Raw genomic sequence first — 118,848 nt, forward strand, 5'->3', positions numbered from 1 at the left:
TAAAAAAAGAAATAACCCACAGTAGAAATGTAAAATATCTATTTTAAGTGGATTCTTTCAAGCTTTTGAGATTGAAAATATATTTTATTTTAAATAGACCGTTTGGATCTTTCACACATACCTGGATCCTTACTAGGCGGCAAAGACAGCTAAGACATGTCTAATCATCAGTGAATAGCGGTCTAGTACAAAACAAGACTTCAAAATTTCACACCACACAATATTGACACAGGCAGCAAGAAGACACTGCATAACGTTGTCCACTTGCGGATTACTGTGTAAAAACAAAACAAAAAAGTGCGCCAACATTCTTATAATTTTGCAAACGTGAATCCATTATCCAGTCTCTGACTTGGGAGCACATCTGAAAACAATAGCTGTTGATGGAAACCGTTATTTGCCACCTGTTGCAGTATTACAATACAATGGAACATACTGTGAACTTTTCCCACTACAATGAAGGACGTGCGTGAGGTTTCACCGTGGAATGACCAGACTAAGAGCACAGGGTTTTGTTAATGGGAAGTGACAGTTAATATTTCTTTACATGACTACAAGCAGACGCAACAGGACTGTAAATGTCATTTAGCCAAATGAACATTAAATAAAACACCACAGGTAGAAGATTAATATTTCATTTTTTTTTTATCTCGCTGAGCTCTCCACAAAAATACTTGAAAACATGTAAAACTTTTTTGTCAGGTTATTTTTTTGGTTGTTAAAAGGAATTTAAAAGTAGTGTTTGAATCCTCATTTCAAAATTCACTCGTAAAAGAGTACATAACCAAAAGTCCTGGAAAATGATGACTACCATATGGAACTGAACTTTTCTGAGGTAAAAAATTTCATCAAACGTAGTAAAATGAAATAAAAAATAAAAATAAACCGTATATACCTACCACTATTATGTCAGAACCCAAAATAGGAATGTTAAGCATGTTTAAGTCAAAAAAAATGTTTCTTTTTTGTTTTTAAGGCAGCCAAATGTCCATAACAAATACTTAACACTAGATTGTCTTTTTCTTTTCGTCCCAATCAAAATACTTTTGTCTCCGTGTTCTGTATATTAAAGCTAGATATTTCATACATTGCCTCATGCTTGAATATTACAACATCCCAGAAAGCATAAAGCAATGTGATATTTACACATATGATCCCAACACCCTGGCAATTTATAGTCTTTCTAGTTTCTTGATTATCTCTCTCTATCTCGCGCTCTCTCTCTCTGAAAGGAGAATGCAACATGGAATGCTCCAATTCTATGTACCATCTACAGTATATGAAGGCCGCAAAGTGATAGATTGCAATATTGTTTCTTTAATGCTTATAGATTGTATTCCCTAACTCCCCCAGAACTAAGTCTTTCTTCAGACTCCCACTCGCCGCTCATGAGGGCGAGACTCGGATGCGGAATAGCCCCTGCTGCAGCTGCAGTCGGAAAAGTCGGCAATTAGCGATGCGCAATGCTGCGCAGCCTGTGCGTCGGAGATCAGATGGTAATAAGGGTTTGGTGTGATGCCAGGTCCCGGTGCTCCTCTTAAACTCTCGCACATAGTCGTAACTTGTACCTAACAAAAATAAACAGTAACGTTAGAAGGCTGCATCCAGGTCAGCGGTTAAAATATATTCTGTCTGTAGAAGTAACTTTTCCTTCTTGGCGCCACATTCACAATGCAACCTAATCTAACAAACCATGGGCGCGATTCAGAATTGGGAGGTAGGGGAGTGTGAGATGTATGAAGCAGTGATAAGGGAGAAGAAGTGATATAGTGCCAGGTACTTTATCACCAACCAATCAGCTCCTGACTGTTAAGTTACAGGCTGGGTTTAAAAAGGGACAGTTAGAAGCTGTGATAAAGTACCAGGCACTTTATCACTTCTCCTCGCTTATCACTGCTTCATACATCTACCCCTGAGTCCCTTATGGAGCCCCTATGGAATCCGCTGTATCAGGATGCAGAGGTCGGTCTTGAAGGCCCCCATACACGTTGCATTGAGAAGCTGCAATGTGACTGGATGGGATGCGCGCTCCCGCGGCATCCCATCGCACAGTACTAAAAGTATGTGCTGCACTATACTTTCTCTACCGTCCAATGGGATACTGGGCTTCACTACTATGGGGATTGAGACCTCCGCAGGAGAGACAGGCACATAAAAGAACTTTCAGTGTGGGTGCACTAGCTCCTCCCCTCAATCTCCCTCCACTAGTCAGTTTTGAAAAATGTGCCTCAGGAGAGGCAGTGCTTCTGGATGCTCCAGAGTTTTTTCCACATTTATTTTCAAGTTTGTTATTTTGGGGTGCTGTGGTGACCACACAGCTGTCCTGCTTCGTGGGTGTCAGGGGAAGGGTCAGTCCCCGACCTCTTCAGGTGCAGAGCTGACCCTGCTACAGGACAATCCAGTCCTGCGTGGGACTTGTCACCGCACAGCATTGCGCTGTAGCGAGCAAGTCCCCTAGCCGCCGCGCACCCCTGACAGGTCTGAAGACATCGGTGGTGAGTACAGGCTGGGGGTCCCACAAGGGGTCCCCGCAGCCATTTCTGGTGCGGCAAGACGACGGCTAGTAATGGCGGCTCTCCAGCAGGGACCGCGTGAACACCGCGTCTGATAACTGGCATAGGGGTGCTGCCGCTGGACCACCAGGGACACCCCTCAGGGTATAATGTATGATATATATTTTACACCTTTAATAATGTCAGTATAATTATATGTAAGCGCCAGCTCCGTGTAAGGGGGCGGGGCTTCACTCAGAGCGGGACCAAGCTCTGCTGGGCGCGCGCTGTCACTTCCTGCTTCTTCACACGCTGCCAGACTCCATTACAGGGCTCCTCACTGGCGTGGTGGATCCGGGTACTTGCAGCACGGCAGAGACAGCAGGTTTTTTATAGCGATTTAGCGCTGCTGCGCTATCTAGCTTAGTCAGACACTGTGTTGTTTATATCACTGTGTTTAGCGTTACCAGCTCACCCAGATCTGTGAGTTCAGGTTAAGGGTGCACTTGGCTCCCCAATTGCTCTGTTTTTTCCCCACTGTTTAGTTACAGACACAGCATAAAGCAAGCACATAGTCTGTTTTCACTCAGAGGAAACACATCCAGCAGTGTGTGCACGTGTGTGACTGCGTGGGGGTTGTGTTTGTTACTACAGACATTGTAGTACTATCTCATCATGGTGAAAAAGTTCACTTGTATGGTGTGTAGCACCAAGTTTGTGCCCAAGTCACAGTCCCAGGTTACTTGTGAGGCTTGTATGTCACCACAGCCCAGTAGTGCTGACACCCAGATCAGTGGGGTTCCCCCACAGCTTGCGGGGCAGTCGCAGGCAGACGAGCAGGAGCCTGCATGGGCCTCCAACATAAAGACCTTGTTGGATTCTGTGGCTTCACAGCTTTCCACTAACACTCAGCAAACGCAGAGGGTTCAGAGGGAATTGTCCATGTTAGCTGCCAGGGTGGATATTCTCCATACCCAAAATGTACCTCCTCCGCCCGCACAGCCTCAAAAGAGGCAGGCTACTGCTATGGATCCTGACACAGATGAGGACGATGAGGACATATTGGAGGAGGGTGAGGAGCAGGGTCTGCAGGAACCAGCTCCTGAGACGGCAGTGCATGGTCCCGAGCCCCTTATCAGGGCCATTAGGGATGTTTTAGATCTCCCAGTAGAGGCATCCACAGAAGGAGATCCTTTCTTCATGACTCAGAAGAAACAGCCAGTGTACTTCCCTGAGCAGGCAGAGTTAGAAACTGCTTTCAGGGCTGCATGGCAAAACCCTGATAAGAGGTTTACTCTTTCAAAAAGGTTCACAAATGCATATCCTTTTGAACCTTTGGGCAGAAAGAAATGGGAGGAGCCACCGGTAGTGGACTCCTCTGTTTACCGCCTCTCTAAGAAGGTGTTGTTACCAGTCCCAGGGGTATCCACCCTTAAGGACGGGGCGGACAGAAGGCTGGAAGCTACCCTCAAGTCCATATATACGGCTAGTGGGGCATCCCAGCGTCCAGTTTTAGCCAGCTGCTGGATGGCCAAGGCTATTCATACCTGGTCAACCCAGATTCAGGAAGGGTTGTTGGGTGACATGACTGTGGCCCAGATAGGGGACAGCCTGCGTCACATTCAGGATACCGCAAAAATCCTGTGCGAGGCACAAAAGGAATTGGGCGCAATAAACGCGCGCAATTCAGCCATGGCGGTTTCAGCCAGACGGGCCTTGTGGCTGCGGCAGTGGTCTGCAGATGTAGACTCAAAGAAGAGTGTGGAGGGTATTCCCTTTACAGGAGAATGGCTGTTTGGCAGTGAATTAGACGGTTGGATTTCCAAAGCCACGGCAGGAAAATCTACCTTCCTTCCATTAGCCCCCACGGTTGCAAAGCGTACCTTCACAGGTGCTTCCCAGCAGTCCTTTCGTGGGAACAGGTTTCGCCCCAAGGCTAGGGGCGCCTCCAATGCCAGCAGGGGCACGAGAGGCAAGTTTAGGAAGCCTAACACCTCCAACACCCAGGACCGTCCAAATGCCGCGACTTCCTCTAAGCCTGCAGCATGACGGGGTTTTCCCGCCACGAGACTCTCGCGGTGGGAGCGCGATTGTTGCATTTCAGCCATGTGTGGGACGCCTCGGGTCTGGATTCCTGGGCCAGAGGTCTCATTTCTCTAGGTTACAGGCTGGAATTCGACAAACCCCCTCCCAGACGATACTTCAGGTCGGCACTTCCAGCATCCCAGGAAGATCAGGTGCTCCTTCAGGGGGCCATTTCCAGGCTGCTTCAGTCTCAGGTAATTGTACCAGTGCCAGACACGGAGCAGGGCCAGGGATATTATTCCAACTTATTCCTGGTACCGAAGCCAGACGGCTCAGTAAGACCCATCCTGAATCTAAAGTCACTGAACCCCTTCCTGCGCGTGTTCAAGTTCAGGATGGAGTACTTGCGCTCTGTGATCACCAGCCTAGAAAGAGGGGAGTTCCTGGCCTCTATAGACGTCAAAGACGCCTATCTACACATTCCTATCTGGCCCCCACACCAAATCTATCTCAGGTTTGCCTTGGGGAACGACCATTACCAATTCCGGGCGTTACCTTTCGGCCTGTCGACAGCCCCGCGGGTTTTCACAAAGGTAATGGCGGAAATGATGTCACTACTCAGGCTCCGAAGGGTGAATGTAGTGCCATACCTGGACGACCTGCTAATAAAAGCAGGGTCGGCGGAGGCTTTAAGCAGTGCTCTCAATCTGTCCATACAGGTTCTAAGAGACCACGGGTGGATCCTAAACATGCCCAAATCATCGCTGGTTCCAACCCAGAGGATGGTTTTCTTGGGCATGATCCTGGATACATCAGAACAAAAAGTTTTTCTGCCGATGGAAAAGGTCACTGCAATACAACAGCTGGTCAGGGAGGTCCTACAGTCACCTCTGGTACAGATCCATCTTTGCCTCCGGCTTCTAGGCAAGATGGTGGCTTCATTCGAAGCAATACAATTTGGCCGCTTCCATTCCAGGACTTTTCAATTGGATATTCTGACAAAATGGTCCGGCTCCCCCCTGCAGATGCACAGAAGGATTGGCCTTGCAACAAGAACCAGGATCTCGCTACAGTGGTGGCTAGATTCATCCAATTTGTTGGCAGGCAGACGGTTCCAGATCCAGGACTGGATTCTGGTAACCACGGACGCCAGCCTGAGGGGCTGGGGAGCTGTGACACAGGGAGTCCGCCTACAGGGTCGATGGTCTCCACTGGAGTCAGGCCTTCATATCAACAAGCTGGAGTTGAGGGCGGTCTACTATGCCCTGTTACAGGCAGCTCCATTGTTACAGGGAAAGGCGATCCAGGTCCAGTCGGACAATGCCACCACTGTGGCCTATATAAATCGGCAGGGTGGTACCAAGAGCATGCCTTGCATGAGAGAAGCGTCAAAAATTCTGTCCTGGGCGGAACAGAATGTCCAGGCCCTGTCTGCCATTTTTATCCCGGGGGTCGACAATTGGGAGGCGGACTTCCTGAGTCGTCACGATCTTCACCCGGGAGAGTGGGGCCTTCACACTCAAGTGTTCAATGCCTTAGTGGATCTGTGGGGGCTCCCTCAGATCGACCTGATGGCTTCACGATTGAACCACAAGGTAGCAATGTACTGTGCACGGACCAGAGACCCAGGGGCGATAGCGGTGGACGCTCTCACCTGGACCTGGGATTTCCAATTGGTGTACCTCTTCCCACCTCTCCCATTGTTGGCTCGGGTGCTAAAGCGGCTCCGGCATCAGGGGACGGAGGCCATACTGGTGGCACCAGACTGGCCAAGAAGGGCCTGGTACGGGGACATTCAGGCCATGCTAGTGGAAGACCCGTGGCGTCTGCCCCTAAGAGAAGACCTGCTCCTCCAGGGCCCGTTCGTCTTCCAGGACTTACAGCGGCTACGTTTAACGGCCTGGAGGTTGAGCGGCAGATCTTAGTCCACAAGGGTCTCCATCCCTCTGTCGTCACTACAATGATAAAAGCCAGGAAGCCGGTGACGGCTGCTCATTATCATGTAATATGGCGCAGATATATTGCCTGGTGTGAGAAGAATGACTTGCCTCCGGCCAGTTTTCGATTAAACAGTCTGCTACGTTTCCTTCAGGCTGGCCTGGATAAGGGACTCAGATTGGGTTCCTTAAAGGTCCAAATCTCCGCACTATCTGTGTTTTTTCAGAAAGAGATTGCGGCCTTGCCGGAAGTGCAAACCTTCTTACAGGGGGTGCGGAGGATTCAGCCCCCCTTTGTGCCTCCCACTGCACCATGGGATTTGGAAGTAGTTCTTACTTTCTTAAAATCAGCCCGGTTTGTTCCACTGGAAGAGTCTGAGCTGCGACACCTCACTTGGAAGACTGTTGTTCTGCTGGCTCTAGCTTCGGCCAGGAGGGTGTCCGAGCTCGGGGCCTTATCTTGTCGGAGCCCTTACCTTGTGTTCCACAACGATAGGGCGGAACTCAGGACTAGACCACAATTCCTTCCAAAGGTGGTGTCAGGGTTCCACCTAAACCAACCTATTGTGGTTCCTTCTAGCGCGACACACCCAGATATACCAGATACCTTGGATGTGGTCCTCACCCTTAAGGGGTATGTCAAGCGCACAGCTAGGATCCGTAAGACGGACAGCCTGTTTGTGCTTTATGATGCGCAGAAGAAGGGTTTACCTGCTTCAACGCGTACCATTGCCAGGTGGATAAGATGTACTATCCAGCAGGCTTATGCATCAGCTGGTTTGTCGCTTCCTTTTTCAGTAAAGGCTCATTCAACCAGGTCTGTAGGTACCTCTTGGGCGGCTGCTCGAGGGGTGTCGGCAATGCAGCTATGCAGGGCCGCAACTTGGTCAGGGCAACACACATTTGTGAAGTTCTACAAGTTTGACACCCTGGCCAGGGAGGATTCCCAGTTCGGGAATGCGGTTCTACAGCAGAATCCGCACGTTCCCACCCGTTCTGGTAGCTTTGGGACCTCCCCATAGTAGTGAAGCCCAGTATCCCATTGGACGGTAGAGAAAATAGGATTTTGGGTACCTACCGGTAAATCCTTTTCTCGTAGTCCATATGGGATACTGGGAGCCCGCCTCAGTGCGGCTTTTTCTGCTGTCAGACCTACTTTATTGTTAGGCTTATTGCCTTGTTTTCTATAGGATAAATATGACTATAGATTTGTTCTAGTTACAGGTGTCCTCTTCAGTTGTTAGGATTCACCTCTTTTATATGTTTTTTGTTCGTTTGGGTGTGCTGGATGAATCTCACCACAATACATTATCACATACTCCTCACATGCTCTCCTTCGGCACAGTTTTTGCATTAACTGACTAGTGGAGGGAGATTGAGGGGAGGAGCCAGTGCACCCACACTGAAAGTTCTTTTATGTGCCTGTCTCTCCTGCGGAGGTCTCAATCCCCATAGTAGTGAAGCCCAGTATCCCATATGGACTACGAGAAAAGGATTTACCGGTAGGTACCCAAAATCCTATTTTTTCTACTGCCCACGGTAGAAATAGAGTTCTCATGCTGTAGAGCAGGGATGGGGAACCTTTGGCCCACCAGCTGTTGTTGAACTACACATCCCAGCATGCCCTGCAACAGTTTAGCTATTTGGCCATGCTAAAACTGTTGCATGGCATGCTGGGATAGCTGGTTCAACAACAGCTGGAGGGCCAAGGTTCTCCATCCCTGTTGTACAGCAAGATTTCTGATATTTGCTAACCAACACACATCTACATGTTTCTTAGAGGGAATCCTATTAGCCACAGTAAATTACCCATTTTCACACGATAATACATCAGATCCATGAAAAGCAGCAGCCCTGTGTGTTTAGCAGCAGTGATCGCGGAAAACATCCATATTTGTTTAGTTTCGCCTGTCTGGTACAGGTGAAACAAAATCCCCAAAATCTAATCAGATAACCTTGGGACAAGTCAATTAGCCGTGGTAAATAACTGCAGCTAATCGGATACCGCCTTTTGTATTTGCCCAAAAGAAGCTTTTGACCAGAATTCATGAAAGCATAGACAGGAATACATGTGACTACAAGTATATTACTTTATTTTGGCCACGAAAGTCCCACGTACTTAGGGTGGTATTCAATCCCGGACGATAATTCCGCCTGCGGAAATAGCATCCGTTGCCTATTCAATGCTGCTGCTTCCAACAGCATTGAAGGCAGGGTACGACGATCCAACTTTAAAACAAGTTTTTTCTGCTTTTTCGGAAACGGCTGTGGAGTGTCGAGGTCACGGATGATTTTCGACAACCCGCGGCCGTTTTTTGCAGACCGTTCCACTTTCCAACACTCGACAGCCAGTCGGGTTACAGTCCAGCTAAGCGAAAACGTCCTGAGATTCTGACTGTCGGGGCGCTCAGACAGTCGTATGCCGGATTGAATACCCCCGTTAACTTCTCTGATGTTAAATGGTGGCTGAGCAGTAAATGACCCGAAACGCTCGCACCAATTCTGAAGGACTTGCCGGGATCCCTACAAGTCTGCAGTATTTCTCATACTTTTAATTGAATCCTCTCTCTACTTTTATAAAGCAACTGTGAAGACAAAAGGGACTAGAAGCCGCACAAGCCACCGTTTCCCAAATCATTCCATGGACAAACTTTATTTTTATTCCGTGCCCTTAATTTTCTGCAACTTCCTCTGCACTGATAGATTTGGGAGCTGGCTGCACCAGCAGAAGTTACGAAGCAGAAAGACTCCGTGTTCTGTGAACTGGATGTAGCGGTCAGGCCGGCCAAGCTGCATTCTTGTTGGCTCTGTACTACTTTTCAGAACTCAATTAAAAATAAAGTAGACGACTAATGTGTTAAATGGGTTCGGCAGGTTCACTTCGAGGCCATAAAGAGAAATGATATCCTTGGGAAAAATAAAGCCCATAGGCAGGTTTTACCTTGCAAAAGCTTTTAAAGTAAAGAAGTCTGATTTAATGGGAATATTTTCCATTTTAGCGCCGGTCCTGCTAGTCCGTCATGCAAATGTGCCTTCAGGGAAGGCTACTAGACCGCAATACAGGCGTGCTCGGTTACAGTTTTATGACTTGGATACAAATGGGCCGAGTTTATTTCAGTTGTTACATAGTAAATTCTTCCAACCTGGCTTGTGAACTTCAGCATTTAAAAGTGCATGAAAACTTTGACCAAACTCAATAAAGTTTAGTTAGAATAAGCCAGCAGTGGAGGGCGGGTTCTGGAAGCTGCCCCGCCCATATAATGAGCTACAAACAGCCTTGTATATCTACAGTGCTGTCCCCAGGCTCTTTATGTAACAGGGCCCCGCATCACTTGTATCGTTTATGTTATACCTATTACATTTTGTCATGTGAATTATCATCATCAATCTATTTATATAGAAGGCTAACTACTTGTCACCTCTATGAGGTGAAGTACTGCCACTGAGCACTAGAGGCCGCTTAATGGACCAAACTACTCCTTTGTGTGAAGTGAAAGCAATTTTTGCAGGGACACTGTTTCACACATGTTGGATATGGGGAGAGAGAGCTGTGAAGACAGATTGGAGGTAGGAACAGATAGATACTGGGAAGGAGGTGTAGAGTGTTTGCTAAAAACTGTCACAGTAAAAACTATCACAGCTCAAAGTGAAAGTACATTGCAGAATCAGTTATTCTGACAGGCTTTTAACTAGTTTATTAATACAATGCAAGCATATTACAAATCTTTAGCAATTTATAACCCCTCTGCTGTTGACAACCAGGGATATCCGTTTATATATAAAAAAACAACAACTTTCTCTTGGAAACATTTAAATCTCAGGTAATTGTACTGGCATAATCTGGCCAACTCGAAGAGGCTTCAACTGCCACTATAGAGGAGGTGGCATCACAGAGCTATGCTGAGCACAGTGCAAGGATTAGGTATGCTGCTGCGGGCACATGCCAGGAAGAGTGGGTCTGAGTATGTTTTTGTATGACTTTACCTGTATTTTGCTTTTACAACAAAACAATTTACTTTCTACTGTAAATGATTCTAGCTCCTAGAGACCACCTGATGTCCTGTGTAATATTTGCCACATTTCTCATTTACTTATGATTGACGGCAGTTTATACAGATGTTCCCTCCTCATTGATGCAGCCGCGCTCAACAGTCCCCATTGGCACGCCAGGGCCAATGCGACTCCGCTAGCTCCGGGAGACTTTTTTGCAGAAAAGATGTCTTAGTCACCATGCAGTGATGCACCAGGAGACTCTGCTGATTAATGAGACATTTAACACTTGTATATCCGTGTGCGACTGAGTCGGAGTCTGTACATGAAGTGCCACAATGCACCAGGAGACTGCTGATTAATGGGATATTTAACACTTTTATATCCGTGTGCGACTGAGTCGGAGCCTGTACATGAAGCGCCACATCCTTTGCTGTGCGGTGTATTGAGGCTAGATGTATGAGGATGCATCATTAGGACACCATATAGTAGGTCTATGTTCTACCGGCATGGCTGTAGGTGCTGAGAGGATGATATTGGTTCCATGTCTTATGAGCGGTGGCAGGAATTCATACGGCAGAATCCGAAGGTCACTATACGCTCTGAGATCACTTCCCGCAGTATATGTACATAGATTTCATACACCAGTTATGTGAAATTAAACTGCCAATGTATAAGTCTGAATTAAACCTTTAGGCTATGTACAAATGAGTCTGCCTTCTCCTAGTGTTTTGAGTAAGATTTGTACGTATACGTAAGGTATGCTTGGCCACATCTGTAGGTCTCTTTCCACTTTGTCAACTTGAATAGATTTACTAATATCTCCAAACTGATATTTGCCTTGGGTGTGTTAGATGTTACAGGGGTTGGTACCAAAATACCAGCGGGCAGGAGCAATCTTGACAGTGGAACCCTGATGCTCAGAATGGGGACTGATTACAGTATTTTAAACCTAACCCTATTGCAGCCTACCCTACCCATCCTGCAGCCTAACCCTAACCACCCCGTCACTGAAGCCTAAGCACCCCGTCCCTGCAGTCTAACCCCAACCACCCCCTCCCTGCAGTCTAACCCCAACCACCCCCTCCCTGCAGTCTAACCCCAACCACCCCCTCCCTGCAGTCTAACCCCAACCACCCCCTCCCTGCAGTCTAACCCCAACCACCCCGTCCCTGCAGCCTAACCCCAACCACCCCGTCCCTGCAGTCTAACCCCAACCACCCCGTCCCTGCAGACCAACCCTAACCACCCCCTCCCTGCAGCCTAACCCCAACCACCCCCTCCCTGCAGTCTAATCCCAACCACCCCCTCCCTGCAGTCTAACCCTAACCAACCCCGTACCTGCAGTCTAACCCTAACCACCCCGTACCTGCAGTCTAACCCTAACCACCCCCTCCCTGCAGTCTAACCCTAACCACCCCCTCCCTGCAGCCTAACCCTAACCACCCCTTCCCTGCAGCCTAACCCTAACCACCCCTTCACTGCAGCCTAACCCTAACCACCCCCTCCCTGCAGCCTAACCCTAACCACCCCCTCCCTGCAGCCTAACCCTAACCACCCCCTCCCTCCCTGCAGTCTAACCCTAACCACCCCGTACCTGCAGCCTAACCCTAACCACCCCGTCCCTGTAGCCTAACCCTAACCACCCCCTCCATGCAGCCTAACCCTAACCACCCCCTCCCTGCAGCCTAACCCTAACCACCCCTTCCCTGCAGTCTAACCCTAACCACCCCTTCCCTGCAGCCTAACCCTAACCACCCCTTCCCTGCAGTCTAACCCTAACCATTCCGTCCCTGCAGCCTAACCCTAACCACCCCGTACCTGCAGTCTAACCCTAACCACCCCCTCCCTGCAGCCTAACCCTAACCACCAGGCATGGATTTGGCTTGTAAATGATTGCCCCTTTAAAAATGTCCGAGTTCTGCTGGCATCCTGCACGGCTGCCATTACCTCCTGCATGGCCGCCATTACATCCTGCCTTATTTATCTATTTCATACATGGACGGAAAAGGGTTTAGGAATACCACTAATCTGGTCCTCTATAGAGAACCGAGAACTTCCAGCCGTCATCCCGGAATGGCTTCTGGTCCCAGAACGGACAATGGGGAACAGGTATATGCAAACCACATCCTGCTAGATTTATATCCCAATACTGGGAGGTAGGAAACATCGACATCGTTCTTTAGCCATGCCCTTGACCTGGGCACTGCTATGGGCAAGCTATGCCAAACAGCGTTGGAGTCTGTAATGAACCTCACAAGGCCTTATTCATATGTGGACAAAGCTGCCTTACACATTGCAAAGCATCGATGTTAAGTACTTGTGGTGGACTCGTACTGCGACAGAGGACGCAGTACGGCATCAATGTGTAGCCGCTGTTCTGGGTGAGGAGGAGGCCAGAATCAATGTCGATCAATGGATATTTCTTGGCCTATTTGTTGCAGGTGTGGCGACTGAGTAACACAGCCAGCTGATGGTGTCGCTGATGATCAGATGCTGTGTCCTCCGATCAGTAATTCAGCCGAAGGCATGACACCCCCTGTTGCATTACCATATTAGGACTATTGCTGTTACTTCCAAGTAAGCTACTGTGTCCACGTCTGAATCAGACCTATGGTTCTGAAAGTTGAAGGCAGGGGTGATGGCGGCTAAAAAAATTGGGTGAGGAAGTTCCCAAATGTTAATACTTTGCTACAGATGTGTCGTCATACACTTGGCGTCTATACGGCTCGAGGCATCTCTATATTTACTGGAACGAAACACTGATTGCAGTATACGAAGGACGCTGGGCCGTGACTGTAACCGAGCAGGTATTATTGCTGTATACACAAAGTTGCAGATGAAGCACAGGAAGCTTGGCGTGGGATAAAGCTGGGTTGCCCAAAACATGCTGGGCTATTCTTGAGCAACAGTGTATGAGGACACATTTGTGCTATCCCTGGGGGAACCACCAACATACAGAACCATAAGATTGATCACCTCTATACGAATCCCACATGTACATTAGTTAAACTTAAATAAAAACTTCAGAAAAAACCTCCTCAAGAATAATAGAATTCAGGTTCTCATGATGAGAGCGGTTACCTGTGTCAAGGTCCCCAATCACATATATACTCGCCCCGATGGGAACGGCTCCATACACAAAGGAAGAACTGGTTGGAATGCACAAATTCTGATCGTTTAGGTAAATCCACCTGTAAGACATGCATCTGAGAATCAGCAAGGTATAACACAGACTTCATCACAAAGTACACAATAACACACACAGACTTTCTTGCACAATAAAGACACTGGGGGCTGATGCAGAGCTCAACACAAGTCAGTATTGCAGAGGGATTTACAGTCTTCGCACTGTGCATGTTCCAGAGTGGAGCGTACTGGAAGTCCCATGCAAGGCTTACATTGGAAGGGGCGTAACAGCATGGTCATGGGGTGGTGGCACTTTGGCTAAGTCTAGAGAGGGCGAGTTGACGGAACTGTGCGATATGCAGAGCTGTGCGTACACAAAAGGTTTTTATTTCAGATTTCTCTCGTACACCAAGCACAGGGCCTGTGTAAATGTAGCGATGTCGGATTGTCCGGGCACATGGATGCACAGCTCAGCATACACACGGATTCAGCGATGGGCCCAACCCAATATTTATGCAGCTGAATGCACATCTGCGCGGTGCTATGATCTGCCATAGTGGTCGCAATGAGGATTTGCTAAGTGAATGACAGCCAGGGACCATTTGGGGGCAGCTATAGGGAGTGGTGTCGATGGCGCAGGTGAGGCATGGCCCAGCCTGCGTCTTTGATTCCATAGAGTGTTACACTGACTCCCGCCCCTCACTTCTTATCGCTGTGCTGTGTGATCAGAGCTCTACTCAGAAGTTCGATATTCGTAAGCAGCCAAAGGAGCTCACAAAGTTGCCAGTGAGTTTCGCAATACAAATCCAGGCGGCTTGCGACATCCGTATATTATCACACTGCCGCTGTGGATACATTCGCAGCTGCGGCAGCATTAGCTCTCATCTCGGAATTAGGCCTTTTCCTCCATACACACAATGTGGGTGCAATTACAGCAGACTTAAATTCAACGTTGCACTGGCAGTACCACTGTATAAGAGCTGAACAATCAACACCGCCTAACAGCATATATTACAAATAAAATACAGACAGATTTAAGGAGCAATGAGAATATATATATTTTTTTGAACAATCATATTTGGAGGCAGTAATGTACACTATGGGCGAATTCAGAGGTGGTGGTTCTTGTGATTGCTGTTGCTATCTTTTACCATACACAAATGCGATTATATGGGATGCACACTGCTGCATCATTTCTGTCTGGGGGCGTACCAGTGCTGATACATCGGTACCATCACTGCAAATCAGGTTATCACACTGAGTGTAATGGCCTCTGTAGACGTGTGGGCTAGCAGCTCTCCTGGGATGCAGAGACCTCTCCGGTACCAAGTAGGATCACAACTGCTAATTTATGGATGCCCAAACCACTCCCCGTTCCCACCCCCCCAAACACTACCAGTCACTTACTTTGCAACAAATTACTTGGTGTGACAACCATCACAATTCAAATCCCTGTGTGTGTGAGTGCAGCTCAGACGCAGGCGCAGGAAGAAAGCATGGCCCTATGTGCGTACAATAGCCACTCGCAACCACAACTGAACGGGATACGGTCATTGGGTCTACAGCAACTAGGTCGACAGGCAGCAAGGTCGACAGGTCATTTGTCGACATGGGCAAGGCCGGCAGACAAAAAAGGGCGAAATGGGATTTTTCACCGTTTCTTTGAGCCGACATGCCCTAACATCCACTAAGGCGCGGTGGGAGAATAAAATAGTGCTACTACGCCCGAAGTATCGCAAGGGGATGTGGTGCACTCCATGTCGACAGTCGGGTCAAAAAACAGTGAAAAACCCCATGTCGACCTTGCCTATGTTGACCTAATGTCCTGTCGACCTACACCCATGTCGACCTAGACCCATGTCAACCTAGTTGCTGCCGACCTAACGATCCCAACCCATCGGAATTAGGCACAATAACCGAACATAAAGCAGAAAGCTTTTTCCTACATGAACACCAGAAGCCAGGCATGCTGGGCGAGTACACTGCCAGCACATGACATGATTTTTTCTGCAGACCTGTGATTCAGCAGTGTACAGATATTCTGTGCTCGAGAGTTATCTCATCAGCTGTGGGTGAGGGTCAGGGTCTGGCGGTGGCAACGCAGAGAGGAGAGCTATGCTTAGCGTCACATCTTACTCACTTACTATGTGGGCCTGTTACATGACACAAAAGGCAGAGATGACAGCCACTTCCATGCAGATGACATCAGCAGTATTTTTGTCACAATGAAACAAAACAAAAAGCTACAGAAATTGGGTGATCACAGAGATCGCACTGGGAGGATGGGAGAATGTATTCTTATATGGAGGAAAGAGGTAGCTGGAGAATAGAAAAATCCAGGGTGTCAAAAAACAGCTTTACTATACAATATTGAGCAGACAGGGAGACCAACTGTTACCATCAAGCCTCTAGCAGCAGAGACGTGTGTTTAGAGTCCAGGGATGGGCAATATGAAGCTCTCCAGCTGTTGATGGACTACACATCCCAGTATGCTTTGCCTTAGTTTTACTATTTGGCCATGCTGAAACAGATGCAAGGCATGCTGGGATGTGTAGTACATCAACAGCCCTGGTCCAGACCAATAAGAAAGCTGCAGAAATAGAGGGTTTTATCCCTCCGTCACTGTGCAGTAGCCTAGCTGGTTTTATGATGCTCTCCTTTCAGGGTCTAGGGCTAGAGACAAGTCCTGCTAAACACCTGTCTAGCAGGACACTTTATGCCGAAACCTGATTGTAGCTACTGCCAATCCTAAATTAAATCCTTCATACAAGAATTGTAAGACTTGAGTAGTTGGTATCAATTTAAAATCTTTAACACAACCAGTATTCATCATAAATCTTCTACATACTCTGTAGTATGCACGTGAAGACCCTTCCTTGCCTTCAATAACATCTCCACGACTTGCTCAGAAACACCTTGTTGTCTTAGCATTTGCCGCTTAATTTCCAAACCTTGAGGCATAACGATCCCTGGTCTGGATGATAGGACCTTGATGAAGAAGATCTACTCTGGTCAGTAAAGTCATTCTCATTACATGTGTGTCTTTTTCAACACTTTGGCACTCATTGGAAATGGTGGGAACACATACCCCAGGGAGAACTGTAACTTTATTGAAAAGGCATCTATTGCCAGAGCTTTGTGATGATAATACCTTGAGTAGAAGTCTGGCACCTTCTTGTTGGTATTGATCGCCATCAGGTCTATCTCTGGAGCTCCAAATTTGTTCACAATCTGTCTGAAAACATCTGCATTCAGTTCCCACTCTCCTGGTAGTAATTATTTTCTGCAATCGTGTTCTGTATTTCTGGTACATGAACTGCTGATATTGATTTCAGATTCTTCTTTGCCCATACCATGATCTTCTGTGCCACCAGAAACAACGCTCTGCTTTTGGTTCCACTTTGGTGGTTTGTGTGTGCAACCACTATAGTATTGTCCGACATTACTCTGAGATGCGATTTGTATAACACCTTTCTGAGTGCCATCATTGCTCTCCATACTGCTTCCATCTCTCCCATATTGGATGACATCATACTCTCTTCCCATGACACATTTCCTTGGACTGTTACATCTCCGACATGAGCTCCCCAACCGGATAAACTGGCGTCTATTGTAAGGATCAATAACTTTGGTAACACCAGACTCGTCACCTTGGTCTGGAGACCTTTTGACCACCATTGAAAGGACCTTCTGGTCTTCCAGTCCAACTGAATAGATACCTAGTTGCCATCTCTTCTTATAAACGGTAGAAGTCGCCATTGTAGTATCCACATATGCCACTGAGCCCAAAGGATTATTCGAATGGTTGATGCCATCATACCTAATAATCAGACCCCGAGGTCTAACTGGAACTTTTCTTCTTGTTGTATTTCTCTCACTGTCTTCTGGATATTTAGACATCTCTCTGGTGACAGCACAATTGTGAATTTTTGAGTGTTTATTATTACTCCCAGAAATGGAATCTTCTGAGTAGGTATTAACTGGCTCTTTTCTGCATTTATTACCCAACCATGGGCCTGAAGGTAACTCGTAGTCAATTTTAAGCTTTCTTCAACTTCCTCTGCTAAATCTCCTGCTATTAATAAATCATCTAGATATGGCCAAATTTGTACATTCTTTTCTCTTAGTCGAGCAATCAGAGTAAATACCCTGTAAATACCCTGGGAGAAGTCTTGAGTCCAAATGGCAGATATCTGAACTGGTAATGTATCCCTAATAGAGAAAACCTCAGGAATCTTCCGTTTCCCTCCTCTATAGGAATGTGATAATACGCATCCTTCAGATCTATAGATGCGAGGAATTCTGCTTTCTTTATTCCCATCACAATTGATGTCAGTGTTTCCATCTAAAATATTTTTGTTTTTTATCAGCAAATTTAGATCTCTTAAGTTGAGGATCATTCTGTATCCCCCAGTACTCTTCTCCACCAAGAAGAGGTTTGAGTAAAATCCTGTTTTGTACTGAAATACAGGCACCGGTTCCACTGCTCCTGACTGTAACAACTGTTGGATTTTTAACATCATAGCTTGTCTCTTTTCATGTGTCTTCGGAACTCTTGATTCTAAAAATCTGTTCCTGGGGGATTTTTGAAATTCTATTCTGTAGCCTTCTCTTATAATTCTGGTTACCCATGTGTCTTTTACCGACCTTTCCCAAACTTCTGCAAAAGCTGAAAGACGAGCTCCAGGCATAGTCATTGTTTTGTGCCTCTTCTGTTAGACTGCCGAAATGACTGAAGTGAGACACCTGTATTACCTCTTCTGTAATAATTACGACCTGGCCTATAGGTCTTACCTTCTCTGTATTGTGCTTTACTGTATTGCGCTTTAGAAGAATAGGGTATAGGAAATCGGTTCCTCTTATCTTGTGGTAATCTTACTGATTTTCCACCAGATATTCTCTGGATCATAGCATCCAATTTTTGACCGAATAGGAATGACCCCTCAAACGGTAAAGTGGTTAATCTATTCTTGGAATGAGCATCTGCACTCCAGGCTTTTAGCCATAAGGCCCTTCTCGCCGTTACTCCCGCTGCCATAGATCTGGCCGAGAACGTGGCAGTATGTGATGAAGCCTCACATATATATTCAATAGCCTGTTGCATAATTTGTATATTTCTTAACAGGTACTGCTTAGATATTCTATCTTCCACATCATTTCACAACTCTGAACCCCATTAGCTTAGAGCTCTCTCCACTGAAGCTACAGCTACTCCAGACTCCAAAGATACTGCTGAAGATATATGTAACTTTTAGAGCACTTTCCAGTTTTCTATCCATTGGATCTTTGAGCGCTGCCCCATCTTCCAGGGATATGGTTGTTCTAGATGTTAATTCTGCCACTGCCGCATCTACTATAGGGATTTCACACCAACCCAGGAATTGTTCATCCTTAAAAAGGGAACATTTTTTTCATTTCTTGGAAGTCTCCCTGGTCTTTTATCCATATTGATCCATTCTTGGGATTCTAGATCTTTCATTACTTTATGAACCGGGAAACACCTTCCCTTCTTAGCTCTATCTTCAAAAAATACATCAGGTTCCTCCAATACCTCTTCTTTGTACTTCATCGCCTTATAAATATTTTTCAACATACTCTCCACCAATTCAAGGTTAAATGCACTACTTTTATCTTTAAATTCACCAGCCTCTTCACTTGAACCCTCATCAAGCTCTTCTATCTCCTCAGAGGAATATCCTCCTTCATCTAGGAACCCAGCCTGGGCTGGACACTGAATACAGAAACACAGCCACATGTAGTCAGCTTGCTGCTAGGAGAGCTTCCACTACACTGTGCACGGCTTTGAAGCTTAAATCCCCACTTGTCCATCCAGCAAATGGGTTCTCTGGGAAACGACTACTGAGTTTTTTTAGTTCCGGCCGCTCACAACTTGCTGGGCGGAACTATTGTGCCTGGTCTCAGTTTCCCCGTGGTCACACTTTCCAGTAACCGCCGCCGGAAGTAACAGGGACCACTTCCGGTCCCGGAGTTCACTGCCGCAGTGTGGACGGGAAGCACCATTGTTATGCGTACTGTGCAGCCTTCCAGGTGACAAAAACGAGCAGACTAGCGCCAGAATGGGGTGTCAGAGCTCAACTCCATGACACCCCAGTGATTACTGCGCTGTCGGTCAGGGTTCTGCAGAATCGTCCTTAGAGATGCAGTCCCACATAATGTTAGGGCAGGACTCCAAACAGACCACACTCCCTTAGCCCTGGTACCAGTGGCAGGAATCTGAATAGGCCACACTCCACTGTACGCTACTTCCCACCGTGGGGCCACCCCAGATCTTTAGGTAAGCCCATGTAGGAAAAACAAACAAATTATAGAACTACACTACATCTATCTAGCTGAAATGGAGACAGGAGAAAAAGACACACATGAGGGTGAGACGAGGGGTATTATACCTGAAGTGGGTGGTCCTTGGAAAAAAAACATCCTGTCTAGACTAGAAGGAGGCAGGGATAACCCAGTGTTATGGCTGCCATGGGGATCGTAGAAGAAATAAAAATATTCCGAAATCCGCAAAAATCCCTCATCTAAAATGCTTGTGGTCCCGAACATTTTGGATAAGGGATACTCAACCTGTATCACGTTTTATACTCGCCTTCCCAATGTTACCATGGTGTATAAAATTCATGTGTGTCACAATATTCACCCTCTCTCTGTCACAGGATCAACTTCTGAAACCTCCATCACTATTTATTTATTTATTTACAGGTTCTTATATAGCGCAGCAGATTCCGTTGCGCTTTACAATAGTATTGGTACAAAGCAGGTTGGTAGTCTAGCTTCATGGTTTATTAGTAGTGAGGAAAGCACAGAAAGTTTTATGCCGGTAAGAAGAGGACTGAATAGGGTACTTACTGTGTATCAGTGTTACAGCAGTAACTGCATTAGTACAGTTCTGTAGGGTAATACGGAAAGGGATCAAGAAAGGTGAGCAATGGGGCCTCAAAATAATATTTATATTATGACAAATCACATTTAATACAGTCAGCATGGGATAAGTGGAAACATTGAATACTGGGACGAATTGCGAGGTCTTGGCTTTTTTGCACCAAAAAACTTCTGTTAGTGCGACGGTCAAACCTGTAACTTTAACTGAGAATAAACACTTCTATAACTGAGACGATTGCGGTTAAATCCTCTTTAAGGGAGATTAGAGCAGTTATTAACCTTTGTAAACGAGACTATCGCCTTTAGAACCTTTGTAACTGGAATAAGTACAGGTTTTGATAAGTCTCTACTGTCGGAGGGGACACGGAACCAAGTATGTACATATTGTTATGTAGCATTTAGGCACCTCTATAATACCTCTGTCAGGGCAGTGTACATTGCAAGGTGAAGTGAAAAAGTCTATGACTTCTGTCTTCAGAGTGGGGGGGGGGGGGGTTCCCCACAAGATGTAACTCTTTCCTCATGCAGGCAGGGTACTCTCTACCTTCTGCCTCATGTCGGCCTGCTGACCGTCCAATGTATGTGTCCCTCATTATGTCTCATGGCAAATCATTCTGCTCTCGATTTGTTCAGTTAACAAGATCCATGCAATTATTGTTCTACTCAACTCTACCCACCTCTAATATGCACCATGTGTCACCCACTACAGAATCTGGGCACCATACAATTGAACAATAACGATGATTAATGAAGCCAGATGACTAGAAAGATCAGTCAAGGGATACGGAGGTGGAACAAATGTACAGAAGTTCCTTACAATAAATATTGCAATTAATTAGTCAAGTAGTGCAAAGGCGCCAGGCATCGCTCTAGCGAGCAGTGGCAACCGGACAGATTATCCGAGGGGTCATTCTACGCGGGTATGTTAGGTCGACCACTAAAGGTGGACACATGAAATAAGGGGACATGGTTATGGGACCTATTTCATGTGTTGACATGAGTTTTTCACTTTTTATCTCCCAAGTCGACATGGACTCCGTATCACTATACCGCTGATACGCTACACTATACCGCCACCCACTATACCGCTGATACGCTACACTATACCGCCACCCACTATACCGCTGATAGGCTACACTATACCGCCACCCACTATACCGCTGATACGCTACACTATACCGCCACCCACTATACCGCTGATACGCTACGCTATACCGCCACCCACTATACCGCTGATACGCTACGCTATACCGCCACCCACTATACCGCTGATAGGCTACACTATACCGCCACCCACTATACCGCTGATACGCTACACTATACCGCCACCCACTATACCGCTGTGGGTGGCACGGATTACTTCGCATGTATTCCGCTGCGCTCGCCACGCTTCGGGCTCGGTGGCTCGCCACACTATATAAAATCAACTCCACGCCGACGTGGATAGTGGGGGTATGAAAAGGTCGGAGGACGCGTACCGCTGTGCGCGCCACGCTTCGGGTTGGCGTTGAAACTGGGGTGGCGTTAACAATGGGGGGGCATTTCACATAGTCATCACCCGTCAGGGTGGGTGTACAATTGAAAATCGGGTCTGTGGGTGCATTTAACATAGGAATCAGACATCAGTGCCTGTACAATGTGAAATAGTGTCGCATCGCATGCCATTATAATGGCATGCGATGCGACGCGATATTAAAATTGTATAGTCGGCCCTGGAAACCATCAAATCAGGTCCCATCGCATACCTTAATTAGTGGTATGCGATGCGATGGGTGCCCGGGATAATACACAAGTACTGTACCCTTTTTGCTATATATCATATTAGTACGATGCGATATATCTCTGGTAAGTAACAATTCATGCAAAGGCATCTTTACAACAAAGCCTTTCAGGCACAGAGAGAGTGGGGAAGCGGGGGTCACCTCTCTACAGTACAGAGCGCCAGACACTGGAGGAGACAGAGCTGAGCTTTCCATACATCTATGAATCGCCCTCGCTATACTACTGTATGCGATTATCTACACTGTTCAGGGGCAACCCCTGGTGGTTTCTGTGATTTGCTGAAGAAGTGGAAAGCCCTGTCTATCACTGATAAAGGGCTTTTCCCTTCTCCATGAACAGAGCCCCTCTATGGCTTCGCAATTTTATATATTTTTTTTCTATCTAGTCTGGAACTCATGTGCATGGGCATTCTAACAGAACTTGAAAGACAGGACAAGCCTTTAAAAAGTAAGCTAAACCAATTATAAGTGTGAACATTAGGTGGCAGCAGCAGACCTATGCAAGTTATACTAATGCTCTCACTGGTCCATAAATATACCACTAGTCAACCACATTGATCGAAATCAAGCAAAAAAACATATATTTTATAATGTGTTCTACTATGCGGTGACTGATATCTCAACAGTTTACTGTATCCCAAAAAAGAGGAGTTTTGGTAAACCTACCTTTGTGCAACTCCCTTTTTTTCGAGGTTCCTGGGACCACAAGGAAGACATCGGGGTTGTAGGCGGATACAGAAGACCAGGCACCAATCTCCAAAGCTTTTAGGCTTCCCAGCATGCCTGGCTCCTCTCCCCTATAACCCACCTCCTAGTACAAGACCCACAGTTTGGTAGCAAGTCCAAGCAGGAAGCAGAGAAGGAAAGAGGACAGATTATGGACACAACAGTACATTCACTCCTACATAGAGGAAAGGGACCGGTGACCAAGGTCGCATATGTCCCCATTGTAACCGGTGCATCAGGGTGGGTGGCCTGTGGTCCCAGGAACCTCGAAGAAAGGTTTACCATAACTCCTCTTTTCTTCTTCAGGGTCCCTGGTACCACAGGAAAGATATTGGGGATGTCCAAAAGCCATATAATTAAAGGGAGGGATGACGCCTGGGGGGGGGGGGGGGGGGGGGGGGGCAGAAGAACCTGGCAACCAAATGAAGCATCTTGAGAAGCAAATGAGTCACAGGCATAGAACTTCAGAAACGTATGGACCGAGGACCACCGCCTTGCACGACTGTTCAGCAGAAACTCCATGATGTGCAGCCCACGAGGGACCAACAGACCTGGTGGAATGAGCCAAAATCGAAGAAGGCAAAGGTAGAGCAGCCTTCACATAAGCGTGAACAATGACCAGTCGAATCCAGCGAGCTATAGTCTGCTAGTGAGCTGGCCACCCACGTTTGTGAAATCCAGAGAGGACAAACAGAGAATCAGAACGTCTGATTGTTTCAGTGCGAGTGACGCAGATCTGAAGAGCCAGCACTACATCCAGCAACTTCTCATTAGAAGTCAGGTTTGAAGAATTAAAGGCCGGAACCACAATTTCCCGATTTATATGGAATTTGGACACAAACAAAGAGGCTTTTGTATGCAGGACCGTTCTGTCCTGATGAAACACTAAGAACGGAGAGCGGCAGGATAATGCCCCTAAATCTGATACCTTACTTGCAGAAGCAATTGTGAGGAGGAAAACCACCTTAGCCAACATCCATTTCAACTCTACAGATGTTAAAGGCTCAAAAGGGGGTTCAGAAAGTGCCACCAGGACTACAGAGAGATCCCAAGGAGCAATCGGAGGTGTGTATCGTGGTTGGACCTGCAGTACCCCCTGAAAGATGGTACGCACGTCAGGTAAAGAGGTAATTTGTCTCTGAAACCACACAGACAGAGCAGACACCGAAATCTCTATGGAATGGAGACAGCTTCTGTAAACATTGCTCCAGGATCCCTGGATCCGAACAGGGGCACTTTGTGGTTGTGATGAGACGCTACGAGATCCACTTCTGGCTCGCCCTACCTCTTGACAATCAACCAAAACACTTTGGGATTCAGAGACCACTCCCCTGGATGTACATCTTGGCAACTTAGAAAGTCTACCTCCCCAATTTAACACTCCAGGAAGGAATACCGCTGAGATTGCTGGTACATGGCACTTGGCCTGCTGAAGGATCTTTGTTACCTCCTTCATGGCTCCTATGCTTCTGGTATCGCCATAGCGATTTATGTACGTCACTGTGGTTGCATTGTATGATTGGACTTGGACTGGTCTGCCTTGTAGAAGACTCTGCGTCAACTGTAGTGCGTTAAAGACTGTTCACAGCTCCAGAATGATTATGGACAGGCAGGTTTCTTCCAGGGTGCATCTTCCTTGCAAGGATTGGGATTCTTCTACGGCCCCCCCACCCCGTCAGACTGGCGTCTGTGGTGAGGAGGACCCATTGTGGAATGCAGAATGGTCGACCCTCCGTGAGGTAAGCTTCGTTGAGTCACCAGGCCAGGGAGGAACGTACCAATGGTGTGAGACTTGAGATTTTGTGGTCGACCATCCCATAGATTTAGGATCAGCTTCTGCATGGGACGAGTGTGGAATTGTGCCCATTCGACCATGTCGAATGTTGATACCATGAGGCATAGAATCTGCATTGCCTGATGCACCATGACCCTGTTCGGTTGAAGAAAACGACAGATCTGATTCTGCAGCAGGCGACACTTGTCCAATGGCAGAAGGAGACGCTGAGCCTCGGAGTCCAACAATGCCCCCAGATGCAATATACATCTGGAGGGGACCAGAGATATCTTCTTCCAATTTATCAACCACCTGTTTCTTTGTAGAAGGACCACTGTGGTTCGAAGATGGTTGAGAAGCACCTCCAGAGAGCTGGCTAGCTACAGGAGGTCGTTTTTGCACTGCTAGGGTACTGAGTTAAGGCCTGCACAGTACTAGCCAAGGAATCCATCTCATGGTGGGGGGGTTTGTGTACTAGGCAGGGGAGCATGAGGAGCTAAGCGATCCACTAATGTACCCAATAATTGGGAAAAAGCCGGCCATGGCGATTCTTGAACCTGAGGATCAGGTGCAGGATCAGCAGGACTAGAAAAGACAGCACAGAGGCCATTGTGATATTAATGGGCTGATCTGACAGACCCGCTGCACATGATCCACATGAATGCAGTGTTGGGAGAAGCTGTTCTGTTATCCTAGCTACAACAGAGGTATCAGCCCAACGTGTGGCCCTATGCTTTGAGAGGGACCCTTTTATATGAGTGACTATTATTACAGTACACAGCTCCCCAGTACACCTGGTCCCAGGTGAACTATAGTGATAGGTATACACTTAAGGAGGAGAAAGGCAGTACAGTAAAGCTAGCACAAGCAGTCACACATATATACAGCAGAAATACAGTGCAGAGATAAGTAAAATCTACTGTAATTTAGGCACTATATGGACTACACCTTAAGCCAGTGGCAAGGTAGGACAGAGAGGGCAGTAAGACCAAAGAAACTGCCTTAAGCCCACACAGGCTCCTTTATCAGACACAGGGGTAGATTTATTAATATTACTTTAGCGTTCCTTAAGGGCGCAGGTTCGCTTCACCACTTTATCGTGGTGAAGAGAACCTGCCTTTCGCCCGAATGTATTATCACTTGCCTGCACATTATGGGAGTGCGTTATCCCCTCCTGCCGGGGATACGCTCCCTCCCATAACGAATGATGCGTTGGCGTCCGGCGGCGTCTTCTGCGCATGCGCCGGATACCTTGGTCTCGCGTTGTGTATCCGGCGCATGCGCAGTTTTCCGCTTGCTGATCTCCGGCGTCTGCAAATTCAAACTGCGCATGCGCCGGGTAATGTTCGCCGGGGATGCTGTGTACCCGGCGCATGCGCAGTTTGAATTTGCAGACGCCGGAGACAAGCAAACGGCGAATAAGACAGCAGGAGAGCCCCGCAGCGCCAGATAATTCTGGCGATATGCACTTACGTAAAACAGAGGAGCGCGCGGCCATCCATCTAATTAATAAATAAGGTATTAGCCCGGAGCTCTGCAGCAGCTAACGCTTATACGTTAACCCTCCTGCCCCGCACCGCCGCCGTTAAAGTACCCGCACAGCGGGTATGATAACTGAGGGGAAGCGCTATCCCCTGCTTTAGCGCACGGGGATAGCGCATATACCCCATAGCGCACCATCATAGATCTACCCCACAGAAACCTTACCTACCATTTTTCTCTGCACATCACCCAGGAGGACCGTAGATCCCGAACAAGAGGGACCGACGGAGTTTAAAGGTACCCACAAAGGGACACCTGAACCCCTGTCGGGGATTTTCCTAGGGTGACACAGCTGAGAAAAATTCCCACCACAGGGGACCCCATCTAGGTGTATCAGAAACACCAAGTAAACTTACCCCCCAAGCAATTTAACAATTTTACCCTCACCACACAGCATATTGCATAATAAGAAATAAATAAATCTATTTACACAAACCTTATTTCTTCCATCTCCTCATTTCTACCTAATTTCACACCACAAACCAAACACAAATAGGCAGCGCCAAAGCACAACCAAACAAGTATGCCTCTGTCCACTCTGCCTGATTCAACATAGTTTGCAGGAGGTAAGGATACCGGCGGGGGGGTCGGAGCAGCAGTCCCTATGGCTACTGGCGCTGTGTGATCAGTGTAAAAATTAGTCAAAAATTAAAAAGCTGAAAAAGGTTGGGATTGACTGATGCAATCCAAGGAGGAAAAAAAACAAGTGCACCTGCTTCCTGCAGGCATCAACAAAAATGTCTTCCCTGTGGTACCAGGAACCCTGAAGAAGAAATGTTTTTAGAAATTAGATCAACTGAATTGAGGGCCGAAAAACCAATTGGCAAAAGGCTGCGCTGCAATTTACAACCGAAACGGGAAAATAGCACGAATGTCGGCCTAGACCCATGTCGGCCAACATACTGTAGATCAAATGACCGTATCCTCTTGGTGAACATGAAATACTTCCCATAACTTAATTAGGTTCCACCTTTTCTGTGATGAGCACTTTCACTGCTTTTCTATGACTGAGGCGTGTTATTTCTCAACAACCTTACCTCTTGCAAGCTTACACTCTATGGCCCTTATTCTGGTTCACTCGCAAATGCAAATGCCTTCTCACTCAAATGGACAAAACCATGTACACAACCGGGCGGGGGGGGGGGGGGATGTAACTTGTGCAGAGAATTACTTGTTTTTTTTTTACTTCAAAGCGAGATCTATATTGCAGTCTAAAAATAAAGCAGTCAGTGTTTTCCCTGCACAGAAACAAACAAAATAACTCACCCATATCTATTTCTCTCTGCACATGTTACATCTGCCCCACCTGCAGTGCACATGGTTTTGAACATTTTAGAAGGAATTTGCCTTTTGCGAGTGAACCAGAATAACCCCTATAAGTGATTTTGTCAAAATAAAATAGCGAATGTTGGCGCTCAAAGGGTTGAGGCCTGTGGAGCGGTTATACATCATTAACATAAAATAAAATGCGCTATCATAGATCTTCCCATTGAAGATACTTTCAATGTCGTTTTCCGGCTTGGAATCCACCATGTTTAAAATAAAATTTAATAAAATATATAATACTTAAAGCTTCACAGACACACAAATGTAATTGAGGACGTACCTTTTAAAGTCGTCATGGTAGAACTCCGATTTACAGGCTACCATTTCGCTGTTCTGTTCGTTTTCCCGACTTCTTACTCCACCAAAGACATACAGCTCCATCCCGACACCGCATGCGACGGCGCCAAACCTGCGGAGCAGAGGCAGGTAAGGGAGAGCCAAATAGAGAGCGGCGAGGCCTTCCCTAGATAAGGGGCTTGGTTTGGCAAAAAGCCATTTGGTGACAACCTCACCTCCTCTCCTTCAAGGGGCAGATTGCTGTCCACTGCTGAGTTTTGGGGTCGTACGACTCAACAGACTCAAAGAGCTTTCCGTACGAGCCTCCTCCCATTGCATAGATTTTCTTTTTCATTGCTGCATAGCAGCCGATCTGTAAGTAATCCACAAAGCCCAGGAAAGTCAACAAGAGTGTGCCGGCTACAAACAAAATATACGTTTATTTAAGCTGTGGTGAGAAGTGCAGACACAAGGTTTCAACAATTTCAATGTATTTTAGAACAGCTTCAAGTTGGTCATGTGCTAAATCAGTGGTTCTCAACCTTGGTCCTCGGGACCCCCAAACAGATCACGTTTTCCAGGTCACCTGTCAGGTGCTCTCATTATTCACTGACACATTTTAAAAGATCCACAGGTGTGGCTAATTACTTTACTTGTGATTCTGTGTGGAAACCTGGAAAATGTAAACTGTGTGGGTCCTGAGGACCGAGATTGACAACCACTGCGCTAAATGATAATTACTTACAGCCTAAAAAACGGTATGGACCGTAGGATTATGAAAATCTCCTTGCCTTCATTTGTGCAGTGTGCGATACCCATTCCATGGGGTAAATTGACTAAGATGGGGGTTCTATTGAAAATCAGATTCTAGGGGGTATTCAATGTAGGGATGGCCATCGATGGCAATAGCACAGTAGGCCATCGATGGTGGAATATTATGCAATGGATGACCATCGATGGGTTTACATCTATTTTCATTAACGGATTGGACTGTGGGTCAATCAAAACCTGGGGGCTGGACTTCACGAGTGTCTGGGACAGAGCTATACTCAGTGTCCTGGCCCTTTGGGGAGAAAAAAAAAACAACAAAAAACGATTTGGTTACGCTGGTCATCGATGGAGGGAAACCATCTGGTTCTTCCCCATCGATGGCAAAACTATTCTACATCAGCCATAAACCATCAATAATTAGGGATCATCGATGGTCGATGGCCATCCCTAATTAATTGTGGCTTGATATTTCCAATACTATTCAATCCCAGATGTTTTCGTTCGGGATTCGCTGCTGCAGATTCGGTTCTTTGAAAACGGATTAGCGTCTGTTTCCACGAAAAGAGACGTGAATTTGTGGATCCAGGGGTTTTCAGACTTCAGATTGTTTCCAAAGATTGAAATGAAAGAAGATTGAATAGATAGTAAACCAATGCGATCTATTTTGCCCAAAAACTGTCGATATTTCCCATCTTCAGAAAGATCAGCCATGATTGATTACCCGCCTCTATTATTTTCTTATTTATGTAGCACCTTCTAGAAGTAGATTCTGATTTGTTGCTATGGGCAACATCCCATCTTCAACAGAACTCCCATCTTCGTAAATTTACTCTATGTGTGTACATAATGCCTGCATTCTAGCTAAGGAGGGGAACGCAGTGGGAAATTCTCACACACACACACACACACACATATAGAAAGGAATGATGCAGCACTCCAGCATACTTTACGCTGGAGTGCTGCATACTTCCTTTCTACATGCACTTTTGTGTTGTGCAGGAACCCGCATATATATACATACACATCATTTCATACATACACATACAGAACTATTGACACTCACCTTTCGAACCATGGTCATGTCCTGCTGCTTGCTCCAGGTTTTGGTACAAGTGTCATAGGATTCCATGGACATCAACTCACTATCTCCATCCTCTCCACCCAGTATATAGATAACACCATCGATTTCCACTACACCGAAGCTGTGTCTTGCCTATTGCGGATACATATAGGTCAATATTGCTGTCTTTCCAGGACGTTACACGGACATCAAATGAATGGTTTCAAAACTTTGGAGGGACATCGGGTAGGGAAGCCATTTACTACTACATTTCACTGTAGGTGATCTGCTACTCTGACAAGCACAGATGATCAGGGCCGTCTTTTCTATACTTAAGTAGGGGGCCCCAGTGCATAGCTTTCTCTAGGGCTCACAATGCACTGGGACCCCTGCTCACAGCCAGTAACTGCCTGCAGGGAATGTTTCCCAGCAGCTCTTATTTTGTGTAATTCACAATCAACGTAGCTGGGCAGCAATCTCTACCAGCCTCACACGGAACTACTCAGGCACCAGCAAACAGATAACTAAGTTCTGTCATATGTCTTAGAAGCAAGACGCAGAGTCACTGCCATAGGGAATGGCATGTGATTCCTCCTCACTACTCTCCGCCACATGCCAACCCTAAAGGCAACAGTATTTAAACAGTTTTAAACAAAGAATAAAAAAATAAAAAACCACTACTTTTAATGAGAACAATAAACTACAGTTGGTGATCCGCTGACAACTGCTGGTGCCCTTTGGAATAGGATTGAATAGGATTCCTTTCAGAATTCCACGGAACTACTTCAAAACGTTGACACTTTTGTGCATAAGATGCTTTCTTGTAACCACTTCAAAGCCTTATAGAAACATGGGGGGTGATTCACGTTGGCTTCGGTAAGCAGCATACATCCGCTGCTTACTGAATGGTTAGACGCTGCCTGCCGGGCGTGCAAATGCACTCCCTTGTACGATCGGCCGCATATGCATGCAAATGGATGCGTACAGGTGTGCCGGAAAAACCATTCGATGGTCAGTGACCATCAAATAATTGTTCAACCCATTCACAAATAAAAGTCAGTCTAGGCCGACTTTTATTTACGAGCACCTGGACGAAGACGGTGCGGGTGGCTGTTCATATGGGGACACCAGTATTTTTCTGGGCGCACCCACAGTTTTTGTGGAAACTCCCATGAATTGTTGGCCGTCCCCATGAGCCAGCCTCCTGCCCTTCCCCCGCGGTGAGTGTAATACTCACCAAAGGCGGATGCGCTGCGGGTCTGCACATGTGTATTTTCACTGATACGCATGCGCAGACTCGCAACATCGGTCCCCTGATCGAATTCGGCTCTTCACAAGCCAACCTGAATCACCCCCATACTTGCTCTATAGATTAGTATGCGTGACTGAGTTTTAGTGAGTGAGACAAAGGGTCTGCCGGCAAACAGAGGAATGAGGGAAATGATAACACGATATACCAGCTATTTTGGACAACCTTATGAATACTAAAATGACTGGTACATTTTACCTCCAGCATAGGTGGTAGAGGGCTCCACGCGTTGGCATCAGGATCATACTGCTCACCAGAGCTCAGCGTCTCACTAGTTTCATTCTGACCCCCGAACACGAACAGGAAGCCCTCTGTGGACAGGGAGAGAGAGCGAGAGACTCTATCATTACCAGACATGGTGATTAGACATTTACAGAAAACAGATGCACAGGAGAAATTCCGGCTCCATGAGTTCTTTGCATAATACTAGCAAGGATGCAGTTCGTTTTTATTACGTGGCCCGATTCTGGGCAGTATTCAGTGAGGCCAATTCGGCATGTTTCATGGCGAATTTGTGCTATTTTCACTTTGGAAGGTGATTTTTTGTGTCAGAAAGTGAATCACCCTTTTCAACGTGCACTTTTCGTCGACGGTGAACAGTAAATGAGGGACAATTCGCCGTCTGATAGTCTGCACAATTCGCTGTGGTTTTTCAATGGGTTTTTTAATGTGATTCGTTGTGAGTGTATTCAATAAGGTGTATTCAATGCCGCGGCCAGCGAGGGGGTTAAACAGCGAGGATTGCAGAAAACCAGCGATCCTCGCTGTTTAACCCCCGCGCCGGACGCTCGCTCTATTCAACGTTCCGGAGAAATCCTCGCCGTCACAGTGTGACGGCGAGAATTTCACAAAACAGCGAGACCCGCGGCTAATGCGGGAAACTCGCTGTATTTAGCCGCGAGTCTCTCTGGTTCTGGAGCCGCATACGCCAATTCCCCCTCGCTCAAAAAATGGAGCAAGGGGAAATTGGCGTATGAGGGGGCTGCGTTGAATACTGTCAGGGTGAGTGGTGACAGCGAGCAGGAAGCTCTGCTCGCTGTCACCACTCGCCCACAGCATTGAATAGCCCTAAGAGAGAAGATGCCGAAGTGGTGAAGTGGAATGTGAACTTTTACAATAAAGTTTTTTTTTTTTTTTTTTTTATTTGGTGTAAAATAAAAATCAGGAATTTTATTAACTGAAGGGGCATGCTATTTTTATTCCTGTGCTTAACACATGAATATCTATCTATATATATATATATATATATATATATATATATATATTAGAGATGTGCGGGCTCGGATATCAGAGATCCGAGCCCCCACGGACGTCATCATTCCGAGCCCGATTCCGAGCAGCGCTCGGAGATTCCCGCCTGACTCGGTCCGTCCGCGTGATTAGAACGTCATCTCCCGGCGTCGGATTTCGCGAGGCTTTATAAGCAGCTGCCGCGCCCCCGCCATCTTCACTCCAGTTAAGTAGTGGGTTGGGAGAGGGTGTGTTGGTGCTGCTGCTGGGGCTTAAACTTGAGCTTGTCCTTGAGCTTTTGCAATCGCTGGTGCTGTCTCTCAGTGCTGCTGTGTAGTAGTCTAACTGTGTACTTGTAGTACTACTGTCTCCTCTGTGCGGTCTACCTCTGGTGTGCTGTGCTGCCTGTAATTGATTATTTTATTTGCTGGGGCTGTCTCCCTCAGTGCTGCTGTGTACTCTGTTCTCAGCTTAGGACAACAGTCTAACTGTGTACTTGTAGTACTACTGTCTCCTCTGTGCGGTCTACCTCTGGTGAACTGTGCTGTAATTAATTATTTTATTTGCTAGGGCTGTCTCCCTCAGTGCTGCTGTGTACTATGTTCTCCTCTGCTTAGGAGAACAGTCTAACTGTGTACCTGCCTGTAGTACTGTCTCCTCTGTGCTGGGGCATACCTCTGGTGCTGTGCTGTGCCATTTATTATATATATAATTATTAATTAATTATATTAAATATAAATATATATATAGTCCACTGGTGCTGCACTGCTGCCTGCACTGAATCTGCCAGTCTGGCGGTCTGTGGTCTGGGGCTCACTGGCTAATAAATAATTAAATACTGCCTGCCTAATAAATAATTAAATACTGCCGTATATCTCTACCTTTGTGGTCTGGGGCTCACTGCCTATACTGCCGTATGTACCGTCTGGTCTGGGGCTCACTGGCTAATAAATAATTAAATACTGCTGTATATCTCTACCTTTGTGGTCTGGGGCTCACTGGCTATACTGCCGTATGTACCGTCTGGTCTGGGGCTCACTGGCTAATAAATAATTAAATACTGCCTGCCTAATAAATAATTAAATACTGCCGTATATCTCTACCTTTGTGATCTGGGGCTCACTGGCTATACTGCCGTATGTACCGTCTGGTCTGGGGCTCACTGCCTAATAAATAATTAAATACTGCCGTATATCTCTACCTTTGTGGTCTGGGGCTCACTGCCTAATACTGATGTATCTGTATAACTGCCTGCTGGTGCATACCCACTGACATATATTAATTGCACTCCAGTGGCGCTGTTCTGTGACATAACTCCGCTGCAGTGCCACTCTTACATGAGCCACGTGTTTGGGCCGCACACTTGTGTGGCTTAGCATAGTTATCCAGCTACCTCGGTGCAACCTTTTGTCCTAAAAACAATATTGTAAGGTGTGAGCTGTTCAGAATAGACTGTAAATGAGTGGAAATGAATGTTATTGAGGTTAATATAGCGTAGGAGCAAAAAAAACACCCAAATTCTGCGATTTTAGCAGTTTTTATGCTTTTTAACAAAAAAATCAGAACCCAAAAAATCCAAACACAAAACACTTAGGAGGTGTTTTGCCAAAACCCATTAGAACCCAAAACCCAAAAAGTGGCCGGTGCACATCTCTAATATATATATATATGGCGGGATACCGGCACTCCGTGTTTCCAGTTCTCAACTGCCCGGGTGCTGCACTCAAATAAATGAATATATATAGCGGTGCCACTATCGCTATATATATATATATATATATATATATATATATATATAGTAGAAGACGCACCGGCACTCTCCCCTCTGGTGCAGTTGCCCCAGTGCCTTTCCAGCGAGGTGAATAGCAGAGAAAAAAAAGGAGGCACTCAGAGGACTTATCTTTGTAGGAAAAACGTGTTTTAAACACAGCACATAAAATAGGCCAACATAACAACAAAGGGCCGGTTGTTAGCCCGAAATGTTGGCCTATTTTATGTGCTGTGTTTAATACACGTTTTTCCTACAAAGATAAGTCCTCTGAGTGCCTCCTTTTTTTTCTCTGATAGATATATATATATATATATATATATATATATATATATATATATATATATATATATATATATATATATATATATATATATATATATATATATCTATCTATCTATCTATCTATCTATATCTATATATTTATATAGACTTGATAAAAACTTTTTTATTGTATCCACACTGGATAAAAAGGTGAATGGGTAGAACGTACCCCAAATAGCGGTTCACACAACCGCAGATGTTAACAGCATGGATGTTTAAACTGTATCACACAGTACTTGCCAGAGCGGTTACACTCACTGCACACGATCAACGCCAGGCCACGCCCCTACGCGTTTCGTCACCACGACTTCGTCAGAGAGCCCTCTGACGAAGTCCTGGTGACGAAACGAGAGCTGCTCATTACATATTCATATATTCACTGCTCCCGATCATTACATATGCACATTCGGGAGCCCTACCCGGTCGCCTGCTAGCTCTCCCAGGGGGCAGGGAGCCCACATCACCCCCACATATATTGTGGAGCAGGCAGGGAGATTTCCATCTCCCTGCCTTCCACCGTTCCCTGGATCCCTGCGGCGGAAGATTCGCCATCAGGGGCAGGGAGCCCCTGCGGCATTGAATACGGGGACAGGAAGGGCTGGCAGCGAAGGCTCCAGCCCTCAGGAACACAGCGACAGTGCAGCGAATCCTAAACGTGATTCGCTGCACAGCGCGATTTTGCTCATTGAATACTGCCCTCAGAGTTAGAAACAAATCAAAAGGGGCAAAAACATACACAGCAATTGTAACCTGGACAATGCTGTAATGCTGGTAAATGTATCTAGATACCAATGTGAAGTGTTCCACACCATAGACATCTACACCGTATAGGACACCAGGAGAGATATTGTTTGTTTGGTGATGTGCAATATAATAATACCTTTACGAATAGTGAACTCTGCAATAAAAGTGTATTTTCATATGTACTGTATTATTTTAATATGGTTTAGTATTATGTGGGTATGGGGTGTTTAGTATTATGTGGGTACGGCGTATGGCCAACTACGGTATGATATTTTCATTAACGAATGCAAGGACACCTGATGTAATACTTTGTATGGATACAGCACTGTTATGTTATGTTGTACATGTGTAACTTTCCATAAAAACTAAAAACTCAATAAAAAATACTGAATAAAAAAAAAAATGCATTTAGCTATTGTACTTATTTGTTCGCATGCAGGGTAAATATGGTTGCTTTTGCATGTAATAAACACATACTTTATGCTTTATTTTCACACTGCCATTCAGAATTAAGTAGGGATTTTTTTTTTTTTACAATTTTAGATCTCTCAGCACAATATAACTCTGCCCCCCTGCAGTGCAACATGGTTTTGCGAAGGTGACTTTCTTTTTTCTGCTCACGCAGCTCAGGCACAGTACAGGTTGCGTCCCCCTAATCAGTGTATTCCAAAAACCAAAATATTCAGAAAACCGTGGCTTTTATTCATACTTGCCTCGTTTCCCAATGTCCACGGCGGCCTCCGGGATCCTCTTCCGCGGCATCTCCGGTCCCAGGGGTGCATTGTGCATTTGATGCATAAGATACACACACACACACACACACAGATTTAGCGGGAATTTCTGATCCATGTGGATAACCTACCTGCGGACAAAACCCCGTGGTTGATTCGCGGAGTGCTGAGTGGCGCCAGTTCAATCCATAACTGCCTGTTTCGATCATAAAGCGGACACATGCAGCGCACATTGGGCAGTGGCTTCCGAGACCTGGAAGAATAGAACTTTATCTTTCTGATCACTGTCACTAACAAGGTTATATATGTGACGGTCACATATTACACAATCCGGCTTATTTTACTACAGAGGAGGTAATAAGTATATGCTTCTGTTTGTTTGCTTGCTCATACTTCTAATAGGTTAAACCACCCTTTGCTTATACATTTTTCTCTGTGCGGTTATGTAGCTCAGTGGCTGTATTAAGCCTTAAAAATAACTAAACGTCCAGCCAATCAGCTCCAAACAGTCATGTTATAGGCTGTGTTTTTCAGTTAAAAGCTGATTGGCTGGAAGCTTATCACTCTTTATCAACATCGCATTTATTTCTTTTTAAGGCTTAATACACCTGCCCCCCTCTAACCCTACCGCACCTCAATCGCATTTATTTCTTTTTAAGGCTTAATACACCTGCCCCCCTCCAACCCTACCTCAGGTACTCACCCTACCTCTTTACCTCAACTGTGCTCCTGTCCTATTCTTCCCTTCCTCTACTTCATCCTCAGTCTCCTCGACAATTTTGACACCTACTTCTGAACTGATGCTGATTTTAGTTCTACCAGCTATACCCCTATTTATACTGTATTTTTCAACACAACCTGTACGTTACCTTGTAATTTGTTTTTTGTTTGCTATGTACGGCGCTGCGGACACTTTGTGGCACCTTATAAATAAACGTACTACTAATTAAGGTATATTTGGGTATGAAGTCTCCAGGAAAAGTAGATGGTAAAAGCTCAAATTACCGACTTGCTGAACATCTGATACTTACGCTCGTTCCTCGCCGCCGGCTGTCACAATGCATTCTGAGTAACCCCTGGGTTTGAAGGAGGCCAGGACGGCTTCCCCTTGTTGGGGCTGGCTCAGGGGGATGTTGTTGCACTCCCTGACCATTTCCCGCACCAATGGCTCATTCAGCATTTGTTCTCGCAGGTAGCCAGGATCCAGGCCAGTCACCCACAAGGCTGAGGTCACTTCCTTCATGTGAACCTAGAGGAACAACCGTGTACTATTAAACAATTGTAGCCGTAATGCACTGTAGTCCATGCAGATTATAAAGCCCATTAATGCCCTTGTCTCCTGAGTCCTAATCAGTCCCTAGGACTTCAGTACATAAAGTGCCTCCAGAAAGTCTCTGCTTTATAGTGAACTTGGTGTAATCTCAGACATTGGTTTAGCCCTTGGCATGGCTCCTGCGTAAGTGATTACATAAAGCTGGTTAGCCGGCAGCATAGTGCTCATAGAACTCAGACTCATCTGAGTATAAACAGAAAGATACCAAGAATGTGTGCGCACTAATTCACAGCACACAAAGGCAAAAGAGAATTTGCACATCGCAGCATGGTTTGTCCAAGAGCAAATCTGCACCCCTGAGCTGTCTATAGGCCCCATATACTAGTGCGATTTGGCCTGTTCGCACCCTATTCTGACGATCAGGCCAAGAAATCAGGTAAAATCGGGTCAATCGCATGTGTTTGACATATGAATAGACCCGATGCAAAGCTCTGTGCGCATCGGGTCGGACGAGCTATACATACGATAAATCGCATGTGCAACCCTTAAACAACCCCCCCCCCCCCCGACGGCCCCCCGGTAGTCCTTTTTACATGCGATAAATCGCATATGATTTATTGCATATAAAGAGTGGCACATCAAGTGCCAAATCGTATGGAAGCCCTCCCAGGGAGCTGCCGGGGGAGTTCAAGGGAAATCGTGTCCGACTTGCCCTTCAGACAAGTAAGAGGGCCCTGCTGCAAGCTTACAATCTATAGGGACATAAGAGGGAAACACAAGGACAGGCAACCAGTAATAGCATAGCTTGTAGGTCCAGAAGGGAAGCTACATAATACATAAGTGCCTCAGAGGGTTATGTGTGTAGAACTTAAATATGATATGTGTGCACACTCGACAGGAACTTGGCTTGGCAGCTGGAATGGCCAGCGTTTTATATGCCTTCCAGCTGCCCGCCAAGTTCCTGTCGCCCCATGCTTTGGGTGCGTGCGCCCTGGCACATACGCATAACCAAAACAGCGATCCACCGCACCTGCGGAGGACCGAATCAACCAGAATAACCTCCTTTGGACCTTGTGGATTCTGGTTGATTCGCTCCCATGCGTGTTCGCACAGGGGACGAGTTGAGCGACTGAGCATGCGCATTTATTTTAGTCAGGCGCATGTATACAGCTAACTGCTTGTTCGCAGCTAGTTGTGTGTGGCGGCGCTATGAACCACTCAGACACTGTAAAGGCATCATGCAAGCGGGCGGCTGAGCCAGGGGATGTCAGCTGCCTGTCCGCTTCCTGCACAGTCGGTGACCATCGAATGGTTTCCTCCTTGCGCTCAAGCTGCGAATGGATGTTTATGCAAAACATCCATTTGCATGCGTGCGGGGAAACTCGGCATGCAAGGGGAGGGGGGGGGGGGGGGGCGGACATACGGACGACGGGTGGAGTTTGGTCAACTCGCAAAGCAGCTTTGCAATTCAATGGAATTCAACCAGAATAAAGGTCCTTTCTGACAAGCACAGTAATAATTCAAAGTCTAAACACTGCTGTTTATTCAAGAAAACACCAGGACGGCACATACAGCAATAGGTCAGGGTCGCCTACCTGACCATCTCATTCAGGGAGAAAATGCTCTGCGCCTGGTAATGTAGAATTGCCATCACCTGTGGGGAGCTAGGTAAGGGATAAGAAAGATGCGTCACCCCAGGTGATGGCAATCAGACATTACCAGGAAGTCCAGGAGCAGAGCATTTTCTCCATGAAGGAGAGGGTCAGGTAGGCAACCCTGCAATAGGTGTCGTTCCAGCAATCACATCCATAGAGTATATTCACAGTTTCTTAATACCACTCTCACCCATGTGATGCATCTGTGCATTGCCCTCTGTGTATGGATATGTGGGGAATTAACCCCGTCTTTACCATGAGTCTGCAGTCTCCCAGAGAAATAATTCTTCTCTTTCATAAGACACTTGGACAAACCTCCCTGATTATCACAGGTGATATAAAAAAAAAAAAAAAAAACAAGCCAAACTGTAGTATAAATGGTCTTCAGAGGAGATTCAAATGCTACAAAGACGGGCAGCAAGAACACAATGAAAACGTCTATAAAAATACAGATAATTATACTGCTGGGGTGCAGCACAGTAGCCGAACCAGTTGCACATTATCAGTTAGGCGAGTATTAAATGAAAAAAAAAAAAATTACAAAAAAACAAAACCAAAAAGAAAAAAAAACAGCCAGTGTATAACAGAAGACCAAATTAATTTGAACAGTTAAACAAAAAAACAAAAAAGCCAAAACAGATATATGGAGAACAATGTACATCCCCCCCCCCCCCCCCCCCCCAAGTTCATTCAGATATATACAACCAAGCAGAAATTTAGAGCTTTAAATCCATTACATACTTAAATATAGCCCTTTTATTTGTGCATGGAGAGTATTACTAGAGTATTTATATTTGGCCCTGCACTGATTACCCATGAGGACAGAGCTCATCTATTTACATGACTTTGTTCCAAGCTGAATGTGGAGGCAGATCACAAAACCCACTTTAAACATGACAATCGCTTGTTCTGCAAGGTACAAAAACCTAAAACCAAATCCACCATAACTATACTAAACACTGAATTTTTATTTAGGCATCTGAATGGTGGTGTTACATGGCAATTTCACAGCTCATCTCATACCCTCCTATTGAATTCTCTACAACATCCCCCATAAGACTCTCCCACGCAATCATTCTTTAGACATACTAAAACCATTCTACCAACACATCACCCTATTCCCACCCACACTACACTCTACTTCCATCCATACAATCTACACTAATATTCCCACTCTACTCCCATCCATACTAACATACCCTCTCTAATCCCATCCATACTAACTACACTATATACCCACACTACACTCTACTCCCATCCATACTAACATACCCTCTCTACTTCCATCCATACTAACTACACTAATATACCCACACTACAACTCTACTCCCATCCATACTAACTATACTAATATTCCCACTACTCCCACCCAGACTAACTACACTAATATACCATCTACTCCCATTCATACTAACTACATTAATATGCTCACTACACGCTACTCCCATCCATACTAACTAAACTGATATACCCACTATACTCCCATCCACAGTAACTACACTAATATACCCACTCTACTTCCATCCATATTGACTACACAAATATAACCACTTTACTCCCATCCATACTAACTACACTGATATACCCATTCTACTCAAATCCATACTAACTACACTAATATACCCACACTATACTATATTCCCACCCATAGCAACTACACTACTGTACCCATTCTACTCCCATCCATACTAACTACACTAATATACCCACACTACACTCCCATACAAACCACACTAATATAGCCCCAATGCCACCCTATACTTATATGCCTCCATGCTACCCTAGTTCTACCCATACATATATATACCCAGACCTACCCTACTCCCAAAAATACTACCCCCATATATATATATATATATACAAACCACCATATAACCCTCACTAATACCACACGACTCCCACCTATAATACTCACTGTAATGTATCCTCTTCCCTCAACATAACAACAAGCGGCTGTCTCAGCATTGGCAGCCCGGCACCCCAGCCTCGAGCAACACCAACTAGCGGCTGCCCCAGAACTGGATGATATCTCCACCATAACAACAGCAGGAGATACACCGATCTGGAGTAGAGGTAGGGTTACATAGGGAAAGTAAGCTGGACACACTCTTTTTATCAAACCACTAAACATTCCCCAAAAGGGTGTAAACATTGTATATTAACCCTTTTTTTCACAGGTACCACTCAGTATCAATACCACTCCCTATCCCCTTTTTAATCACTTGCACAATAACTTCCCTTTTTTGCACCAAGCGCTCTTTAAATCTTTTTGTATCCTCTTCCCTGCCAAACTGCCAATTATAATACTCAAACTAATATACTCTGACGCCTACCTTCTCCCACCTATACCCTAATAACCCCCCCCCCCCACCCCCCTCCAATTACCAAAGGCCACACTTGTATAAGCTTTTCCAATCATAAAATAAGAGTTATCATGAGGAGCTGCACTTTTTCCAGGGTACCTCTAAAACAACAAACAAATCTGGGTACACATTGGGCAATATATCGACATTGATACCACTGACTATATTGTGTATATATCGTCCAGTGTGTACAGTCAATATCGTTAACGATGCGCTCGATCGTTATCACCCCCACACCCCACCTGTCGTTTGTAACTCAAGACGATATAAGCCAGTGTGTACACTCAATATCTTTCTCCCGCAGCACAAATATTTCGGCGGACTTGGAAATCACCTAGTGTGTACCCAGCATAAGGCGTCGATTCTAACGCAATGCGAGTTGAATTGCGCGGGGTAGCAGCTCCTGGGTCCTATTCTATTCAGCACGCCGCTATGGCTGAGAATGCCGGTACACAATACTTAAACAGGGTATTAAGTCAGGAGAAACGGCATTCTCCGACTTAAATGCTCTGCTGTGATGCTATATGCGTAGTGCTAGGGCACAAAACAGCATTGCAGACCCCTAGAAATCAATATGTTGTGGAACTGAATAGGTCCAGGAGATGCTTGGCACTATGAATAAATCCACCCCTATTACATAGAAAAGAAAAATAGAAAAAAAGGACCACTGAAAAAGGTTAAAACCAATGATAATACAGAAGTTCAAAAGATTTCGTTCAAAGATGGCGCTGATACTACACCAGTGCAGCCCACCTCACACTCAAGGCCTTCACCACAGGCCTATAATCAATTGGTTTACAAAAAAGGGGAATTGTGTGCATGAGCGCTTAGGTGATACAAAAGAATAGAGGTAATATACATACAAATTAATGTAGGATCCGCCTGTTTGATTCAGGGTCTAATACTGAACCAGGTCCCCCCAACATATCACCCACAGGAGGGTGTCCCCCCAACATATCACCCACAGGAGGATGTCCCCCCTTGTCCTGCTGATTCTGGGGGTGACAGGTGTCTGCTCTGGTGAAAGGTTTTTTAATTAGACCCTGAATCAAACAGGCGGATCCTACATTAATTTGTATGTATATTACCTCTATTCTTTTGTATCACCTAAGCGCCCATGCACACAATTCCCCTTTTTTGTAAAACCAATGATAGGCAATGATGGTATAGCCAATATTACACACTCTCCATTCAGTAACTATACACTTAAAAAAATTAATTCAATAATTAAAAAATGCTGTAAAGTCAGGAGAAAACAGCGATCTACTCCTGCCATGTAAGTCAGACTGTATAGAATGCATTGTCATGGTTTGTCTATTCATGCATAGTCTTATTCCCTTGTACATCAGATAATATGTGCAAAGTAAAAATAGGCCGTTGTCTGCTTCTGATGAGCACATTGAGGCCGCGTCACCCTCCTGCACAGGCATCTGCACTTTCTCTGCTCCAATCACTGAATCTGTGCCAGAGGTGTCCTCAGACCAGTGGAACACAAATCCAAACTAAGTCCAAAGCCAGTATTTGTGTCTGACAGGTGCATTAACATCTCCCTGGCATTACATATATGCTATTTACTGTACATAGAAAACCTGAGATTTATCCCACTACCCAAGCATGCAAAAAGCCATATTTCTTCATGTCAATTGTATTGAAATGTTGTTCCCAACTCCCCCTCCCCCTTTTTTTTAAAGCGGCAATCATTTACAGTGAAAAAGCAGGTTGGTTTTGCCATGTAAAACCCTATCTCTCACTTTGATTTTTTTTTTAGATAAAGTTTTAATAACCAATTTATTTTTTTCCTAGGCACAAGAGATCCCATAGACCACAATAGATTTCCATCCTTACAGCTTGCTGGGTGAGGAGAGATTCCGTCCTACAAAGGGGGCGAGCTTAGGATCAGACTACAAGAGACAACATCCCTTTAAATTTAACACGCAGTCAATGAATCAGTGTTCTCAGCAATTACAATAAAAGGATTGGAAGTATTATACGCATGACTGGGATACATAGAGATGATCGGCATTAGGAATGCCGATGGTCAGAATTCCGACAGGAGGGAATCCCAACAGAGGTCAGGGAAGTATACTTACATTCCCATTACCCCCCTTCCCCCAAACCTTCCCACTAGTGCCTAACCCCATGCTCCATAGCCAGCCTAACCCCCAATCCCTTTCCCAAAACTCACCCAAGCGCCTAAAACCTAACTCCCCCCCCCCCCCCCCAGCATAATGCTTCTGCTAGCCACATACTTACATTTGGGATGCCAGCAAGTGATATTCCAGTGCCAGCATCTTCAACGATATCGTCATTAGCCCGACGGCGGAATCTCGACTGCCCGGACTCAGACAGCAGGGGGAGCGCAATGAAGCCCCTTGTGGGCACAGTGGCCTGCCACCTACTTTATTCTCCCTCTATGGGGTCGTGGAACCCCACGAGGGAGAATACCCCCTGCCCATGTGTCGGGCTTTTAGCAGTCGGGATTCCGAAGTCGGGGTAATGACTTGATCCAGGTAGTAGGTCTCCGCTCCTTCACAGCTCCATCTTCCCAGTTACAACGGGGAAGATGACTCCACACAGTGAAAGCAACAACTGACAAGATGGCACTGACCGAGGAGGAATGACCTGCAGATCAAGAATGGTGGCCCTCTATGGAGCGCGGAATTGGCAGCACAGGTTTTTTTTTTAAGTGGTAAGTGGACACGCCCCCTTTCTAGGCCACGCCTCCATGTCACTGGAGCCTGGTGTGGCTCACTACTGCCCTGCCATCTAGCACCTAGTACTGGTTTCAAAAGCCCACCACAGCCACAAAAAAAAAAAATGGGGGTGAGAGGCTTAGTGGATACCCCATATTCCATTTGTAATATGCATAATGTGTTCAACTGTAATAGTTATTTGGGTTTATGTATATTAATACATTTGCACTTATTTACTATTATTCCGTTGTTTCATCCCGCAGATTCCGCTAAAGGAGTATTTCAGCATTTGTTACATAGACGTGTACAATAGAACATCTCCAAGAGCGGAATGCCAGTGTCAAACAGGGATGTTTATGGGAGCTGCCGGTTCCTTCCATCGGATGGAGTTGCTTTCTCTTCATGCCCATACTTTGGTCCTTCTCACATTGCTGCATATGTCTTGCAGGTTTACCCATGATACCAACATTGCAAAGTCACTCCATTAAAATTCAGGGCGAGATCAAATAACAAGAGCAGGTTACTGATAACCAAGTCTCAGGTGACTCCTCTTTGCACTCACACAACTTTCACCAACTCAATTTTATTACAGCTGTGAGGCTATTCTTGGGATTCAGTCTTGGGCGCACAACCCTGTGCTCATATCAGGAGACCTCTAATTTCTTTCAGCTTTTGCAGTCTGTACACAACGGAGCCACTTAAGTGATTTCTTTCACAACGTACTGAAGCAGCCAGCAGATGTGAAAGCCCTGTTCTGCTTCTATTATCCCTGTGTCTAGTGAACAAGCTGTGTTAGGAGACCCCTTCATCTGGGCTACAGGACAAGTAGAGTACTCAGAGCTTCAGCTTGATATAGAAAGAGAACAGTTATGTCTACACACCGAACCATTTAATTCCCCCACCGCAAACTCCATCCCACCTTCTCCCCCTCCCCGGCAGGTCCTTCTCCTCTGTCCTGTGGGGAGCTGTTAGGGGGCTCCCATAGCTTGTGTAGGAGACAGGACTGAACACATAGGAGTATTATATAGTGATGTACTATTAAAAAGACCTTTATATAGTGCTGATCAGGGCTTATAAACATTGCATATGGTCAGTAGTAATGGGAGGAGTGTAACCAGGGTCTGGCCACAGCGATTTATCATTTCCCTGCTAACGCTATGCACTAACCGGACCATTATCCTAAACACAACCAGCGTTAAATAGCACCGGTTTCTCCATTTACTAATAAATTAATAGCACCGGGGCATCAAACTAAATGATTGTCGTTCCAATAAACATAAGTGTTACACACCTTCCTCACTTCGGAATCATGGGAAATCCAGCGAAGAACGGCTTCAAACACATACTTCTCATTGCCCACGTTTAGCTTCTCCAAGGAGAGGACCTCCTTCAGCTTAATGTGTCCAAGTTCTAAGAACTCTTCGGTACCGCTGACATCCCTGAAGTGGGTCTCCAGGTATTCGGTGGCTAGATAATACACGTGGTTTAGACAGTAATGCAGGGCAAAGTCTCGGATGCCAATGCAGTTCTCCGCCGTGATGCAGCCCTCCAGAAACTCGCAGCACAAGGTCTTAAGGTCAGTGAGGAGCAAGAGGTCGGCTGCTTGCACCACATCCTGGATGGTCTCTTCACTCAGCCTGATCTACCAACAGGGAGAAAACGAACACACATTACAGCTACCTGATAACAACACCATCAGTATTATTTGAATAGTCTGTGTTAGAGAACAGAAAGTCAGGCGAAGCAAATGAAGACCTCTCTCTATGAACGTACAGTCCAGTCTATAAACCAAACGCAGTGGAGCTCTAACCTGTATCTCCTGAGACTAGTATGAACAAATCGGCAAAATAACCCATGAAGAACTCATGTCAACCTTTTGACCATGTTGACTAATGCATGTTGACTTTTGACCATCGATCTAGACACTGTCGACCTTATGACCGCATCCCATTCAGACAGGTGGTAGTTGAGCACATGAATACGACAGGCAGAGGCGTGGGCATTAACAAGGGAATGAATGTCATGTAATTCGCACAGGGTGATGGTGGCACATTCCCTGCATGTTTAGAGCCTGAGTTAACATGTACTTGGTCACATAGTGGCTGGATGCCTAGACGTGCCACTTAGGAGATATACCTAGGGGTAAGTGATCTGTTATAACCTGGTCTGTAATCACAAAGGCAAAAGTATGCCCTGCAGAAAGCAGCACCAGACAAAAGGCCGAGCTGCTCCCATTAGAACAGGAAGACGCTATAATGTGATCCAGACATAGCCTGGTCAGCACAGGAATACAGCCCCCAGTGGAATCAGACCTATATATATAACGTGCAGACTTTGCTCCATTATAATAAAGGAGTATAAATGGGTGCATATACTGTAGCCTGGAAAGTAAAACACTGTGCATTCTGTGTGGAGTTATTCTAATGTAATCTGTCCCCCACGTGTTTGCACAGGGGACCGTTTTTTTTTGCGGCTGTGCTTGTGAAGACACTAAATACGAGCTGGCATGGCGAATTACATGTTCGACGTCCCGCTTGCACCTGGCCATGAAAACGCTGGGTGTTCCCATTCAAATAAGCCAGTGACGCAGGTGCGGGCAGCCGACCATCGAATTAATTCTCCCCCACACCCAAGCTGCGAATGGAGGATTGTGCAAAACATTCTTTATTGATGAATTTAGTCCACATGCAATGCTGTGAAATCTGCAGCATTGCGGGTTAACGTTAGGTCCTTAATACCCTGATGGGCTTCAGTGCCACGGTCAAGGGTCTGAGGGATGGTTCATATGGCAATATGGAGAACCTGCCAGAGAAAGGTAACAATTATCATGGAGCGCACCCCGCTCATTGGCTTCATCAGTAACAAATATTGGCTTTGCCTATAGGGGTACAGAGGACACACGGTTCTTGTCCTGTTTTCCAGTAAATATAGGACAGTCATTATGAAGTCGCTGATCACTGACATAACTCCATCTTTACACAGCAGAGCGTATTCATAAGTGTTGCACAGATTCCCCCTACATAAGTCGCATGTTTCTTACCATATGAGAAACTCAACCTATATATTAAAAAGGCTAAAATCTCCTCACCTCTGTGAAGTCAAGTACCGCCAGTGACCACTAGAGACCACTTGATGGACAAAATTACTCCTCTGTGTACTTAAAAATGTCATAACCAAAAGTGAAAGCTATTTTTGCAGGGACACTTATCTGTTTAAAACTTGTTGGATATGGAGAGAGGGAGCTGTGAAGACAGATTGGAGGTAGGAGCAGATAGGGGTTGGGGTGAAGAGTTTGGGGGCGACAAACGGTCACAGCTCAAAGTGAAAAGTACACTGCAGAAACTGGTCTTTTACCTAGAATACGTATAAACCTGCATATTGTTACACCTAGATATTCTAACCACAACCCTAAATCAAGTACGGGAAAAAATTTTCCAAGAGCTGAAATGTACAAAACAAATTCATATTGCTGTAAATTAAGTACTAGTAAGCCCGCTCGAAGCAAAAGCTTCGAAAGCTAGTGTGCTTCCTTCTGTGTTTGTGCATGTGTGAGAAAGAGATGTAGTTTCACTCTCTGCCAGCAGATGGCAGTGTTTCGGAGACTCACGGACAGTAGACATATATATATAATAATTATTTGCTAAATACCTTCTGACAGGAACTGTATCTAGCACTGTATGTTTAGTCGGCTGGTTGGGGGCACGCAGGCGTCTGTCTGTTCTATTTTACACATCTATTAAAAGCCTATCAAAGTAAGAAGAAAAAATACTCTCTGAAAAGTTTTCACTACTTGGCAAACCTTCATTTGCCGTAATGGATGTGTATAATTGCTAGGTCTTATGCGAATGAGACTTTACAGCCTTATATAAATGTAAGACTCTTGTGAAATAAGATGTACTGACACAGAGATTATTGCATATGCAATGGACATGTGAGCACAAGCAGAGACAGATCCCGCATTCATAATAATTGCATTTGTACTGATGCGCAGCTAAAAAAAAATACTGAGCGTCAACAGATTCCTACCCAACTTCTAGAAGAGTCCTGCTGTTCCGTAATCATGCCGGCACAAATGCAAGTCATCTAGACTGGTACAAGCCACTATGCTTATGAAATAGGTTTCTACCTGGTAGAAATGTGTAATGACTATGCAACCAACTAGGCACTTTCTTCCAATCATTTCCCCTCAGAATATCTAACCTCTCTAGCCTCCATATTCAGACAGAAGCAAAAGAACAGAATGTCGTCATTAGGTCATCATTCACGATGTCGACAGTTCTGATGTCAACATTGTTACAATATTGACAGGCAACAGGTCTCCATGTGAAATGAAGATACAATAAGAATGTTGAAATTAGGGACAGGCTGTGGGGGGAATACAGGTCGAGTATCCCGTATCCGAATATCCGTTATCCGAATTATTCCGAAATACGGACATTCCAGAAAGTGAACATTTTTTTTTTTTTTTGCTAAAAACTCACTGGGGACATTTGTAAACAGCATCACTGGGGACATGATATGTAACTGGCACTATATATGTGCAAGACAATGATTGCTTGGCATTCAAATTCAATATCTGAGATAGTACACACATTTTGTTTCACGTTTTGAAACCTTGTTTTTTGAACAATTAAAAAATATATTTGTGTGTATTTTATGTGGTAATAAAATATATTTGTGTGTATATTATGTGTTTATACAGCATAAATGCAAGATACTTCAAAATACATCATTGAAATATTAAAATATTCCGAAATACGGAATAATCCGTTATCCAAAATTCTCCTGGTCCCGAGCATTTTGGATAAGGGATACTCAACCTGTAATACTAACCCGAATGCTGGAGCATCAGAAGGCCAGCGACAGTCACATGACCCCAAAACCCACACATTATGATTGTTAACATATCACAGCACACCCAAAGGACTATAGTACAAGACAACTGGGTACACGCATCTATGTGCTGGGAACAATACCTGTCCACTGAAGATGTAGTCCAGGATTTCTTTCATAACCGCCACCGAAATTCCTTCCATTTCAATTCGGTAGATGGAACCGTCATATTTGGGCCGGATTGTAGTTCAGTTTTGCTCTGTAAGAAGGAATACAGCTGAACGGAAGAGACAGGCAGGCAGACAGACATGCTTTAAACACATTCTGTGGTAACAGCTACAATGTATATAAAGTCAACCAATAAACACATGCTGGGAAACACTTTCTGTTTTACTGTAACACTGTCAGCAGTACTGTACAGCCAACCAGAGGATATTGTGTATGATGCCATGCTGCATCCTAAATTGTGTAGTTCAGTGGTTCTCAAGCTCGGCCCTCAAGTACCCCAACAGTGCACGTTTTCCAGGTCTCCTCACAGTATCACAGGTAAAATAATTAGCTCCACCTGTGATCTTTTAAAATGTGTCAGTGAATAATGAGTGCACCTGTGCACCTCCCGGGTGACCTGGAAAACGTGACCTGTTGGGGGTACTTGAGAACCACTGTTGTAGTCATCTGCTGCATCTTCAAGTGTGAATGCACTTGCCAATGCAGGGTCCCATTGCCCACTGAATCAGTCATTTCAATTTGTAGCCAGCCTTAAGGCCCCATACACTACCTACAGGAGAAGTCGCCTCCAATTCCCCCTTGAGCTGCCTGGAACCTTCCCAGATGGCAGGATCGCATAAATACAATTACATGCAGCCCATCTCCCTGGCGCTGGGGGTGGTCCACCCCAGAGATCATTCATGCAGCATGTATGATCTCCAAGTCCGATCAGAAGCGCACGGAACCGCAAATCAGATCAGACACATTCTATTTGGGCCGATTTAACCAGACTTTTCGGCCTGATCCGGCGGAATCGGGCCCAAATCGCATAGGGTATGGGCACCTTTAGTTCGTTCACAAAATCGGGAAGCATTGCTTTCAACTAAATCTCATTCATAAACCTTTGTACATAGGGGCCATTATATTGGTAGTCTAAGCAAGCACTGGGCAGAGGTATTCAGCCTGGTAAAGTGATAAAGTAAAAGGTGATAATGCATCGGCCATGCAACTCCTAACTGTAATTTTTCAAGCACAGCTGATTGGCTGGTGCATTATCACTTGGAATATACAGTGTTCATTCTAGCACCCTGGAACTTACAAACCCAGTGCAGTTTCTCTGCTCTGCTGTGGTGCTTATAGCACAGTGTGGTCTGTATTTCACACTGCTAGAAGCATCACAAAATAGAGCGACAGCCCAAGTAGGGAATAGGAACTGCACGGGTTTAAGAAGATGCAAAGTGCTAGAATGAACACGGTACTTATGTGTTATCATAAGCGGCCGATTTTTTCATTGCATGCCACTACCTAAGGCATGGGATGCGATTTTTCATTGTAAAGACCCGATTTTTCATTGTATAGTCACCCATGGGTGATTTCATACCCCCACTATCCAACTAAGCATGGAGTTGATTTTATATAGTGTGGCGAGCGGACACGGATTACTTTACATGTATTCTGCGTCCACTCGCCACACTATATAAAATCAACTCCATGCGTCGTTGGATAGTGGGGGTATGAAATATCGGGTCTTTACAATAAAAAAACGCATCGCATGAATTGTATGCCACTATATTGCATGCGATGCGATGAAAAAAATCGGGCGCCCAGATATTACATAAGTACCATGAACACTAAATATGTAGTGTCAACTATAACCAAACTAACCTACTCTACAGCAAGTTGGGGAAGTCTCAAGATCTCCCGAATACCCCCAGCTTCCCAGAAATCATGGGTTCATTTAGAGCAGCTGGGCTTAATGATGAACATTTGCTTCCTTTAGCCCCACCTCATCCACACAATCCCACCCCCTTGCTGATTTGCTGAGAGCTGCAAGTCTGTTTGTGTGACTGGCAGAAGGGCCGGACTAAAATTGAAGGCGGAGACTTCAGCTCCAGGCCTCCACATTAAAATAGGCCCATCCCGATTACAGTATGATAAAAAACCGTATTGTCAGACATAAATTAAGGAATAAAACCAGCGGCGTAGCTACGTTTTGGGTTCCCCCCCGCCGTTAGGGGGGGGGCGCCCCCCACCGCCCATTCAAACCCCCCCAATCCCCCGCAGCCTTACCTTTCGCGCTGGTCCCGTCGGCTCCGTTCTTCTGCTGAGGACCACCACAAAATGGCTGCCCCCATACAGCAGACAGTTTCAGAGAACTGTGTGCTATATGGGGGCGGCCATTTTGTGGTGGTCCTCAGTAGAAGAACGGAGCCGCCGGGACCAGCGAAATAGGTAAGCCTGCGGGGGATTGGGGGGGGGGGAGTGTAACTATAGCACTGCAGCCCCCGGCACCCCCATATGCACAGCGCCCCCCCACGGTGGCGGGGGCTGCGATGCTATAGTTACGCCAGTGAATAAAACTGTATTTCTATTTTCCTTACAAATGTATGCAATTTTTCTACAGAACAATTACAGTCTCCGAAACCGGTTGTCGGTTATGGAGATGGATAAGCCTCACAAAGTAGAACATGAATAAGGTCACACCAGGTATACTGTGCTAAAGTAGGTCTTTACTTATACAGGAATAAAATGCAAACTGCACCCCTGAGGCAGCAGGGATTTCCCCCTAATGTCTCAGCTACAGAGCACTTTAGAAGTAGTCATTGGTGCTAAGGAATCTCACACAGAGCTGTTATCAACGTTCTATAGGAGCTGCAAAATGAGTCCACATTTAGAACAGCTCCATTGATATTCAGAAGGAGATACAGTATAACAGCATCTAACATTGCTACATACTGCAAAACTCCACATTGTTTACATTTACTTACAGATAGTTATGTAGACCACACATTCTGTAGTGCTTTAGAGCCGGTCTGTCCAAAATGCTGCCCTCATGCTGTTGTGAAACCACATATCCCAGCATGCCTTGCCACAGTTTAAGCATTCCCTACTAGCAAAACTGTGGCAAAGCATGCTGGAACTTGTAGTTTCACAACAGCTGGAGGCCTGCATGTTGGACAGACCTGCTTTAGAGTATATCTAATGGTGCCAACACACGCACCGATCCCGGCGGTGCGATGCTATGCGATGTGGTGCGCGCTCCTGCAGCACCTCATCGCACAGTACAAAAAGTATGTGCTGCACATACTTTTTGTACTAGCTTTTTCTAGCATAGCATCGCATGCACAAGGCATACGATGTTCTAGTTAAGCACAGAACGCATGCCGGGATCGATGCGTCTGTGGGCACCTTAAGATGGGTACACACTATACAATGGGGGTTATTCGGATTCACTTGGAAAGGCACAATCACTCTCTAATGGACAAAACCATATGTACTGCAGGTGGCATCAGTATTTTATCCCAGCTGTTTTCGGCAGGGACTTGCCCATGCAGATTCAACTTTTTAAAAAGTCGAAAACTGCTGCTGGATTGTTGAATCCGCAGTCAACAATCCGCAGTCCTAAAGCAGCCCATACACGCTGCTTTGTGGGCGTGCTGTACTAGCACGGATCACATTGCATTGCATGTGCATCCATTGTGCATGCAATGCGATGCAATGTGATGAAACCTAAGTACAAAAAGTATGTGCTTGCACATACTTTTTGTACTTAGGTTTCATCACATTGCATCGCATTGCATGCACAATGGATGCACATGCAATGCAATGCAATGCAATGTGATCCGTGCTAGTAAAGCACGGAAAGCAATCCCACAAAGCAGCGTGTATGGGCTGCTTTATTTATTCTTGGGCCGCGGCCCATCTGCCCATATGGGCAGATGTATTAAGCCTGGTAAAGTGATAAAGGTGTGTATTCAAGGTCTTTTGCGAGCTGTGACAATCACAGCTCACAAGGTCAGTATTCAACTGACCCCCTGCAGAAGGTATTTCAACCTAGGAAGGGTTTTGTAGCAATGGGGAAGTGGCGGGAGCGGGCGCTAAAACAGCGAGGCATTTAGCCACAAGCCTCCGCTGTTTGGGGGAATCCTCACTGTCATCTGACAGCGAGGGTTACCCCAGAACATACAATAGGGTGAGCGGCCAGAGCGGGGGTAATACGACGAGGGTCGCTTGTTTTCGGGGATCCCCGCCATTTAACCCCCTTACCGGCCACTTTGAATATGGCCCAAAGTGTAATAAAGTTGAAGGTGTCTTTTTCCAAACCCAGCCTGTATTTTGACAGGAGCTGATTGCTGCTGTGTTATCATCAGGCTTAATACATCAGTCCCAGAGTTTCTTAAATCAAATTGACAGATATTAAGTTTCCTGTGCTCAGGCATGGGTATCCTTAAAACCTTGACTATAATAGCCGTTTGTGAAACTCTAGCACAGAGGAAAGGCAATAAATTATTTACCCCAAGTTTTAACTGGAGTGTGAGCGGGGAGGGGGGGGGGGGGGGTGCCAATTTACAACTGCACAATTCAATTGTTTTACTAATCAGGCGAAAGTGCCCACATTTCTGCTAGCAGCCTTCTGGCAAGCAGAAGTGTGCAAGAAGTCTGACTTTTGGGCGCACAATCAGAACTTTGGCCCTTATTCCGATCTAAGCGGTAACGGCCGCTTGCGGGCGTTCCGCCGATGTTTTCGCTCTGCGCATGTGCAGAGGGCACTCTGCGCATGTGCAGGCGAAATCGCCGCACAATTTTTTTTACCGCCGCAAAGGGGGTGGATAGGGGCGTGAGGGGCTACTTAGCCTCATTTCCCTATGCATACGCCCCGCGTTTCATGGGCGTTCCCATGCAAACGCGGGGCGTACGCATGGTAATGAGGCTGTGACGCATGTGTTGGGGGCGGGCATCTGACATCGCCGGATGTCAGCTGCCTGCCCCCATACATGCTTTCACACGGACAAGTGTCCGTAAGGTCTATGGTTGCGGGAGCTGGTGGAGCGTGCGGCCCTGCCTTCGATGGTCGGCGACCATCGAATGCAGGGGGCTGCTCCAAGATGGTGGAGGCGTATCCCCCTCCATTTTCATGCGGACCGCCACATGTCCGCGTACGGACGGCCGTGGCGATCCGTATGGAAGGCGGGGATTCGCCTGCACGGTCGGAGCCGCATATGCGGCTCCGGCCGCACCAAGCAGAATAAGGGCCTTTGTGCGGATACACCCTGTACTTGAAGGGGAGCCCAAAACAACTGAATTGCTCAAACAGACCATTATTATCACTGTCTAATAAACAATTGAATTGCTCTGAAAAAAAATTATAGGAATTAGTGCAGTAATAAGCTTTTCTGAAAAATAGTATTTATAATGGTGGAAAGACAGTTATGCAAAGCTTTAGACAATGAGATAAATGCACCTTAACTAACCTGTGTCAATTAAATGCAAAGTGACTAAAGGTGCGTACACACGGGGGCGATTTTGTCTAGTATCGCGGGAAATATGGTCACTCTTGCACGCGATGGGAGTGTGCACCGGCGATATATCGCGGGGTGCGTGCTCCCATTTTCTCCCCCGTAGTGATCGCTGGTCGCAGGAACATGCTCCTGTGACCAGCTGATTTCCACTGCCGGGCTCCCCCGGCAGTTTTTTTTTATCAGTGACCAGAGCGGGACACTGAGCGATATATCGCTCATCACGAGCGATATATCCCCCCGTGTGTACGGGGCTAAAGGTGTCACATTAAAAAAGTGGTCGCGTTTAACCGGCCCATGTTAATGGGACAATAATCAGCTTCTGCACTTATTCACACTCTACAGATGCACAGATCTAACAAGATCAATAGCCGTATTGATCTAGCTAACTAAAGAAGGGAGCATGACGGACAACAAGGGATGAAACCTGAGACTGTGTGCTACATATCCAAGCGTGTGCCTTGTGGGCAAACTGACTGAGCCGCCCTTCTGAGCAATTCTACTTGCAACGTCAGGCAATTTTACATCTTTAACCACCACCGCTTGCAGTAAATAAACCAATAGGATTAGTCAGATTTAACACTCGATGAGTCACGGGAGAGGGAATGAAATACAGCATCATTGTTTAACTCTTTAGCTGCAGAAATACTTTGGTCATACAGCATGATAAAGTACTGACCTATAGGTATAGATTAGCTGCGATGGCAAAGTTTTACTGCACAGCTCTAATGAACGGTAATAGCTATTGTGTCTGGCACTGCTGCTTCACCAAAACAATGACCAGCCAATGCAAATTAATATATCATTCCCAGCCAATACTGACCTTATATAAGGGCTTGCGGCTGCCAAGATGTTCCTCTGTACTGGGATCTCCTGCTCCTCCAGGACCAGAATGGCATCACAGAAGTCCGATTCTTCCCGGAAGCAGCCCAGAGCCCGGAGGAGCTTGGCTGCATGCTGGGGATCTGACACCACACTGGTGGAGTTTGACTCTGACATTTTCGGGAGGATAAGGAAAGTGTACAAGAGGGGGAGAGTGACTGCTATACCCCCCCTATGTAGGAGTAGGTGGGAGGTCAGGTATACGAAGTCAGTCTATAGTGATGTGTTGTATACAGCAGCTGGGTAACTAGTGCTATGATCTGTGTATACCCCTCATGTATGGGCTGCAATACTGAGCTGTAGAGAGATGTGAAATTAGGAAATGTGGTTACCTGCAGCATAGAGACATTACGGGATGGGCTGTATACAGAGGCTTTGAATGGGTGGCTATGCAGCGTATATAAAGGTAAGTCATGGGCAGTAACTTATATGGAGGTGATGAGAGAGCAATACAGTATGGGCTGCAAATGCAGTTGATAAAGGGGCACTATGAGGGTGATATATAGGGGAGAGGACAGGAGGCAATATAATGCAATCAGTGGTATATAAGAGAAAGGATAGGCTACTGGGGAAATGAGCAGTATATGCTGTACTGAGGCTATGGCAGAGCAGTGTGACAGGGGCACTAATGATGGGGAGAGCTGGACTGAGGCTTTGGCAGAGCAGTATGACTAGGGGGAGAGCTGTACTGAGGCTATGGCAGAGCAGAGTGACAGGTGCACTATAAAGAGGAGAGCTGCACTGAGGTTATGGCAGAGCAGAGTGACAGGGGCATTATATCAAGGGGAGCAGTACTGAGGCTATGGCAGAGCAGAGTGACAGGGGCACTAATGATGGGGAGAGCTGTACTGAGGTTATGGCAGAGAAAAGTGACAGGGGTACTATAAAGAGGAGAGCTGGACTGAGGCTATGGCAGAGCAGAGTGACAGGGGCACTATAATGAGGGGAAGAGCTAGACTGAGGCTATGGCAGAGCAGTATGACTATTGGGAGAGCTGTACTGAGCCTATGGCAGAGCAGAGTGACAGGGGTACTATAAAGAGGAGAGCTGTACTGAGGTTATGGCAGAGCAGTGTGACAGGGGTACTATAAAGAGGAGCGCCGTACTGAGGCCATGGCAGAGCACTATTGCGGGTAAGGGGAGACTGTGTACAGGGCGCCACTGTCAGATACGCCGGGTGGGAAGTGTCACCGGGCTGGAGGAGCGCTGTGTGCTGACGGGTCTGTGCGGGCGGCGGAATAGGGCGGCTCCCGGCGGCTCTCTCCAGCTCCTCACGCCGCTGTGTGTACCCGGCTCAGCAGCCAGCGCTCCCCGAGCCGCCCGCATCACGTCATCGCAGCGCGCGCGGCCGCCCCCCCACGTGGGACAACACAAACACACACAGCCCGCAGGGCCGGGGCGGCACTGTGACGGAGCCTAGCTGAGGGCGGTGGTGTGCCATCCCCCAGCCTGCCTTGCCCGCTGCACTGCTGCTGTGTGCCGCCCGGGATACATACAGTACACCCTGTGATGGTGCAGCGGCGGCGGCGGCAGCAGCAGCAGCACAGAACGGGTGGAGGGGGTGTTGTTATTACTGACTGAGGGAGTACATGAAGAAGCTGCGTGTGTGCCAGGGCTGATACCAGCTTGAGGTACAATGCCCTCACAGGGCGCACTGCAAGTTACATATGAGAAGTAATCACAGTTCTGTCATGTTTTCTGGTTACTAAAGATCCCTCCCAATTAGCCAACTGCACGGTATTATATAATAAGGGTGCACATTCATACAGTCGGGGGGTACATTTACTAAGATGGAAGTTCCATTGAAGGCAGGATGTTGCCTATAGCAACCAGTCAGATCCTACTTATTTATTTAGCACATTCTAGAAAGTAATAGATAGAATCTGATTGGTTGCTATGGGCAACATCCCATTTTCAATAGGGCTCCCATCATAATAAATGTACCCCTCAGTGTATGGATGTGGGCTATCCGGTAGTAAAACGCACTGTGAAAGGGTTAGTAAATGCTTCGGGATCCACCTACAACCTGCTCAGTGAGTGATGCAGCTGCTGAAACCAATGTTACAGAATTATATATTTTGCTTGTGACACACCCGTTACATAATATAACCAGAACACATCTAGAGCAGGCATTCCCATTGCCAGTCCTCAAGTCACACTAGCAGTACAGGCAGGTGTAATGGTGTGTTCACACGGGGGCGATATGCCGTGCTATGCGAGTCCCGATGCATGGAGTGGCACAATTTAGACTATATAGTGCAGATCTGCACTATATAGTGTTGCCTGCCCTCTCTATTTCACTGCCGATTTGCGCTTACACGGGAGTGTGCATTGGCAGTGCATCGGGCTCGCAAGCCCTAAAAAAGCATGCGATATGGCTTCCGATGTTAACTATATCGGCAACATCGGAAGTCATATCTTACCGTCTGTACGCACTATTAGTGATATGGGTGCCCAATTACTATAGCATATTCGTGGCTAATTCAAATTAGCCGCCACTATTAAGTGTTCCCTGAATGTATAAAGAAGGGACTCTTCAATACCTGCTGTGATCCCTCCTGCTCCTACTTGGAGACTGATCCACTGCGGTGTTTATACTGAGGCCCGGGCGATCTCATCATCCGGAGATCCGAATACGCTAAAGGAACATCTGTCGAGCCTTACTTTCTCACCATTCTGGTAAAAGTCCCCATCTTACCTTATGAGACCTGCGGTTTTTATTGATGTTATTATCCCATAAAAAAATTTGGGTAAATTATCCTCATTCAAGTGTACTTTATGAATAAAAAATTGTGTGTTAAAAACGTATTACACTATTATATATTTCATATCTTTTTCATGTAATAACATATTGGTGACCCACCAAGGGCGAAGAAACCTATACACAAGGGAAGTATTGTCTGATACCCTGTATATCCCCTCACCACCAACCTTTATTCCCACTTCACAAGCGCTTTGCGCACAGATCTCTACTCGCACCCTTTTCTTTTACTATTGAAATTCTTGGCTATTTCTTTGAGGTATAGCCCTGAGAAGAGCAGCGCAGCATTGGGTGGTTTGCACATTTTTTATCGCCATATAGCAGAACACTACTCTGTTTCCTTATCCCTCCTGCTCCGCTCGTGGCCGCATACCCATTGCATTGGTTCCCAGGGCTGCGGATATTCTGAGATGGTGGTAATCCATTGTAGGCTATGGGCTACAGACCACACTGCGGAGGGGCAGTGTGGTCAGCACGGGTCAGCGATAACTGCACATGCTAATTAATGCATGTCAACCTTTTCCATATGTAGACCTTTTGCCTGTCAACCTTTTGACCTAGGCACGGTCCGCGTAATTGTGTGCCACCCTGTTAAGACGCTGAAGATTGCATCGCTGCAAGCGTAAATCCATTCCCAAGTCCCATACAAAATCAAGGTGTGTTGTGGGTGTCACAATGGGTGCAGCCTCACGGCACTGCAAAAATGGGTATAAACGTGGGCATATGCAAAGGGAGTGATCCAAAAGTGGTGGGTGTTGTTTTTGCAAACCTATGCATACAATAGCAGTATTGGCCAGAAAATTAATTTGCAAATCTAAAGGTCCATACACACTGGGTGACTTAGCGCTGAAAGACGTTTAAAACAGCAGTGTGTATTGCCCAGCGATGAGTGCTGCTGCTGAGTGGCTTTGAGGACAGCTTTGTATAGCGCTGCGCTATGCAAAGCCGTCCTCTCCCCGCTGACGGTGCCGGGCAGGGGGAAAGCCGCTTAGTGTGTATGCACTGATCGGCTTTCCCCGCAGCAATGATAACGATCATCGCTGTCCATACACGCTGGGCATAATCTCCCAGTGTGTATGGACCTTTAGTGACTCCTAGGTGTCTCCTGGCTGCAACCAAATAACAAAGCGCACACAAGACTAATCAGCCCAGACAATTGCTAAAACACACACACCTGCACACACTACTGAGCCAAACAACATACAAGCTTCTCTCATTAATCTGGCTAAATGTATTATCAAGGCCATACTGGATTTTGACCATTTGCATTATTTTAGCAACATTTCTAAATAGAAGTACATATACATTAAAACATTGGAATATACAATAACAGTACAATTCATTTTTATTACATCAAACACATTTAATATAATAAATGCACTCACTCAAACACTTTCAAATTCATACCCTGGACATTTGTAGGATACATGTATTTAAATGTAGATGTGCTTTTAAGAGTTCATACAAAAACACAGGGAACTAATGCCCCTTTCAGACCACACTTTGGAAACGGTATATTGCCTTTTTTTACCGTTTTAAAACGGTAATCTGTGCGGTCTGAAAGGTGCAGATCCAATTAACCGGTTTGAAAATACCGTTTTTTCAAACCGGTTAAAATGCAGGGTCCTACCCGTTTCAGACCCGGTATTTTGGGATCAAAATCGGGTCTGAAACGGTATTTAGGACCCAGCCAATGAGCTGGGTCCTAAATTCAGCGCAGTGAATATTTAATGAGCGCTCATTAAATATTCATAGCACTGGAACCGCCCGCCGCCGACCCCCCCGCGCGCGTTAACATTACCCAATCTCCCGGGGTAACATCCCCCGATCTCTCAGTGCAGTCTTCAGCCCCCCCTCCCCTCCGTGCAGCCGGTACCTGAGTTCGGTTGCAGATCCCGGCAGTAGTAAGGACCGATGCGCTTATAAAAAAAAGTGACTTTCGGAAAATGTCTGCCCCATAGGAAAATCCATTTTAAAAAACTGTCTTTCGTGTGGGGGCAGCCATTTTCCGAAAGTCACTTTTCTTATAAGCAGCAGGAGGCTGCACTTATTACCGGGTAAAATGCAGTTTTTACCGTGTCAAAACGGTTCAAGAATACCAGTAATTCAAAACGGTTAAAACGGTTTCAGTGTCCCTGTGTAATGTGATGGGACAAAACGGCATTGAAACGGTAATACATCTTTCAGACTGCAGTTAAACGGGTAATATACCATTTAAGACACAGGTCTTCAACCTATGGCCCTCCAGTTGTTGTGGAACTACATGTCCCAGCATGCCCTGGCAGTTTTGGCATGCTCTTATAGGGAAAAATGTGGCAATGCATATTGGAACATGTCGTTTCACAGCATCTGGAGGGCCACAGGTTGAAGACCCATGGTTTAAGATATGCAGTGTGAAAGGGGTTAAGGCTGTCTGACCCATTTAAAAAAAAATTGTTAAATTACCGGGTCAATGCCGTCTTTGCAGTGTGAAAACAGCATTACAGTCCATACTCCCAATGTCAGGCATGTCCAAAGTAGGGCCCTCCGGCTGTTGTGGAACTACACGTCCCAGCATGCTTTACAATAGTTTTAGCATTCCCTAATAGCAAAACTGTGGCAAGGCATGATGGGACTTGTAGTTTCACAACAGCTGGAGGGCCATAGTTTGGACATGTCTGCCCTATGGGATACAGTCGCTATATCGACACTAAAGATCGATAGGCCTTAGGTCGGCACATGAAATAGGTCGACATGGCTAAGGTGGACAGGGTCAGAAGGCTGACACAAGCATTAGGTCAACAATTGGAAGGTCGACAGTCGAAAGGTTGGCATGAGTTTTGCACGTTATTTTTTGAGCCAACTTGTGCCGACTGGCGGTATTTCATACCCGACCATCTATTACGGCATGGCGGGAGAATATAATAGTGTGCCCAAACCACTGTGCCCATGTCGTCAAAACTCGGGACAAAAAATTCCAAAATCATGTCGACCTTCCTATTTTCGACCTAATGCTTTCGTTGACCTTCCGACCCTGTCAACATTAGACATGTCGACCTAAACCCTTTTGATCTTTAGTGGTCGACCTAATGTATGTTGACTTCCTAGTGTCGACCCTATGGCCCATGCCCCTCCCTACCATGGCACTTAACCCTCGGTATCAGCCACTCTGATGCTTATTTCAGTATTATGACCACTGATGTTTAGATACCATGTACTTGTCCTATAATGTCTCGCACGGCATCTGTCTTCTTGTTCTGCTTATTTATCTGCTTTGGGGGGTGATTCAGCTTTGCTCAGCCAAGCAGGAATTCAGTCCAATGGCGCGGCTCTGCGCAAAAGTACCCATGTGCAGGGCTGCAGCGCAAACACCTTAGGTAACTTTCACAGTAGCTGAGGGTGTCACACAGGAGGGGGCAGTGGGCAGACAGTGGGCGCACAGAAAAACGACGTCAGCTCCTGCCCCCTGTTCACCCATCTCTAGCCCAGATAAAAGTCAACTTTTATCTGCGAGTGGGTGATATCATTCCATGGTCAGTGCCCTTCAAAGGATTTTTCGCCCGTACGGCAGCATCACATCCATTCAAATGCATATGTGGCCATTCAGACGGCAAAGGGTGGTGGGTGGCGTTTAACTGCTCTGTAAGCAGCGCATTTACGCTGCTTACCGTCCCATGCTGAATCACCCCTTTGTTAAGTGCTGCGGAACCCTTGGAACCCATATAAAAACTTGGAACCCATATAAAAAAAATGACTTTATTATATTCATTGTTGAACTTCAGATAAACAGTTCTGTGAATTGCAGAATTTGGAATTTCTCTCCCATATTCTTTTTTAATTTCTTTAAAATCTGAGGTATTGTTAATGTCGTCATGACCGATGTGTGGAGCAGAGCAGCTGTCAGCCCGTAAATGCTTATTGGGTCACATATATTTTTGATTCTTCAAAACAGACTCGCCAGAAGATGGCGCTACTGCCTAGAAAAAGTTTTGTGAAGGTTACACATGAACTAAATGGTATGCAGTCAGTGCATAGACTATTAGGTCGACCCCTAATGGTCGTCAGTGATTAGCTCGACACCTAAAAAGGATCAACATACCTTCGGTCGACACTGCCAGAAGATCGACACAAGCTTATGGTCGACATAGGCAAGATCGACATGAGTTTTTCATGATTTTATTTTTCCAAAAAAAGTGGTTGTTCATACTTTACTATCCAAGTGGGCATAGAGTGGGCATATAATAGTGTGCTCAAAGCATGGTGACCAATAACATAGACACAAAAAATAATGAAAACTCATGTCGACCTTGCCTATGTCAACCATAAACTTGTGTCGACTTTTTATCCCTGGTAAGTGGGGATCCCCCAATAAAAGGGTGTCCCATCAGGACACCCCCGGCCCGGGCTGAAGCCTCGGCCTGTCCCCAGAATCCCAGGGTGGTGGATGCCGGGCTGATGGGATTTAATGTGTTAAAATAATGTGTAAAAATAGATTTTGGGTTCTGTAGTAGAACTACAAGACCCAGCAATCCCCCCTCCAGAGACTTGGAGAAACACACGCATGCAATGTATTATTGGGCCCACTGGCACTTGTAGTCCCACTACAGAACCAATACGGCAATAAATGACACCCGCACAAATAAAGTATCATTTTATTACATACTTCACACATCCATATTTAGGATCCCGTAGGTTCGATCCAAGTGTCCAGTAGATAATCCAAACAGGAAGGCTGTAATGTAATCTCTCCCTCCTGGTATCTCTGGTTACAGATGTCACAGAGGCTCCTGCTAATAATGGGCCCCACACACAGCACAATTTTCAGGCATTTTCTGAGCGATTTTAACAAATCACTCAGAAAATCCCTGAAAATGCATGTAAATCGCTGTGTATATAGCCCACACAGCGATTTGCATGCGCGCACCCGCCGTTCTGAATCTGTCCAAGATTCAGAACGGACCGGCTGTACAATTGAGAACAGTCGCTCAGAAAGCTCCTGCTCATCTCCCATGTGTATGGCCACGGGCAGATGAGCAGGGGCTTCTGACTGACTGAAGCCCCACTGGACGCCGCTCGGACGAACCGCCGAACTGAGCTGCCACAGGTGCCATCCAGCACGGTCTGGCAGCCATACCTCTGCAGCAGTGACAGGATCCACTGCTGCTTGGCCGTGTACTGATCCGGAAGCCCCTCCGCCGCTGCCCTGATACACGCCATCCACCTTGGTCTCCCCTGCGACGCGTCTATGAGAGCAGTCAGCAGCAGCGCGGATGATGAGTGCTGCTGCAGCCCGGACCTAGCGCCTGACACCAATGCCCCCAATTCATTGCTGTAAGTAGAGGTATGGTCGGAGGCTATTTATTACAGCATTTCACGTAACAGCTTTCCTGGTGAGCTGGGACTAGTAGTGCCACAGCTGCCTACCAGCCTGGTCCCTTTAATTCAGCAGTGACAATAAAGCAGCGGTTCGGACTCTCACAGGAATATGCAAGTGCACATCTCTGGCACTCTGGTTTATAGAATATCCTGTCCCACACTGGCATGCTGAAATAGCCAGCCCCCACCCCAAGACTCACATTCCCAATGTTTCCTGCCAAGTTAGGATAGGATAGGACATTTTACTGTCTGTATACCATATGCAATTATTTTTGTGATGAAGTGCAGTTTATATATATATATATATATATATATATATATATATATATATATATATATTATATATATACATACAGTGCAGTTTGATGGCATGTGCGGTCGTGACAGATTTGAAATCTCCCGTGCTGAATCTCCCAATTTGAATCTCTGACACAAATCTCTCTGTATGTGGCTCATTGTCTGAAATGAGCCACAAGAGTGAAATCTCTCGTGCTGAATCTCCCGTTATGTATCTCTGGCACACATCTCTGCGTATGTAGGGGCCTTAAGGCTTGTTGTATGTGAATGATTAATTGTTATCTTATACATGTGATTGCAAATTATTGGTAACAAAGTCATATGGGCCCCACACACAGCACAATTTTCAGGCATTTTCTGAGCGATTTTAACAAATCACTCAGAAAATCCCTGAAAATGCATGTAAATCGCTGTGTATATAGCCCACACAGCGATTTGCATGCGCGCACCCGCCGTTCTGAATCTGTCCAAGATTCAGAACGGACCGGCTGTACAATTGAGAACAGTCGCTCAGAAAGCTCCTGCTCATCTCCCATGTGTATGGCCACGGGCAGATGAGCAGGGGCTTCTGACTGACTGAAGCCCCACTGGACGCCGCTCGGACGAACCGCCGAACTGAGCTGCCACAGGTGCCATCCAGCACGGTCTGGCAGCCATACCTCTGCAGCAGTGACAGGATCCACTGCTGCTTGGCCGTGTACTGATCCGGAAGCCCCTCCGCCGCTGCCCTGATACACGCCATCCACCTTGGTCTCCCCTGCGACGCGTCTATGAGAGCAGTCAGCAGCAGCGCGGATGATGAGTGCTGCTGCAGCCCGGACCTAGCGCCTGACACCAATGCCCCCAATTCATTGCTGTAAGTAGAGGTATGGTCGGAGGCTATTTATTACAGCATTTCACGTAACAGCTTTCCTGGTGAGCTGGGACTAGTAGTGCCACAGCTGCCTACCAGCCTGGTCCCTTTAATTCAGCAGTGACAATAAAGCAGCGGTTCGGACTCTCACAGGAATATGCAAGTGCACATCTCTGGCACTCTGGTTTATAGAATATCCTGTCCCACACTGGCATGCTGAAATAGCCAGCCCCCACCCCAAGACTCACATTCCCAATGTTTCCTGCCAAGTTAGGATAGGATAGGACATTTTACTGTCTGTATACCATATGCAATTATTTTTGTGATGAAGTGCAGTTTATATATATATATATATATATATATATATATATTATATATATACATACAGTGCAGTTTGATGGCATGTGCGGTCGTGACAGATTTGAAATCTCCCGTGCTGAATCTCCCAATTTGAATCTCTGACACAAATCTCTCTGTATGTGGCTCATTGTCTGAAATGAGCCACAAGAGTGAAATCTCTCGTGCTGAATCTCCCGTTATGTATCTCTGGCACACATCTCTGCGTATGTAGGGGCCTTTACTTTCTTCACCCTTTTTTGCTCCCCATTTCTTTACCGTTTATCTGTGATCCACTAGCCATAGTTGCCTACCCTCCCGCATCATGCAGTAGGCTCCTGTTTTGGCCATAAATCTCCTACTGTCCTGCATTAATCTCCTAATCTCCCGGATTCTTCAGATTCTGCCAGGGGGCTCCACTAAGGAGTTTCGGTACTTATGTAGTATCTGGGCTGCCGATTTTTTGATTGTATGCCTTAAGTTAAGGCATACAATCAGATGCGATGCGATGCGATATCGCATCGCATACGACCACATAGCATTCGATGCGATGCGATGCGATGACCCGATTTTTCCATAGGATTCAATGTTAAAATGGACTGAGTCCATTTTAACATGGAATTCAATGGGAAAAAGGGGTCCTTTTCATACCCCTACTATCCAAGTGGGCATGGAGTTGGATATAAACCTGTGGCGAGCGTAGCGAGCCACCGAGCCCGAAGCGTGGCGAGCGAAGCGATCCCCACGAGGGGACGGTATTCTGTGTCCCCTCGCGGGGCTCGCTACGCTCGCCACGCTTCGGACTCGGTGGCTCGCTACGCTCGCCACAGGTTTATATCCAACTCCATGCCCACTTGGATAGTAGGGGTATGAAAAGGACCCCTTTTTCCCATTGAATTCTATGTTAAAATGGACTCAGTCCATTTTAACATTGAATCCTATGGAAAAATCGGGGCATCGCATCGAATGCGATGTGGTCGTATGCGATGCGATGTGATGGACCCGATTTCTAAATCGGCAGCCCAGATACTACATAAGTACCGGAGTTTCTTTACAAGGAGAATGATTTGCTGTAATCCCTGCGATTTGCTGCAAATGCTCAGGAGTCAGGGGGATATATCTCCCCCATAGTCTGTAGGTAGCCATCCTGTAGTCCAGTGGTAGCCAACCCTAGCCCTCGAGAGCTACCAACAGTTCACATTTTCCAGACAACCTAGCTGCTGCACAGCTGCACTCATTAGTCACTGACACATCTTAAAAGATACACAGATGGAGCTAATTAGCTCACTTGTGATTCTGTGAGGAGACCTGCAAAACATGCACTGTTGGTAGCTCTCGAGGACTAGGGTATGGCCAAACTATGTCCCTCCAGCTGTTGTAAAACTACAAGTCCCACAATGCCTTGCCACAGTTTTGCTATTAGGGAATGCTAAAACTATGGCAAGGCATGCTGGGATGTGTAGTTTCACAACAGCTGGAGGGATGCAGTTTGGCCATCCCTGCGCTAAACCAATATTTATAAGAGTGATGAGTCAGATACAGACACATCTGCAACCTTGTTGCAGCTGAAAGAGAAATCCACTGAATGATATAAAACACGTAAGATGTAAGAAACACATTTTAATAATATCTGGCATCATCCAAATTATGGTACACACCAAAATATAATATATTACAGCGGAAATGATTTCAGTGCTTATTATAAAAATAACATTGTATATAATTATACCCTAATTCTATACATCTATCCAACAGTTATTCAAAAATTCACAGCATAAATATATTTGCCTGGTTTTTACAGTAAAATGACAAACTATTTTATGTCATTTTAGTGCAAAAATCTGTCAAATGTATTTAATCTGGTTGAACCAGATCAACCGAAGTGTTGGGCTGCGAAAGGTTTACACCAGTGGTGTAACTACAAAATTTGCACCCCCACCGGCAATTTCGGCAGGGCCCCCACCCTGTTACCCCCCCAAAACCCTGTCTTACCCCTCCACTTGCTGCCACCGCCGCTGGGTCTGTAGTCCCGGCACTTCTCCTGGCTCCTGTTGCTAATGAAAATGACCCTCACAAAATTTCTGCCACTAACAGCAGAACGTTTTTAAAGGATGCTAGAGGAGGCCGCATCTAGCATCCACAAAAATAGTCTGCTGTAAGGGGGCAGACATTTTGTGATGGCCATTTTTCAAAAGCAGCAGGAGCCGAGAGGAATGCCAGGCCTGCAAACAAGTAGATCAGACCCCCGGAGCCCACACTTACTCAGAGCCTCCCCGCCACCATGGGGTCTGCGTGGCTATTGTTACGCCACTGGCTTACACCATATTTGCCTTGTTCTAAAGATATACAGTAGGACACTGAAAAGTGCTTAACAATGTGCAAAACACAATTATCATAATAATTTAGCTTTAAAACATGTTGTTTTAAAGTACCAATAGTGTTCATTCTAGAACCCTGCATCCTTTAATATCCTTGCAGTACCTCTTTCCTGCCTGGGGTATCACTCTCTGCTGTGGCGTCATTATCACATTGTTTTGAGATACAGGCCCCGGACAAGACTGTACTAGAAGCACCAGCACCAAAACAGACAGCGACACCCCAGGCAGGAAAGAGGTACTGCATAGGTTTTGAAAGGATGAAGGTGCTAGAACGAACACTATATACAGTACAGTCAGGCCAATTGTACAATTTAGTATTTGTGACAAAGGAATATGACAAAGTACACAATAATCAAACCATTGTGTGTATCTCTTAGCAGCATATGTCAATAGCAAACCTCTGCATAGCTATAAAGTGTTATAACACACATAAGGTTATGCCAGGAACTCACAATCTTAATGAATATGCAACAAACCCAAAATAAGATGGATTCATTAAACAATTAAAAATAATAAAAAGGAGAACAAAACACACATATAGGACTACTGTCTAATGCTAAGTTTCTCATATACGCGTTTCATCTGTGCAGCAGACTTCATCTGAGGGTAACGCGTGCTGAACAGATTAAGGGCCCGATTCAGCAAGTGTACATTTGCTTCCTTGCGAGCCCATAAACGCTGCCTGCCGCCCGTCCAAATGCCTGCCCAACCCCCGCCGCCAAATCCCCTCGGTACCATGGGAGGGGATGTACGTGAACACATCCTCTCGCATGCAGCCGAAGCGGAAAGAGAAGTCATTCGATGGTCGCGGACGGTGGACCATTGATAATGGGTAATAAAAGTCAGTGTAAATTGACTTTTATTTTTTCGTCGCTGAAGAGGGGGCAGGCACTGATGTCACAAGTGCCTGGACTTTTTGGGATTTACAGTAATTCATCACAAATAATTGTATAATTCAAAATAAGGCGTCACAGAGTTTCATAACGGACATTTAGATTGACATATCACAGAGCAGAGCCAAACACAGAACCTGCTAGTGTGTATGGGATACTAGAGAGATGCACACACGTATCCTCATGATAATAGACACAGACCTTGCCCTTCGGTTATCGCAGGTGGTAAAGTCTACATGTTACTTATCATTAAGGTAGTAGATAAATTCAGGGTATGGAGTTTACCTTTATGGTCAGTGTGCAGAGATGCAATCAGAAATAAAAAATTAATCCGCACACCAAAAGAATTCTCTCCCTGAATGTAGACCTATCTAGGTCTACACAAGGACTACAGATCCCAGAATGCTCTGGCAGTTGATGCATATGGAGGGTTGGAATTTAATGGCAATAAGTATGCACAATCTCTTCGGACAATCAATGGCTGTCCTACCTGCACTGTAGTGTGCCTGGCTACAGTGACCAGTGCAACCAATGACTGCCTCCCACTGAGCATTCGCTATATGGAGGTTTGGGTTTCTGGGTGATTTTGTCCCGGCCATGGGCTATTGACAAAGCTTTAATGCTTAGCTTTCAAGTCCCTTATTACTGTAACTGCGTAGTTACTGCTGCATTCTTGTTTCATATAAAGATTCTCTGATCTATTCTGGTTTGAAGATGCTAAGATCTAGTCTGGCGTGAAAGATGCTCAGTTCTGGTCTGGTGTAAAGATGTTCTGGTCTGGTGTGAAGATGCTCAGTTCTGGTATGAAGATGCTCAGTTCTGGTCTGGTGTGAAGATGCTCAGTTCTGGTCTGGTCTGAAGATGCTCAGATGTAGTCTGGCATGAAGATGCTCAGATGTAGTCTGGCATGAAGATGCTCAGGTGTAGTCTGGCATGAAGATGCTCAGATGTAGTCTGGCATGAAGATGCTCACATGTAGTCTGGCATGAAGATGCTCAGATCTAGTCTGGCATGAAGATGCTCACATGTAGTCTGGCATGGTGATGCTCAGATCTAGTCTGTTATAAAGATGCTCAATTCTAGTCTGGTATAAAGATGCTCAGTTCTAGTCTGGCATGAAGATGCTTAATTCTAGTCTGGTATAGAGATGCTCAGTTCTGGTCTGGTCTGAAGATGCTCAGATCTAGTCTGGAATGAAGATGCTCAGATCTAGTCTGGCATGAAGATGCTCAGATCTAGTCTGGCATGAAGATGCTCAGATCTAGTCTGTTATAAAGATGCTCAATTCTAGTCTGGTATAAAGATGCTCAGATCTAGTCTGGCATGAAGATGCTCAATTCTAGTCTGGTATGGAGATGCTCAGTTCTGGTCTGGTCTGAAGATGCTCAGATCTAGTCTGGAATGAAGATGCTCAGATCTAGTCTGGAATGAAGATGCTCAGATCTAGTCTGGCATGAAGATGCTCAGATCTAGTCTGGCATGAAGATGCTCAGATCTAGTCTGACATGAAGATGCTCAGATCTAGTCCGGCATGAAAATGCTCAGATCTAGTCTGGAATGAAGATGCTCAGATCTAGTCTGGCATGATGATGCTCAGATAGAGTCTGGTATGATGATGCTCAGATCTAGTCTGGGCTGATGATGCTCAGTTCTAGTCTGGCATGAAGATGCTCAGTTCTAGTCTGGCATGAAGATGCTCAGTTCTAGTCTGGAATGAAGATGCTCAGTTCTAGTCTGGCATGATGATGCTCAGTTCTAGTCTGGCATGATGATGCTCAGTTCTAGTCTGGTATGATGATGCTCAGATATAGTCTGGTCTGAAGATGCTCAGATCTAGTCTAGTCTGAAGATGCTCAGATCTAGTCTGTCATGAAGACGCTCAATTCTAGTCTGGTATGATGATGCTCAGTTCTAGTTTGATATGAAGATGCACAGTTCTAGTCTGGTATGAAGATGCTCAGTTCTAGTTTGGTATGAAGATGCTCAGATCCAGTCTGTTATAAAGACGCTCAATTCTAGTCTGGCATGAAGATGCTCAGATCTAGTCTGGTATGAAGATGCTCAGTTCTAGTCCGGTATGAAGATGCTCAGTTCTAGTCTGGCATGAAGAAGCTCAGTTCTAGTCTGGTATGAAGATGCTCAGTTCTAGTCTGGCATGAAGATGCTCAGTTCTAGTCTGGTATGAAGATGCTCAGATCTAGTCTGGTATGAAGATGCTCAGTTCTAGTCTGGTATGAAGATTCTCAGTTCTAGTCTGGTATGAAGATGCTCAGATCTAGTCTGGTATGAAGATGCTCAGATCTAGTCTGGCATGAAGATGCTCAGTTCTTGTCCGGGATGAATATACCATGCAGGTCCAGATGGATATTGGCATTGACGCTGGCACGACCCACTTCCTTAAAGGTTTTGGCATCCAGTATTAGTAAGAAAGGGGATTTGTTTGGGTTGGAAGATACAATAGAAGATAATATAATCCCTGCAACAAAAAAACATGGGTAGAAAATCATAATGTATTCCTAAAACGTCAGAATCCATATGTAGTTATATATAAATGAGGTTTCATAACTGTAGAATTACAACATAAAGACATGTATGGTATTAAGCCTTGGATAGAGATAAAGGGGACATTCAATCTTGGATTCCAACTGTCGGAACGTTTCAACAGTCAGAATCCTGGCCCAGCCAGAGACTCGACAGGTGGAATTCAATGTTCCGCCTGTTTAGTGGCAAAAAGTGGGCGTGTCAGCAAAAATGGCCACGTATTGTCGGGAAACAAGTGAAGTGATATTGACAGCTTTCAATTAACTTATTTCAACTTGCAGGGGAGAAGAGGTGCCCACTTGGGAGCAGGAGCCTGGCGGCAGATGACCACTGCCTCCCAGAGTTACTCCTCTGATTACAGGATAGGCTATGGGAGATGTTGGGACTGGTAGGGTTAGTGGTGTTCACACCCACATGACACTGGCCACACCCCCACAGCACTGGCCACACACCCAACTTTTCAATTTGAACCCCTGTGACCCTTAATCCAGACCAGGGGATGTGTCTATGTAACTGTAGATTACACAGTGCTGTGCATTTACAAAGATACACCTGTGTTCAGAATGTGGCACAAAGCACCGGAACAGGACATACCGTCATCCTCTTCTTTGCCATCTGGGTGTGGTACAAACAGGGGTTCCGCAGGCCAGCACAAATCATCACTCCAAACCAGCATCTCCTTGGTCAAAACGTCAAACTTCACTATCTGGGCAATTAAAAACATAGCAAGTTTCTTTTTTTAATAAATTGTGTTTTAAATCAAATATAATTGAAACTGGGTATTTATATTACAATCTATTTTTTCTGTTTTTCTCCCATGTAGATTCAATTTCACACATATGGTCCTATTTCTTTGACTGCTTTTGCAGCCCAACAGAAACTTATACCATAAGCGATGAGCGAATTAATAAAAGAAAAGATTCTTAGAAGCCCAAAAAATCTGCATATTTTACTACAAACGGTTTCTGCGAGTTCAGAAGTGTATAGAGAACTCTGTCTACTTATAAGGTACATGGGATACAGTAGTATGAATTACACATTTTAAGGAATATATTAATCATTAAGGGGCCTATTTATCAACAACTGCATTCTCAGATGCGCATGTGCTGTGATACTATTGGCCAAATTCGCAATGTGCTAATTGGTGTCACCGCACGGATCATCCTTGTGATGACATCAGTTAGCACATTGCGAATTTGGCCAATAGTATTTAATAGTATTTGGCCAATAGTAATTAATACATCTGTGACGGATCTATTAATTATTGCATGCAGGAACAGAGTTTGCGAGAAATCTCTGTCCCTGTGATGAGTCTCCTCTGCCGCCAGCACCCCACTTCCCAAAGTGACCCCTACTTATGCTCACCTACTCCGGAGATTGATAATCGGAGTGCCTGCAAGTCATCGGGGCTTCAGTGCGGCAGTGCAGGCTGTGCCCTCAGGGTGGGGGTACCTGTGTTATCCTCATTACAGGGTGTCAGCAATGCAGTGTTGCTGGCAGTCATTTCAATGCGAAGGGGGCGACGGTGTCGGCAGTGCCTGTGGTGTCCTCGGTGTTGGCTGATGATGATTTTGTGGTGCTGGTGTCAGTAGTGCACTGGTGCTGAAGGGTTTACAAACTTTCAAGCACCACTGTATCTGTATCTGTGTTCTAGTGTCAGGATTTATTTCATAAAAAAAAAAAAAAAAGGGGGGCAATCACTTACAAGGCAAAACCATGCCTTGTAAATATGATTGCCCCTTTAAGAAATCGTCAGAGTTCCGCCCCTATCCCGCACAGCCGCCGAACTCAGAGTCTATTACCTTTGGCCCTAAGGGCCACATGCACTAAGCTTCAAGAGTGATAAACAACCAACCAATCAGCTCCTGTCTGACATTTTTCAATGTAGGAGCTGATTGGCTGGCTGTTTATCACTCTCCAATTTTTCGCTTTGGAAGCTTAGTGCATCTGGCCCTGGATCTTGTTATGAGTTTAAAATCTGGATTGCTAGGGTACAACAGGAGTTACCTTGGTGGGAATTGGGCGCCACTCCACGTGGGAAGCGTAAACATATCGGTATTTCTTGCCATTATAGTCGTAGTTAATTCTAGGTAGTTCAATTCCTAGAAATATAAAGCATCGTTTAAAGATATTATGAAGCAATATGAACATATTACGGGCTGAATGCAGTTAGGAGTGAATACTTTGTGTCGGCGAGAGTGTGTAGGCTGCATATACAAATCTATGAGTCCGGGACGAGATCTTACATAATGCAACCTGTTTTTTTAACATTTTTGAATGAAAGTCAAAACCTATACCAAAACCAGAACAGGGGGACATGCTCATGTCTACAAATATTGGAGAGACATAAAATACCAACCAATCAGATCCTGTCATTTTTTAAACACAGCCTGCAAAATGACAGTTACAACCAGGGGTGTAAATTCATACCAGGTACCCAGGGGTGAAACTGAGGGGGGTCTGCCACCTCCTCCTTCCCTGGCATTTGTCAGTGCATGTGCTTTAGCGCAGTAGTACAGCCGCCGAGGTCTTGGTGATTCATCAATGCTACCAATCTGGGGCATAGAAATTCCTTAATGGCGCAAAATGTGGCGATAAGGAATCTTTATTTTCGAAGGCTGGCGCGGCCCCACAATAATAAAGAGAGTTAATGCTGCCCATACATATGTGCGATCAGATGCGATGCATTGCATCTGATCACATCAAGTGGTGCCCAGTGCAGCACCCGATGTCGCATGCCATCCTGCGATGGACATCGGGTGCTGGAAGAGGGGTGGTGTGGGGCTGTGTAGGCGGGACCGGAGCTGGGGACCATAGCGGTGGAGCTTTCAGGCGGCGGGACTTCTCAGCAGCAGCAGTGACTTTGAAACACTGGGACGGCCCTCTGATTGGCTGAGAGAGCTCTCTCTCTGCGGCCTCAACCAATCAGAGGGTCGTCCAGTGTTTCAAAGTCATCTGCTGCCGCTGCCGAGTCCCGCCGCCTGAAAGCTCCACCACTCCGGTCCCCGCTACACAGCCGCCATGCCTCCCCTGCTGCTGCTGAGTTCCTCCAGTCCCCAGCATTAAGGTACCGGTGCACCGCTCCACGAACCCGCCGCTGATTGCATTCGAGCAATCACACGTGGTTAACAACCACATGCGATTGCTCATGCAATTCGATAAATATTATGTGCAGCTCATAATATCTATCGATGCGACATTCGACGGCATGCCCAAGGATTTTGGGAATTGATGAATTATATAATCTGTGGAAATTATCGGGGCAGAGATGTGTGCTGTGATTTCTCCTGCATTACAGGAATGATTAATAGTCCTGAGTAACATCAATGTTCAAAAACTTGAATATCCCAAAGCACAGGTTCTCAAAGTCGGTCCTCAGGACCCCACGCAGTGCATGTTTTGCAGGTCTCTTCACAGAATCAAGTGAAATACTTAGTTCCACCTGTGGATCTTTTAAAATGTGTCAGTGAGTAATGAGTGCACCTGCTGGGTGACCTGGAAACGTGAACTGTGTGGACCGAGTTTGAGTACCACTGTCCTAAAGTTTCTAGTTGTTATTAGAATGAGTCATAGATAAAAGTAAATGCAGTATTTCTTACCTTCGCATAGTGTCTCTGGCTGGCAGCATATGTCGCCGCTTTTGTCTCTGACCGCGGTTGCGCTGGTGTCCGGCAGCCTGACAAGGTTAGCCCCTACTTCTGCATTCTATACGGTGATAACGAAAGAAAATTATTTTTCAGTAGTTTGCATTCATAACATCGTAATGCGTCCTAGTATTGGGGCTGATTCAGAGATGATTGCTGATGTGCTAATTCTCAGCCTGAACAATTATCAAATTTTTGCGCATGCGGGGGATCGTTGCACGCATGCGCGAGGGTAAATAGCGACAAATTGCATATAGTTTGTAAATGCATCATGGACACCTGCCGATTTAGGGAGTGTCAGAAAAACGCAGGCCTGCCCAAGCGTTTCAAGGGAGAGTCTGTGACTTAAGCGCCAGCCTTGATCAGCTGGTCTCTGACACAAGTGACCGGTAGGGTCAGACTAAAGGGGCCCATACACGGTCCGTTAAACGGATCCGTTTGGGTCTTAATTAGCACGCTTCTCATCGGATCGCATGCCTAGTGCATGCGGTGTGCATGCAATGCGATCCGATGCGAAGTTTAGCTAGTACAAAAAGTATGTGCAGCACATACTTTTTGTACCGTACTATGTGATGCGCGGGAGCGCGCATCGCATAGTACTAAACGGACGGTCCGGGAACGGACCGTCTATGGGCACCTTAACTCACATTTGCACAGACTGGAAAATTAATTAGATGGTTGGTTCATGTATTGCGTATGGATTTTCGCTAATTAATTTGCAGATGTGCAGGGGACGGGTTTACTTTCTGTTTGGGCTATATACTTGCAATCATCTGCATCTATGCAGATCAGTGATCAGGCCTGAATCAGTCACAATCATGTCAAATAAAAACAATAAACAGTACAGATGAGACTATCCGTACATTGTGTTGTGTGTGGTTGAGATTGCATTCCTATGCAGAGAATAGAAAAAAATATTGTCTGTTATGGGGGGGGGGGCTACAAGAGGCGGAACTAGCGGAGATGCAGTCGGTGCATTGCATTGTGGTTTACCACAGTGAGGGGGCCGACAGCCCCCAGAAGTATAATGAGTTATTATGACTGACTTATTATGCACCGCTGGCTGCACTGCCCACTCCAGTGTTGCAGCCTGAAAACGGCACACATTGGTGAATGACAGTCTAGGCTCGGCTGGAGGGGATTCGAATTTCTATCTCTCTTCTCAGCTCCTCCCCCTAGAGTGCTTGCTTTCATTCTGTGCAGGCTGAAGGGAAGGTGGGGCCGTGATGTCCTCTCTCCTTAGCTCCTCCCCTTTTTATGTTATGTTCCAGCTGCTTCTCTCTCTCTCTCTCTCTCACTCTCTCTCTACAGTCTATGCTCTCCCTGACGTCACCTTCTCCCTGTCACCCACTGCTGTCATTCTCTCCCTGGCATCATCCTCTTCTGGCCATCCATTGCTGTCACCCTCTCACTCTTCATAAAAACAGAAAAAAAAAGTCTCCAAACCATTTCATTTACATTTTTTAAGTAATCATATTGCATTTCCCATACTTATGATGAAAAGTGCAATCTGGCCAAATTGACCAAAAAAAACCATAAAAACACTGCAGTGAGCCCTGTTATAATTATGCTATCTCCGCTGGCAGTAGCTGCGATGAATGCGGGGTGGTATGTTTCACAAAAAGTGCCCCAAATAAGTCTGCAGAGTGGATTCGCAGAGACAGAACTTTCTTGCGAGATACATCCATGTGGTGTAATCAATTATCGCATTGTGGGTTGGGTCAATTTTATCACATCACATCCCCATCTGAAACTGACCTTATCGTATTGCAGAGGGACAACGAAACGTTTGCTGCACGGTATAGAGGTCAGTGCTGTCATCTCAGTTAAGTTGTTCCTTAAATTGGCCATATAAAACATTTCATAGAGACTGTTGTTCTGGTACATGATAATATCGAATACAACATGGCCGTCCTCTTCATAAGCATTAATGTGATGATAGGTCACCAAGGCATCCGAATAATATTTCTCTGCAATTGGCTTCTTGGTCCTTTTATCAATGATGTGAAACCAAGTCTGAAAATCATGCAAAGAGAAATACACTTTTTAAACATGGGTTCAAGAAGGCGTTTGCCCAAAGCTCACATTTCATAAGAACATACACAGCAGCATAACAGATCTGTGTTGTGTCAAAGTGTACCAGTTGGGGGTGGTGTGTACACAGGAGGATGCCAGCAATAGAGGAAGGAGACCCGGCAAATCTCACTGCAAAACCAGGGAACGAGTTATGGCAGCAACAGGGCTGCAATTAGACCATGGGGCTGGGAATATAGACAGAGCCAGAGGCAGCCCCCCTCTCTGTCTAGGCCCAGGACTGCAGACCCCGCAGTCTGCCCTGATGGCATCTCTGCATAGACCCATACCTCCCAACCAACCCAATTTTGGAGGGATATTCCAGTGTTTCGGTCACTATTCTAGCTACAGTGTCTAATTTTGGATCCCGCTCTTCCCCTCTTCTCTGCTTAGTAGTGGTGAATAGATACCATAAAGTTACAAGCATCAGATGAACGCATCTAATCACTAGAGATATGGACTAGCTGAGTGTTTAGCATGCCAACAGCGTGACAAAAATGGGAATGTGGGCGTTATTTCCTGAATTGCCATGCTCTTTTACCGACCTACTATTCACAATAGATGGTAGCTATGAGGCAAAAGTAATTGATATACGTCTCTCTGTAGACCCAGCACACCTGAGACCTACATACAATGTAACATGCTGTACCTTCTCATCATCATGGAAGGTGAGGCAGGAAGCCCAGTTGACACCACGGAAGTAAGCAGTTGCCATCTTCACAATATCCAACTTTAAAGGCTGTTCTATAAAAATAATGTAGTTTTCCGTCATCCCGAAGCTGTGGTAGTAGCTGGGACTCAGAAGGCGATGGGCAGGAATGGAACAGAGAACTTCTGCGTTTTTCAGGGGCGACTTTTTCTTAGTATCTTTATCTAGGACAAAATCATTTCTGTTAGTGCAAAGATGGATGGACCTCATTGGATTAACATCATACTAACAGATTTCTGTATCTGTTCACACTTCAGATCAAGTTAGTCCCTCACTAACCTTACTTTGGTTTGGCAAGAACCAACACATGATCAGCTATTCCCCCTAGTAAAATTATGGCCAATGTTATGCTCAGATCCTGCCATTGGAGACCTTAGGTTCGTGAGCTTCCCCATCATTCCGAGAGAGTAGGAAAGTGTAGCACTTGCATTACTAAAGGTGCCCATACACTAGGGTGATTTACTTGCTATTTGGTCACTTTTTATGCTACAGCAGCGATAAATCCGTGGTTCCATGAGCAACACATTGGAGCCTGTAGATCACACCTACATTACAATAGCTTTATTGCGTCTCAGCAGGCTTGGCTGGGATTGCATACTTTGTATGCAAAATGACTGCATACGGTGTATCATTTGCATTCCTGCTGCCCGGGATATTCCTGGCAAGGTCAAAGGGGGATCTGGAGCAGCCCTAGGCTAGAGCTAGCCAAACCGGTCCTTGAGATCTGCCAACAGTCCACATTACCCAGACCACATAGCTGGTGCACAGGTGCAGTCATTACTGTCACATTTTACAGACAACATAGCTGGGGCACAGGTGCAGACATTACTGTACAATTTTACAGACCACCTAGCTGGTGCACAGGTGTAGCCATTATTAACTGCCACATTTCCCAGACCACATAGCTGGTGCACAGGTGTAGTCATTACTAACTGTCACATTTCCCAGACCACCTAGCTGGTGCACAAGTGTAGTCATTACTAACTGTCACATTTTCAAACATATTTATTTATTTATTTATTTATTTACAGTTTCTTATATAGCGCAGCAGATTCTGTTGCACTTTACAATAGTAGACAATGATAAAACAAACTGGGTAACAACAGACAGACTGGGAGGTTAGAGGGCCCTGCGGCAAGCTTACAATCTATAGGAATATAGGAGGGAAACACAAGGACAGGCACCAGTAATAGCATAGCAGTCCCACCAAGTTACAGGTCCAGAAGGGAAGCCATATAATACATAAGTGCCTCAAAGGGTTATCTGTGTGGGCTCAGGGGCGTAACTAGATATTCGTAGGCCCCATAGCAAAAGTTTGTAAGGGCCCCCTATTTAGCAACTGATGGTAGTAGTGGTACGATTATTTATAAGGCGCCGCAAAGTGTCCGCAGCACCGTACATAGCAAACAAAAAAACAAATTACAAGGTAACGTACAGGGTGTGTTGAAAAATACAGTATAAATAGGGGTATAGCTGGTAGAACTAAAATCAGCATCAGTTCAGAAGTAGGTGTCAAAATTGTAGAGGAGACTGAAGATGAAGTAGAGGAAGGGAAGAACAGGACAGGAGCACAGGTGAGGTAATGAGGTAGGGTGAGTATGTGAGGAAGGAGGACCCTACTCATAAGAGTTAACATACTAAAAATAGGTGGGTGGACGAACGAAATACAATAGGATAAGTAGGAACGGAGGCAGGATAGGAGGATCAAAAGAGGTTAGGAGGAGGGATAGGCTAGTCGAAAAAAGTGGGTTTTGAGGGAGCGCTTGAAGGAGGTACGGGAATCAGAAAGCCTGATGGGTGGCGGGAGGTTGTTCCAGTGCAGGGGGGCAACGCGAGAGAAGTCTTGGACACGGGAGTGGGAGGAGGTGATTAGGTGAGAGGTCAGTCGGCAGTCAGCGATGGAGACGGGAGGGAGTGTGGATAGAGATCAGTGAAGAGAGGTAGGGAGCTGTGGAGGAGGAGAGAGCCTTGTAGGTGGTGGTGAGGAGTTTAAAGAGAACTCAGAAAGGAATGGGGAGCCAGTGAAGAGATAGACAGAGGGGGGAGGCGGAGGTAGAGCGGCGGGAGAGGAAGATGAGCCTAGCAGCAGCGTTAAGAATGGATTGGAGAGGTGCGAGGCGGGTGAGAGGTAGCCCAGAGAGAAGGATGTTGCAGTAGGTAAGGCGGGAGATGACAAGAGAGTGAATGAGAATTTTAGTCGCGTCAGTGGAGAGGAATGGTCTGATGCGTGAGATGTTGCGTAGGTGAAAGCAGCAAGACTGTGAGAGAGCACGAATGTGGGGGGTGAAAGAGAGGGAGGAGTCAATGATGACACCGAGGCAGCGGGTTTGGTCGGTGGACGTGATCTCGGTTTCACCAATGCTGATGGAGATAGTGGGAGAAGAGTGGATGTTTGGGGGATGGAAGATTAGAAGTTCAGTTTTAGCCATGTTTAGTTTCAGGAAGCGTTGGGTCATCCAGGCTGAGATGGCCGTGAGGCATTCGGAGACCTTGGACAGGAGTGATGGGGATAAGTCGGGGGGAGGAGAGATAGATTAGGGTATCATCAGCATAAAGGTGGTAATGAAAACCACAGGAGCTGATGAGGGTGCCCAGAGAGGTGGTGTAGAGGGAGAAGAGGAGAGGGCCAAGGACTGACCCTTGGGGAACACCGACTGGCTGCGGGGTAGTAGGAGAGGAGGAGCTCGGAGTGGAGACGGAGAAGGAGCGATCGGAGAGGTATGAGGCGAACCAGGAGAAGACCGTGCCAGTGATGCCAAAGGAGCGGAGGGTGTTGAGCAGGAGAGGGTGGTCAACAGTGTCAAAGGCAGCCGACAGATCAAGCTGGATGAGGATAGAGAAGAGGCCTTTGGATTTAGCCGATAGTAGATCGCTAGTGACTTTGGTCAGGGCAGTTTCAGTGGAATGTAAAGGGCGGAACCCGGATTGGAGGGGGTCTAGAATGGAGTTAGCAGTAAGGTGGCTTAGGAGACGATTATAGGTCAGAGGTTCTAGGAGCTTGGAGGCAAAAGGGAGGAGGGAGATGGGCCTGTAGTTGGATGGAGAGTTGGGGTCCAGATTTGTTTTTTTGAGAATTGGGGAGACAAGAGCGTGTTTGAAGGAGGAAGGGAAGATCCCAGAGGATAGGGAAAGATTAAAGAGGTGAGCCAGGTGAGAGCAGACTGACGGACTGAGACGACGGATAATATTGGAGGGGATAGGATCGAGCGGGCAGGTGGAGGGAGAAGCGGATTGAAGGATAGAGTGGACTTCAGCAGCAGTGGTGGGGTAAAATGAGGACAGGGGTTGGAAGGAGGGGAGTGGAGATGTAGGAGGGGAGGAGGGAGAGGGTGAGGTCATGGCAGCAGTGATAAAGTAGGATTCCTTGGCCAGAGCAAGGGCAGAGCTGAAGGAGGAAAGAATGAATTTGAAATGGAGATAATCCGCAAGGGAGCGTGATTTCTTCCAGAAGCGCTCAGCAGTGCGAGAGCACTTTTTAAGGAATCGGGTGATAGGCGAGTGCCACGGTTGGGGGTTGGAGCATCGAAGGGGGATAGAGGAGGGAGGGCAGGCAGAGTCCAATGCCGAAGATAGGGTGTCATTATAGAGGGAGGCGGCGAGGTTCGGGCAGGACATGAGGGCGATTGGGGCGAGAAGAGGACACAGCTTGTTTGAGAAGGCAGCAAGATAAATGTATGCAAAACATATTACTTGGTAACTATGGGCCCCCTTCAGCTCTGGGCCCCATAGCAGCTGCACCCCTTGCACCTATGGTAGTTACGCCCTTGTGTGTGGTACTTAAATATGATAGGCTTGCCTGAGGAGGTAAGTTTTCAGGGAACGCTTGAAAGTTTGGAGGCTAGTGGAGAGTCTTATTGTGCGTGGAAGGGCATTCCATAGGGTGGGAGCAGCCCAATGAAAGTCCTGTAATAGTGAATGGGAGCTAGTGATCCATGCAGAAAAGAGATGCAGATCATGTGCTGAGGTAGGAGATATTTTGTGATAAGTAAAGAGATATATGCTGGTGCAGTATGGTTAATAGCCATTCATTCCTAAACGACACACTCTACAGATCCACAGTTGCCCTGGAAAACCTGAACTGCTGGTAGATCTCGAGGACTGGTTTGGCCACCCCTGTCCAAGGCTAACACCAGAAACTGCGGCACCAAACCCTTTTGCATGGTATTATTAATTATCCCACTCAGATATCACAACATTATCAATAGTATCTGGCTAGGATTTAATACACAGCATAAATGACCTTGCAGCACAATAGATCACAATAAATCAGCATATAATATCTGCAATGAGTGCATTGGAATGCATGGGATTCTTGTTACTGTCTTACCTGCAACTAAAGGAGGAACCCTGAAAATCATGTACTTTGTTTTTCCTTTTTCACCAATGGATGTTCCCATATTTAATGTGTTCCCCTCACTGTCATAATGGGGATGAGCTGTAGCTAAATTGACTGTCACATACTTCATATAGTCCACCTACAAAATACAAAAAGACAGCATAACAGTTTAAGTGACAACTGAACCCAGGAATGCAACGCTTAGAAGTTAAAAGTCCCTTTATCAAAATATGATGCGGCTAAATTTTGCCGCAGCCCAGGGACTATGAGGCCAGACACAGAATACAGAGGGTCTGGTGCATGGCCAGCAGCTCACAGAGTGCAAGCCATGGTGGTGATGTAATATGGGGGCGTGGATCACGGCGCTGCATTGCACAAAGCCACGCCCCCTTTTGATGGGACCACACCCCTTTTTGAGAGTCCTGCTTATGACCCAATCATACGATTTTAAGTTTTATGGAACTACAATTTAGCCGCAAATATTGAATGAGAAATGGGGGTCGGTATCTCTCTACACGTGCAGCAGGGTATTTCCATTTTGCGCGTTTTTTTGCTTGGCTAACAAAGCTGAATAATGCCCCATGTGCAGCAGCGATAGTCAAACAAGACTGATGTTTATAAATGGGAAACCTCATACCTTTTCCAGTGTTTCCAGAGACTGAGGATCGATTTTCCTAATGAAGTTGGTTTCCGAGGAAGCAAAATAATCATCTCCAAACTTTATGATGTTGATTAAGCAGTTATCTGTGAACTCAGGCACCACATGTGACAGGTAAGTGAAGGCCCTGTAATGAAGGTTACATTACTTTACTGAGGAAGCTTTGGCCAAGCTGAGTCATGCGTATATAGTAATAACACTAATGGGTAAGATAACAATATCATTTACTTATCATTATTTCTGCAAGTGCAGCATATGAATTGTGTCTGAGGCCCGATTCAGGACTGTTCGCTGGGCTGCGAGTGTTATGAGATCAGCATTCAGGTAAACGCCCTTCCACACATGCAAATCCCACCCATGTGCCGGCTGAGACTGTTCGTAGTTGTGCACATAGGCTGAAAACCAATCACCATCAAATGATTTCCCCCCTCTTTGCAGTGCCGAGTAAGCCAACACTTACTCAGCGCTGTGCTGGCTGTGGGGAGATATGGGCCGCTGATGACATCAATCCTCCCTCTACACGACTGGGCGCTGTCTGTGTATTTGCTGCAGCACTCCCAGAAAACACTGGAGTGCACCCAAAAACGCTAATTGCCAAGGCTGTGCATTTGCAGCCCTGCGATCAGGGCTGAAATGGGCCCTAAGTACTGTATACTTCCCATTGGTCCCAATTCTAGCGACCAGTCTCTATGTGAGTGCACTGTCCCGCTGTCACTGTGAAGACTGTACAGGATTAGAAGGTATGAACCATTCACGCTAATGAATGTCTCTGATGTGTTATGGTGATTGTGACAAACAGGAGCGGGAAAAGGGGCACTAGGAACACACCCAGAAACATGTCCCATGCCCTATGTGCAGAAAGGGGAAATATACCTGTACTGCACTCCGGTAGCCCCCTTTCATACTGGCCCATCGCTGTGTGGGCGCCGGTGCTGTGCATCCATTATAGTGACACCTATAGTCACACCCGCTAGCTACAAGCGGAGATGTGACTGAGATGCATATGACTGGGATTCTCCCATAGACGCTTATGGGGTACGTACAGTGCTAAGACATGCACCTGTGTGTTAGCCCCTCTGAGCATCAATGCCACATTTACTACTGTGCCTTATATGTGTGCTAGAAGTTACCTGTATATGCCAACTGTTATTTAATAAACTGACACATGGGTAGGATTTGGAACTTACCTGGCAAATATATTTTTGCAGGGGTCTGGATAGGCCATGGTCCCAAATTCTGACACTACTATTCTCTTGGCCTCCATGTTGGACGTGTACGTGTCACTGCGAAGGAACTTACTTCTGTAGTACACCTCACCTGCCAATCAACAAACCGGGGAAAGGATTCATCATCTTTTACACTGATAAGGCCAATTACATCTGAATTTAATTATATTAGTATTCTAAGCAAACCTCCATGTTCCAGTGCTTTATACTCTGCTTCAGTAGTGGCCCCAGAGATGAAGCTACAGCACAGTTCAAAATTCACATATGTCAGAAACACCAACTGCCAGTGTGTCAGTTTGGAATGGCAGTTGCTGTGGCTCCCCTATTTAATCAGGCCACGCGACCACGACACTACCATGGCACTCCCACATGTATCTTTTTTGTGTATTCGCAAAAAAGCTGCCAAGATGCCATCCAGAAGCTCCCATATCACAGCTGTAGAGATCCAGCCACATACGGGGTGGACAATCTGACTCATATCCGCCATCAAAGTACATGTGCATGGCGAAACACGTGCAGCTGCTGTAACTGCCTGCAGCGGTGCAGTCTGCCAATACCTGTGCGATGGTTTTGCTTTTGCATCTGATTTAGAATCAGGCCCTATGCTCTAACAATCTAACATTATTTGGAGGAGCACAATTATAAATTCAGGACATCGTCCAGCTGAGACCACTCCAAAGGGCAACAACCTCCCAGCACATTGGTGCAGGACTTCCCGAGTCCTGTCCATCTGCACTTTTATCTCCATCCACTGACTGTGTTACAAGCAGAGTCCATTATAGAACAGAATCCTTTTTAGGGAGAGATAAGAAGGGGAGATCCTCTGCCTTACCCAGCAATAAGCCTTTTAAATGACAGAATCACTTTTTAATGTAATTATGTATTAATAAATGTGTTAATATTTTATTGTTCCTCCCATTGTGTGATATCATTTATTTCCTCATTCCTCACAAGCGCAGTTTTCAACCCTTTTTTCTTATTTGTGCCAGAATAAACGCAGGCGTGTTTAGTGAAAACACTGTAATGCACAAGCATTTTAGGGGAGGGTGTGCGATCGGCCTCCATCATGCTGATTTAATCGCAGCCGCCAAGTAAGTCCCTGGCGACTCAGAGCCTGCGATTAGTGGTGACCAGGGGGGGAATCACTGGATGGTGAGCATCTTACGAGTGGATTTGGACATATTCTCCCGTACTGTACACATCTATTCGCACATTCATACGCAAGGTGGGATTTTACTCTAGCAGGGCGACATCTATCTGATCATTGGCTTCTGTCAATTCGCTGCCGTGCGATCTGGTCTGAATCAGACCTAATGTCCACTGGGACTGATGAATATATAATTAACTCTGATCTGATGTGTGCAGTTATCGGCCAAATGCACAAATCAGGCGCCCAGAATGCAGCTGTTCAACCTATGACCCCAGTTGTTGGTGCCCTGGTGGGGGCCTAACGGATAAAGAATAATATTTCATGATACAGTATGTAATGCAAGATTTATTTTAATGTTTTAGAAATAATTTTTGATTGGTATACATTAACCATATATATTTCTAAAGGACCATGCATGGCTTCAATTTATTTTGTGAGCGCAAGCAAATCTTCATTACCATTGTTATTATTAATATTATTATTTATTTGTCTATATTTTTAAATAATTTAGCTACAAATCAAATTGTCTTTCCCAGGCGCTGTGATCCGGCTTCCTTTTTCCTTTATATGGAGATAAGGCAGGAATGGGGTAAGTACTAGTGGAAAGGTGCTTGCCAATGCCATAGGAGATGCATTTTGGTGTGGCAGAATTTGAGGGGGAGTGGGCGCCACAATCCCGTATGTTACCCAGTGTCTCCTGGAGCCCTAATGGCATTGAGCGTTGGGGCCATACCTACTGTATGTAAGTGCATCTGTAGGTGTTACCAAGAGTAACAACACACATCTTTAGAGATATGTGCTGCTCTGTATGCAAGTATAGGCAATGCGTCATACCAGCTTATCTCTCCTGCTGGGCAATGCCAGGCATCACTATAACATCTAATGACACGCACTTACCAGTGGCATAAGTTTGTCACAGTTGCCCAGAGGCAAGATAGATATTGGTGCCCCCCCCCCCCCACACACACACACACACACACACACACAGTACCTTATATAAATATATGTATGTATGTGTGTGTGTATGTATGTATGTATGTTATGTACAGTATGTATGTTATGTATATTATGTTTAATATAAAGAGACTGTTATATCTTTGGTCCTGCTAGGATGGGGAGTCAGCCACAGAATCAATGTCAACAGTTTTTAACGGACTGATTCAATATATTAGGGGGGAGAGGTACCCCCTTGGATGCAGGAGCCCAGCAGCAGATGACTCTATTACCTCCCAGAGTTACGCCTCTGACACTTACCATTTTTAAAAGTGAAACTGTGCAGTAAAGAGAGACCATCGAACCAGTGGCTGTATGACATCTCCCCGACAGAGTGTATTCCGGGCCCATTGCGTAGCAGCGTTCCCTGCAGCCAGCTTGGTATCTGTCCTGAGACAACAAAGAAAAGACCTTGTGAAGAACAAAACACACATAAGTGACACAACACCCAGCAGGGCAGAGACTATTGTCAAAGCTTTCATTTACATTGTGAACCTCAACCATCAACATGGACATCTTATAGGCAGACTGGGGAGCTGCGCTGGGCCCTACAATCCTATGGGCCTCTGAGTAGGGGCGGGTGGTATTCACACACTCAGAGCAGGGAGTCAGAATTCTCTACTTACCTCTCAGTCTGTAGCCAGACAATGAATGGCTATAAGCATGCTTATTGGTGGATAGCTGAAGCTATCCACCAATCAGAGTACTGAAAGCCATTCACTGTATGGGAGCATGAGGAGAGGCAGCACTGGATCACAGGAGGGGCAAGGTAAGCAGTGATTGGCAGTGTAGGGACCCCAGTGCATGACTTTCTTTGCCCAAGGCCTACTCTGCTGTTAAGATGGCCTTGGCCATCAATCCTGTTCCCGATAACCAAATTCCAGAGCCTACACTTCATGGTTCATGTACACCATGCCCAACCAACCGACTGGACACCTGATATATATTTTATTTGTTTTGACAAGAAACAGTGTCCACTCCTGGTGCCATCTGTGTCTGCCAACCTCTCCATGTGTGCTGTAACAAGGAATTGTGAGGTACCCCTGGTGCAGTAAAGTGATGTTACAAAGCAGCAGATCACATTACGGCAACAGAGGTGACAGGAACAGGGAACCTCAATGATCGGAAGCCCTCCGGGAGCTCCAGTCACCATGCCTCCCAACCTTTCAGTTGTGCCCATGGGGATGCGCGCATGCACTGCAGGCATGCACCTGAAATTTGTGGTGTGGCCTCATGCAGTACTTCTGCAAGGCTACACCTCCATATTTGCCACTGTGGGGGTGTGGCCAGCGCTCTGAGAGCTGCTGGCCAAGTCCCCCACCCCTCTATTTCTCTGAATAGAGGCTGATTGTTAGACTCCAGGGAGATTGCTACTATTTCAGGAAGTCTCCTGCAGGATGCAGGAGGGTAGGTAACTAGTGATCAAAAGAAATCAATACACATATGAACAAACAACCAAATAAATAATTGATTAATATGAATGTATTGCATAAGCACTGTAAGGACTAAGGCCATTTGTTTGTATTTCAATACAATTTGCACAGGAGCCCACATACTGTATAACACCAGATACCCCAGCGTTATTTGGAATTTTCTAATAACTCAATACAGGGTCTTGTTTGTAGTTGGATGCAAACATGGACCTTAAATAAAAGTCACAACTGTATGTATGAGTAGGCCTCAGATGTAAATCCTGACTACCTTATCTATCTATCTGGCTGAGATGACTGGACTGCAGCTGGAGGCATAATTACATTCTCAGTACAGAAAATGCTGAAGATCTCAGCACAAAATGCAAACACAACACAGTTAATAGCCAGATTGAGCCTATAATAAGTACCCAAGTAGATTGATGCATCTGCAATGTTTAGCAAAGCAGATTAATATATATATCTATATATCTATATCTATATATATATATATATATATATATATATATATATATATATATATATATATATATGACACCATCGATGCAGCAACAGGTCTTCATGGGATTGTCATGCAGGGAACTTGAACACCCAACCTCACGCACCACAGTCAGTCACTGTCTATACACAGGAGAGAGGGACAGTCATATGGGGCATGCTGGCAGCTCATAGTGCGCTGGGGATGCCGCCGCAGTGACAGCAAACGGGAGGCATGGCTCCAATTGCTTCATTTGCGTTAAGCCTCGCCCTATTTTGCAAAGGCAATACGAAGCCACAGCTGGGCACACCGAATGTTAACTTGTATGTTTTCTGTCACTGGACACCTGGTATGAGTTTATTCTCCTGCTGATAACTCTCTGTTCTATGTACGGCAGCATTTAACTTTACGGAAGCATGGAGCCAATTGCATAAGATAAATAATCCATCAACCAAGGCTGACTTCTGGGTACTCGGACACCCCATTTAAACCCCCCCCCCCCAACCGACATGTACCAATGATGCACAGAAGATCGTTATTGCAACCATTGTTCCCGATGTTATATCTTTAATATATAGGTGACAGATCTGAGAGGGCGATGGTATTTAAGCACATTTGCCACGCGGGCGATCGCAGAAGAAACAGCATTTGCAACCATGCCTGAATCAGCCCCAAAGTAACACCACAATATTTGCTAAAACTGCTGCACCATTAGACAGACGGAACACAGAATTCCTGATTCAGTTTATAAAGGTTGTAAAATTGACCTGAAGTAAATCTTTGTGCAGTGATGCAATGAAACAGACAACATGTCACAGTTATTCATTCTCTTCTCTAATCCAAAACAATGTCCTTATTTAACCTCCAATTAAGGGCGAGCTTGTGTTTCATTAACCCCTAATCCTCTAACACCAGATCTTTTTTTGGCTTATACGGGGACAGACTAAAATGCTATTTATGGGTATGGGCAGGGCTGGTGAAAGGTTTTTGGCACCCAAGGCAAAACTTCAGCCTACTGCTCAGACCTCCATCCACACACCAATACCAACTCAGGTGACAGTGTGGAGATGACATCTTAGAACAGGACAGGCCAACTTGTGGCTCGCCAGATGCTGTGCAACTACAAATCCCAGCATGCCTTGCCACAGTTTTAACACTCCCTTATAGCAAAACTGTGGCAAGGCATGCTGGGATTTGTAGTTTGACAACATCTGGAGAGCCACGGGTTGGCCAGGCCTGGCTTAGAAGGTCAACACCTGATGTTTGCATCAAGGGGCTGATTCAGATTTGTACGAATTTGGAATAATCGTCAATTTAGACTTTTATTACCAAAGGGGAGAGAAATCATTTGATGGTGAGTGACCATCGGATGATTTCTCTGGCCGTATGCTAGCGATGAATTGGCCTCCATCACAAAGTCTCTATGACGCTAAGGCTCTGAGGTGTTCCATCCCTATGAGTGGCAGATTGTATCTATGTATGCCCGTTGAGATGTAACTGTAGGTAGCCCTTGTAAAAACATCATATCACCCAACTGTCCAAATTTAAGTGGGATAGTCACGATTTGTTGTGCTTGTCCCGTGTCCCACCCGCAGGCAGCAGTGTCCCACGTTGGGGGCAGTTGCGAGTCCCTTATCACTTGCTGCCCTGCTTAGCAGTGCGCAAAGCGTCTAGTCACTGAGAGAGATGGACAGGGGGCATGGCCAGCAGCACATTTTAGAATGTAAGTTCTCAGGAGCAGGGCCCTTTCTCCTCATGTGCTGTTCTTAGAATATATCCCTGCCACCACAATATTTGCTTTAGTGCTCTTTCCCCTGATGGAACTGTCTTTATTTACCATGTGTTGGTGATCGAAATACAAAAAAAAAGAAGCAAAATACTTGTGTATTACAATAGGGAAGTGGGCGATTCAGCAAATAACTGTGCTGTTAGCAACGTGTGTAATTACTAATTGGACTAATAATACTGCAGTGGGGTGTAAGTAATGGGCCAGAGGTCGGCCTCATAGATTAGTGCCGGAATCTCCACCCATTGTTATAGGAGTTGCAGGATTTACATGCTCCAGTTACTAGCTAGATTAAGTATGTTATTTAGCTAAGAATCAGCTGCGCATTGTCCTGGTGTGCCTCATTAGTACTATACAGGGTACGCAGTGTTTTCTCTTTCCTTATCCACTCATTTACGCCCTTTGTAGTGAATAATTACATAGTGTTCGCTTCGATAAATGACAAAAGGCATCTCCCGTTATTAAGACTTGCCTTGTCAATGTAATTCTACTTGGCACAGCTAAGAAAGCATGTACCGTCATATTTGCACAATGAAGCAATTATTCTTTTTAGAGCCTGTGGGCACTGGGGAGTAATTTACCTAGGTACTTGTGTATTATAGCGGCGCCCCCGATTTCCATCGCGCAATGTTTTAATCGCATCGCATGCCATGCACCCGATGGCATGCGATGCGACGCGATTTTTGCCCCCTATACGATGAAACATTGTATAAGCACCCTAAAGGGTGCTTTTAAGCACCCTAATGGGTGCTTACAATGTTAAATGCACCCCCCCGCCACCCCCCCACTATAAACGTGAACCCGAAGCGTGGCGAGCCCGCGAGGGGCGGCGGTACGCGTCCTACGACCTTTTCATACCCCCACTATCCACGTCGGTGTGGAGTTGAGAATAGAAAGTGTGGCGAGCGCAGCGAGCCACCGAGCCCGAAGCGTGGCGAGCGCAGCGAGCCCCGCGAGGAGACACGGATACCTTCACAGGTATCGGAGTCCCCTCGCGGTCTTCACAGGTATCCGCGTCCCCTCGCGGGGCTGGCTGCGCTCGCCACGCTTCGGGCTCGGTGGCTCGCTGCGCTCGCCACACTTTCTATTCTCAACTCCACGCCGACGTGGATAGTGGGGGTATGAAAAGGTCGGAGGACGCATACCGCCGCCCCTTGCGGGCTCGCTGAGCTCGCCACTCTTCGGGTTCACGTTTATAGTGGGGGGGTGGCGGGAGGGTGCATTTAACATTGTAAGCACCCATTAGGGTGCTTATACAATGTTTAATCGTATCGCATTGTATGGCATTGTATGCCATATACAATGTCATACAATTTTAAAATTGTATGGCATTGTACACTATCGCGCGATATCGCGTCGCATCGCATACCATCGTATGCCTTATGGTATGCGATGCGATGGGCGCCACCAAAAGACACAAGTACCTTTACCTATTTCATGGTTACGTGGTGCATTGCACTACTGTGGATGAGTATACACATCATGCAGATGGTTGGGTATACTGTATATATACTCTTGAGTGAATTTACTGGCTGAAGGGGCATACCATCTCAGCCGGGACGGCAGGGGGACCATGAAAGTAGGTAAGTGGACACACACAAAGTGTGCCCTCATGTGCTGGCTTCGCGCCACACTACTAGAAGGAATAGATGGTCGGGTGGATAAAGAAATTGTTGTTCCACCGACCTTGCTGCTGCCACTGCAACAACGTATGTTCCATCAACACGTGGTCCAAGCTACATTCAGAAGATAGGAACTAGTCGTGACCTATTACGCATACACAACTGTATTCCCACCATTGTGGTGCAAGTGGAACAACTTTTTTAGATGCCCTTTCCAAATTTGTGGAAAAAGAAGGGACATAAGGCCAGATTCTCTAAGCTTCAAAAGTGATAAAATGGAGAGTGATAAACAGCCAGCCAATCAGCTCCCTGGGAAGATAGACAAGTCAAGATAATTTCAGCCCATAGCAGCCGCCTCACCCCCTCTCCCAGCATGCAGATGCAAAAAGTGGCGGTCTGTCGGTTGATGATGCAATTAATAGCCCCATTCTCACTTGACAATGCCAGTCGCAATGGCGCAAACGAGCGCCCACACTTCTACATGACCTAACTTCTGTGACTCTATGCACCCTCATGTTAGGGGGGGGATGCATTAGATCGACACCACTAGGTCGACAGTCAAAACGTTGGCATGGGGTTTTCACCTTTTTTTTTACCCGAATGTTGACACACTGTGTTCCCTCGCATGGTTCGCTGCGCTCTCCATGCTTCGGGCACACTATTTTATTCTCTCACTATGCCCTAGTCATCTAGTGGGACGATTATAAAGATTAGAAAGATTGTGCAGTGTGTATGGTTGATGTGAGAAGAATCACCCACAATGGAAATATCACCATCACATTTTATATCTTAATACTGAATGTTACTGGGAAAGGTATATGTTAATTTACTATTTTAAACCTGTTTGCGTAAGTGTGCATGTTTATAAATATAAACAGTGTGCATTATCATGGCACTTCTCCCAAAGGCGTTATGCCACAAATTGGGACATTCACAATACAACATGTGAAGTCACCTGCCTCCAGGTCCCCAAGTAGTGCGGCTCAGCACAAACACATCACAGCTACTATCTGCTAGTGTGAGCCAGCTGGTGTGGCACCCAGCACAGTATTTTATGATGTCACAAATCGTGACATCATAAATATACAGCATGTGACGTCACCTGTGCCCAGGTCGCCAAGCAGTGCGGCTCAGCACACACACATCACAGCTACTATCTGCTATGGGTGCCGGATGGGGTCCCGACAGTCGGGATCCCGACAGTAATTTACCCGATGTTGGGATCCCGACAGTCAAAACCCTGACACATGGGGGCCCGACGGCCACCGGATATTCTCCCTCGTGGGGGTCCACAACCCCCATAGAGGGAGAATAGAATAGGTGCCGAGCGTAGCGAGACACCGTGCCCTCAAGGGGCTTTGTTGCGCTCACCATGCTGTCTGGGTCCGACCAATCGGGATCCCGATGTTGGGATAATGACTGTCGGGATCCCGACTGTCGGAACCCTATACCACACCCATCTGCTATAGTGTGAGCCAGCCGTTGTGGCACCCAGGCCCAGCACAGTATTGTACAAACATTACATTGCCAGGTGCAACGTTATACAATCTTATTATAATGGGAATAGTATTTCATCCACAGACTATGTGTATAGACAGACACTTTATTGCATGTGTACGGGCTGTTATTCCCAGTAACATAAGAGATACAATGAACATATGTCATACACCCTATTATAATCTTTAAATTTACTGGCGTCTGTTAAGTCCATAAGGGATTAGTGTTAGTTTGCTCCCCCTCAGCCCTACTCAGATGGTACATATGACAGGGGCTGGTGATTCTGCAGTGCTTCTATCCTACATCACAAAATACAGGGGATTATAGCGCTCCTTACCTTGCACTTGTGCCTTTATAGGCTCAGGACATTCCTGGCGGCTCTTGGAGAAGATGACACCTACTACAGACTCTACCAGGTCTTCTCTGCCCTCCATGGCTGGTACACAGGCTGGCAGAGGAGGGCTCAGCTCTGCTTTCGCCTGCAGACACTTGTTCTCCCAGCAGCTTATTATAGAGATGTCTTGGTCAAAGTACAGCTGGGCTGATGCTGTGTTTACAACTGCACAATGCAGGACTCACACCCCCACACTCACACACACACACACACACTCTCCCTCCTACCATGGCAGAAGCAAGGATCTTATCTGTGTTCTAGAGGGTGGGGGGGATAAGAGTGTAGCAAGTCCAGAATTAACCTCTACAGATCCAGAGATGCAGAAATATTATTTATCTAAAGGATCTTTTTTTTTTTTAATTAATATAGAACACAAAATCAGTGATTGGATTCTGCAGAACTGTGCAAGGTGGGCGATAAAAGGGATTGGGTCCAAGCTGGGACAGTCCGGACTCCAGCGTGGAGATCTCCGCAGCGGCGTAGCTGGTCCAGTTCTGTGTTCTAGAGTCTGGACTGTTTCAGCTTTCACCTTATCCCTACAGAAAGCAGCCTCCAAATGTATACAGTCACTTCATTACCTTATTGGCATCCTATAGGTGATATAGGTGGCTGCGGTATGGGAAGGAAGTTAATCCAGAGGATAGATAACTTAACCAGGTTTTAGGTTTAGTAACCAGTCAGAAGAGGTTTACAGGATGTCCCAGGTTTAATGCAGCGGGTATGTGTAACAGATACACAGCACTGTATATGTGTAGTAGACCCAGCCAGGAACATACTGTATATGGGAGCAGAGGTGGTGTGCGATAGGTGGGAGCGCAGGTGGTGTGCGACAGGTGGTGTGCGACAGTTGGGAGCACAGGTGGTGTGCGACAGGTGGGAGCACAGGTGATGTGTGACAGGTGGGAGCACAGGTGGTGTGCGACAGGTGGGAGCACAGGTGATGTGTGACAGGTGGGAACACACACCTGCGTCTGTACATTCAGTCCTGGCAGTCAGGGACGATTTAACAGCATTATAGGCTCTGGGCAACATAATGCAATTGGGACTAGTCACACCCATTCATGGGAAAAAATGTAAACAAAGAAAAATCATAACATGCACCTCTGGTGGTTCTGTACCTGTGGTTCACTCTAATTGGTGGATAGCTCCACCCATCTACCAATCAGCATGCTGACAGCCATTCACTGTTTGGCTGCAGTTGGGAGGCAGGTAGAGAATGCTGGACTCTAATTGGTGGAATGCTCCACCCATCCACCAATCAGCATGATGACAGCCATTCACTGTTAGCTACAGGCTAGGAAGAAAGAACAGAATTCTGCCCGGCCACTCTGATTCACAATCAGAGCACCCAAGCTCAAGAGACAGATGCCCACAACCCAATCTGCCTCAGCTTGAAGCCCTCAAAAACTGGGGGCCCTTGGGCAGCTGCCCATTGAGCCCATGCATTAAGATGGCCCTGGTGGCAGTGGAGTATGCACATACATACATATATATATACATTGTATAGCAGCAGTGCTGGTTTACAGTGGAACTATTATGGAGCCATGGCCTTTCTACTTCCATCGTATGCTGGAGACTCTTAGTGGATGTCCTCGCAGCATGGAGAAAGTAGCTGAAAGATCGGCCCATGGTAACAGCACCGGATGGAGACATCCCAACTCTTCCGACAGGTCCTTAGATAGCTCAGCGTTATACTTACTTGCCAACCCTCCCGGTATGTCTTCCCCCACAACTACTACCTCCATGGGTGAAAATCCATTGATTCACGGCACTTTGCAAAATGCATAATTTTAGCTCCATCCCCTCCTTGAAGAGCAGTGAATCGCAACATTTTCTTACAGTGGGGGAGGAGATTAATGACATCAAGCACCGCCCCAACCCAGAAGTCCCTCTGAGAGTCTCCTATCTGGGTCTCTCCCGGGGCCCCCGGGTCGGAAAGGGGGGGGGGGGGGAGAAATGAGGAGTAAGTTAAGTATGGAGTTACAGTTATTTACAAAGAAAATATTACGAGGTACAATCAGAATTTGGGGAATTGTAGCACTAAATACATTCAATTCACAATGTGTCGCTGTGATGTTCTGGTGCGCACAGTACTTGTGTCAGTGCTAATTTTCCTGCATACCTCCCAGGCATACATTCAGCCAGGCCCATTATGTAAAGAAATATATATTATCTGTCTACATACCTGTTAGCAGTGGGTGATGTCACATTGACTGACTAAATATTGAATATTATCCATAGACTACAATGGAAAATATTTAGTTGGCTAAGGGCTGGATGTATTAAAATACATCGCCGCCCTTCGCCGTCTGTCCGCCGCGATGCCAGCGCATATGTACTATCATATGCGTCTGGCATCGCAATGCGGTGACGGAGCCCCCCCGCGATACCTGTACTCTGGTGTGCGGGGGGTCTCCGTCAACTCCCTGCCGCCTGGCTCTCCCCTCACGCCGGGGACAGCTAAGCAGGCTGACCCGGCGCCTCCTCCTCCCCCTCCGGAAGGATGTCCGGCTGCTTCACTAGTGGGAGGAGGGGTTTACCTTCCGAGGTCCAGGAGGACCCTTCAGGAAGGTAAGCAAGAGGGGGGGTCGGCGAGGCGGCGGGTTTGCGTCAGAGGCGGCGAGCGGCTCAAAGAAGCCCATAGGCTTCTATAGGGTATCGCCACCCAAAGGTGGCGATACCGTTCAATGCGGTATCGGTTTTGATACATTGGAAAATGCGGTAAAACCAGTGTTTTACCGCATTTTCAGTTTGATACATCTCGCCCTAAATGTCCATGGGAAAAGTTTGAATATTAAGGCAATTCAGCTCTTCTTAACCTTGCCCCCCTCGTAGAACTGCAAAATGTGGCATTTGCCTGTATTGAGGGTGGAGTTTGATAACATCAGGCTTCGGCCCCGCCCCTGAGGTGCAGATGAGCTTCACCTCTACAGGTTCCTCCCGGAGATGAGGAAAGAAAATCAGAAAAGTATAACTACGCACTATGCACCCATTATAGATACTACAATGTGAGATGAGGATGAGTAGCCTGTTTACCTAGCTGTGAAGCCACGCCCAGGTCAGTTATTTTTCGGGTCACAGATTCTGCATGTGAGCCACACAGCTGCTGTGCCCCCCCCCCCCCAAGTGGATCGGCGTATTCCTGGCCATGGGAAAAAATGGTTGGATGCAAGCCCCCCCCGATGCTCTTTGTAATCTACAGGGCTAGTTCCATAGATCCCTGTATTTTTCATCTAATGTCCCTTTAAAAACTTTTGTTTTTCTGAAACTCGTATTTACTTATTCCCTTCCTGTCCCCCGTACAAGTACTTATGACACAGCAATTCCCATGCACACACTTCCTCTACACAGACCACATGATGTATCTCGCTCCCAGCACAGGTTGTGCGGCGGATCAGTTCATATATTCCATCTATTCATCATCACTTCATTTATGCAAAAGTGGGTGAAAATGAACATTTTCATTATGGTACTTTTATCTCAATTAAGTGTCAGGACAATTCAAGTTCTGATAAATGCGTTTTTCTTCTAAAATTGTGTAATTCTTACCTGATTGCACGGCCGTGAATTTGTAGCAGCCAGCTATCAATTGAGCCATTGCCCTGCTCCAGTGAAATCCCACCTTTGCGAATGAATGTACTGGCTGTACGAATGCATGTGTATGTATGCACATCCATTCGTAGCTGAGCAAATATGTCCAAAACCCTTCGTAACAGGCTCACCGTCAAGTGAAGTCATCGCAGGCACCGTGTAGCCTTGGACTTGGTGCTGCGTTGAAAAACAGGCATATCTGGGCTGGGGCTGACGTCATACACCCTGGCACGTGGTTTTTACGGCATGCCCAGCGTTTGTCTTGCCACTCCCAAAAAACGGTCGGTTTCCACCCCCACACACACCCTCTCCCTGTCAATCACCAGCGGAAGGCTGCCGGAGTTCATCGCAGGACGGCATCGCGCATGAGTACTGTGTACGCGATTAGGCCATGCCCCAAAATGTTTAGGGGGTGAAAAAAGTTGAGTTTTATTGTCCCCCCCCCCCCCTTAGCAGCAGCAGCACACACCTATAGCATGTGCTGACAGCAGGCTCAGAATGAGCTCTCACGCTGTCAGTGAGACAGCACATGCTGTAGGTGTGTTCTGCTGCTGCCCGGGAGGAAAGCAGGGGGAAGGAAGGGGGGGGGGGGGTCGGACCAGGGCCCCCGCCGGGCCCCTCCAGCAAGCCTGGACATGGGTGAGGCTAGATCCCTTAGAAAATGCCCCTACATCGCTCCATGTGTAGGCAGGGATGGATTAAGGGCCAAATGGGCCCGGAGCTGAAAATGTTCAAGGCCCTCTTATGAGAAGTGGATGAGGGACGTCCAATGCCATGTAGGCATGTAGACCCCATACACTGTACACACCAGTGGCTCCCTACATATATAAAGGACAACAATTGCTTTAATGTGTACAGTAGAACTGCAATGGTAATACTTTCCGGTAATGCCGTGATTGGGGATGTAACTAAATTACATGATTTGCATCATTTTAGCTCCGCCCCTCATAAAAAAAAAACCAACAACATATGCTACTATTTGACCGGTTGAGGGAGGGGATTTCGGGGGCTGATGCGGGGGTCCCTGCTAAACATGGGAGGCTAGCCCATCCTTCTGGGGGGCTGGAAGGGTGACCCTAATTGCGTTACCCTCCCGGCCAATCCAGGCGCACGGGTTAGAATGGTGTACATGTGGCAGGGAATATAGATTGTAAGCTCCACTGGGGCAAGGACTAATGTGAATGTAAAATATTATCTGTAAAGTGCTGCAGAATATACAGATGGAGCGCCTCTCAGCCAGCGCTGGGGCTCACCGGAACGCCCCTGCTCCCGAGCCGACACTCCATCTGACTGGGATGCGCAAGCGCCCCACACGCATCCCTCTTTCCTGGCGGCAGGGGACTTGAAGCCAGCGGAGATCTCTGTAGTAAGGGGGCGCGCGTGCGCGTCCCCTTCCGGCGGCTGGCTGCTGGCGAATCCACCACCAGCCCCTGCAAGAATGAAGGGCGCTCCATCTGTATGTGTGCTATATAAATAACTTATTAATAATACTAATAATAATAATATAAAAAGAAATAAAGGGAGACTCTGGTTAGACTTCGATACCTCAAATAGACTCAGGGCGGGATACTCTAACATATATCCCCCCCCCCCCTTTGCCGGGTACCTCATTCTTAATAGACACATACTGTATGCTCTAACATATGCGATTATAAACACAAGCGACAGCTTTTGTGATAAGAGCCGTCCCTTGCGATGCAGCTCCGGCGCTGAGACCCGGGAGTCCGTCTGCACATGTGCAGAGCCTGGCGTGATGGATCCCTCACACAGCACTGCGGTAAGAAGCCCATAGGCTTCTGCAGGGAATCACCAGCTTTTGCTGACACTGCGGAGTGGCAATACAGCATACAGAATGTGGTAAAAACCCAATAATGTTTTTTTTACCGCATTTCTGGTTTAGAGCATCCCGCCCTCTGTGAGGTAACTGCCCATTTATGTGATAACATTATTTTAATGACAGTTCTTGTTTAAAACACATAGGGGGAAAATGAATAAGATTTGAGTTCTGTTTCAGATGGGATGTTGCTATGGGCAACAGTTTCTGCCTTTTGATAGGTAGTTTTCAGAGGAGAAAGATACAAAAATTAAGTGTTCCTGTATATGGACTTTTTTAGTCCTAGGATGATTTATTACACCTGGCAAAGGAACAACTACTGTGATGACTGAAGTCACATATGTAGGATTCTCTGATGATCGCCATTACCTGTGTCTTTGTTGCATCTCTTGCAGTTATGATCGCCTTCTGCAAATACATCTTCAAAGGAAAAGAATCAGCTATAAAATCAGAACCTGACATTGAGACTGGAGACAATAACAGAGGGATCATAACAGAAATCGGCATTGATACAGTCAGAGAGGAAACACCAGAGAAACAAAAAAAAAAAAAGAGTTTGGTTTATGGATAACGTGGACTCGCTTAAGAAGGCAGAAAAAGATGCAAATGCAATCAATCCACGTACAAGAGGTAACACCAAGAGGAAGAGAAAAATCACCCGTAACCTCAAGAAGCATTGCAAAGTGTGCGGTCCTGAGTGCTCCCGTCTTCGTGCATATTATTGCTACGTCACTTGATACAGAATCTAGAGGGATGGAATGTATTGATATAACCTTGGTGTAGTGCAAGCTCTGGCTTGGGAACCACAAAGAGACCCACATACAGGCTTGGGAATCTGAGACAAAGAGACCCACATACAGGCTTGGGAATCTGAGACAAAGAGACCCACATACAGGCTTGGGAACCTGAGACAAAGTGACCCACCCCACCCGTGGCTGTTATAGCATGGCTATCGGGCGTGGCCCCTTGGCGATGGGGTTACCAGTGCTGTAAGAATTGGTAGTGGCACAGCCACCATGGACCAACGCAATATTCATTTTGTTGTTGACTTGTTAAGTTAGAACTGTCTAAATGTGCTGTCAGACTTACTGTGATAGAATGCACTGACGACTTTCAGCTTAATATGCAAAACATCTATTATTCCATATAAATAATTCAGAAATCATCACCAAAAGATGTGCGACATCTTAGAGGCGCATCATACAATGACATACATCCAAATGTAGATGAGCTCCAAAGCAGTAAAGGTCCCCATACACTGGGCAATTTACCTGCAATTTGGGTTATTTTCCTGTGATTGCTGCAAAGAATGCAAATTACAGGTGACTGACAGCGGGTCTGATGTGTAGAGCCACAAGACTTCTTTAAATATGCATTATAGCACAGATGTGGACACTGAAAGCACGCCATCATGGTAGGTTTTGTTGACTGATGTCAAAGTTGACACATGTCAAATTTTGCCTACGCATACATTGGTTAACATGCACATTACGATGCTGTGTTGACATTGTGTCAACATTGTTTGTGGAAAGGTAGGGAAGAGACAAAAAATAAAAAAGTGGTGCACAACACATTTCAACAAATGCAATATATACTGTACTGTAATTGCGTTTTGAGAGTGTTAATGTTTACAATGTTAAACACCAAAAAAATAAATAATAAATACAGCAAGCACTGTACATTTTTGTAATGTGTCCAAGTGAAAGGGTACACATGCATACAGTAATAAAAATTTAAATAAGATTAAGATTAAGATGGTGAATATATTACATATATTGTGATATATGTAATATATTCACCATAAAACTTGTAATTGGGTAAGGTAACAAGTGTTACCGCGGGCCTGCATTGTGTGGATGTGTTAGGTAATTGATTAATGACACAAACGTGTATGGCTCAGTAGTGCGGGCAGCTGAATGGCTCAGTAGTGCGGGCAGGTGTATGGCTCAGTAGTGTGTGCAGGTGTATGGCTCAGTAGTGCGGGCAGGTGTATGGTTCAGTAGTGCGGGCAGGTGTATGGCTCAGTAGTGCGGGCAGGTGTATGGCTCAGTAGTTCGGGCAGATGAATGGCTCCGTATTGCGGGCAGGTGTATGGCTCTGAAGTGCGGGCAGGTGTATGGCTCAGTAGTGCGGGCAGATGAATGGCTCCGTATTGCGGGCAGGTGTATGGCTCCGAAGTGCGGGCAGGTGTATGGCTCCGAAGTTCGGGCAGGTGTATGGCTCAGTAGTGCGGGCAGGTGTATGGCTCAGTAGTGCGGGCAGGTGTATGGCTCAGTAGTTCGGGCAGATGAATGGCTCCGTATTGCGGGCAGGTGTATGGCTCTGAAGTGCGGGCAGGTGTATGGCTCAGTAGTGCGGGCAGATGAATGGCTCCGTATTGCAGGCAGGTGTATGGCTCCGAAGTGCGGGCAGGTGTATGGCTCCGAAGTGCGGGCAGGTGTATGGCTCAGTAGTGCGGGCAGGTGTATGGCTCAGTAGTGCGAGCAGGTGTATGGCTCAGTAGTGCGGGCAGGTGTATGGTTTAGCAATTGAGAGGGCTCATTAGGGGTGCGTGCACTAGGCCATTTACTGCAGCCAGGAGACACCCAGGGAGTTACTATGACTTGCGAATGATTTTCCAGCCCAATACTGCAAGTATACGTGTAGTTCTGCAAAACTACAACCAGGGCTATTTTTCAGCAGGCTCTAGCAGGAACTGAGGCCCTTATTCTAGTTCACTCTTTCTGACAAAATATTTCTTAGATGGACAAAACCATGTGCACTGCAGGTGAGGCAGGTGTAAAACCCCACCCAAATCTAATTATCTCTGCACAAGTAACACCTGCCTCACCTGCAGTGCACATGGTTTTGTCCATCTAAGAAATATTTTGTCAGAAAGAGTGAACTAGAATAAGGGCCTCAGTTCCTGCTGGAGCCTGCTGAAAAATAGCCCTGACTACAACCCACCACTTTTGTAGACTGCATACACCCCGTTATATGCCCATTTTTGCAGTGCTGCGAGGCTGCGCCCAAAGAAACAGCCACAACATGCCTTGATTTCGGATCTACTGTGTGTGCATATTTGTATACGCAATCATGCGAAATTGAAGGTCGGAACAAATTTGCACATGCGCATTGTGTTCGTGGCGCATGTGCAGGATGCAAAAATATGCAGCCTTTGCAAATTCGTATCCGTGCGTGTCCACCAGAATAACCTCCATTGTTCTCCCCCCATCTCACCCCGCACACCCTATAGCTGAGCTCAGCATGACATATATCCTTCTCCTCCTCACACCTCAAACCCACATTAGCCCCCCACACTGCCGGTAGTATTCCTCTTCCCCTGCTTGGCGCTTGATCCCCCCCCCCTGTGCAGAGACGGCTGCCGCGATAGTGCGGGAATAGGTGCTGCTGAGGAGCGCAGCGGAGAGAGCAACGGCTGCACTCTCAGCGCTGGGCTTCCCGCAGCCACGGATTACCTGCTATCAAGATCAGACAGAGGCATGTGAGGGGGAGTAGCCAAGTGCCGGGGCCAGAGCAGGTTCTGGCGGCAGGTATACATGGCATAACCGCCAGGCACGGGGATCCAGTGGAGGATAACCGGTGGAGGGGAGCTCCTCTCTGGCCTGGTGCCATCACCCCGCTGCGCTTAATAGCTGGTTCCGCTGGCTCTGCGCTCTGCAATGGAGCTACTGCACCGTGCTCTGGCCTCTGGCACTCGTCTTCTCAGCAGAAAGGCTGGCTGGCCCTGCACCTGACCATGTGCTGCTCCTCGGCTCCAATCAATGGCGCCTCTCATATTTCCCATTCTGATGCCCCTGGCAGGATGCTACAGACAGTAGTGTTAGCTGCAAATCTGGGAAGCAGGGTTAATGGGGGGCACTGCGGCTGTAGGAAAATAAGTATCAGAATCCCAAAAGACTCAGTGGCAAATGCAGTATTTTCAGAAGGGGGTTTCCAGAGGGGTGGAGTAAAGCACAGAGACGGACACGTAGGTGACCCAGTATATGGCGGGCAGTTAAAGTATTATAGATAGACCAAATGTATATACATAATAATTTTTTATATATATATATATATATATATATATATATATATATATATAGATAGATACAGAAGTACCAACACACTCGCCATTCCTAAGAATGGGGTGCAAACAGCACCCACTTCCCAGGATGGGGTGTAGTGGCCTGTGACCACACACTCTAGTAAATACAAACACTGGGGGCCCAGCACTCACTACAACAAACTATCTCACCTTAACATTCAAATAATCAATTAAATAAATAATGGGGTTTTAGTTCATTCTTAGGAATGGCGAGTGTGTTGGTACTTCTGTATCTATATATTTGGGTTGATTTTTAATTAACCTCTGTTACTGTGATCATAGATTTCTTATGCACCCTAGATAAGCTCATTTACCTGAAACCTGTGACAGCTGCCCCTTTAATACTAATTCAGGTGCTGTGTTTGGGATGGTCTCACCTTTAAAAGCCATAAGGCACTTGGCAGTTGAGCTTTAACCCAGGAAAAAAAAAAAACATGTTCATTTTAGCTTTGATGTGCAAGCAGTTGTCAGGTTCCCATGAAAACCAGGTGCTAGTGTAGGACTTGCAGTGAAATGGGGTCCCTTGGCAATGGGCTGCAAGCTTAAATGCATTGATCAATTCATGAACTAAAACCCCATTATTTATTTAATTGATTATTTGAATGTTAAGGTGAGTTAGTTTGTTGTAGTGAGTGCTGGCCCCCCTGTGTTTGTGTATATATATATATATATATATATATATATATATATATATACATACATACAGATGGGGCAGGTCCCATCCTTGCCGCCAGGCCGCCATGACGGAGGTTCTGGCGCTCCGAAATTCTTCTTGCGCCGGCGTCCGCCAAGGGGCGTGGGTTCACGCCATGCAATACAATCCGCCACCACTGGGTGGCTAATGCTCCATCAAGCTAGAGTCGGAGTGCTATACTGCAATGTGCCAATGGAAACCCGCCATTCGCCGTACGGAGCGCGCTTGCTGTATGAGACGCTCGTGCGTGATGAGCTGCTCATAGGAAATGAGACGCTCGTGCAAATGAGTCGCTCGTGAACATCGAAGCGCGCAAAAGGGCCGTGTACTGTAGTGTCATGATCCTACAGTATACAAGCATTTACCTTCACGTTCACGTAGCCGATGCTGAATCTTTTGAACTGTTGGTACTGTGCATAATGTGTATGTCAATCGCCTCCTCCCTTTCCAGGGGAGGAGGGGGTTGACTTGACCTTAAATACAGTACAGCACATTACAGCGCTAATTCTTTAAAGGACCGTCTCAGACGCTGTCGGGACTCGGGTTTCGCCAATGGGGCTGCAGACGCCACAGATTATTATATCAGCACTCTACCGACCAAAGACATCAATGTGTTGCGTAGTGTAGTGGGTAGCTGCGCCCGTCTTCATGCAGGAGACCCGTGTTCGATCACGGTGTCAATTTTTTTTTTTTTTTTTTTTTTATTCGAATATTTTGTAGAGTGATATTTCTTAAAGCCTCATTAGTCTAGCAATCTCCCTCATTTCACCTAACCCCCGCAAGGGGACTCAGACGCACGGCGCCATATTGGCGTACTGTATAATACTTACATTCCCTTAGGGCAGGGGTGGGGAACCTCAGGCCCTGGGGCCGTATGCGGCCCCCGTAGCTGATGTGAGTAGCCCTCCCACCCTTTGCCAGGAGTCAAGTACAGGGATTCTTGGTAATTCTTGCGAGATTCCTCTTAATTAACAGCAGCCGGAGACTGTCAGTCCTATTCAGTGGCAGCCGCCAGAGCGTGAAACGGCTGCAGCAGGACAATTTGTAAGAGAAATTTTTATATATGGCCCCCAAAGGATTTTTTCCCCATACAGACGGCCCTTGGCACAAAAAAGGTTCCTCACCCCTGCCTTAGGGAGTCCAGCAGTTGGGAGTCCCGACGGACCAGGTCGCTCCATCTGCGCTGGAGGGCCCTCACTGGTCTCTCCCTCCTGAAGCGCACCCTGATGGCTTGGCTAGCCTCCTGGTATGCCTCCACCACCTCTCTGTTGGTCACCAGGGGCCTGTCCCGCCAAGCAACCAGGATGAGGAGCTCTCCGCGCCTGAAGGGCCTCGCTCTCCTCGCTCTGCGTGGTGCAGCCATCTTTTATTATCTTGATAATAAAAATGGCGCCCTGATCACGTGCGTCCTGTGCGGAACAAGCGTCGCATTCTGCGCGCCTGCCATTGAGTAGTTTATCACATGGCAATCAGCTCCTACAGTAACTGTGAATTTACTGTACTGTACATGCTTGTCTTAAAAACATGACAGGTACTGTACAGCACAGCAATGTATACGGTAGCAGCTGAATGACCACTGATAAAAACTGTACAGTACTTCTGTAGTTTCACGGCGCCACTATGGCGCCGTGCGTCTGAGTCCCCTTGCCTGGCTCGGTGGCTCGCTACGCTCGCCACGCTATTTAAAATCAACTCCATGCCAACATGGATAGTGGGGGTATGAACTAACCATGTTGGCATGGTGTTAAGTTACAGTACTTTTTTTGACATATTTCGTGGCGAGCGTAGAACCTGTGAAACTACAGACATTGTATCACTTCAACGAGCTTACTAAATCTACAGTTCCACTGTATACTGTACATGACTGTAACCGTACTGTGTGCAAAAGTAAAATGATCCCTATACGAATCAGTTACTTACTGTGAATGTCATAACACCAAAATGTGGCCACCGTTAGAACATATACTGAGACGCATTAGCGTCCGTGCCGCTCCAGTATAGTACCAGTATAGTACCCATGCAGACGCTCAAGCGCCCATGCAAATTTAGACACCATGAAAGCCTTATTGGTAACCGGAATTTTTTATGTGTGTTAAAACTACAATACTGTACTAACCAAAGGCCAGCACCTGTCAAAAAAAAACAATGAGACGTACAATACAGTACAGTATAATTTAATGTAATGATTCTGTACGCAATGCAATGTAATTTTATTTATTAGTGTGTACACTATCTATAGAACAGTACAGCTTGCTGGACACAGCACAATAGTAGTAAAGTACTTTACTGTAGTACCCTGCCATAATAACAACTCAGACGCAAAAGCATCTCATTACTGGAACGTCTGTGCAACTGGGTCGCAAGAGCGTCCGTCAGAGACGCTCCTTCGTGTTAAACAAATGCAGCGCCTCTCCGCCCGCATCAGCATGATCCTCTCCTTCAAAGAGATGGGATCATGCTCGTGCCGGTGGTGTGAGAGAGGCGCTGACTAGGCTTGCCAGGGACAATAAATTATTTACTGTAGTTCCTGCGCTTCATGCACGCGCTGCAGCATAAATTTTACGCATGCGCAAAGAGGTTTTCAAAAGTGACATCTGGTGGATGATCACTGGTATTGCACTCATCTGGAGACGCCACGGCGAATCGCCAAGCATTTAAAATGTATTGCGATGGCGGGCGCCGTGGCCAGCCATGGGCAGCTGGCGAAACTCTCGCCATAGGTAGCCAAGATGGGACCTGCCCCATCTGTACATACAGTACATATATACATACAGGGGCGTCAACAGCAGTGTATGACCCCTGGGCATAGCAATGTATGTGGTAGGGGTGGGGGAAGATTGATGTCCCGTGGGTGGTAGGGGTATTATATCAACCGCTCAGCATGTAGGGCCTGGATCAGTAATTTCCACTAATTACCCCTTTACTGCACAGATGGTGGGAGATGGGGTGGGAGATGGAGGCATTGGGCTGAGTGAAGGGGCCATGATACATAACTTCCAGGGTGGTAGAGGATGTGTAATACACAGAGGAGGGGTGTATAGTGGAGTGGGCTTATTATTTATAATTTTCTGGTTGGAGGATAGCTTGCTTGACTGCAGATATCTCCAGTTCCCAGAAATAGATTTCTTAGATTTTAATGGAATTCAAAACTAGAGAATCCCACCTACCAAATGGTACTGGGGACTAGGGGATCAGAGTTCAGGAGGCAGAGCAATCCGCCAAGGAGAATATAAAACTACATACCAGGTGTGTGGAGCTGGAGCAGTAACAAGCTGCTGGCAGGCTGATATCTAACTGGGAATAACAATTAATAGGCTTGGATGGGGACCACTGCTTTGAAGTCAGATATCTCTGGTTCCTAAGGGCCGATTTTTACAATTCTTATACCCATGGAAAGAGGGGTACTCAGACCCCCCCCCCCCCCCCCCCCCTGCGTGCACTACTGAGACTGTCTCCACAAAAAAAGAACAACTTTTTGGAAGTTATACTTTTGTTAATGAGGCACAATCCAAAAGTTTCTCTGCAACCGTGGAGCCAGCCAACCACTTTGCAAATAAAGTGGGGGGTCCACTCCTCATACTGTCCCTTCACCTCCCTGTGATGTCCCACGTAACTATAAGCTGAGGGGTCATTGTCAACAAGAGGGATTTGGCAAACAAAATGTGAGGAAGCCGCTGAGGATGATAGAGGCGGAGAAACGAGTTAAGGTGCCCATACACGCATTGATCCCGGCGTGCGTTTTGGACTAAAATAGCATTGCATCGCATTGCATGCCTTGTGCATGCAATGCGATGCGATGAAAAGCAAGTACAAAAAGTATGCGCAGCACATACTTCTTGTACTGTGTGATCAGATGCCGCGGGAGCGCGCACCTCAATGTACACATCACACCGCCGAGATTGGAGCGTGTATGGGCACCTTTCCACAATCCATTTAAATACTTGTACAATGCTGGTCATAACAATCTGTATACCATGGAAGCATTCCAGGAATGGCTGCGATATAAAAGCATAGCACTAGCAGCCAGGAACACACGTGGAGGGCAAAGTGTTGGGCAATCTAAACTACATAGTATCAAGATCGGACAAAGTCATTATTGTTGCAATACTAACAAAATAACAATCTTGCATACATGTGACTGAAAAGCAGCAGTTTATTTATGTACAGTTTCTTATATAGCGCAGCAGATTCCGTTGCGCTTTACAATTGTGAACAGAGATAAAACAAACTGGGTAACAACAGACAGACTTGGAGGTAGGAGGGGCCTGCTGTAAGCTTACAATCTATAGAGACATAGGAGGGAAACACAAGGAAACACAAGGACAGGCACCAGTAATAGCATAGCAGTCCCACCAAGTTACAGGTCCAGAAGGAAAGCTATATAATACATACTGTAAGTGCCTCAGAGGGTTTTGGTGTGGTACTTAAATAGGATAGGCTTGCCTGAAGAAGTGAGTAGTTGTGAGAAGACTGTGCTTAATCTGTACACTTATTCTAAATCTGGGTACACACTAACAGATATATCTGTAGATCAAATGATCTGCAGATATATCTACAGACGGAACGGGCATCGCGTTCTCCATTCACACTGGCCCACCTGTCTGGACTGACATCACAAGTGGGCGGGAGCATTTGCCTACACACTGAGCTGTCAATGTGCCTATATATCTGTAGATACAGTATACCATTTACAGATATAATGCTTGCACACTGCCCGATGGTGCATCAATATATCGCCCAGTGTGTACGCACCTTAACAGCTTCTGAGCAACTACTAATTGGGATAGAACAGCTGTGAATTACTAACTTTGCTTATGTTTCACACTATGGAAAGCCTCTAACCCAGTGGGTGCCACGGGCTGGTGACCCAGGACCAAATTAAATTATTTATAGTCAATTATTTATGGACAAAACCAGTGCTGGTGGCTGCCAATCATAAATATGTGTACAATCAGAACCAAATCCTGCCCTTTACCACATAACGGAACCTAAGAATCACATATAAACACAATCTTCTTAATTTTATATTTATTTTTTCTTTGGGGCCTAGGGGTGCCGTGGAAAAATTCTGTTACTCTAGGGTGCCGTGATTCCAAAAAGATTGGGAACCCCTGCTCTAACCCAATATAAGGGGGTTATTCTGGTTGACTCACTCGGATGCGAATTCGCACCCTTGCGAGTCAACAAGAACCCGCCCTGCGAATGGTTGTACGCACGCCCCCCTCGCACGCCACGGATTTTCACATGAGCTGCGAATGGCTGTGGGGGAACACCCACATCATTCGATGGTCGCCGACCATGGAATGACGTTGAAGGCCCACGCACATCTAAGATTACTCTGAGGTATGTCAGCTGCCTGCCCCCGGGGGCCCACGTCACCGGGTGATTTCCATGGGAACACGTATGAAACGCTGGGCGTTCCCATGGGTGCGTCTATCCGCCGCCTCACCCCCCCAACCCACAATGTTGGGAGCATGCACCCAGCAAACAATCTGTTCGCTGTGGCCATCATCTGTCCGTTCCGTGCAGGCTTCGCCACACCTGCGCTCCCATGCAGATGTTCGGGTACAGTACATATTTAGGCCCATGTGATAATGTAAAGTAATTATGGCTTCATCAGCCCCTGTGCCTGCGAATCTATGGATAAAGGTAAGAAATGCGCTGGAATGAACACGATAGTAATCAGTACAGAACATGTTATGTTATCAGCTTGGATTGGACGAGCCAAAGTCTAATTGTTGCGTTAGTTAAATATTTCCATGTAGACGTGATCAATGTTATCATTATTATTACACCTCAAGGCATCCGAGGTCTGTTTTACGGTGTGTACAGGATACAATTGGAGCAAAGGTTTTTCACCTGACCTATGATTCCTAGTTTGTGTGTAGTACATACGCTACTAAGGACAACAGAACATGGTATCATGCCACAGTAACAGAGGAAAGGAAATACCAAATTACTGTGTAGTAATAATAGGCCTTTATCAGTGTGAGCCTGCTGCATACTTGCCTACTTTTGAAAACGAGTTTCAGGGAGATTATAGTTGGTAGTAGAATTTTGCATAGCGCCCCATTGAGGGGGCGTGTCATGCTCCACCCAAAGGGCGTGTCTAATTCCATATATTGAGAGATTGTGAAAAGAGATTGTCAACAAGGAATCTAGAATCATGGCTGTGTACTGCTACATTTGAGAGGAATCTTTTAAAGGACTTATATCCAAATGTAGATGAGCCCAAAGCAGTTAGTAAGAGCTACTATACTTGGTAAAGTGCTGGGAAATGGTGCAGATGATTCAATGTAAATGTACCTGTCTCTCATTCCTTTTCCCCAAAAATGTAACAGTGTAATGTGGGCTAGGTGAAATGAGGGAGATTGCAAGACTAATGAGGGAGAAAGGGAGATTGCTGCTATGTCAGGGAGTCTCCTGCAGAATGCAGGAGGGAAGGTAACTATGATTTAACAGTGTAATGTGGTCTAGGTGACATGAGGGAGATTACTAGATTAATGAGGGAGAGAGGGAGATTGCTGCTATATCAGGGAGTCTCCTGCAGAATGCAGGAGGGGAGGTAACTATGGTGTAACAGTGTAATGTGGGCTAGGTGACATGAGGGAGATTGCTAGGCTAATGAGGAAGAGAGGGAGATTGCTGCTATTTCAGGGAGTCTCCTGCAGAATGCAGGAGGGGAGGTAACTATGATGTAACAGTGTAATGTGGGCTAGGTGACATGAGGGAGATTTCTAGACAAATGAGGGAGAGAGGGAGATTGCTGCTATGTCTGGGAGTCTCCTGCAGAATGCAGGAGGGGAGGTAACTATGATGTAACAGTGTAATATGGGCTAGGTGACATGAGGGAGATTGCTAGGCTAATGAGGGAGAGAGGGAGATTGCTGCTATGTCAGGGAGTCTCCTGCAGAATGCAGTTGGGGAGGTAACTATGATGTAAAGTGTAATGTGGGCTAGGTGAAATGAGGGAGATTGCTAGACTAATGAGGGAGAGAGGGAGATTGCTGCTATGTCAGGGAGTCTCCTGCAGAATGCAGTTGGGGAGGTAACTATGATGTAAAGTGTAATGTGGGCTAGGTGAAATGAGGGAGATTGCTAGACTAATGAGGGAGAGAGGGAGATTGCTGCTATGTCAGGGAGTCTCCTGCAGAATGCAGGAGGGGAGGTAACTATGATGTAACAGTGTAATGTGGGCTAGGTGACATGAGGGAGATTTCTAGACAAATGAGGGAGAGAGGGAGATTGCTGCTATGTCTGGGAGTCTCCTGCAGAATGCAGAAGGGGAGGTAACTATGATGTAACAGTGTAATGTGGGCTAGGTGAAATGAGGGAGATTGCTAGACTAATGAGGGAGAGAGGGAGATTGCTGCTATGTCAGGGAGTCTCCTACAGAATGCAGGAGGGGAGGTAACTATGGTGTAACAGTGTAATGTGGGCTAGGTGACATGAGGGAGATTGCTGCTATGTCAGGGAGTCTCCTGCAGAATGCAGGAGGGTAGGCAACTATGGCCTGCTGCCTTTATAAAGTAATTTACAAGTGTATACATAGGACCTTATTCAGGTCCGTTTGCAGATTGCCTGCATTTGCACGGGGTCCTATGATTGTACTGTGCGTAGGCAGTGCGCGTGCACCCACGGCGATCAGAGTGTTTCGCCGGATGCATGCACCCAACACAGCGGGCGGGGGGGGGCAGAGAGGGGCGCAGGGGGCCAGGCAGCTCCATTAGCATATGGAAACGCCCTGAGCATTCTCATGCTAATAGGGCATGACGCGGGTGCGGGGGGGGGGGGGGGGGCGCAGGCAGCTGACATCCCTGTAGAACATCTTTTTGCGGTAAATTTTGCATCCTGCACGGATCAGCCAGATCAGTCAGATCAGTCAGATCAGTCAGATCAGTCAGTGCAGGCTTATCAGTGTAAAAATAATAAATAATAAAACATCATAGGGTCCCCCCGTCTGACTATAACCAGCCCTATGGGAGGCTAACATAGAAGGTTATAGTCTGTTTAGAAAAAAACACACATAAGGGAAGACATATACGACAGCACAATGGAGTCGGTAGAATCGGTATGGGTAGAAATCAGAGCTAATATAAAAGTGGCTAGAAAACTTACTGTAGGAACATGTTATAAACCACCCAACATAAATACAGAGGAGGAAAAGGACATCTTGCTACAGGTGGGAAAATCGGCCAGCTTAGGGGACATTTTTATTATTGGCGACTTTAACTACCCAGAAATAAATTGGAAAGATAGGTCAAGTGAAGGGAAATGTTTTACTGGATGCCATGAATCACCACTGTCATGAATTGGGGTGTTAGAAACACTTTCCTGCCTCTCAAGTGTCTCTCTAGGCTTGTTTTGCACTGCACACCCAGGAGGATGAATACAGATACACACTCTACTGACAGTCCAGTGTCTGGTCAGCGCGTCAGTGTTACATACTGTAGCGTTCACTACCATACTGTAGCACACTCTCCTGATTCTGCTATGGCCTCCTCAACCCCTGACACTCAGCACTATCCTTCGCCATTACTGCAGGCCGCTGCCATGATGCATACAAACCAAAGTTCCCTCCATTCCATTCCAATTATTATTGTTTCATATTTGCAAGTCTTTCACTCCTCCTATCCTGCCTACCCTACCCCTCCATCCGTTATGGGCTAGATCGCATAGCACTGCATGCGATCTAGCCCACTATTTTGTTTACACTATGCCTTGCTATGGGGCCCTCCTTTTTTTAGCCAAAGAAAGGCCCCATAATTTAATTAGCTACTATGAGGAAGTCAGTAGGTGGGTGGATTAAGGGAAATCTGTTGATGTAATACTTCTTGATTTTGCTAAAGATTTTGTGGAATTGTGGGCCCAGGTGCAAATATATGCTTCAGCCCCCCCCCCCCCCCTACTCAAAATAGGAATATTGTGCACTAAAGGTGGGCGCCAAGGTGGCGTAGATCGATAATAGTGTCGCAGTGTCCATTATACACATTAAACCACATAGTAGCACCACTTGTACAAATTGCACCAGGTAGAGCCCCCTTTCAGATCGCATTTATAACCCGGGTTATTGCTGGGTGGATCTGTGATGTGAAAGCACCAAACTGAATAACCAGAGTCAACCAACAGGCATTTCAACCCGGGTTATAAGAAGGGTAAAACCCGGGTTGGCCTGTGTATAATGAGTGACGGGTTTAGTGTGAAAGGGTCGGAGCCAGGATCAAAATACCGGGACCGACGATAGCAATCTGAAAGAGCCCCTTAGACACACTGCGCCCGGATTACGCACACCACAATGCCCATTACATGTTATAACAAAACACGATTTGGGAGTGTTCCTTGGGCACTTTTAGATGTTTAGGAATCTTTCTCAATCGGGGTGATGTTACCCAAAAAGGAAGAAAAAAATGCAATAGTGCGATACCACAATAGAACTTCCTTTATACTGTACATACACTGTATTAAACACTAAAATTGTAATAATTCGTACCAGAAGACTATGTCTACAGATAGGTAGACAAATGCGTATAATGGGGGAGATCACTCCTTCCAGCAAACTGCTTTTCTCAAATTCACCGAGGGATGTCACTCAAACGGGAGATAAGAGACCATCATGGTGCAGTAACATTTATTAAAACAAGATAAAACTCTTTGGTACTTGTTTCCTAGCACGGCCACACCGATTTCCATCGGGGTGGTCGTGTCGGAAAAATCGCGTTGGTCGCATCGCATGCGACCAAATCGCATGCGATGTGACCGACCCGATTTTTTAATTGAATCAAATGTGAATAGGGTCCCTGGGAACTTCACAGGTATACGCGTCCGCTCGCCACGCTTCGGGCTTGGTGGCTCGCTGCGCTCGCCACACATTATATTCTCAACTCCACGCCGACGTGGATAGTAGGGGAATGAAAAGGTCGGAGGACGCGCACCGCCGTGTCATATTGGCCCATTTCACATTGTTTCCTATGTGAGATGGACTTAATCAAGTCCATCTCATCTTGTGCCATTATAATGGCACAAGACCGACGCGATGCTCCCGATTTCAATGTTAAAAATTATTTTAACATTGAAGCCTATGGCAAAATCGCGGGCATCGCGTCGGTCGCGTTGGGGGCAATGTTAATGGCCGCGACCGACGCGATGCCCTCGATTTTTCCTTTGCCGGCAAAAGTTCCCGGTACACGATGCCCGCGATTGTGGCCGTGCTAGGAAACAAGTACCAACTCTTTTATACAGGAAAAGTAGATTACAATGGACTCTCACCATAGACTTATGACCACAAAGTCTGTAGACAATAAGCGCAAGATGTAACATACAAGCAGGCGTCCCAGGAAATGTATGGAAGCTGGTGAATGGTTCAAGTCCTCTGCAAACACCTCCTGTCACGTAAACCGACCGGTTTCGATACCATGCGGTATCTTTTTCAAGCTATGAGGATATGGTTACCTGACTCAGGTTAAATACCCTCCTCATTAAATAAACTAAAAGTCCTGCCAGACATAGATTACCTAACTACTATTGCCACAATGAAAAAGTCCACAGTAACACATGAGGTCCGTTCCATATTTTAGCGTCAGCTCCTTATGACGCAATCTCTTTCGCTTCAGATTCCCGCCGTTCTTAGCTTCCACCCAGACACTTCTGGTTTCATACTTCCGGCGGAAGTGACCCGTGCTACATACAGTGTATGTTGTCATACACTGTAAAGGCAATTACACATTGTCACACACTGCAGTACACATTACACATTATGCCACATACTGTAGTGCTAATTACACATTATGACGCATACAGTAATGACCATTACATACTGTAGCACACAGTGAGGCCCATTTTACATTGTCACATATGTTTATTGCCCATTACACATTGACACACACCGTAATGCCCATTACACATTAAGCCACACACCTAATGTCCATTACATATTATGCTCCCAGTAATGTCCCTTACTTATAATTTTACCAGTAATGCCCCTTAAACCTTGCCCACATTAGTGCACTTTACAGAATTGCCATATTAGTGCACACTACACAAAGCCATGGCGGTGGGTAGAGAGTTGCCATGTGCTGCTCAACCACACGATCCAGCACTCAGTGCTGCAGCCTGATCAGCATATTGATATATCAGGCCCTGTAGTTGTATTAATATTTAACAATTTAACAGCCCCCTCACTGTAGTAATATTAACAGCCCCCTGGCCTCTAATAAAAATGTCTGCACAACCCCCCAATCCCACATCCCCCCAGACATCCCCCTCCCTGCCCCTGCACCCACCCACATGTTGCTAACACTAACAATTGTATAGTTTGTTACAGGCAGCGTCCCCTGAGGCTGAGCTGCTCCATTTCACAGCATATATATATCAGCGCACCCTGCGTACGCTTATGTACTTACCCCATGGGCCCTCCTTTTTATCTGGCTCTGCTGGCTGTGCAATGTGAGTGGCTGGGGAGTTGAGCAGCCACCGCCCCTGGCACTCATCCTGCCTCCAGCTCCCACAGCCTCTGGCCCAGCAAACTACTGCACCGCTATCCTGCACCCCCTTGGCACCGGCTCCCCAGCTGCGACCACTGCACCCTAGTTACAGCACTGCCCGTTAGTGCTGAAATCCCCATCGCTGTGTTTACCTCTTCCTCTGCTGCAGACTGCCTGCCGGTGCCACTATTGCTGACGTCCCACCCGTGCTACTTCCAATTGCTGCTCACTGACTGCTGTGCCCCTTTTGCCTCCAGGAACTCAGAAGCAGTGGCGGCGGGAGGTTGGCAGCCCACAAAAACAGAAAAAAAGACTTAGCCTGTCAGGGGGGTTTCTGGGCAACCAGAACCCCCTCCCCCCCGCGTGCCCCACTGCGTCCCCCTGTACCTCTATGCCCCATTACCCCTGCACTTCTGCCCCCGCTTGTTACCGATGCACAGTCCACATACATCCCTTAACAGCTATCACCATTCCCCTGTACCCATCGCACACACACACTACTCCCCCTGTCCACCCACATATGCCCCATATGCACAATCGGGGACAGAGAGTGGTGGTAAATGGCATACATAGCTGCTGGGGTAAGGTCCAAAATGGAGTCCCACAAGGTTCAATATTGGGACCCACCTTGTTTAATATATTCATTAATGATATTGGAAGTTACATTGTGAGTAAGATTGTAATATTTGCAGACGACACAGTGTAAGGAAATAAACTCAAGAGAGAATATGGATACACTACAAAGTGACCTAATTAAACTGGAAAAGTGGATTGAAAGGATGAAAATGCGGTTTAACGTTGATAAATGTAAAGTAATTGATTCTGGGAACAAACACTAGCAAGCTTTTTATCGGCTAAATGGAGTTATTATAGGGAATTATGCTGTAGAGAAGGACTTGGGGGTCATCAAATATGAAAAATTGGGTAATAGTGCACACTGCTCAAGTGCAGCAGCAAAAGCAAACTGGACAAAACTCTGGGCTACCTCTCACCCGCCTCGCACCTCTCCAATCCATTCTTAACGCTGCTGCTAGGCTCATCTTCCTCTCCCGCCACTCTACCTCCGCCTCCCCCCTCTGTCTATCTCTTCACTGGCTCCCCATTCCTTTCCGAGTTCTCTTTAAACTCCTCACCACCACCTACAAGGCTCTCTCCTCCTCCACCGCTCCTTACCTCTCTTCACTGATCTCTATCCACACTCCCTCCCGTCCTCTTCGCTCCATCGCTGACCGCCGACTGACCTCTCACCTAATCACCTCCTCCCACTCCTCGCGCTGCCCCCCTGCACTGGAACAACCTCCCACCACCCATCAGGCTTTCTGATTCCCTTACCTCCTTCAAGCGCTTCCTCCACTTTTTTCGACTAGCCTATCCCTCCTCCTAACCTCTTTTGATCCTCCTATCCTGCCTCCGTTCCCCACCGTTCCTACTTATCCTATTGTTTTTCGTTTGTCCACCCACCTATTTTTAGTATGTTAACTCTTATGAGTAGGGTCCTCCTTCCTCACGTACTCACCCTACCTCTTTACCTCACCTGTGCTCCTGTCCTGTTCTTCTCTTCCTCTACTTCATCTTCAGTCTCCTCGACAATTTTGACACCTACTTCTGAACTGATGCTGATTTTAGTTCTAGCAGCTATACCCCTATTTATACTGTATTTTTCAACACACCCTGTACGTTACCTTGTAATTTGTTTTTTGTTTGCTATGTACGGCGCTGCGAACACTTTGCGGCGCCCTATAAATAAACGTACTACTACTACTACTGGCAGCCTGATGTCTCGATTCCCATCGTGAGGAGAGAATGGTGAGCTTCTCATGGGATGGAAGGCTCCAAAAATCAGCAGGTGGTGGTGTCCCTTTAGGAATCCAGTTGGTGAAAGTACCAGTTTGGATTTGAGGAGATTTGGTACAAGTGATATGGCAATATTTGTAATCCACAGAAGGTCCAAGAGGGGTGTATAGGCCTGGCGCGTTTCGTCATCCACAGATGACTTTATCAAAGGTGTCCACCACCATCTTGTTTCTTTTTCCAATTGGTGAGACCACACTTGGAATACTGTGTTCAGTTCTAGGGACCACACCTTAAAAAGGATATAAATGAATTGGAACAGGTACAGAGAAGGGAGACTAAGCTAGTAAAAGGTCTCGAATCACTAGGATACAAAGATAGGTTAACCAGGCTGAAAATGTTTTCACTGGAGAAACGGAGGCTGAGAGGTGATAGGATTAGTATGTTCAAATACAGGATTGGGAATCATATGGAACTGGGAGATGATTTGTTCACTAACAGGCCTATACTTAGGACACGCGGGCATGTACTGAGGCTCGGGAAAAATAAATTCCATACTGAATTAAGAAGAGGGTTCTTCACCATTAAAGCAGTAAAATTCTGGAACTCATTGCCGGTGGGGGTGGTTACAGAAAGTACTGTTAATGAATTTAAATAAAAACTGGATGCATTCTTGGCCACTAAGGGAATCATATAGCTATGACTTGCTGAAGTCAGTAGTTACAAGTCAAATAGGTTGAACTTGATGGACTAACGAGGGGGGGGAGTGTGGAGGTGGCTCCCGCCCCCCCCCCCCCCGCTGACCTAGCAAACAGGACTGAATTAGTCCCTATGTACCGAGACTAAACAGCAATGGATACAGTGTATAAACAAGTTCAATGGGGCTTTTTTAATTTCTCTTTTACTAGCTGACCCACCCGGCGTTGCCCAGGAAAACCTTGGTTTTTTTTATCATTTCCAAAATTGCAGTAAAATGTCGGCTTATGCTGTGCCAGAGGCCCAAGATCATAATTTGTTAAAACCTTCATCATAATGTTAGAATGTTTGCATTGATACTCAGTGCCAGCAATGAAATCAGGTGTGGTGTTGTTCTTGTTGTTTGAAAAGCACCACTCCTGACTTGATAGCTTGTGTGTGTTGATGAATTCCACATACACTCCTGAGATTTAGCACCATATGATGCATTTGTGTTTGTGTGTGTTGTACTGTCTTTGTGTGTGTTGTAGTGTATGTGGGTGTGTGTACTGTGTATTGTGTTGTGTGTATCTCCCCCCCTCTCACAACCTACCCCCCTCTCCTCCTCCTCACAGCTATGTGCAGCAGCAGCCATGGGGGGGGGGGGGGGTTGTTGGGAGCTTGATGTAGTGATCCGGGCAGCAGCTGTCAGCGACGTCCATCCAGGCAGCAGGTGCGACTCTGCGGTTGGGGCGGTGATCCGGGCAGCGGTGGGTTGGGAGTTTGATGTTGCTATCCGGGCAGCATGTGGCGGGGATCCGGACAGCAGCATCTGTCCAGACATTGGCACTTCAGACCTTGGTGTAGCGCTATTTGCCGCCAGGCAGGAAGCGCTGCAGATTTTTAAAAGACTGTCCGGACACTGATTGGCTGAGCGTACGGCCAATCAGTGTCCGACCAAACTTTTCAAAATCAGCAGCGCTTCCCGCTCGGCAAATAGCGCTACATCAAGGTCTGAGTCGCCGCTGAATGGACGGACGCCGCTAACAGCAGCTGCCCCCGATCCCGCCATCTCTCAGACTTGCATGCACACACATCCATGATGCTCTCATCACATTACACACATATATCTTCTCATGTATTTAGATACCAGTGTTGTATTGCAATTGGGGATGGCAATTAGTTAATTGAATGCAATAAACAACATACACTTTGGGTAATTGGGTAATGGTTTGTGCATTACTTCCATGCGGATTGGTGCTGTGGCGTGTTAAACAACAGCAGAGCCTGTTCGCTCGGCCGTCTGCACGCTAGAGATCCGAGCGGACAATGTACGATCCGTACGCACAGGGTAGCGTACATGCATTAGCACGCCACTCCCCTTTGTGTGTTGATCTGAATGATCGGCTTGCCTTCGCTCCCCGTGTGCGGTCCGTTCGTTTGGCTGTGACGAATGTGTATCCGAATGAATCAACCAGAATAAGGGCCATAGTTCTGGAATGAAATAAAGCAACAACATGCTGTCAGCAGAATTCCTTAGACGTGGTATGACACACTGGCTGGATGAGCTTCAGACGTACACCAACCTTGTGTCTAAAGTTCTATACCATTAGTCTTATCTTGTGTTACCAATTAAGATTTCATCTTAATTGCAGCAATCACAAATTAACCTATGAGATAACTGGGGCAATTGTGATTATAAGAATTGGAAGAAAGGTTTAATAAATGTTTACAATACCATAAATGTTCAAAGAACAGACTGACAATTCAAGTCCAAGTACTTACATCTTTCCTTGGTATTATGATCATAAATATAATTAAATCTGCAGAAGAAATCACCATACACGTCTTTTTTTCTTTTACCGGTCCTTCAACAGTTGAAAACGGTTGTTTAGACAAATTGATTAAATCAAGAGGATTTAACCAATTTGAATGACCATTTTGTTTCACTTTCCCGCATTTGGTAGCAAAAGGGCGATTATCATTTGCACTCATACGTTACCAGATTTCCGATCTAACCAGTCAACTCGTTCAATGATTGGAAAGATAATCCTTAGATTGTGGCGAGCGTATTTCCTAAATCAGTTATTATGGATATACTAGAACTATGCCTATATAATGTAATACACATTGTAAGTAACTGTATATAATATTTATTATAGCTTAGTATTACTTCTCTTTTTAATTGTTGAGTTGGTACTTGTGTACTAGCCAGGCGCCCTTCGTATCGCAGACCATATCACATGCG

The 118,848-nt window shown here is 46.2% G+C and overlaps 2 protein-coding genes across 2 annotated transcripts; both read right to left on the reverse strand.

Moving 5' to 3' along the window:
• Nucleotides 1-626: 626 nt before the first annotated feature.
• GAN (gigaxonin) lies at nucleotides 627-56,405 on the reverse strand. Its single transcript, XM_083164998.1, is given in 12 exon segments — nucleotides 627-1,568; nucleotides 13,529-13,638; nucleotides 27,903-28,031; nucleotides 28,135-28,271; nucleotides 29,733-29,882; nucleotides 31,237-31,349; nucleotides 35,967-36,088; nucleotides 36,867-37,084; nucleotides 45,111-45,461; nucleotides 48,796-48,888; nucleotides 48,890-48,911; nucleotides 54,980-56,405. Coding segments are annotated over 12 exon segments (1,803 nt in total). The 5' UTR covers nucleotides 55,156-56,405; the 3' UTR covers nucleotides 627-1,386.
• A 9,745-nt stretch (nucleotides 56,406-66,150) lies between these two features.
• BCO1 (beta-carotene oxygenase 1) lies at nucleotides 66,151-92,663 on the reverse strand. The gene is made up of 11 exons (XM_083164999.1): nucleotides 92,392-92,663; nucleotides 85,503-85,631; nucleotides 83,060-83,189; nucleotides 81,852-81,999; nucleotides 81,206-81,353; nucleotides 76,819-77,042; nucleotides 75,855-76,112; nucleotides 74,052-74,157; nucleotides 72,460-72,554; nucleotides 71,047-71,158; nucleotides 66,151-70,387 (listed from the first exon to the last, which is right to left on the reverse strand). Exons 1-11 carry the CDS (start codon nucleotides 92,486-92,488, stop codon nucleotides 70,233-70,235), a joined length of 1,602 nt encoding a protein of 533 aa, XP_083021125.1. The 5' UTR covers nucleotides 92,489-92,663; the 3' UTR covers nucleotides 66,151-70,232.
• Between the last annotated feature and the right edge of the window lie 26,185 nt (nucleotides 92,664-118,848).

The sequence above is a fragment of the Crinia signifera genome, chromosome 11, assembly GCF_055691185.1.
Source record: "Crinia signifera chromosome 11, ASM5569118v1, whole genome shotgun sequence".
Lineage (NCBI taxonomy): Eukaryota > Metazoa > Chordata > Amphibia > Anura > Myobatrachidae > Crinia > Crinia signifera.

Bases quoted from the DNA above. Each gene is read 5' to 3' on its own strand.
- BCO1 (XM_083164999.1), bottom strand. From the start codon at position 92,488: ATGGAGGGCAGAGAAGACCTGGTAGAGTCTGTAGTAGGTGTCATCTTC. The intron at 85,632-92,391 runs GTAAGGAGCGCT...TTGTTGTCTCAG, and splicing joins TATAAAGGCACAAGTGCAAG to GACAGATACCAAGCTGGCTG. The intron at 70,388-71,046 runs GTATGTCCTGTT...TTTTTGTTGCAG, and splicing joins TGGCAAAGAAGAGGATGACG to GGATTATATTATCTTCTATT.